The sequence below is a fragment of the Oncorhynchus clarkii genome, chromosome 29, assembly GCF_045791955.1.
Source record: "Oncorhynchus clarkii lewisi isolate Uvic-CL-2024 chromosome 29, UVic_Ocla_1.0, whole genome shotgun sequence".
Taxonomy (NCBI): domain Eukaryota; kingdom Metazoa; phylum Chordata; class Actinopteri; order Salmoniformes; family Salmonidae; genus Oncorhynchus; species Oncorhynchus clarkii.
This window is the reverse complement of record NC_092175.1, coordinates 3312684-3420402: the sequence shown is the minus strand read 5'-3', so window position 1 is coordinate 3420402 and position 107719 is coordinate 3312684. Positions and strand designations below refer to the sequence as shown.

At 42.1% G+C, this 107719-nt stretch overlaps 1 protein-coding gene and 1 pseudogene across 2 annotated transcripts; both read right to left on the bottom strand.

Moving 5' to 3' along the window:
• Positions 1-11529: 11529 nt before the first annotated feature.
• LOC139387791 (SWI/SNF-related matrix-associated actin-dependent regulator of chromatin subfamily B member 1-A-like) lies at positions 11530-18349 on the bottom strand (annotated as a pseudogene).
• A 14102-nt stretch (positions 18350-32451) lies between these two features.
• Positions 32452-97574, bottom strand: LOC139388417 (ral guanine nucleotide dissociation stimulator-like). 2 transcript variants are annotated; one of them, XM_071135062.1, is made up of 17 exons: positions 97092-97574; positions 58597-58919; positions 57739-57813; positions 55239-55432; positions 54734-54855; positions 53399-53614; positions 52934-53122; positions 46133-46210; positions 41799-41885; positions 41680-41712; positions 41469-41590; positions 41154-41246; positions 38914-39139; positions 38513-38587; positions 37650-37907; positions 37407-37521; positions 32452-37102 (listed from the first exon to the last, which is right to left on the bottom strand). In XM_071135062.1, the coding sequence occupies exons 1-17, from the start codon at positions 97281-97283 to the stop codon at positions 36927-36929; spliced, it is 2574 nt and encodes an 857-aa protein (XP_070991163.1). In that variant the 5' UTR covers positions 97284-97574; the 3' UTR covers positions 32452-36926. The 2 variants fall into 2 exon arrangements, with proteins under 2 accessions (XP_070991163.1, XP_070991164.1); XM_071135063.1 differs by having other exon boundaries at positions 55245-55432.
• Between the last annotated feature and the right edge of the window lie 10145 nt (positions 97575-107719).

The following is a 107719-nucleotide window of genomic DNA, read 5'->3' as shown; positions in this document are numbered from 1 at the left end:
GGGTTTTGAGCTATTTAGCACCATGCCTGTTGCTAGTTAGCCATTCTAAACTGTCTGGAGCTCTATGTTAAGGGTGTCAGTTATTTATTTTACTGGTGTAGCCGACGTGTATAGTGGTTAGTCGTCAGCGTACATAGACACACAGGATTTATTCCAGGTCAGTGGAAGATCATTAGTAAAAACAAAATCGCATATCTGACATACTGTAACAGTTTTCCTGAGTGGAAGGAGAGGCGGACCAAAATGCAGTGTGGTGGTTATTCATGGTACTTTAATAGACACTATACATGAATAAACTAACAAAACAAGAACTGTGAAACAACCAAAACAGCCCTATCTAGTGCAAACACAGAGACAGGAACAATCACCCACAAACACACAGTGAAACCCAGGCTACCTAAATATGGTTCCCAATCAGAGACAATGATTAACACCTGCCTCTGATTGAGAACCATATCAGGCCAAACATAGAACTAGACAAACTAGACATGTAACAGAATGCCCACTCAGATCACACCCTGACCAACCAAAACATAGAAACATACAAAGCAAACTATGGTCAGGGTGTGACACACACGATAAAGAATGACTTCTATTGAAATATTCTGACTAACATTATGGGACAGACCCGGAGGCGTTACATCTGCCTTCACTAACATTGAATCTCTCAAAGTTGTGGAATGATTATTAGCAGAAAGACTGCATATGGGGGCCGTTTATAACATGCCATATAACATGAATACCATGCAACAAATTGCAAACATCTAAAACTGTTATCACAGTGCTGTATCAGTAATGTTATTAAATCATTGCAACATAATACATTTGGATTGCGTCCACTGCATCCTATTGAAGTGCAGGCATTATTGTAAGGATTGTTCCAGGACAATGCTGACTGTGCTCATGTTTTTGTTCATGAGCTGAGTGCCCAAAGCAGACCTGGTACCAATCTATCCTACTCACTGAGGTCCAATTGTGTTGAAATAGAACCCAGGTTCTATTGTGAAAGAGGAGGAAGGGAAGCTCTACTAAGGTACACAATAGTACATTTTGGTAGACAGAAGGGGCTTTTTGGTAAAAGGGGTAAGTTGGTCATCAAAAAGAAAGGAGGACCAAGGCACTCTTCATATAATTCATTAAAATGCCTTTATTTGTATGGCATGTTCAATAGAAACAACATGTGAAAAATCCGACGCGTTTCGGCTGCATATCCTTCGTCAGGGAGTACAAAAAAATAATACGTCATCTTTTTTCACAGCTTTTCCAATTAGCCCTAATTTGAAGAGGGGGTGGTTACAAAACACCTAGGTGTGTCTAATTATTTGTGTAACCACTCCCTCTTCAAATTAGGGCTAATTGGAAAAGCTGTGAAAAAAGATGACATTTTCTTATTTTTTTGTACTCCCTGACGAAGGATATTCAGCCGAAACGGGTCAGATTTTTAACATTTTGTTTCCTTTGAACATGCCATACAAATAAAGGCATTTTAATTCATTATATGAAGAGTGCCTTGGTCCTCCTTTCTTTTTGATGACCAGGTTCTATTGTGTTGGAAATGGAACCCGGCTGTTCTGCTGCCTCAAGTCATATAAAGTGTAGCATAATTGCATGAAATGTGTTAATGAAAAGCCACATTTTTTCCTGTGCAAAGAAAGAAGAAAGGTATATAGCCTGTAGCCCAGGCCTACTCTACGCTATATGTGCTCAGCCATGCATTGAACGGTCTTCTTAGCGAACAGTGATTGAGTTATATTATTAGCCTAAATTATGACTATCCAATCTACTCATCACATTACCAATAAATAGTATGCTCTTACATAAGTCTGCAAATGTGATGATGCATGGAATGCTTTATAATAAAGGTGCATTTTTCTAGTGAAAATGTGCTTTCCTAAACTTGAAACTCACTCGCTTTATCAGTCAACAACACATATATTTTATAGTAAGAATAGGCATATAACAGAATGAAAGAGAACATATATTTCCCCCAACTAAGATTTCTGACTGTTGCAGGGAGCACAAAGTCATATTCTGTGCTTATAAAACAAGTTTTATGAGCAAGAGCAGTGTGCAGTTCTCTATTTTATTGGCCTTATATCACAGAGGCATATTCTATGAATGCATTTCTATAGACCAAACAATGCAATTATCACAACTGGTTTGGTTGTATTATGTTAGTATTTTCACCAGTAAATTTACCCACACAACACTACTGAAGTTAATGCTCTGATTTGTTTACAGAACATTTTAGTAAACCGGGAGGGGGGCAGGGTCTAACAACAAACAAAGCCTCTGGGCCTAAGATTTCTCAATCCGGCCATGCTCGTGCGCTGTTTGTCATGGATCATCATTCTCCCAAGTCATCCTATAATTAATGTGGCCACCAATATGTTCACACATGCCCAGTTATTCAGGCAAGTTTACCATGCACTCTGCCTTTATCCTGAGCAGCTTCGCGCACCTAGAACGCAGCAATAGAACACTTTTTGATTGGTTGTCAATGTTTTATCATCAGAGGTACAGGGAAAAAAATAACTCTGAAAGGGAGCTTTCGTCATCGTTTTGTAGTTGTCGTTGTCACGCCCTGACCTTAGTTCCTTTTTATGTCTCTATTTTGGTTTGGTTGGGGTGGGAATTCTATGTTGTTTTTCTATGTTTTATGTGTGTTTGGCCTGGTATGGTTCCCAATCAAAGGCAGCTGTCTATCGTTGTCTCTGATTGAGAAACATACTTAGGTAGCCTGTTCCCACCTGGTGTTTGTGGACTTCAGGAAACAGCAGAGGGAACACCCCCCTATCCACATCGATGGAACAGTAGTGGAGAGGTTAGCAAGTTTTAAGTTCCTCGGCATACACATCACAGACAAACTGAATTGGTCCACTCACACAGACAGCATTTTGAAGAAGGCGCAGCAGCGCCTCTTCAACCTCAGGAGGCTGAAGAAATCCGGCTTGTCACCAAAAGCACTCACAAACTTCTACAGATGCACAATCGAGAGCATCCTGGCGGGCTGTATCACCGCCTGGTACGGCAACTGCTCCGCCCTCAATCGTAAGGCTCTCCAGAGGGTAGTGAGGTCTGCACAACGCATCACCGGGGGCAACTACCTGCCCTCCAGGACACCTACACCACCCGATGTCACAGGAAGGCCATAAAGATCATCAAGGACATCAACCACCCGAGCCACTGCCTGTTCACCCCGCTATCATCCAGAAGGCGAGGTCAGTACAGGTGCATCAAAGCTGGGACCGGGAGACTGAAAAACAGCTTCTATCTCAAGGCCATCAGACTGTTAAACAGCCACCACTAACACTGAGTGGCTGCTGCCAACACACTGACACTGACTCAACTCCAGCCACTTTAATAATGGGAATTGATGGGGAATAATGTAAATATATCACTAGCCACTTTAAACAATGCTACCTTATATAATGTTACTTACCCTACATTATTCATCTCATATGCATACGTATATACTGTACTCTATATCATCGACTGTATCCTTATGTAATACATGTATCACTAGCCACTTTAACTATGCCACTTTGTTTACATACTCATCTCATATGTATATACTGTACTCGATACCATCTACTGTATCTTGCCTATGCTGCTCTGTACCATCACTCATTCATATATCCTTATGTACATATTCTTTATCCCCTTACACTGTGTACAAGACAGTAGTTTTGGAATTGTTAGTTAGATTACTTGTTATTACTGCATTGTCGGAACTAGAAGCACAAGCATTTCGCTACACTCGCATTAACATCTGCTAACCATGTGTATGTGACAAATAAAATTTGATTTGAATTTGATTTGATTTAATTAGATTTGATTTACTCTGCGTCTCACAAAGACATGGCGGTTGTAACCAAAAATCTCAAATTTGAACACATCAGACTAAAGGACAGATTTCCACCGGTCTAATGTCAATTGCTCATGTTTCTTGGCCCAAGCAAGTCTCTTCTTATTATTGATGTCCATTAGTAGTGGTTTCTTTGCAGCAATTCGACCATGAAGGCCTGATTCACAGTCACCTCTGAGCAGTTGATGTGTCTGTTACTTGAACTCTGTGAAGCATTTATTTGGGCTGAAATTTCTGAGGCAGGTAACTCTAATGAACTTATCCTCTGTAGCAGAGGTAACTCTGGGTCTTCCTTTCCTGTGGCGGTCCTTATGAGAGTCAGTTTCATCATAGCGCTTGATCGTTTTTGCAACTGCACTTGAAGAAACATTCAAAGTTTTGGAAATTTTCCAGATTGACTGACCATGTCTTAAAGTAATGAAGAATTGTCATTTCTCTTTGCTTATTTGAGTTGTTCTTGCCATAATATAGACTTGGTCTTTTACCAAATATGGCTATCTTCTGTACACCACCCCTACCTTGTCACAACACAATTGATTGGCTCAAACGCATTGAGGAAAGAAATTCGACAAATTAACTTTTAACAAGGCACACCTGTTAATTGAGAGAATGTGATGAGTGTTCAAAGCTGTCATCAAGGCAAAAGGTGGCTACTTTGAAGAAGTTGAAATATAAAACATATTTTGATTTATTAATCACTTTTGGGTTATTTATTATATGATGTCATATGTTTCATTTCATAGTTTTTGTCTTCACTAATATTATACAATGTAGAAAATAGCTCAAATAAATAAAAACCCTTGAATGAGTAGGTGTGTCAACTTTTGACTGGTACTGTGTATGTGTATATATCACTGTGTATGTGTATATATCACTGTGTATGTTTATATATATCAATGATAAAAAAACAAATATATATACACTACCGTTCAAAAGTTTGGGCTTACATAGAAATGTCCTTGTTTTTGAAAGAAAAGCTATTTTGTTTTCCCATTAAAATAACATCAAATTGATCAGATATACAGTGTAGACATTGTTAATGTTGTAAATGACTATTGCAGATGGAAATGGCAGATTTTTTTATGGAATATCTACATATGCGTTTAGAGGCCCATTATCAGCAACCATCACTCCTGTGTTCCAATGGCACGTTGTGTTAGCTAATCCAAGTTTTTCATTTTAAAAGGCTAATTGATAATTAGAAAACCCTTCTGCAATTATGTTAACACAGCTGAAAACTTTTGTCCTGATTAAAGAAGCAATAAAACTGTCCTTCTTTAGACTAGTTGAATATGTGGCGCATCAGCATTTGTGTTTCGATTACAGGCTCAAAATGGCCAGAAAGATCTTTCTTCTGAAACTCGTCAGTCTATTCTTGTTCTGAGAAATGAACTCTATTCCATGCTAGAAATTCCCAAGAAACTGAAGATCTCGTACAACGCGGTGTACTACTCCCTTCACAGAACAGCGCAAACAGGCCCTAACCAGAATAGAAAGAGGAGTGGGAGTCCCCAGTGCACAACTGAACAAGAGGACAAGTACATTAGAGTGTCTAGTTTGAGAAACAGATGCCTCACAAGTCCTCAACTGGCAGCTTTATTAAATAGTACCCACAAAACACCAGTCTCAATGGTTAACAGTGATGAGTCGACTCCGGGATGCTGGCCTTCTAGGCAAGGACAGTGTTATTGCTTTTTGAATCAGGACAACAGTTTTCAGCTGTGATAACATAATTGCAAAAGGGTTTTCTAATGATCAATTAGCCTTTTAAAATGATAAACTTGGATTAGCTAACACAACGTGCCATTGGAACACAGGAGTGATGGTTGCTGATAATGGGCCTATGAAGATAATCCATAAAAAAATCAGCCGTTCCCAGCTACATTAGTCATTTACAACATTAACCATGTCTACACTGTATATCTGATCAATTTGATGTTATTTTAATGGACAATAAAATGATTTTCTTTCAAAAACAAGGACATTTCTATGTAAGCCCAAACTTTTGAACGGTAGTGTATATATATATATATATTTGTTTTTTTATCATTGTAGTTATCGCGTTATCGTCCTTGGTGTGGACGGCCTTTAAATAGATTTTTGCTCCTCCCACTAACGGTTAAGGGTTCCATCTTGTTATTCTATTGAGCTAGCCCTTTTTTATGTGAATAAAAGTGTCATCATATATTCCTCATTTGCACAAGGCTACTACTAGGCTACTTTTGCTTTCTTCCAATGTAATGCTTCAACCACTAAAAGCTGCTCATACACATGGTCTAAAGTTTGGGGGAGGATGAGCATATTCTCACGCCAAGTTCAGTTTTTGAGTTTGAGTTTATTTTATTTTTACAGGGACAGTGCACATTAATCAACGTTTTAGTAAAAGTGCCGGTTTTAGCCAGCCGGCTAATTTTCAACCGCAGTCCCTGGGCATGTTATTTTCAAACTTTTGTGTGGGAACTGGCGCACGCATGTTTCTGGGCATATTTTGTCCATATGCAACGTTTATAAATGAGGCCCCTGCACTTGTCCTGATGGTGACACTGAAGAATGAGAATCATATTGGCATGTCGAGGAGGAGGAACACAGCCTGAGGGGGGAGCAAGCCTGTACAGGCTCAGACACAGGCATGCACATACACTTGACCTCTGCTATTTTATACATGCATTATTCAGGTGGCAAGAGGATGTCGCCAAGTTCGAAAAAGTTCAGCTATGTACAGTTTCAGATTTTCCAGAGTTTAACTGATACAACAGTGTTGCTTTATGTGGACCAAGGCTGAAATAAGGGGGCAAAGTTATTTGTTGGCAAAGTTATTTGTTGGGAATAGGGAGGCCTTTCAAGCTGACAATTCTTTCAGTGGATCACTGTGTTGTCACAATCATGCCCCCCTCCAAGATGTAGACTCCCCTACAATATTTTTTGTATTACTTTTATTGTAAATAACAATAGAATATGTTTCTGAACACATGTGGGTACTACCATGATTATGGATAATCATGAATGAATCGTGAATGATGATTAGCTACAGATGCCCAATAACAGGCGAGGTAAGCATTTGCGGGCCGCTAGAGATCATGGTTTGAGTCCAGGCTCTGTCACAGCGGGCGCTGACAAGGTCGCCAGGTGCATGGTGTTTCCTCCGACACATTGGTGAAGCTGGCTTCTGGGTGGGTTAAGTGGGCATTGTTTTAAGAAGCAGTACGGCTTGGTTGGGTCGTGTTTCGGTGGACGCATGTCTCTCATGGCTTCGGGCAACGAGGAGACAATTGGATACCACGAAAAACGGGTACAAGTTTTAAAAATAATTTAAAATAAAGAAGTGCCCATTCAAGAAGGCTCAAGGTCATTGGCCACAGATAAAATGACATCAAATCACATTATACCCACAGTAGCTGTGATTGCACTGATCATGTCAACATCATACTTTCAAAATCTTATCTAACAAGCTAGCAGTCATCATCATGAATCAAGTTGACAATCTACTAGCAAATCCTTTTCAATCGTTGTCATATGCAGAGAAATTATGTAGAGCAATTATAGGTAAAACGTATCAGTGCTCATCGGCCATTGGACATAAACATTACACAACAAGTTGAAAATCCCAATGAGTGTTTTGGAAGGAATCCGTGGCTAACTGCAAGCATTGCAAAGCAATCACTAGCCTGCTATTCAGTGGAGAGGATGTATGGTCCAAGTCTGGCTTTCAGGGTCTCCTTTCCAAGCTCACAAGGATAACCATTCAACATTGGGCATGCTGTCAATCCAGCATGACTTCTGCCGCTTTCAAAATAACTGGAAACTCAGAGAACTCTGACTTCAGCAAGTTCAAGACAACTGGGAACTAAAAAATTAAATTTGTTTTGAACGGTCATCCAACTCGGAATTCAAATTATGAACTCGGGCCTCTTTCTAGAGCTCCGACCTGAAGATCACTAACGACATGATTCTACCTTATTTTTTTCAGAGTTCCCAGTTGTCATGAAAGCACCATGAATCCAGGAATGCCAGACTTTGATGAAAGTTTGATGACAAAATCTGACCACGAAGTGAGCACAGCACAAGGTAGCACAAGGTGAGTCCAAAAATGTATTGTATACTGCTGCATAAATTGTGTAATATGCCAGGGAGATATGTCTACTGTAGCTAAGAGAGTAATACTATATGTATGTTGTGTTGTAAGCTGTTAGTAGCCCATGTGCCTCACCCTAATAATTTGGTCCCTTTTCCCCTCTTAATTTAGCCTACTGTTCTGACTTGGTGGTGCATATGTAGTCTATAGCCTGTTTTAGAGAAATGTCATTATCGGATATTGTAAGAGCTTTCATTGTCTGTTTATTGTCCCCTTTATTTATCCTACCTGACTTGGTGTACAGGGAGAATACTGTAAGAACAGACCGTGTTTTTATGGCGCCAATGAGGGTGACTGCCGTTTTATTAGCAAACAGCTGGAGGCAGGGCTTTCTCCTATAGAGCTCCATTTTTATGGAATGGTCTGCCTACCCATGTGAGAGACGCAGACTCGGTCTCAACCTTTACGTCTTTACTGAAGACTCATCTCTTCAGTGTGTCATATGATTGAGTGTAGTCTGGCCCAGGAGTGTGAATGTGAACGGAAAGGCTCTGGAGCAACGAACCACACTTGGTGTCTCTGCCTGGCCGGTTCCCCTCTCTCCACTTGGATTCTCTGCCTCTAACCATATTACAGGGGCTGAGTCCCTGGCTTACTGGTGCTCTTTCATGCCGTCCCTAGGAGGGGTGCGTCACTTGAGTGGGTTGAGTCACTGACGTGATCTTCCTGTCCAGGTTGGCGCCCCCCCTTGGGTTGTGCCGTGTAGGAGATCTTTGTGGGCAATACTCGGCCTTGTCTCAGGATGGTAAGTTGGTGGTTGAAGATATCCCTCTAGTGGTGTGGGGGCTGTGCTTTGGCAAAGTGGGTGGGGTTATATCCTTCCTGTTTGGCCCTGTCCTGGGGTATCATCAGATACCACAGTGTCTCCTGAACCCTCCTGTCTCAGCCTCCAGTATTTATGCTGCAGTAGTTTGTGTCGGGGGGCTAGGGTCAGTTTGCTATATCTGGAGTACTTCTCATGTCTTATCCAGTGTCCTGTGTGAATTTAAGTATGCTCTCTCTAATTCTCTCTTTCTCTCGGAGGACCTGAGCCCTAGGACCATGCCTCAGGATTACCTGGCATGATGACTCCTTGCTGTCCCCAGTCCACCTGGCCGTGCTGCTGCTCCAGTTTCAACTGTTCTGCCTGCGCTACGGAATCCTGACCTGTTCACCGGACGTTCTACCTGTCCCAGACCTGCTCTCTAGAGACAGCAGGAGCGGTAGAGATACTCTGAATGATCGGCTATGAAAAGTCAACTGACATTTACTCCTGAGGTGCTGACCTGTTGCACCCTCAACAACTACTGTGATTATTATTATTTGACCATGCTGGTCATTTATGAACATTTGAACATCTTGGCCATGTTCTGTTATAATCCCCACCCGGCACAGCCAGAAGAGGACTGGCCACCCCTCATAGCCTGGTTCCTCTCTAGGTTTCTTCCTAAGTTTTGGCCTTTCTGGGGAGTTCTTCCTAGCCACCGTGCTTCTACACCTGCATTGCTTGCTGTTTGGGGTTTTAGGCTGGGTTTCTGTACAGCACTTTGAGATATCAGCTGATGTACGAAGGGCTTCATAAATACATTTGATTTGATTTTATTGGTTCTTAATCAACCATGCTATTTTGTTTGTTTTTTCGCATTGTTTGTAACTTATTTTGTACATAATGTTGCTGCTGGACATCAGAACCGCGATTACTCACCTTGAATTGGAGACAGAAATGTTCTTTAATGAGTCAGACGAGAGGGATTTACTCCAGACATCCAAACAGGCCCTCAACCCCGACACAAGAGAAAGAGATAGATTTCACAGAAGGAGATCTGGGTGCCGTGTGAGGATCAGGCGACGAGTGGCTAATCTGCCTTTGCCATCCATACTATTAGCCAACGTACAATCGCTGGAAAAGAAATGGGACGAAATAAAAGCACGTACCTAAGCACATACACTAAGTTGACTGTGCCTTTAAACAGCTTGGATTCAAATTCAAATTCCAAAATGATGTCATGGCTTTAGAAGCTTCTGATAGGCTAAATGACATCATTTGAGTCAATTGGAGGTGTACCTGTGGATGTATTTCAAGGCCTACCTTCAAACCCAATTGCTCGGACGACATTTCTTATTTCTCTATGATCTTTGTCCCCATGTACAAGAATTTGTAGGGCAACATATAATATTCATTTCAAATGTCTGGTTTATGTTATTTTATTAAAAAAAGGAAACTAAAAACTAAAAAATGTACTAAAAGTATCAGCATAAATACATAACTTTACATTATTCCCAAGAGTTGAGTCTGAGTGTTTCTATTAACAGACAGATCAAGTCCGTCAGCATTGTCTATCATGAGAGATAGGAGTGCATCAAAGCAGTATTACAGGTAGAGCTCATTTAGATGGTGAGTCCGTACAATCGACAAAGGCTACATTTCATACGGACAAATACACTCTACCCATGGCCCCTTTTATATACCACGTCATCTCATCAGAAATGAGTAGCGGTTGAACCACTAGAGGGGCTAGAAATGGATAAGGCTCCTTGAACAGTCTCTGATCTGGGATCAGATGTCATTTTTCTAATTAATGGGAGATGTGACATGGATTAGTATGACAATCAAGCATAGAGTTAGTTTAATATTATGGGGGCTGTAAGAAGGGACCAGTTGACTGTCTATTGTCACGTTTGTTTGTGTGTGTGTCTCCACAGAGGGCACATAGGAGTTGACTGTTAGCTGACTAGAAGCAGTGGTGTGCCACAAAACTTTTCCTAATCTTGATAAAAATGTTTGAACACTGGAATTTGGATTTGGGAGCACCTGTGCCAGTCAGATAATAGAATAAATGGTACATTGTTACATCTGTATCGTTGTTCCAAGTCCAGTGCACTCAGGCTGTTACATCTGTATCGTTGTTCCAAGTCCAGTGCACTCAGGCTGTTACATCTGTATCGTTGTTCCAAGTCCAGTGCACTCATGCTGTTACATCTGTATCGTTGTTCCAAGTCCAGTGCACTCAGGCTGTTACATCTGTATCGTTGTTCCAAGTCCAGTGTACTCAGGCTGTTCCATTTGTATCATTTGAGGGGCTCGCATCACGAGCAAAGTCATTTTTATGATTTTACTTAGTCTGTGATAACCATTAGCACTTGTAAGTTTGATTAGGCTTAGCGAGAGTAATTTATTAGCTATACCACAGCCTCTTGCCATGAAAACAAACGGAGCGTGGCTTTGTGTCCGTGGTTGTACCTCTAGCACAGACTGTTCAAAACTCAATACCTATTTGCAGGATACTCTTAAAGGGGTATACACAAATTAACCTTCATGAGTAAGGAACTATGAAAATACTTAAAACAAACCCTATTTAATAAACATTTGTCACAGAAAATAAATGATATGCAATATAGATCAGATGGATGTCATTACCACTAAATAAATTAATAGGGACATTTTTGGTGTGCAGGGCATAATTGTATATCCCATCAAGGTGTGCCACGGTTCAAAAAGGTTGGGAACCACTGGACTAGAGGCTCTGTAGTAGCTTATTGGTGCTTCTCTCTACCAGGCGGGGGCAGTGTTGGCAAGTCGTCTCATGCGCCTGAAAGGAAAACACATTAAATAGGTTACTATGGGAAAGGGGGATACCTAGTCAGTTGTACAACTGAACGCATTCAACTAAAATGTGTCTTCCGCATTTAACCCAACCCCTCATGTGGCAGATGGGCTTGCATAAATACAACACAGTAGAAAACATTCTTAGATGGGAAATATGATGTAGGATAGAAGTTTTCATACTTTTCTGACCAAATACCCTATTCCAAATTATAACTGGTTTTACACGGATCAGTTTTCAATTGTCTGAGTGGTGCAGACTAAAATAAATGTCTGATTTTGAGGAAAAACCTGAATCTTGTTGTCTCTTCCTGAACATTTAATTAGTGCACTGTTAATACAACAATCCCCCCAAAATGGTGCATGTCAGCAGTCAAGTGTTCAAGTTAGAGAACAATGCAGAGCAAAGTACTTTCTGTCCAGAGCAAAAAACTGTCGTCATGACGCGTGTTCCATCTTAAAATGTGACTGATGAGATGCACAATCATTTGGGATTGTATTAACAGCGGAATAATGAACAAAATACTAAAAACAGTTTGAATGTGGTATTCATTTTCTACAACAGTGGAGATAGAGATGAGGAGGAGACGAGGGCACTAGTTGGAAAGTAAGGCTATCTCAATTGGTCTTTCTGTGATTCCTCACATCTCCTCGAGGGAAGATGGAGGAAAAATGGAAAGATGAATTGAGAAAGAACTAGGTTTTGAATGCCAGGCTGTCTCTGTCTTACCTGGTGTTCCTGTCCTGGTCCCTGATCTTCTTCTCCATCTCTGCATCTGTCAGGGTCTCCAGCAGAGGGCACCATGTGTCAGCGTCGCCTGTGTTGCGGATGGCAATCTCCACCTTTGGCAGGGGGTTCTCACTGCAGAAAATGACAGAGCGACAGGAAATGAGACGGCAAAACTAGGAAGAGAGCGCCCAGGATGGGACATGCTGCAGTCATGGTGTGTTGAAGAAGTGGGAGAGGAAATAAGAGGCATCTTGGAGGAGAAAAACAACATGGCCACCCTTGTCACTCTTGTGCTAGTGCAATTTTGATGAAGAATAGACATACCCTTGATCCAAACGGATAAAATCATGACTTATTCAAACTTTTTAAAAAGGTTTTGTGAAATTTCGTATTCAAATTGTGTGACGATCGTGTTTTTTTAACGAAGATGCCATCTTGATAAGTAAAGCACAGATTCACCACTAGCACACTCCGCCAAAGCAATGAAAACAGTCATACAGCATCCATCAATCAAACCCTGCTCGGCCCACTACGGCATTTGACATACCTGTAGTCAAAATGCCTCCATTTCTGTTTGTTTTTATCCCCATGGTATAAGGGATTCTAAACTAACACATGCCTTTTCAGTTTGACAAATGAAGAACTGGGAGAATAGATAAAGGCACCAGTGGAACCATTTTGTCTGATAACATCTGGATTTCTGATGCTCTCTCTACATAGTTACAACAATAAGCCACACAGTTTTCTGTGTTCGACTGAGCCATTTACTTTATGTTTGTATTCTTTTATTATTTCTTGTTGTTGTTGCATTGTCGAGAATGGACCTGCAAGTAAGCATTTCGTTGGACGGTGTATTCCATGTGTACCCTGTACATACAACTAATACAACTTCAAACTTGTGTGTAGTGCAGTTTGTAGACCAACCAACAGTGAGAACTACATAGTTTTCCCTGACTTGGCAGAAACAGAATATCATACAACTTCATAGGCTTTTTTATTCATAATACAAGTAAAAATGGTTTCCTTGGGGTGGACAAGCCCTGCAAAGTCAAGTCAACAGATGAGAGAGAGAGATAAAGTGTAAATGTACTCAGCTTCCCAAGGCAGATCATGTCAAGAGAACGTGGGTGGTGAGGGTTTAGCTTGGGGGGAGAGGGGTAGTAGTTCAAGTAATTCAAAAGAATATTGACCTGAAATCAGCCCTATAAAAAGACAGACAAGTGGGGGAAGAGAGTAGAAAAGATCATTCATTTGCAATGCAAAACAAAAAGGCATGATAGAAAAACTCTCCAGTCCTCATTTACACACAATCAATGACTTGAAATGACTCAAAAGCATTGGCATTAGGGTTGGCAATCGATTACTAATTTCTCCATTTGCTATTTCAGTTCATTTCATGAAATGTCCATTGGTGAAATGGAATCGACCACCACTGTTTGATAAGCAGGTGACACACAATGGAACAGCCCATGTGAACAAAACATCCCAAATTAACAGAGCCAAGCTAATGCGATGAGAAACCATGCAGGGCAGAGTGGGGGAGGAAAAACACACAAACAAACAGGCTGTACTTTACAGTGGTTCCTCCTTTAAAAGTTGCGTCATATCTTGCGTGCTGCCGCAGCATTCAGTGGTATGTCGTTTAAATTGTCAGCCATTTTTTTTGTTACTGCAAGTTATTTCTAGTTTGACCACCAGAGGGCATATTTGAGAAGCATTTGATAGTATTCCGTGTTGGCATTAGCAGAGAATTTTAAACCTTTTTTGTAATAAGATAGTATATGGGATTTATTTTAAGAAATGTTGATTAATTAATTTGATTAATATTATGGTGTTTCTATTCAGAGAAAAACAAAAAAAACAAAATCCTCAGGGTTTCCGTTAGGATGGAATGGAAAATATGGCGATTGTTCAACATGATGGTTGGAAGTAGGCTACAGGATTGGAGGATTCTAAATGTTTTGCCTTCGTTAGAGAACTTTGTTCCAATATTTCTGTAAATGAGTGATATTTATTCCCATTGTAATTTATTACGGATCCATAACTAAAAATCCACATCTGCATTTTGAAAGAGTATTTTTTTATCATTATTTTATTGACTAAATGTGCTTATTTGTTTATTAGACTACTGTGCAGTCTACAATATATATTGTAGTAAACATGGGAAAGTGCCTAATTCCTTACATTAGGGAGAGCAGGCTATGTCTGTACTACAGAATGCAGAGCATGCGGGAGATCAGTGTTATTTCGTAGTTGTGATGTCATCACTATTATTCTACAATGTAAAAAATAGTAAAAATAAAAATAAAAAATAAAGAAAAATCCTGGAATGAGTAGGTGTGTCCAAACCTTTGACTGGGACTTGCTTAATTAATTGATTAATATTATGGTGTTTCTATTCCATGAAATTTTAAAACCCTCCGAGTTTCTGTTAGAATGGAAAGGAAAATATGGCGCTGTATAACGTGACGGTCGGCAGCACAGTACTGGGCTATTTAGCTAAAGAATCCCTGTGTGCGGACGGGGTTCAATCCCCCGACGGGGAGGAAGGAGTAGGCTTGTCTCAGAGTCACCATGCTGGTCTCAGAGCAGCACGAAACGGTGCTAAAATAGCTGTAGGCTTTTGCTTCTAACTTCAATTGATAGTGTTTTTAGCCACAATCAGCCCCAACCCCAATTAATACATTTGGGCACAGTCGATAGCGTGCTGGACTTTAGGCTAGAATGTTGAGGGTTCGAAATCTGCTCCCTGCTTGTTTCATTACATTATTATGCCGGTCTCTTCGCTCTCTTCCACGCGTCATTCAGGATGCTTGTGGGCGTGCTGGCAGGATGTACTGTTTTTTATTATGTAAAAAAACCTGGTATTGGATGATTGAAAAAGAAAACTTGCTAAGTAGTGATTTTTGTAAATTAACTTCATGACAAAAAAATATGCACAATCGTTTGTCTCTACAAAAATTCCTCTCAATTGTATTTTTTTTGCTTGACTCGTTATGACGATATAACTATTGACATTTGCTTCCCCTGTAATGTTTTGTCAGCCATCTTTGCTGAAGAAAGTCACCAGGGACGGGTGGCTCGCGTCAAATTCGTCATTGGAACCACTCGATATGATTGGTCATATAAAAACCTTGGGACCCAAATGCATAATGAGTGCTCTACCTCCCCCTTGTGGTGGTCTGGAGCAATGAATCCGTGACGCTGGGTACCTCTAAGGCCCGCTGTGTAAGCTCGCAACTTTTAAACGAGGAACCACTATATGTCTGTCTCACTGTCTGGGAGAAAATCTGTACAACGTTAAGACATTTCAATATGTAAAACGATCGCCATTAGACGCTAAAGGGACCGTTTTAGTGTTTAGTTGGCTGGAAACTCCCTATGGATGAAGCTTTTGTTTCAGTGGAAAAACACATGGTACCCGTGCTTGTGAATAATGGATGAAGGCTAAAGGGTGTGTGTGTGTGTGTGTACACTCTGTGGTGTAAACAAGATGCAGGCTGTCTGTGTGTTTGAAATTAAAATCCCAACTTGGGAGTCATAGGCAGGCAGCCAACTTTTAAACGCCTCCCCACACACTCTTAAGACACCACACAACACATGCAAATGCCTCAAACTGACCTCATGTTCATGTCACTGTGAGATATAGTTAATCTTACAGAAGGAGGTTTACATACACTTAGGCTGGAGTCAGTAAAACTCGTTTTTCAACCACTCCACACATTTCTTGTTAACAAACTATAGTTTTGGCAAGTCGGTTAGGACATCTATTTTGTGCCTGACAAGTCATTTTTCCAACAATTGTTTACAGAGATTATTTCACTTATCATTCACTGTATCACAATTCCAGTGGGAAGTTTACATACACTATGTTGACTGTGCCTTTAAAGAGCTTGGAAATTCCAGAAAATGATGTCATGGCTTTAAAAGCTTCTGATAGGCTAATTGACATCATTTGAGTCAATTGGAGGTGCACCTGTGGATGTATTTCTAAAAACATGTCTTCACTTTGTCATTATGGGATATTGTGTGTAGATGAGTGAGAAAAAATTATATTTAATCTATTTTGAATTCAGGCTGTAACAACAAAATGTGGAATAAGTCAAGAGGCATATTAAAATACATCACACTGGGGGAACTAAATGTGTTCTGGCCTTATTCCAGCAAGTATCCATGATACTGGCAACCTTACATCTTGAGTATTTAAAATATCTATTCTACAAAACAGTATGGGGAATGCTGCATTTAGGCTGAAAACTGTGTCGAGACAAAGACCTTCCGATCAAAGAGTTGCAAAATATGTGTGCGGGAATTTCTAACTCTCCAACTCTCCATTTTGTCATTACACTGGACAATGCATAGGATGTTAAAATGTCTGACCGAGCATGTGTGTGAACTGGGAAGGTTCTGTCTGGATCCATCAGTGTCATTAGGTGTGCTCTGTGTCCATACATGTGTATTTAGTGTTGTTTTTGTTTGGTGTGTGTGCGTTTGTGCAAATGCATATTTTGCATTTATATGCATGTTTTGAGCATCTGTGGTACCTGAAGGCGTACGTCCTCTGTGCCAGCTGAGCTGGCCGCGGATGCTGTAGGCAATGGTAGTAACAAACTCTCCTCCCAGGCCCAGCTCGGAGCACAGCATCAGGGCAAACGTCTCCGGAGAGTTCTCCCTCTCCGACATGTCCCACTCAAACTGGTCCACCAGGGAGATGTTCCCCACGTGGATGTTCAGCTGAGACACACACACACGTTTAAGAAATACAGTGTGTATAGGAGTGATGTTATGACAAACCCTTCATGTTATTACTGAGATGCAGCCCTTGGCCTGTGCTCCCATTGCAGCAGTGAATTGATTGTGTGTGACTGTGTATGTGCCCACCTTGATGATGACCCTCTGGTCGGTCTGTTCATCCAGGATGCTGTCTGTGGGGTAGGACTCTATCTGCTGGCGGATAGCTGAGGCGATGGCCGGGACAAAGGCCAGGGGGTTCAGGTCCAGGTCGTCACACAGGATCTCAGCAAACATCTCCGGGGTCATCAGCTTCTCTGGAGGGACAGGATAGGACGGTGAGTGGAGGCAAAGACAGAATGAACAGGGGTGAATGTCAATAGTTTGAGTGGCTTCCTATCCTCACGTTCTTTCCTATAATCACCCTGATGTGAAAGAACAAGGCTGATGAGAGCCGGATTTTTTCTTAGTAGGCATCCATCACTTTGCTTCCAGTGTATTTTCAGATCAGTGCAGATGAAGCAGATGAGACTAGGATAGGAAGGAAGCCACTTTAGACTATTGAGATGTGGCTCAAAGTGCGGCTGTTGCTGGGCAGCGATTCTATAACCTTAAGTAATTTTCAGAATAACATCCCAAACTAGAGTTTGTAACTCCAAAGCGGTCTTCCAGCCAAGGGGAATGGATAGTGGAGCCGTACCATTCATGTTCCAGGTGAAGGCATCTCGGAGCTTCTGCCCGTCAATCTCCATGTCCAGACGAATGGGAACCAACACCTCGGCCTGAGACGCATTCTCGTGGATCACCGCCGGGTCGTGGTCGTCAAAGCTTCACAGAGGGAAAAGGGGGAGAAGACAAGGTATTAGATCACGCTACAACCTACGAAAAGTAGTAAAATCATTTGTTTGTCTCCCCATCATTCTTGGAGACATTTAAAGACACTTATCGTGAATACCAGGTGGTAACATCTGGTTAGCTGGTTGTTGCTAACAAAAGATGAACCCAATAAGCGCCATTGTACACCGGTGGCCACCATTTGGAATGTATGATGAATTGATGTTTATCACATGGGAATTCTGTGTCTCTCTCTCTCATCATTCTACTAGCCTGGTGGTCCAGGCTGTTTTTACTTTAGCCAACTGCTTTCCATGTTCATTCATTTGTTATGTCAACATGTGTTTGGCATGACAACGATAGAAGAGGTGGCTCCGCACATACAGAATGGGACCAGGTTGGTATCCTACACATTCTTAGTAAAGTATTTTTAGTTCTGTGTTAGACCCCAGGAAGATTAGCTGACGGCATGACCTCAGCTAATGGGCATCCTAATAGAATTCAAATTCAACAATGGTCAATTCTATTGTCCTGCAAAATTGGGTGCACAGTGAAAGATTCAGTCATTTGTCGCTCTATAGGGTATTTTCTGGACTAAATGTCCATCAACACTAGCATTCAGAGAGCAGCATACACAACATGCACTGTTCAACAGATCACATCTGCACCAGAAAAAAAGGAGAGATGTTCACTAGCGAGGCCACAGAATGGATCCTCTGCTAACACCACAGGAAAAGAGCAATGCTTTGAGCCAGACATGCTGACTTATGTGTTTTCAAGCTTTCAAAAAAAAAAAAAAGAAAAAAAAATAGATGTGATTTCTAGAATGGGCCTTTTGGAGACAATTGCATCACAACGGTTGACTGCATAGCAGGGGAAATGATAAAGTGACATTTGTTTTGGACCTGGTGAGGAGGATTCCAACAAACAGAACAGTAGTAGACCTCAGGGGTAAACAAGTGTTGTGTATTATCCCACCCTGGTGCATTCCATCCAAGCCCTAACAAAAGACAGCATCTCGGGAACGCTACACTAATGCTGTTTCCAACAACCTGTGTTCTCTATCATTCAATCATCCTCACTAGCATGATAGCATCATAGGCTATACAAGGTGAAAAGGCATCACGGTGCATTCACCCACAGTTTGCGCCGCTCTTTGTTCCTTCAAATAATTAAGTTATTTAGGCCTCCATTTTTCACAAGTCAAGGGTGTCTTATTTCTAAACTAACTTTTCCACCATTAGATAGATACTAAATTATGTTAGGATCTTGTTTATGTACTTTACTTTATTATCTCAACCGTAAACAATCTAGAGAGCTTAGTTACAAACACAAACAGCAACTAAACAAAGATGCCATGAAAACAAGAGATATAGTCAGAGACTGTTGAAAACATGGCAACGGCGCTTAAAAGCCTCCATCTTTCAAGGTCAGCGAAAAGTGCCCGAGTAGGCGGATCTGTTTTGATATGTTCCAGCAACACAATTAAATGCTTTTGTTATCTAGACAAGTGGGCTGTGGGAAGGGGGAGAGAGGGAAGGATGTTCTCATAGACAGTCATGTCAGGGGACAGTGCTTGCTTTCTGGAAGACCACAAGAAAAACACTTGATGAATGAGCAACTCTACCTAATTTAAAAACCAGAGGGAGTCTCAGTGACCCTGGACGACCTCTGTCTCAAGTTGTATCTCCTGACCCTCAAATAGCTTGAGAGGGTGAAACAGACTGCGACTGAACCATTCCTTCATTTTCCCCACACTAAGGATCACCGTCATGCAGTCACTGAGCGACGTTATGACGAGCAGAGTGGAGACTCATCCGCTAATGTGGACATCTCAGGACTTTTCCAAAGGCTCATTTTCACAAGAGAAATGGAGCAAGTACCTCGGTCAATGAGAAAAAGAGTACAAAGACACTTTTGCACAAGTCATCAAAAGGGCCCTTCTAACCCAGCCTGAAAAGTGCAGAGATTATTCTCAATGTAGGTCTTTCTATAAATAATGGGGCCAATGTGTCACATTGCGATCAACATTTCAAAATGGTTTGAAATAAAACATCTATTTTTATGCAGTTCCAAATGTGTACTTATGGGCCAATTTGCCAGTCCACTTACAACATCATAAGCCTAGGACTATACATCCTTAAGCAGGGTTGATACAGACAAGTCAAATTTAAGGACTTTCAGGGAGGAACTTTTTCCAAGTACGTAATTGTCATTTTCAAGGACCTCGATGTTATAAAATTGTGCAGCAGCGGTTAAGAGCATTGGGCCAGTAACCAAAAAGTTGCTGGTCAGAATCCCAGAGTCGACTAGGTGAAAAGTCTGTTGATGTGCCCTTGAACAAGGCACTTCAACCTAATTGCTCCTGTAAGTCGCTCTGGATAAGAGCATCTGCCGAACGACTAAAATGTAAGGCTTAATATAGAACCCCTCCCTCCCCAAAAATATGCAAAGGGTAAAATTTAAAAAACGGGCAATTACCACTAAGAATAAATTACTTTTTTAGGCTTTGCCAATGCACTGATTTTCAAATGATTATTATATTAAAAATATGAGCATAATATAGACTTGCCTGACTAAATAAATTGGATGCATGCATGGTTATTTCTCTGTAGCCTATGTGGCAAATTCAGGCTCACATAATAAAGCCATGAACAAAAGTAGCATTAACCTCAACATCTGTTTTGATAATGAGAAAGCAAACAAAAAAACATATGAAAACATGAACACATTACCTTGATGCTTTCTCTGTTAAATCTAACAAGACCCTGCTGTAAATCAAGCAGACTAAAACAGATGATCAACATCAATTTGCCGGGGACATTAGATCCCATGTGGATCCAGTCACAACGGTCTTCACCGACGTACTGTAACAAATGAGACACCAACATATTCTGGACAATCCTCAACAACACCTTTTTTTCAGCACTTGTTTTATGAAATCTAGTAAAATGTCAGAAAACAATTATGTCCAATACAGAAAGTAAAAACCACGAAATAAAATACCATTCCATTCCTACCGTCATCCAATGACATCTAGGCAGTTTCTACAGCGATTTGTCTGGGAATAAAAGACAACACAAACACTTTCCTTTAGGACCCAGAGACAAATTACAAACGTATTCCCTTGATAAGACCAGCATGAATACAAACATATTCCATGATTTTAAAATAATTAAATAAAAAAAGGTATCACCACAAGAGCCGTTTCTCACTTGACTGTCATTCAGAAAATTCCTTCCTGGATCAGATAATGTGTGGAATTATCACAGTGTAATTAAACAGCTCGACACCAAATGTTGGACGCACAAGTATTACAAAATTGAAGAACCACGTTAACAAAGTATCTATTTACAGTACCAGTCAAAAGTTTGGACACACCTACTCATTCAAGTTTTTTTTTGTGTGTGTGACTCATCAGACCAAAAGACAGATTTCCACCAGTCTAATGTCCATTGATCATGTTTCTTGGCCCAAGCAAGTCTCTTCTTATTATTGGTGTCCTTTAGTAGTGTTCTCCTTGCAGTAATTCGACCATGAAGGTGTAATTCACAGTCTCCTCTGAACAGTTGATGTTGAGATGTATCTGTTACTGGAACTCTGTGAAGCATTTATTTGGGCTGCAATTTCTGAGACTGGTAAACTCTAATGAGCTTATCCTCTGCAGCAGAGGTAACTCTGGGTCTTCCTTTCCTGTGGTGGTTCTCATTAGAGCCATCATAGCGCTTGATGGTTTTTGCGACTGCACTTATATATTCCGTATTGACTGATCTTCATGTCTTAAAGTAATGATTGGCTGTCTCTTTGCTTATTTCAACTGTTCTTACCATAATATGGACTTGGTATTTTACCAAATAGGGCTATCTTCTGTACAAATATAAAATATATTTTGATTTGTTTAACACTTTTTTGGTTACTACATGATTCCATATTTGTTATTTCATAATTTTGATGTCTTCGCTATTATTCTACAATGTAGAAAATAGTTTAAAAAAATTAAAAAGCCTTGAAGGTGTTCTAAAACTTTTGACTGGTATTGTATATATACAGTGCCTTCGGAAATAATTCAGACCCATTGACCTTTTCCACATTTGTTACGTCACAGCCTTATTTAAAAATGTACTTAAAAAAATGTCCCTCATCAATAAATGCACAAAAGCCGATAATGACGAAGCAAAAAAAGGTTTTTAGATATTTTTGCAAATGTATTAAAAATACAAAACAGAAATACCTTATTTACATAAGTATTCAGATGCTTTGCTATGAGACTCGAAATTGAGCTCATTCCATCCTGTTTCCATTAATCATCGTTTAGATGTTTCTACAACTTGATTGGAATCCACCTGTGGTAAATTCAATTAATTGGACATGATTTGGAAAGGCCTGTCTATTTTAGTTCCCACAGTTGACAATACATGTAAGAGCAAAAACCATGCCATGAGGTCAAAGGAATTGTCCATAGAGTTCTAAGACAGGATTGTGTCTAGGCACAGATCTGGTGAAGGGTACCAAAAATGTCTGTAGCATTGATAGTCCCCGGAAACACAGTGTCCTCCATCATTCTTAAATGGAAGAAGTTTGGGGCCAAAATGAGCAATCTGGAGAGAAGAGCCTTGGCAGGAGGTGACCAAGAAGCCGATGGTTACTCTGACAGAGCTCCAGAGTTCCTTTGTGGAGATGGGAGAAACTTCCAGAATGACCACAATCTCTTCGGTACTCCACCAATCAGGCATTTTTGGTAGAACGGCCACTCCTCAGAAAAAGGCATCTAAAGGATTCAGACCATGAGAAACATGATTCTCTGGTCTGATGAAACCAAGATTGATATCTTTGGCCTGAATGCCAAGCGTCACGTCTGGAGGAAACCTGTCACCCTCCCTACTGTGAAGCATGGTGGTGGCAGCATCATGCAGTGGGGGTATTTTTCAGTGGCAGGGACTGGGAGACTAGTCAGGATCGAGGGAGAGATGAACAGAGCAAAGTACAGAGAGATGCTTGATGAAAACCTGCTCCAGAGCACTCAGGACCACAGACTGGTGTGAATGTTGACCATTAAGGATGATCAATGGAAACTGGACCTTGAGTTCTAGTCTAATTGCAAAGGGTCTGAATACTTATGTAAATAAGGTAAACAACACCCTTCCCCACTAAAAACAATAAAAATGTTGGAAAAACAGCTCCAGTGTATATTTGGCCTTGTGTTTTAGGTTATTGTCCTGCTGAAAGGTGAATTTGTCTCCCAGTGTCTTTTGGAAAGCCAGGTTTTCCTCTAGGATTTTGCCTGTGCATAGCTCCATTCAGTATTTAGTTTTTTTTTTTTTGCTGAATCTTTTCCAATGACGACCATATCCATAACGTGATGCAGCCACTGTCACGCCCTGACCTTAGAGAGCTGCGCCTTGGCTCATCTATGACAGGGAGTTTGAAGACAGTGAACGTGACAGAATTACCCACCACAAAAAGACCAAGCAGCGTGCGCCAACGTGGAAGACGAGCTGGACCGGGGAGGAGAGAATGGCGGGGGACAAGACCCGGTCACGGAAGCCCGAGAGGCACACGGGGAGATTGGCGGAGTCAGGGTTTAGACCTGAGCCAACTCCCCGCGCTTACCGTGGGGAGCATGTGACCGGTCAGGCAGGGTGTTATGCGGTGATGCGCACTGTGTCTCCAGTGTGCATTCACAGGCCCGTGCGCTCTGTGCCAGTGCCCTGCATTTGCCGGGCGTTAGTGGGCATCCAGTCAGGACCGGTTGTGCCAGCTCTACGCTCGAGACCTCCTGTGCGCCTCCACGGCCCAGTGTATCCGGTGCCTGCTCCACTCACCAGGCTCCCAGTGCATCTCCCCAGTCCGGTGAGACCTGTTCCGGCTCCACGTACGAAGCCTCTCGTGATGATCCATGGCACGAAGCCTCCAGTGATGATCCATGGCCCCGAGCCTCCAGTGATGATCCATGGCCCGGAGCCTGCAGTGAAAATCCAGGGCACGGAGCCTCCAGCGACGGTCCCCAGTCCGGAGCCTGCAGCGTCGGTCCCCAGTCTGGAGCCTGCAGCGGCGGTTCGGAGCCTCCAGCGACGGTCCGCAGTCCGGAGCCACCAGCGACGGTCCGCAGTCCGGAGCCTCCAGCAGGGGTTCCCAATCCAGAGCCTCCGGCGATGATCCACAGTCCGGTTCCTCCGGCAACAAACCACGGTCCAGAGTCTCTGGCGACGATTCCGGTTCCACGGAAGCAGAGGGATCAGCGTGTGGAGCGAGCGCTACGTCCTGAACCAGAGCTGCCACCGAGGATAGATGCCCACCTGGACCCTCCCCTATAGCGTCAGGTTTTGCGGCTGGAGTCCGCACGTTTGGGGGGGGGGGGGTACTGTCACGCCCTGACCTTAGAGAGCCATTTTATTTTATCTATTTGGTTAGGTCAGGGTGTGATTTGGGTGGGAATTCTATGTTTTCTATTTCTTTGTTTTTGGCCGAGTGTGGTTCCCAATCAGAGGCAGCTGTCTATCTAATTTTGTGGGTAATTATTTATTTTGTCTGTGTGTTTGTGTGCGCCACGGTTGCGTCACATTCGGTTTCTGTTTACCTGTTTTTTGTGAAGGTTTCACTTTATTAAAGATATGGAATTACATGCACGCTGTGCCTTGGCTCATCTATGACAGGGAGTTTGAAGACAGTGAGCGTGACAGCCACCAAAATACGAACAGTGGTATTCAGTGATGTGTTGGATTTGACCCAAACTTTATTCAGGACATCAAGTTCATTTCTTTGCCACATTCTTTTCAGTTTTACTGAGTGCCTTATTGCAAACAAGGTTTTGGAATATTTTTTATTCTGTACAGGCTCTTGTTTTCAATCTGTCATTTAGGTTTGTATTGTGGAGTATCTACAATGTTGTTGATCCATCCTCACTTTTCTCATATCACAGTCTTTAAACTCTAACTGTTTCCAAGCCACCATTGGCCTTATGGTGCAGGAATAATCCCTGAGAAGTTTCCTTCCTCTCCGGCAACTGAGTTAGGAAGGACATCTGTATCTTTATAGTGACTTGGTGTATTGATACACCATCCAAAGTGTAATTAATAACGGACAGTATCACGTTTCAAGGTAAGACCCAGATCCAGACAATGTCTAATTAACAACAGTTTATTAGCCTTTTTGGGATAGGGGGCAGCATTTTCACTTTTGGATGAATAGCGTGTCCAGAGTGAACTGTCTCCTACTCTGTCCCAGATGCTAATTTTTGCATATTATTATTAGTATTGGATAAAAAAACACTCTGAAGTTTCTAAAACTGTTTGAATGATGTCTGTGAGTATAACAACACATATGGCAGGCGAAAACCTGAGAAAAATCCAACCAGGAAGTGGGACATCTGAGGTTTGTACTTTTTCAAAACTTGGCCTACCGAATACACATTGAGATATGGATGAGGTTACACTTCCTACGGCTTCCACTAGATGTCAACCATCTTTTGAAACTTGAATGAGGAATCTACTATAAAGGAGGGGCTCATGAGACCTCTTTGAGTCAGTGGTCTGGTTGAGAGCCTTGGTCTCATGACATGCGCTCCCGACAGAGTTACCTCGCGTTCCAGTGCTTTTAAGAAGACAAAGGAATTAGGAACATTAGTGATGTTTTATGTTAAAAACATCCTAACGATTGATTCCATACATCGTTTGACATGTTTCTAATGGACTGTAACAGAACTTTTCGAGTTTTTGAAGTGCCTGCGCCTCATGAAGATGGATTACTGGGCTGAACACGCTAACAACAAGTGGCTATTTGGACATAAATGATGGAACTTTATGGAACAAATCAGTAATTTATTGTCGAACTGGGATTCCTGGAAGTGCCTCATCAAAGGTAAGTTAATATTTATGGTTTTGTTTCTAACTTTGTTGATTCCACAATGGCGGATATTCCTCTGGCTGTTTTGGGTTCTGAATGCCGTTCTCAGATTATGCTTTTTCCGTAAAGTTTTTTTAGAAATCTGACACAGCTGTTTAAGGAGAAGTCTATCTTTAATTCTGTGAATAACACTAGTATCTTTTATCAATGTATATTATGAGTATTTCTGCAAAATCACTGGATGTTTTGGAATCAAAACATTACTGCACATAAGGCGCCAATGTAAACTGAGATTTTTGGATATAAATATGCACATTATCGAACAAAACATACATGTATTGTGTAACATGATGTCCTATGAGTGTCATCTGATGAAGATAATCAAAGGTTAGTGATTCATTTTATCAATATTTCTGCTTTTTGTGACTCCTATCATTGGCTGGAAAAATGTCTGTGTGTTTTTTCGACTTGGTGGTGATCTAACATAATCAGATGTTGTGCTTTAGTTGTAAAGCATTTTTGAAAGATGTTTCTCTTTCATTTGCTGTATTGGACTTGTTAATGTGTGAAAGTAAAATTTTTCAGAAAAATATTTTTGCCTTTTTAGCGGAACGTTGTTCCGCTAGCGGAACCCCTGTGCTGGAAAGGTTAATCTAACAGCAGCAGGCAAAGACAGGTCAAGGCAGGGCAAAGGTACAGGATGGCAGGCAGGCTCAGGGTCAGGATAGGCAGAGGTCAGTAATCCAGATAGGTGGGGCAAAGGTACAGGACGGCAGGCAGGCTCAAGGTCAGGGCAGGCAGAAAAGGTCAAAACCGGGAAAACTAGAAAACAGGCACAATTGAGATACAGGAACAGCGAGAAAACCGCTGGTAGTGTTGACGAAACAAAACGAAGTGGCAACAGACAAACAGAGAACACAGGTATAAATACACAGGGGATAATGGGGGAGATGGGCATCAGCTGGAGGGGGGTGGAGACAATCACAAAGATAGGTGAAACAGACCAGGGTGTGACAGACATATGGCAATTTACTGGGGGGAGGGGTGGTCCAAAATAGTGGAGGGTTGTGTGCTTTGTGGAGGGTTGTTTTTGTTTTTTTTGGCACAGGGGAGGGTAGTGTATTTTTTTCCCTACCCAAAAATAGCACACATAAAAACATTCAAAGCTGCATACATTTTTATATAAATCAACAAGAAAAATAGGAATAGCTGATGGGCAGCAGATAGCTAGAGGCTAGAGCTGCCCTGGCTGTGGTAGCTTCCCACTAGCGTAGCTTATTCATTCACCTCAGTCGAGAGGGGATGAAACATTAACTAACGTTACATGTCAGTTAAAATACCAGCTCAGCACCGAGAATAAACACTAGTTTACATTCAAATCACAGGACATTATTCAAATGACATTTTCACTGCAGCCTAGAGTAGAATGGTGTACTCACTTGAAAACAATAATGCAATTATTCATTGCATTGTGGTGTTGTAGGCTAGTCTAGGTAGGATATTTGCATTATCCCTAAACAGGATCAATAGGGGATATTGTTTAGGTGTGTGTCGGTCTTCACTGTCCTTTCATGTGCAATGATACACCTGGCCTTTCTGCTCAGATAGCGATATGAATCAAGGACTGTCTGCCCCATAGTCCAGTAGCTACTCTACATGACCAAAAGTATGTGGACACCTGCTCGTCTCATTCCAAAATCATAGGCATTAATATGGAGTTGGTCCCCCCTTTGCATCTTCTTGTAACGGTTGTCTTCTTCCTCTTCCTCTGAAGAAGAGGTGTAGCAGGGATCGGACCAAGACGCAGCGTAGTTATAATTCATGGTTCTTTTAATAACGAAAACTATACATGAAATAAACTACAAAACAAGAAACATGAAAACCCCAAACAGTCCCGTGTGGTACAAACACTGACACAGGAAACAACCACCCACAAAACCCAACACAAAACAGGCTACCTAAATATGGTTCCCAAACAGACAATGACTAACACCTGCCTCTGATTGAGAACCATATCAGGCCAAACATAGAAATAGACAAACCAGACACACAACATAGAATGCCCACCCAGCTCACGTCCTGACCAACACTAAAACAAGGAAAACACACAAGAACGATGGTCAGAACGTGACACTTCTGGGAAGGCTTTCCACTATATGTTGGAACATTGCTGCGGGGACTTCTTGTGACCTTTTGTGGTCTACCACTTCTAGGAACATCATCCTAATATTGAGTTGCACCCCCTTTTTCCCTCAGAACAGCCTCTTCGGGGCATGGACTACAAGGTGTCGAAAGCGTTCCACAGTAAATCTGGCCCATGTTGACTCCAATGCTTCCCACAGTTGTGTCAATTTTCCTGGATGTCCTTTGGGTGGTGGAACATTCTTGATACCAGAGCAGATAGCGATATGAGCTGTCGAATAGTGATATGAGCTGTCGAATAGCGATATGAGCTGTCGAATAGCGATATGAGCTGTCGAATAGCGATATGAGCTGTCGAATAGCGATATGAGCTGTCGAATAGCGATATGAGGTGGCTGTTGTTAATAATATAATAACAGCTGTTGTTTGATGGAAATGTTTTTAAGCCTTTGTTTTGTTCTGTTTCAGTATCAAATGAGCTTTTTATTAGTCAGTATGGCAATGTAACGTTATTGATCTGTTAGTGTCCCTAGCTAATTCCCTACTTTTCACACGGGCACAGTAATAAACAGCTCTAACTTTACAGGCTTCACTGTCATGGTGCACTGATTTCTTCATCCCGCTCCCACCCTTAGCCACTGGCTTACAGTACGGTCCGACTCCCACCCGCTACCACGAGAACTGCTCCTAAACCCAACCTCAGTCCCGCAATGTTATTTTAGGCGTATGTGACGCAACTCACTTGCCAGCCATGGTTCCAGCAATTTTGCACCATGTAGTCAATATTAAATGCTAAAAAATAACTTAAGAAATAGGTTAAATTACCAGAGATTCTCACATGGCCATTATATTATATTACTGGGCTATATCAGCCAATATGCTAGATGTAGTTTGAAGAGAGCAGAGTTGACAGAGAAATATGTCTGATCAATATTTCTAGACAATGTAGTAAATTATAGCCTAACCATAGGCCTATTTAGGAAGTACATTTCATTGGAAAGATAACTGCCCCATGCTTCTCCGCCAATGCTATTTAATTGAGACCATACGCACACCTGATCTCACACCTGATCTCATGGCTACTGAACTTAAAGCAGCAAGGATGACACTTGCTACGTTCTGCATAGGCCTATAGGATATAGACTACCTGTTAGGAGGATGATTTGCAGACAGAGACAAATAAATGGGTAATCAATACTTATTGAAAATTGAAATGCTCAACGCTCTCTCACCAAAGTAGCCTAACCTATGTGCCTTTTCCTTTTCAATGGTTGCACTTTGACTCACATTGGTTGGACGCCCTCCACTTCTTTCCATTATCGATATTTATTTACAGACGCTTTATTTACAGATGCAGCACGCTTCTGTCTATGTGTAGGTAATCCTTTCTAACGTGACTTTTTTGAAAGATATCATGTAGTAGAACTGCTTAAGTGTTGCTCTCCGCTTTCTGGAGGGCTTTCTGGAGAGTTTTGAAATCAGTGGAATTAGAGTATGATAGCTAAGGAGATGGAGACTTTCTGGCGTTTGATTGCAAATATGCAGACAGAGTCAAAAAGAGAACACACAGAAGGCTGTTGTATAAAACAGCTGTCTCCGGATTACATCTTCAAACTAAGAGCAACCATGGCATCCGTGACAGAGAGGGAGAAGAGTCCATCCGGGTAAGAGAGTCTAGCTAGCTACGTCTTCAGATATTACACGTTTCTAATTTAGTCAAAGGTCCTGCATCAGTGGTAATAGGGGTAGGAAATACATGGAGTTGTCCCATTTGAAATCACCTAGTTGTGTAAGTCAAAGTCCTGCTGCTCCGCCTCTTCATTGGTGTAAGGTGTGTGGAAAGCATTTAATCTCCATGATTTCTTTAGTTAGTCACATGAAAATGCATACAATGGATAAAGAGCTTTTTTGTGGTGTGTGTGGAAAACGCTTTGATTCCACAGAGAGTATGCAAGTTAATCTCCAAACTCATAGTGAAAGTGACTCATTGTACTTCACTATGAGTACTAAGTTAATAATGCATATGGGAATTCACAAAGGGGAGAAATGAGTAAAATGGCCAAATTTTGGGAAATGTTTCAGCAACAGCTTTAATATGATTCAACACATTAGGAGCCACTCAAGGGAGAAAACCTATCAATGTCCTCATTGTGGCAAAGGTTTCAGCAATAGCTCTAATCTGAAAGTTTACATCAGGAGCCACACAAGGGAGAAATCGTATCACTTTTGTGGCAAAGGTTTCAGCAATAGCTCTAATCTGAAAGTTTACATCAGGAGCCACACAAGGGAGAAATCGTATCACTTTTGTGGCAAAGGTTTCAGCAATAACTCTAATCTGAAAGTTTACATCAGGAGCCACACAAGGGAGAAATCGTATCACTTTTGTGGCAAAGGTTTCAGCAATAGCTCTCATCTGAAAGTTTACATCAGGAGCCACACAAGGGAGAAATCGTATCACTTTTGTGGCAAAGGATTAATTCAGAAAGCATACATGTTGCATATAAGGATTCACACGTGAGAAACTTCATACTACATATTAGTCGTTTTTGTGGTAAATGTTTCCGCTTTGGCACAGATATGAAAGTGCACATGACGAGACACACAGGGGAGAAATTGACACTGGAGAAATCCCTTAATTGCAGTTTGTGTTTCACCGCTCACATTTCTCTGACAATTTACATGAGGATTCATATAGGGGAGAGATCATTCACTCAGTAGCCAATTTGTTAGGTACACCTCCCCGTTCACAAAATTGGTTCGCTCCTACAGACATTGAGTCATGTGGCCATGGCATGCTATATAAAGGCAGACAGGTATTGAGACATTCAGTTGCTGTTTGATTGAACGTTAAAATGGGGAAAACGAGTGACCTAAACGACTTTAAGTGTGGTATGATTGTTGGTGCCAGGCGCGCCGGTTCCTGTATCTCCGAAACGGCCAGCCTCCTGGGCTTTTCATGCATGACCGTGTCTAAGGTTTACCGAGAATGGTGCCATAAACAAAGAACATCAGTCAGTGGCGGTCCTGTGGGCGAAAACAGGGAGGTCGAAGGAGAATGGCAAGAATCAGGCAAGCTTGCCCTGGCCACAAATAGGCAAATAACGGTGCAGTACAACAATGATGTGTAGAATGGAATTTGAGAATGACCACACCGGGTTCCACTCCTATTAACTAAAAACAAGAAGAAGTGGCTCCAGTGGGCACACGATCACCAACAGCAGAACACAATTATTGAGGAGTGGCGAAACATTGCCTGGTCTGACGAATCCCGGTTCCTGTTGCGTCATGCTGACGGCGGAACCAGGATTTGTGGCGTAAGCGACATGACTTCATAGCCCCATCCTATCGGGTGTCGACGGTACAGGCTGGTGGTGGTGGTGTAATGGTGTGGCGAATGTTTTGAACGCCACAGTGTACCTGAACATTGTTGCTGACCTGATGCATCCCTTCATGGCTACAGGGGGTTCCGACCCGGTAATAGATGGATGTACCTAATAAACTGGCAACTGATTGTATATGTGACCTGTGTGTGGAAAAGCTTTATTTCATCAAGTGCAATAGGTGCACATAAAAAAAACATATTACCACATCACAATGATCATCCAATGAAACAAGAAATAGCAGAGAAAAAAACAGGACTTTACAACAGGTGTATTGTATTTAAAAGGAGCCCAACTCAGAGGGAATAGCCTAAGTGCCTTGTGTGGGGAGAGGGTGTCATGCCTGCTCCTGCTCTTCCATTCTGGCGTACGACGTCACCAGAATACCAACCCGCCAGCTTGATTCAATCTGTATCACAGAATTTACATTCAATCTGTATCACAATTTACATTTAAAGGCAATGTTCTAGGGATCGCGTGACAGCATTCACGGCAAACGCTCAATCGTAATTTACCTTTACATTTCAATTGCACTATACCACAGATCTTCTGCGATAGTGATTGAGTCGAGCCCTAACAAAGAGCAGTAAGTGAGTTTCTGAGCGACAGTAGTCACTGAGTGAGTTTCTGAGCGACAGTAGTCACTGAGTGAGTTTCTGAGCGACAGTAGTCACTGAGTGAGTTTCTGAGCGACAGTAGTCACTGAGTGAGTTTCTGAGCGACAGTAGTCACTGAGTGAGTTTCTGAGCGACAGTAGTCACTGAGTGAGTTTCTGAGCGACAGTAGTCACTGAGTGAGTTTCTGAGCGACAGTAGTCACTGAGTGAGTTTCTGAGCGACAGTAGTCACTGAGTGAGTTTCTGAGCGACAGTAGTCACTGCTAATTTGTTCAACAGGACATTTGAACTGATGTATTGGACACAGAGCTTGCATTTGATTTGATGTAGAATTTAATTATATTTCACATCTTTTGATATCCCAGTTTTATTACTATTTTGTTCCACTGTATTGAAAGCAACTTATTTTGAAAACATCACTCCATGGATGATAATAAATAAAGATTTTATAAAGATTTTATAAAGATAAAGATTTTATGAACCATACTGCAACTCTGAATGGTGTTATGACTGCCTTATGTATACCCATTGACGTGTTTTTCAGTGGGGTATTCTTATATACAGTGTAGTACAGCAGAGACAAATGCAGATGATTTGACACATGGTAAGTGTTTATTAGGTGGGTTTTTCTCCATCACAAACAGCGCAATAAGGGGGAAAGCAATATCAAAACTGACCATTATACAAAAGACAGGATGTAAAGCAACCAAAGTCAAAGGGAGATGGAGACAAGTGGCCCTGAAAATACAGCGGTATAACAATCACATGTATATTTACATATTCATTTGTAATTGCATGGGAAAAGAAACAAAATGTAAAATGCTACATAAGTATTTACAAGTTAATAAATAAAGCAGACACACACAAAAAAAAATCTAAAGTACAAAGGACATTGAGTCTTTTATAATACAAAAAATACAAAAAAGAACATAGAAAGAACATTGAACAGGTAATCGTTAGAGTTCTGAGTCGTTGACAGTGATGGAGAGCGATGGCACAAAGGTTTTAAGGAGGATCATTGTGAGAGGGTGAGGCATGAGGACATATTCCTGATCAGGCAGTGTTTCTGAGAGGGACTAACTTAGTTTGATCGGTGCAGTCGTTGGCCCTTACTTTTACCAACAACAATGCAGACACAGAAGAGAGTCTCTTTCACACACACACACACACACACACACAGACTAACATTTGTGAAACCTGAAATTTTGACATCTTTATGACATCCCCCCCCTTATGACTGACATTCGCAAAAAAAGAGAAACAACAAGCACACATTCCGGGATGAACTCTCACTTACACCCACACATTAACTGGGAACTTAAAAACACAAAAGTTTGAGATGTGCACAAAGGATCCATCCCTCATTCATTGACGCATTACAGAAGTTGTCTTTAACCACAGATCTAGGTTTAGCGTTCCCAACCTCAATCCTAACCTTGGTCATAGGACGTAGGAATATAAACTGACCTTGAATCAGGGCTTAGGGGCAACTTCCATCAACACCACCGATATGAAGTCCAACGAATGACATAAGGGCAGTAGACTCCCGGACCCCACTATTCACAAACATACAGCAACCATCACTGTCACCAACCAGCACAGTTGAATGCATTCATAACGCAGTACTTACATAATGTGACTAGGGAGAGGCTATACGGACACACCGGTGCTCAAATGGATGACATTGTCATGCCCTGATCTGTTTCACCTATCCTTGTGGTTGTCTCCTCCCCCCTCCAGGTGTCGCCCATCCTCCCCATTATCACCTGGGTACTTATACCTGTGTTTTCTGTCTGTCTGTTGCCAGTTCGTTTTGTTTGTTCAAACCTACCAGCGATTTCCCTTGCTCCTGTCTTCGCTATAGTCCCTGTTTTGTAGTTTCACAGTTGTTACCTTTTCTGCCTGCCCTGAGCCTGCCTGCCTGCCCTGAGCCTGCCTGCCCTGAGCCTGCCTGCCTGCCCTGAGCCTGCCTGCCGTCCTGTACCTTTGCCTCTACTCTGGATTACCGACCTCTGCCTCACCTGATCATGAGCCCGTCTGCGGTTCCGGTGCCTTACACTCTACTCTGGATTATTGACCTCTGCCTGACCTGACCATGAGCCCGTCTGCTGTTCCGGTGCCTTACACTCTCTCTGGATTATTGACCTCTGCCTGACCTGACCATGAGCCCGTCTGCTGTTCCGGTGCCTTACACTCTCTCTGGATTATTGACCTCTGCCTGACCTGACCATGAGCCCCCCTGCGGTTCCGGTGCCTTACACTCTCTCTGGATTATTGACCTCTGCCTGACCTGACCATGAGCCCGTCTGCTGCTCCGGTGCCTTACACTCTCTCTGGATTATTGACCTCTGCCTCACCTGAGCGTGAGCCCGTCTGCAGTTCCGGTGCCTTACACTCTACTCTGGATTATTGACCTCTGCCTGACCTGCCCTGAGCCTGCCTGCCGTCCTGTACCTTTGCCTCTACTCTGGATTACCGACCTCTGCCTCACCTGACCATGAGCCCGTCTGCTGTTCCGGTGCCTTACACTCTCTCTGGATTATTGACCTCTGCCTGACCTGACCATGAGCCCGTCTGCTGCTCCGGTGCCTTACACTCTCTCTGGATTATTGACCTCTGCCTGACCTGACCATGAGCCCCCCTGCTGTTCCGGTGCCTTACACTCTCTCTGGATTATTGACCTCTGCCTGACCTGACCATGAGCCCCCCTGCTGTTCCGGTGCCTTACACTCTCTCTGGATTATTGACCTCTGCCTGACCTGACCATGAGCCCGTCTGCTGTTCCGGTGCCTTACACTCTCTCTGGATTATTGACCTCTGCCTCACCTGACCGTGAGCCCGTCTGCGGTTCCGGTGCCTTACACTCTACTCTGGATTATTGACCTCTGCCTCACCTGACCATGAGCCCGTCTGCTGTTCCGGTGCCTTACACTCTCTCTGGATTATTGACCTCTGCCTGCATTGACCTGTCGTTTGTCTGCCTCTGTTTAAAGAATAAACTTTTGTTTCTTCAACACTGTCTGCACCTGGGTCATACCTTAAAAGGTGATAGACATATGTCGCGCAGCTGAGAGTCGAGTGTGGATTTGGTTCAGTCAGTCGTCCTGATAGGCCCTTCCCAGCTAGTTTATGCTGGCTAGCTGGCAACAGCAGCGTGGCGCTAGTTAAAACTGGTAATAGAAAGGGAGAAATAACTTGTAGTATTGGTCATCTGGATTTGGTCACCATCTCCAATTTGTTCCATCCCACTTTATTTTATTTTGAGTAGGATAGCAGCCTACATGAAAAATAACTTGTAATGTTGGTAGTAATCTAGATGGATGTCACCGTTATGCTACACTGCTCAATGGGGAGAGTTTGCACATCAAGCCAACGCAACACAGGGCGCCGTGTCCTTCTCTCCCGCTTGACGCAGTAAGGATAGGGAAGTAGATAGTGTAGTCAATAGTGATTTTCACCAAAAATGTACTACTACGACATAAACCTCTAACGTTACATTTTGTACAATTATTAATTAGACAAAAACTAAAGGATTCTGAACACTCCCAAGTCCCAACTTCGACCGACAAGTTTTTAGCCACAAGCATTAAACTAGCTTGCTGGGAACGGCACATCAGGAAGACTGTCTGAAATGACTGAACTGAATCCATTCGTCACCACTCGACTCTCACTGCACAAAAAACGTCAGCAATTTGGGCACCAGGAGTGTCCATATAGCCACTCCCCTATGACCACCCATCCTTATGATAATTAACATATGAAAAACTGTCATTATAGCACCTGAAAACATACCCTTTTTACACTACTGTACTGAGCTGAGCCAAGCTGTACTGCGCTGGCCTAGTTATGCATCAACCATAGTGGCTGGAACTGTGCTGGAATGGACCATGTTAAAAATAAAATATCAGAGCCAGCACACTATGGTTCAGGTTGGCACAATATGTAAAAAGGCTATAGAAGTAAAGTATAGCCAGCCTACATATAGCCTGCCCTCTGATAGAGACCCAATCCTGTGTCCCTTTTAGAATGTTTACTGTCATGCACAGGACACACACAGTGTGACACGGTCCCATTCAAAAAGTCAATCATTTCAGAAACCCTTTTGAGCACGAACACAGGCTTTAACACTGTAATCCACAATACCACTGACCTGGCTGCTGACAATTAGGGACGTTAGGTTTGATCATAAGTGCTGCAATACTGTAAGAAATGGATAGACATGGGGTACTACAAACCAAGGACTCGTCATATCAGATTATCTTCTATCAGAGTCATAGACAAAGAATCACACATCTGTGCAAGGAATCTCTCAACAGCAAGCAAACTCACTCCCCCACTGCAATCTCTATGCTCCCAAAAAACGGTCTATGATCATATCTCATAGTCCACTCTTCTCTGCTCTTTGGCACACGCGGAGTGGTGTGAGTTCTTTCTTTTCCTCTCTTTCATTTATCTCCTGAATGAACTGAATTGAAATGAAGTTGACCCCTACCCTGGTACACTAGGAAAACAGGCCTTAATGAAAGAGAGAAATAAAGGAGGGAGCAGACCAGAACAGTCCTTTCATTCATCAAAGACTAGACATTTAAAGACCACGGTTCATTTCACAATACAACATTCATGTTTCCATCTCTCTCTCGCTCTTTCTCTGAGTGCTTGACTACTTTACACACACACACACACACACACGCTGCATCGGCTGAGGGAGGGTTCTGTAGAAATGACAGGGAGTGTAACTCCTTTAGAGGGAAGGCGTTTTCAGACGCACCTGGATAAAATACAGTTACCATTTCCCCTCAGTTTTCCTTCTTGAGTGCTCACTATCGATTAGGACGTCCACAGAGAGCTGAAGCTAACAGGGAGTCATTTGTGCAAGTTCATTGGTCTATAGGGCTTTCCATCCCACTCAGCTGTATTAGTCCTCTGAGGCTTTGACGCTCAGACGCCGAACACAAGACCGAGCTGGCGGCTGGCCCCTCTACCATGGCACATCAAGGGTGGTACTAAAAGGTGGCACCCAGAGAGCCCAGCAGGAAGCGGGAGGCGGGCGAGGACATGGTGTAGCCCCTCAGAAGATGCCCTTGCCGATTTTCAGGCCGTTCTGCTTCATGCGCGGCAGTGTGGAGCTGGCCACATGCTTGGTCCGGCCCACCTTGGGGAAGCCACGTTTCTTCAGGACAAAGTCGTAGTTGGCCGAGGAGTTCATGGCATAGAAAACGTTGGCATTGTCTGGAATCTTCAGCTCTGTGGAGGGAAGGGGTTGCAAAAGAAACACAGGTATGGTTAAAAGACACATTGAACCAACAGACAAAATGGAATGTTAAAATATGGTTGAGAAGATGGACGGAGAGATAGTTAGACAAGGCTTATAGTGTACAGATATTTCTAAAAAAAAGTACAGTAGGACCAGAGATAGGAACGAATTGGAAATGGGTCAGGAACACGGAAATGTTTGTAACTTTAGAATGTAGTTCAAAATGCATCAACTCTGAGGTTTGTATCTTTCAGATTCCAGTCTTGAGGTGAGCATGACAGACAGCTGACTGACCTTTCTCCTCCGAGATCTTCTGCAGCAGTTCGTAGTCCTCCGCTCTCTCCCGGTCCAGGTTGTGTTTCACCATGGCCTTCCTGATCACCGCCGGCGTCTTGTCCTGACTGGTCACCTGAAGATCACATTATGATCACATTAAGACATTGGGATTGGCTCAACCAGACCCCACAACCATCGAACACATTGGCAGGGAATTTCTCTTTCCAATCTACCATAATCATCACAAACGCAGCAGCTCACCAAGATGCTCTTGTACATGTTGCCGTTGTCCACGTCCAGGCTGACCCGGATGATGCAGCAATCGTCCACCTGCTGGTTGTAGAGGGGCAGTGACAGCGATGAGTAGTTGGACACACCTGACATGGAGCGCTTGTGCGAGCGGGAGCCAGCCCCTACCACGGGCGTGGAGGACATGGAGGAGGAGGAGGCGCTGCTGGAGCCCGAGCCAGATCCCACACCAGAGGCGTCCAAGGAGGACAGAGAAGTGGACTCCCAGAACTGGAGAGAGACCAAGAGAGAAGGGGGACTGTTGAAATGCAATCAAGGAAAGCAATGCATCTTAAACAGGTACATTTCACGTTTGGAAACTGTTGAATGAATTCCAGTGTATTTTGACAAACATTTGGGAACACTGGAATTGAGACTGGTGTTGTTTTACATTATGAGTAATGGGGTAGTGCTTGCATGACTTGAACATGCCATTAACATGACATGCATGAAGAAAACACAATGAAAAATATGGAGTGATGAATGTGCGACCGGGTGAAACCCACAATGCTACTTCTATTGAGTTGTTATGAGCAGTATGGATACAAGGTGAACTCTTCATCCCCAATTAAAGACACAACAAATGAAACCAGTCAAAACAAACAGGTCAAAGTGCGATGATGATCAACGTGAGCAGACGCATAAATCAAAACTACTCAACATGCACACGCCATTCTCGCCCCAAAAATGGCTACAGGGATGATGTAATGGTGACGTCACACAGATAGATAGAAACAGTGCAAACAGCACAGTCCTTTGATGGTAGTGTGAAATGGCTGTGCCACAAGCTAGTGTAGGTGAAACAGAAATATGGTACAGGAAGTAGTAAATAGTACCGTGGGTGCCAGGTCAGGCAAGGGGCCGCACTTCCCTAACGTGGAATTGGAATGTTTTACGGAAGGCGTGGAGGTCTATAGAAAAGGAATTAAGAGCTACAGTCACCAGTGGGCTTCACATGGGCTGTTTCTTGTGGGCTGGAAGAGTTATACTATGCTATGACAGTAGTACCGCTATAGTGATCATACTGGTATCATGGTCTTTAAAGGTAGACTCAATGATATGACATCAACATCTTACACAGTGGAGCAACTTCCTGCTTAGAGACATCAACAATGACAGAATTCAATAGCACACTGTCCTCTGACATGTCTTCATTGTAAATAGTCTTAACTTACCTTCCAGTATAAATGGATAACTAAAACATAATATAACATAAAGATAATAAAAAATCTCTCACCTTTCGCTCGTGGGCGTCAGGCGAGTCGGAGATGAAGCTGATATTTATCTCCTCGACGTCGGAGCTGCTGGAGCCGGCTGAGGTGACGCTCAGGGAGTCTGCTCCGTCACCCCTTCCACCTCCACTTGAGCCCCCCAAGCAGGGGGCGTAGCGCAGCTGGTCAAAGGACTTGGAGTGAGAGCTGCCCGCACTGCAGTAGCCTGGCTCCGAGCTGGCCGGCTGGCGACTGAAAGAGGGTGTGAAGGAATGGGAGGGAGAGGGAGGAGGGAGAGATGGCAAAGAAAATGCAGAATGAGAGGAAGAGTAAGAGAAAGAAGAATGAGTTAAATACATGAAACATTGACACAAATCGACTGCAAATCATTAGAAGGGAATTCCGGCCCGAGTTAAGCACGCGTAATTGGAATGAAATTCCCTTTTTATGCACTTTCCTCGATACACGTATTCTGACCTTGAATTTAAGCATGAGAACAGCATGCTATTCACTCGCCATTGGGTTGAGGTGGAGATGGAATAAATGAACACACACACAAACACTCACTCCATCATTTGCTCACTTACACATAATATGCGCACACATTTAAACTGACACCCACAAACCCACTCACATACAAGCTGCTTCTACTCTGCTTATCTTATAACCTGTTGCCTTGTCCCCTTACCGCTATACTCATCTACCTCCATCACATGTTTTTGTCTGAATGCAGCTGTATCGTCCCTTTGGTAATAATTAAACATGGTTAAGCTTCTCTGGTGTCCGTGAGTTATTTACTCTGAAAATTAGAACCTAACACTTACTTACTTTCATATTTCTTATTTTTTATTTATTGTGGTTTTTTTCTAGTAATACATTGTTATTGATTATTGCATTGATGGGTTTTGAGTTTGCAAGAAAGGTATTTCAGTGTATTTGTGTATGTGACATTAAAACTTGGAAACTTGAAGGTGTGGCAGAGGTATGTCTACAGATACACCATATTCTGACCTTGACTAATTCCCTAATAACTCCACCACCTTTACGCGTGATGGAACCATGAATAAGGTCGAGAGAACATACTGGTGGGAAAAGCACCTACTTCATTTTTTCAATAGAAATAATACAATTTTCCATGCACTGTAATTTATAACTTACAAAGCTATTGATCTTGGTAAGTAAATTAGTAATCCATTTGGATAAGGGGATTGTAAATATAAATTACACTTGTTTTAGATCTATATTGTCTTATTATGAGCGCTGGAGACAAATGTGAAACCAGTCATATGGCAACAAACTGAATCATATCAACATATCAACTTTCCCACAGTAAAGTAGGCACTCTCGAATGTCTTAATTATAGGCTAGCCCGACATACTCTTTTCCCTATTTCTATCATGTTAAATATTAGCCACTATAAGTATTGAACGTCACTAGGCCTAATAACCACACATATTCAACTGAAAATGTACTGTTAGTTCCCTTCAGTTGGTATAGCCTACATGATCATTTAATTAAATTTCCTTTACCTTCATTTGCCTCCTCTGTAAATACATGTAGGCTAATTAAATCAATATGGAGCTCAGACCAAGCCATAACAGTTTGAACCCAACGCAAGGCACAATACTTGGCTGTGTCATCACACAGTTCCATGGTTAGTGCAGGCAACAGTGGAGGGTATAGTCTACTATTGCACACTATTCTCCCTATTATAATTATTTGTACACTAATCTTCCAATATTACAATCGGTTGAAGAAATGAATGTGGCAATTTTCAGAATGAATCTTTCTTTTGTGCGTAAAGGCTCTCCAAATCTGTTTTCTATGATTCCTAAATACTTTACTAAACCTAACTAATCTACAAGATCAGAGTAATTTTAGATCTACCACTTGGTGTTGAAACAGAGACGAATATGCATATATTTAGATGGCTTTCTTTCATTGATCCCTAATATTCTGAACAGGTTCTCTCAATATATTCTAGTAATTCTGTTGACAAAATTCTAACTAAAAAGGTACAGTGTATTTAAAGGGATAGCTTAAGATACTGAAAACCCTACTGTATGAAAAATCCACGAGAAAATCTTTTGGCCAACAAGTGTGAGGGTTTTCAGTTGTTTAATAACATTTATTCAGAGAAGGTAGCACATGCAGAGCACGTTACGCAAATGAATACGGTAAGTCTAAAAGATGTACATTTCCTAAGACTGAATCGGACGGAAATACTTTCTGCAATCATTTTGGGAGGATTTCCTTCTTTACTCACTCGCTCCAGCGTTTGATGATTCCTGTGTTCTTCTTTTTCAGAGTATTTGAGGCCGACTCCGACAGCGGCTCGATCTCACACGACTGACTGTAGCTGTGGAAAGCACAGGAAGAAGAGTATGTGTGTGTTCCTGTCTTTTCAAGTGTCTAGTCCTCCCCTTCCCTCTCTTCCACTGTCCCTCTCATAATCCTCTCCTCTCTCCCACCCTTCCATTCTAATACATACTGTTTGTCACACCCACCATAATCTATTTCTAGTGTTTCTGAAAATATGATTTAATGTATTTCTAACAGAATAGTCTGTTCCTTCTCTTACCTCTCGGCCTCAGTGAGTTTGTCCACACCGGAGAACCACTGTCGGAAACGCTTGTTGCGGGTGAAGTTATAATTGTTGCAGGCCAGCTGCAGAAGCTTGATCTGGGCAATCACCTCAAACTCCTACAAGACCAGAGGAAATATAAGGGTAATAAGTATGCGGTGTTCATCTTCATCATCATCACACATTAAATACATGTTGCATTCCTTACCTTCCTCCTCTTCTCAAAATGTATCAGCCCTCCCTGTAAGCAAGAAAATATGTTCTTTAGAACAGAAATTGTTTAAGAAGGTGTGTGTTCATGCGTGCGTGCGTGTGTGTGACTCTCACGTCCAGGTAGTCCTTCATGGCAGTATCCATCATGACTAGGTCTGTCAGGAAAGTACCCAGGTAGGGAATGGTCCCCTGCATCACACTCTGAAATACACACACACACACACACAGGCAGACAGAGACCTGGGTTAGTGTGTGTGTGTGTGTGTGTGTGTGTGTGTGTGTGTGTGTGTGTACATGACTTTGCTAGTGATGAAATAATGCATTACAGACTTTTTCCCCTGCTGAGGACACATGTAGATGAAAATAAATACAAAGATTTATTCATCTCCCTCTGTGTACAATGATTAGGTTAAAGAACTATCTCCAGTTGGCTATTGTTCCCAGTTTAATAATTGCACAACTGACCATATGACTACACTGTAATTACAGTCAAATGAAACTGTAAAGTTGCATATCACTACTACAGTCGTGCTCAAAAGTTTTGAGAATGGCACAAATATTAATTTTCACAAAGTATGCTGCCTCAGTTTGTATGATGGCAATTTGCATATACTCCAGAATGTTATGAAGAGTGATCAGATGAATTGCAATTAATTGCAAAGTCCCTTTTAACATGCAAAATGACCAGCTGACATCGTGACAGTGATTCTCTTGTTAACACAGGTGTGAGTGTTGACGAGGACAAGGCTGGAGATCACTCTGTCATACTGATTGAGTTCGAATAACAGACTGGAAGCTTCAAAAGGAGGGTGGTGCTTGGAATAATTGTTCTTCCTCTGTCAATCATGGTTACCTGCAAGGAAACACATGCCGTCATCATTGCTTTGCTTTGCACAAAAAGAGCTTCACAGGCAAGGATATAGCTGTCAGTAAGATTGCACCTAAATCAACCATTTATCGGATCATCAAGATCTTCAAGGAGAGCGGTTCAATTGTTGTGAAGAAGGCTTCAGGGTGCCCAAGAAAGTCCAGCAAGTGCCAGGACTGTTTCCTAAAGTTGATTCAGCTGCGGGATCGGGGCACCAACAGTACAGAGCTTGCTCAGGAATGACAGCAGGCAGGTGTGAGTGCATCTGCACGCACAGGGAGGCGAAGACATTTAGAGGATGGCCTGGTGTCAAGAAGGGCAGCAAAGAAGCCACTTCTCTCCAGGAAAAACATCAGGGACAGACTGATATTCTGAAAAAGGTACAGGGATTGGACTGTTGAGGACTGGGGTAAAGTCATTTTCTCTGATGAATCGCCTTTCCGATTGTTTGGGGCATCCGGAAAAAAGCTTGTCCGGAGAAGACAAGGCGAGCGCTACCATCAGTCCTGTGTCATGCCAACAGTAAAGCATCCTGAGACCATTCATGTGTGGGGTTGCTTCTCAACCAAGTGAGTGGGCTCACTCACAATTTTTCCTAAGAACACAGCCATGAATAAAGAATGGTACCAACACAACCTAAGAGAGCAACTTCTCCCAACCACCCAGGAACAGTTTAGTGAGGAACAATGCCAAAAGTGATAACTAAGTGGCTCGGGGAACAACGCATCGATATTTTGGGTCCATGGCCAGGGAACTCCCCAGACCTTAATCCCATTGAGCACTTGTGGTCAATCCGCGAGAAGCGGGTGGACAAACAAAAACCCACAAATTCGAACAAACTCCAAGCATTGACTGTGCAAGAATGGGCTGCCATCAGTCAGGATGTGGCCCAGAAGTGAATTGACAGCATGTCAGGGCGGATTGCAGAGGTCTTGAAAAAGAAGGGTCAACACTGCAAATAGTGACTCTTTGCATCAACTTCAAGTAATTGTCAATAAAAGCCTTTGACACTTATGAAATGCTTGTAATTATACTTCAGTATTCCATAGTAGCATCTGACAAAAATATCTAAAGACACTGAAGCAGCAAACTTTGTGGAAATTAATATTTGTGTCATTCTCAAAACTTTTGGCCACGACTGTACACAATTCCTGGATGCTGAAAATGTCCCAGTTCTTCCATGGCCTGCATATTCACCAGACAAGTCACCCATTAAGCATGTTTGAGATGCTCTGGATCAACGAGCTGTGAGCCTTTTGCGAGAAAGAATGATTCCATAAATAACCACTAGATAGGTGTGTAATGGTTTTCTTCCGCTTTAGGAGAGGAGGACCAAAATGCAGCGTGGTTAGTGTTCAATATCTTTAATATCGACGACAAACGAGAACACTACAAAATACAAAACAATAAATGTGAAAACCGAAACAGACACGGAAACAATCACCCACAAAGTACCCACAGAATATGGCTGCCTAAATATGGTTCCCAATCAGAGACAACGATAGACAGCTGCCTCTAATTGAGAACCAATCTAGGCAACCATAGACATACAAACTACCTAGAAAGGAAACAGCCCCATAAACATACAAAAAACCCTGGACCAGACCAAACACATAAATCCCCCATGTCACACCCTGACCTAACCAAAATAATAAAGAAAACAAAGATAACTAAGGCCAGGGCGTGACAAGGTGTGTCTCCCTTCTATCCTCCACCGATAGAGAGCAAATAACTATGAATTTTGAAAAGAAAAATACTGCTCCTCTAAGCTATCTATATTAGATGCATCCATGACAGTCATTTGCTACAAAGTGGGCCAATTTCAAAGACAGTGATTTTAAAGAGGATAAGACAAGTGAGAGTGAAAGTTTGTGTGTATGTGTTTGTCTATGAATGACTATGCACACCTGTGTGTTGTGTGTGTGTGTGTGTGTGTGTGTGTGTGTGTGTTAAAGTGAATGCGTCAGCAGAGTTCAGTGAGGACTGCTTGTTTTCTGTTCGATGGATCTTACCCGCGTTAATTGACAAAACCCAATTACTCCCGCCAGTCTTGTCTATAGGGCCAAGATGGGAGTGCTTTCATTACATCTGGCACCTCCTTCTCTCTCTCCCTATCTGTCTCTTGAAACAGGCAGTTGAAGTCAGAAGTTGACATACACCTTAGCCAAATACATTTAAACTCACTTTTTCACAATTCCTGACATTTAAGCCAAGTAAAAATTCCCTGTATTAGGTCAGTTAGGATCACCACTTTACTTTAAGAATGTGAAATGTCAGAAAAATAGTAGAGAGAATGATTTATTTAAGCTTTTATTTCTTTCATCACATTCCCAGTGGGTCAGAAGTTTACATCCACTCAATTAGTATTTGGTAGCATTGCCTTTAAATTGTTTAACTTGGGTTAAACGTTTCAGGTAGCCTTCCACAAGCCTCCCACAATAAGTTGGGTGAATTTTGGCCCATTCCTCCTGACAGAGCTGGTGTAACTTCCTTGCTGAGTATAACTTCCTTGCTGATGTCGATATAGGACTCGTTTTACTGTGGATATAGATACATTTGTACCTGTCTCCTCCAGCATCTTCACAAGGTCCTATGCTGTTGTTCTGGGATTGATTTGCACCAAAGTATGTTCATCTCCAGGAAACAGAACGCGTCTCCTTCCTGAGCGGTATGATGGCTGCGTGGTCCCATGGTGTTTATACATGGTGTATGTACTATTGTTTGTTACCGATGAACGTGGTACCTTCAGGCGTTTGGAAATTGCTCCCAAGGATGAACCAGACTTGTGGTGGTCTACAATCTTTTTTCTGAGGTCTTGGCTGATTTCTTTTGATTTTCCCATGATGTCAAGCAAAGAGGCACGGAGTTTGAAGGTAGGCCTTGAAATACATCCACAGGTACACGTCCAATTGACTCAAATTATGTCAATTAGCCTATCAGAAGCTTCTAAAGCCATAACATAATTTTCTGGAATTTTCCAAGCTGTTTAAAGGCACAGTCAACTTAGTGTATGTAAACTTCTGACACACTGGAATTGTGATACAGTGAATAATAAGTTAAATAATCTGTCTGTAAACAATTGTTGGAAAAATTACTTGTGTCTTGCAAAGTAGATGTCCTAACCGACTTGCCAAAACTATAGTTTGTTAACAAGAAATTTGTGGAGTGGTAGAAAAACGAGTTTTAATGACTCCAACCTAAGTGTATGTAAACTTCAGAATTCAACTGTATATCTCTATCTCTCTCTCCCTTCTCTCTTTCCCTGTCTTTCTCTCTTTCCATCTCTCTGTCTTCTCTCTCTTTTCCCTCCCCTCCATATCCCTCTCTCTCTTTTTCTCTCTGACTCTCACGCTTTCACTTTCATTTTTTGAGCTCCCCTTTACTCTCTTCTCCTGCCCTCTGTCTGCCAGGTAATTTAATTTCTCTCTTCACTCCCTCCCTGCTTTTCATGTCATCCTCCATTTCCCTAAAGCCACTTTTTCTATCTTCCTCATCAATCTTTTTAGTCCTTTATCTCTCTCTCTCTGTCCAGTCAATCTCCCCCTCCTTTGTTGCATTCCTTCTATCTTAATGTCCTTACCAGGTCTCGGGGCTGCTGCTGTCTCTTCTGGGCTCGTTTGGGGTTTATTTCCAGGGTGGCAAATTTGGACGTGCCCTCCTAGACAGAGAGAAAAACAGACAACAAAAACCCAGTGAGATCAAATGCCTAAGCCCCTATTTCAGCGATCAAATAACACTGGTTTCTGTTTTTGTTTGGTTAAACATGGTTAATTAAATGGAAGAATACACACTTTTTCCTGGAATGCATCCTGTCCTTTATCAAGCTATGAAATGGTGAACATACAGACTCCCACATTCTACTTCAGAGGAACAGGCAGAGTAGGCATATCCTCAACTGGCACAGCCTACCACCATGCTATGATGTCACTGGGGATTCCGCACCCCCCCAACAACACACCTACCCATCCTTAATACACACATAATGGCTACCTCTAGATGCCCTGACATCTGTGTCTGTGTGTGCTTTGGAATTTGGGGAATGTTAGGGTTTGAGGTCCACGTGTGCGTAAGCGGGCTTAGTTACTATCCCTCCAAACAAACACACCCCCACGTCCAAGTGAAGACCAACCACCCATGACCTGCCCTTTATTTCGTTCTGTTCTATTCTGTTCTGTTACATAACAGTTGATAATGGATTAGCTAAATGAATCATGTTCCCAAGTGCACAAAGCACCATACATTGTTAGGTAAGAACTCTACTCATAGGGAAGATGACCAGACATTTCACCAAGATATTACATTAAGATGGGAAACTCCTGACGACAGAATTCCATACTTTGTTTTTCAATTTTGATGGTGGAGAAATTGTATTGCTGTCCATTCAACTACCTGAATAAAGTCTTGTTTTTATGTGTCACAAATTAATTTCAGAATGCCCTTTTTGGGCACCAAGCGTGACACACGTCACAAGGCATGTTAGTTACCCTATTATGCTACTTACTGCAGGGGGTAGTGTGTCAGCCACACCCTGTCATCTGATCCTGAGTGATCATCAGTGTGTGTGTAGGAGTAGTCCTAGAGGGGTGTGACCCCACACAAAGGAAATCATATCACTCAACTGTGTGTAAGTGTATAACATATTTATTAATGCTTTATTGATTCTGCCCCCCAAATACATAATGCACGCACACACATATAGGTGCGCCAGGGTTTCTGTTTGGAAAATGTGGCACCGGACAACGTGACCGGGGAAAATTTGCAAAATATACATGACCCATATACATTGGGTGCATAACCCACGATGCTCAGAATGACAGAGATCACATTTAGATTATGGTAATGCATCTTAACAGGATGTTAAGGTAATGCATCTCAACAACTCGTGTAATGAAGCAGCCAATAAAAGGTTGTTTTCAAACCTTTGCCATAAGGCGATTTGCGGGAAAACACCAATCTAAACAGCGCACCTGGGAAAACACCATTCTAAACAGACCACCTGGGAAAACACCATTCTAAACAGACCACCTGGGAAAGCACCATTCTAAACAGCGCACCTGGGAAAACACCATTCTAAACAGCGCACCTGGGAAAACACCATTCTAAACAGATCACCTGGGAAAACACCATTCTAAACAGAACACCTGGGAAAGCACCATTCTAAACAGAACACCTGGGAAAACACCATTCTAAACAGAACACCTGGGAAAGCACCATTCTAAACAGAGCACCTGGGAAAACACCATTCTAAACAGAACACCTGGGAATACACCATTCTAAATAGACCACCTGGGGAAATACCATTCTAAACCGAACACCTGGTAAAACACCATTCTAAACAGAACACCTGGGAAAACAGCATTCTAAACAGAGCACCTGGAAAACACCATTCTAAACAGACCACCTGGGAAAATACAATTCTAAACAGCACACATGGAAAACACCATTCTAAACAGACCACCTGGGAAAATATTATTCTAAACAGCACACCTGGGAAAACACCATTCTAAACAGCGCACCTGGGAAAACACCATTCTAAACAGCGCACCTGGGAAAACACCATTCTAAACAGAACACCTGAGAAAACACCATTCTAAACAGACCACCTGGAAAAACACCATTCTAAACAGCGCACCTGGGAAAACACCATTCTAAACAGCGCACCTGGGGAAACACCATTCTAAACAGAACACCTGAGAAAACACCATTCTAAACAGAACACCTGGGAAAACACCATTCTAAACAGAGCACTTGGGAAAATACCATTCTAAACAGAACACCTGGTAAAACACCATTCTAAACAGAACACCTGGGAAAACACCATTCTAAACAGAACACCTGGTAAAACACCATTCTAAACAGAACACCTGGGAAAACACCATTCTAAACAGAACACCTGGGAAAACACCATTCTAAACAGCGCACCTGGGAAAACACCATTCTAAACAGAACACCTGAGAAAACACCATTCTAAACAGAACACCTGGGAATACACCATTCTAAATAGACCACCTGGGAAAATACCATTCTAAACAGAACACCTGGTAAAACACCATTCTAAACAGAACACCTGGGAAAACACCATTCTAAACAGAACACCTGGTAAAACACCATTCTAAACAGAACACCTGGGAAAACACCATTCTAAACAGAGCACCTGGGAAAATACAATTCTAAACAGAACACCTGGGAAACACCATTCTAAACAGACCACCTGGGAAAATACCATTCCAAACAGAACACCTGGTAAAACACCATTCTAAACAGAACACCTGGGAAAACACCATTCTAAACAGAGCACCTGGGAAAACGCCATTCTAAACAGAGCACCTGGGAAAACACCATTCTAAACAGAACACCTGGGAAAACACTATTCTAAACAGAACACCTGGGAAAACACCATTCTAAAGAGAACACCTGGGAAAACACCATTCTAAACAGAACACCTGGGAAAACACCATTCTAAACAGAACACCTGGGAAAACAGGAATTGAGCAATTGTATGGTTGAGAGGGATGAGGCAAAATAAATGGCAAATAGGTCTGGCTGTACAACCGATTTGAAAACGTACTGCAAATTAAAAAATCATATCACTGAAATAAAGAAGAAGAAACTACACTATGAAACAAAGATAAAGGACATAAAGAATGATGGTAAAACGTTTTGGAGAACCTTAAATGACATTTGGGGCAAAAAGGCAAACTCCGCTCCATCATTCATTGAATCAGATGGCTCATTCATCACAAAACCCACTGATATTGCCAACTATTTAAATTATTGTTTAATTGGCAAGACTAGCAAACTTAGGCATGACATGCCAGCAACAAATGCTGACACTACACATCCGAGTATATCTGACCAAATTATGAAAGACAAGAACTGTAAGAGGTTAAAAAATGATAGTTATCTGTCAACAATGACAAGGCACCGGGGTCTGACAACTTGGATGGAAAATTACTGAGGATAATAGTGGACGATATTGCTACACCTATTTGCCATATATTCAATTTAAGCCTACTAGAAAGTGTAAGCCCTCATGCCTGGAGGGAAGCAAAAGTTATTCCCCTACCTAAGGATAGTAGGCCCTCATTGTAAATAAGAATTTGTTCTTAATTGACTTGCCTAGTTAAATAAAGTTTAAATAAATAAAATAGTAAAGCCCTCTTTAATGGCTCAAATAGCTGACCAATCAGCCTGTTACAAATGCTTTGTAAACTTTTGGAAAAAACTGTGTTTGACCACATATAAGGCTATTTTACAGTAAACAAATTGACAAACAGACTTTCAGCACGCTTATAGGGAAGGACATTCAACAAGTACTGACATAAATTACTGATGATTGGCTAAGAGAAATCAATGATAAAAAGATTGTTGTGGCGGTTTTGTTAGACTTCAGTGTGGGTTTTGACATTATCGAGCATAGTCTGTTGCTGGAAAAACGTATGTGTTATGGCTTTACACCCCCTGGTATATTGTGGATAAAGCGTTACCTGTCTAACCGAACACAGAGGGTGTTATTTAATGGAAGCCTCTCCAACAAAATCCAGGTAGAATCAGGAATTCCCCAGGGCAGCTGTCTAGACCCCTTACTTTTTTCAATCTTTACTAATGACATGCCACTAGCTTTGAGTAAAGCCAGTGTGTCTATGTATGCCGATGACACAACACACGTCAGCTACCATAGTGACTGAAATGACTGCAACACTTAAAGAGCTGCAGTTAGTGACCGAATGGGTGGCAAGGAATAAGTTAGTCCTAAATATTTAAAAAACGAAAAGCATTGTATTTTGGACAAATCATTCACGAAACCCTAAACCTAACCTAAATCTTGCAATGAATAACATGGTAATTGTAACGATGTGCGCTGAGAGTCGGGAAGCAAGTTCAGGGAGTGAGTGTTTTAGTAAATAAAACACAACATAATACAAAAATAAGAAACACGAACAACGCACAGAACTAACACAGGAACAGAAACAATGACGCCTGGGGAAGGAACCAAAGGGAGTGACATATATGGGGAAGGTATTCAGGGAAGTGATGATATCCAGGTGTGTCTGATGACGCGCAGGTGCATGTAACGATGGGGACAGGTGTGCGCCATAACGAGCAGCCTGGTGACCTAGAAGCCGGAGAGGGAGCACACATGACAGTAATTGAGCAAGGGGAGACTAAACTGCTTGGAGTAACCCTGGATTGTAAACTGTTATGATCAAAACATATTGATACAACAGCAGCTAAGATGGGGAGAAGTCTGTCCATAATAAAGAGCCAGTCTGCATTCTAAACAGCACCATCAACAAGGCAGGTCCTCCAGGCCCTAGTTCTGTCACACCTTGACTACTGTTTAGTCATGTGGTCAGGTGTCACAATGAGGGACTTAGGAAAATTGCAAATAGCTCAGAACAGGGCAGCAAGGCTGGCCCTTGGATGTTCACAGAGAGCTAATATTAATAATATGCATGTAAATCTCTCCTGGCTCAAAGTGGAGCAGAGATTGACTTCATCACTACTTGTATTTGGGAGAGGTATTGACATGTTGAATGCACTGAGCTGTCTGTTTGAACTATTGGCACACAGCTCAGACACCCATGCATACCCCACGAGACATGCCACTAGAGGTCTCTTCACAGTCCCCAAGTCCAGAACAGACTCTGGGAGGTGCACAGTACTAGATAGAGCCATGACTACATGGAACTCTATTCCACATCAAGTAACTGACGCTAGCAGTAAAATTAGATTTAAAAAACGGATAAAAATACACCTAATGGAACAGCGGGGACACAAACATAGGCACAGACACATGCATTCAAACACACGATAACATACGCACTATACACACGTGCACATAGATTTTGTATTGTAGATATGTAGTAGTAGAGGGGGCCTGAGGGCACAAACTTAATATGTTGTGAAATCTGTTGTGAATCTATTATAATGTTTTTTAAATGTATAACTGCCTTAATTTTTCTGGACCCCAGTAGCTGCCAGCAGGGATCCATAATAAATACAAATTAACCTATAGAGCGATGAGCATGATGGTCAAACGTATTTACTAGTAACTCCATCAATAAAAAAGCATTCAATTGCAATGGGATTTTTTTCCTCCCGGTCATTTTGGCCGGCAACAGGTTTATTTTGGGACTGCGTTTGATGCGTTTGAACCAATCAGTTGTGTTGTGACAAGGTAGGGATGGTATACAGAAGATAGCCCTATTTGGTAAAAGACCAAGTCCATATTATGGCAAGAACAGCTCAAATAAGCAAAGAGAAACGACAGTCCATCATTACTGTAAGACATGAAGATCAGTCAATACAGAACATTTCAAGTACTTGGAAAGCTTCTTCAAGTGCAGTTGTAAAAACTATCAAGCGCTATGATGAAACTGGCTCTCATGAGGACCGCTACAGGAAAGGAAGACCCAGAGTTATCTTTGCTGCAGAAGATAAGATCATTACAGTTACCAGCCTCAGAAATTGCTGCATAAATACATTCTTCACAGAGTTCAAGTAACAGACACATCTCAACATCAACTGTTCAGAGGAGACTGTGTGAATCAGACTTTCATGGTTGAATTGCTGCAAAGAAACCACTACTAAATTACACCAATAATAAGAAGAGACTTGTTTGTGCCAAGAAACATGAGCAATGGACATTAGACCGGTGGAAATCTGTCCAAATTTGAGATTTTTGGTTCCAACCGCCGTGTCTTTGTGAGACGCAGAGTAGGTGAATAGATTATGTGTGTGGTTCCCACAGTGAATCATGGAGGAGGTGGTTTGATGGTGCTTTGCTGGTGGCACTGTCTGTGATTTGTTTAGAATTCAAGGCACACTTAACCAGCATGGCTACCACAGCATTCTGCAGCCATACGCCATCCCATCTGGTTTGCGTTTAGTGGGATAATCATTTATTTTTCAACAGGAAAATGGCTACCAGGCTATGTAAGGGCTATTTGACCAAGAAGGAGAGTGATGGAGTGCTGCCTCAGATGACCTGGCCTCCAAAATCACCGACCTCAACCCAATTGAGATTGCTTGAGATGAGTTGGACCCCAGAGTAAAGGAAAAGCAGCCAACAAGTGCTCAGCATATGTGGAAACGGCATCAAGACGGTTGGAAAAGCATTCAAGGTGAAGTTGGTTGAGAGAATGCCAAGAGTGTGCAAAGCTGTCATCAAGGCAAAGGGTGTCTACTAAGAATCTCAAATATCGAATAGATTTTGATTTGTTTAACATTTTTTTTGTTACTACATGATTCCATGTGTGTTATTTCATAGTTTTTAATTCTACAATGTGGAAAATAGTCAAAATAAAGTAAAAACCCTTGAATGAGTAGGTGTGTCCAAACGTTTTACTGGTCCTGTAGACACACACACACATCCTACCTTGATGAGCAGCTCTCTGCTGAGCGAATGGTTATTTTCGTCTGAGAAGATTTCTGACAACTCGTGGAAGATGCGAAAGTTCTCCCTGGACACCTCATCCCATGTCCTCTTCAGCCGGTGGACCGGGTTGCACTGCAGAGCAGAAAGGATGGCCCGTAGCGAAGAAAAATTCTTCAGGATTCGACACTCCTGAAGGGAAAAAAAGACTATGAATATCAAGGAGATATCAATGAACCCAGCACCGGTGGCATATCAATCCAATGTATTATTAAGGAAAGGGAAGCATCAGAACTCAAATAAATATTTTGAACATAGCATTATGGGTACTGTAGTCATCATGCTACACAACACACACTGTGCCTCTGCAGGAACTGAAGCCAAGGACACCTCAGAATCTCATGCCAACAACAACAACAACAACCACAACAACAACAAGAACAACTCCTGCTAACAACAGCTCCTCACCCTGGCCACTTCGATCCAGCGCTCCACCAGTTTGGCCCGCTGTGTGGGTTTGAGCAGACGCTCGCTCAAGCAGGTGGCGATGACACAGTTGGTGACGCAGTTGAACTGTGTGACAGTGGCACGGATGGTGGGTGCCAGATGCTCCTTGCCCTTCTTGTCCCGGTGCGACCAGATACTCCCCAGACAGTGGTAGGGGACCACCTTCTTAAAGAGCTCCTATGAGGAAAAAGGGGAGTAAGAACTATAAAACAAAATGGTCTCTTGTCGCAACCAGTAATGTATTTTAGATGAGTTTAACATGTTTTCACTCTCATGGACAGAAGAGAGAGAAAAGAGAGGCAGGCAGATCCTTTAGAAGGCTTCGAGGAGGAATGATAAAAGTGTCTGCTGCACTCCAGTCTCCTAACAAAAGTCCGTAGGACACTCAGCAGCAGAGTGGGCATAAAGCCCTCGGTGTCTTCTGTCTCTCTTCACTTCCTAAGATAACTAACACGGCTTATAGTCCTGCATCAGGTCACATACCCACGGTTCCCAGCTGTTGACCAGCAATTTTTTCAGCATATAATCTAGTTGATTCTTGGAACTGTTCATTTAAGTTTCAATTAAACTATTTGATTATCTAAACCATATTGAATGTAGACATGTTTTTTTGTTATGTCGGCTATTATGCTTTCATTACGTAAGAAGAAGGCTAATTAGAAGGCTTTTACCCAAAGGGTTTTAAGTTGTCAATGTGGCTGCATCGCATTGTGAAAATAAGAAGACGGGCCTATTATTCTTAATTCATGGCATGTTTTCCTTGTATCCAAATATTGACATGCAGACAAATTAATTCATGTGGGGAATGGCAATAGCCTAAAAGCCTACTACTCTGGAGTCATAAAAACAATTAAATATATTGATGTTATTTGGCGGGTCACGGATTGGCTCTCTGAACAACTCCATGCGGGTTGGTTGGAGAAAAATCTGTCCTGATGTTTATTATCCGGTGGGGCTTGGAATGTGGGGCGGGTGTGGGGCGGGGTGGGGCGGGTGCGGCTCCAAAAAACGGACCCGTGCAGGACTCTATCTGGGCTCCAATGCTCACAAGATGACAGAGTTACAGCGTTTCATTTTTCATTTTGCTTCAAATCTGGCGTGGAAAAATACACAAACTTCTTGAAAACAATGAGAAAGTAACTAAACACTATAAAGTGCAATGGTGGAAAATGATAATGGAAAATAATAGACTAAATGTCATTTAAAAATCGAGTTAATACTGTATAAGGATATGTTGTTAGTACAAGGACATGTGCTGCTGGGAATCTGAGTTTTTGTAATGTTTTGTCAACGTACCGCGTCCATGAGGGTGAACTGCTCGGCCACCACCGCCGGGTCAAAGTTCAGAAAGTCCAGTCGGTCATCCTCGTAGCCATTCTCCTCCAATAAGGTGAAAGGATAGCCGCCATGATCCAGCACTGAGGGGTGACATCACAACTCATTAGCTTAATTACGTCAAACACACTTTCACCACTTTTTATGAGCGTCAAATCGAAATGAAATCAAATCGAAACTCGAAATGTCGTAAGCTAATACAGGTGTGTGTAATAGAGCATCTGACTGTGCTGGTCCTACTTTACTACATGACACCCACGATCACGTCACACACACGTCACACAGTTTTGTCTGTAACACAAAAAGGGATTCACAAACAGCAGTGTTCTCTTATTTGGAGTACCACCCAAAACATCTCTGGCCTTCCACTAATACGAATTATATGGACTCTACATGACCATGTTTAGGAGCTGGGGTCAGGGTTCAAAGGACATAAGTTTAGTCGGGGGTAAGGTGAGTGTCTTACACTCACTCTCGGGCTCTTGGAGCTGCCGGCGGTGGAAGTGGGCCAGGAGGTTGCAAGCGCGGCGTTCCAGGTCCGATCCCGGGAAGTTGAGGTGCAGGTAGGAGATGAGACGTCGCAGGCAGCTGTACTCCGGAGGATTCCAGAAGTCCTCAGAGTACTGGTCAAGCCATGCCCCCAAGATGGAGGATATTGTGCTGTGGAGAGAGAGAGAGAGCGAGAGAGAGAGAGAGTTTAATACATGTGTTTGGATGGCAAATTTCTTTACCTTTAATAATAATAAAAAAAGAGGAAAATGGAGTTGCGAGATAGGAAAGATAAAGTACATAGACAGAGGGGTGTATCAAGTATAGGAAAATGATAAGAGAGTGAAAATAAAGGAGACTAGCATATGTTCAATTCTGAGAAGGACAGGCAAGATATATACAGTGGGGCAAAAAAGTATTTAATCAGCCACCAATTGTGCAAGTTCTCCCACTTAAAAAGATGAGAGAGGTCTGTAATTTTCATCACATTGTAGGATTTTTTATGGAATTTATTTGCAAATTATGGTGGAAAATAAGTATTTGGTCAATAACAAAAGTTTATCTCAATACTTTGTTATATACCCTTTGTTGGCAATGACAGAGGTCAAATGTTTTCTGTAAGTCTTCACAAGGTTTTCACACACTGTTGCTGGTATTTTGGCCCATTCCTACATGCAGATCTCCTCTAGAGCAGTGATGTTTTGGGGCTGTTGCTGGGCAACACGGACTTTCCACTCCCTCCAAAGATTTTCTATGGGGTTGAGATCTGGAGACTGGCTATGCCACTCCAGGACCTTGAAATGCTTCTTATGAAGCCACTACTTCGTTGCCCGGGCGGTGTGTTTGGGATAATTGTCATGCTGAAAGACCCAGCCACATTTAATCTTAAATTCCCTTGCTGATGGAAGGAGGTTTTCACTCAAAATCTCACAATACATGGCCCCATTCATTCTTTCCTTTACACCAATCAGTCGTCCTAGTCCCTTTGCAGAAAAACAGCTCCAAAGCATGATGTTTCCACCCCCATGCTTCACAGTAGGTATGGTGTTCTTTGGATGCAACTCAGCATTCTTTGTCCTCCAAACACAACGAGTTGAGTTTTTACCAAAAAGTTATATTTTGGTTTCATCTGACCATATGATATTCTCCGAATCTTCTTCTGGATCATCCAAATGCTCTCTAGCAAACTTCAGACGGGCCTGGACATGTACTGGCTTAAGCAGGGGGACACGTCTGGCACTGCAGGATTTGAGTCCCTGGCAGCGTAGTGTGTTACTGATGGTAGGCTATGTTTCTTTGGTCCCAGCTCTCTGCAGGTCATTCACTAGGTCCCCCCGTGTGGTTCTGGGATTTTTGCTCACCGTTCTTGTGATCATTTTGACCCCACGGGGTGAGATCTTGCGTGGAGCCCCAGATCGAGGGAGATTATCAGTGGTCTTGTATGTCCTCCATTTCCTAATAATTGCTCCCACAGTTGATTTCTTCAAACCAAGCTGCTTACCTATTGCAGATTCCGTCTTCCCAGCCTGGTGCAGGTCTACAATTTTGTTTCTGGTGTCCTTTGACAGCTCAGGCCATAGTGGAGTTTGGAGTGTGACTGTTTCAAGTGTCATTAATACAGGTAACGAGTGGAGGACCTAGTCCCCACGTGTGGTTCTGGGATTTATGCTCACCGTTCTTGTTCAAACAGGTGCCATTAATACAGGTAACAAGTGGAGGACAGAGGAGCCTCTTAAAGAAGAAGTTACAGGTCTGTGAGAGCCAGAAATCTTGCTTGTTTGTAGGTGACCAAATACTTATTTTCCACCATAATTTGCAAATAAATTCATTACAAATCTTACAATGTGATTTTCTGGATTTTTTTTTCTCATTTTGTCTGTCATAGTTGAAGTGTACCTATGATAAAAATTACACGCCTCTCTCATATTTTTAAGTGGGAGAACTTGCACAATGGCTTACTAAATACATTTTTGCCCCGCTGTACACAATAGAAACATATCCAACGTCCATAATGGCAAAACTGCAGAATAGTGCTGGTGGCAAGGAGAAAAAAGAGGTACACAGATGTAGGATTTTAATTTGACCTGTGTTTAGTCCATAATGTTTCTTGATCAGTGGGTAGGATATTAGCTGGTCAAAATGCGGCTACATTAAAAGTGGAATACTGTTTTCAGTGAATCTATGTAAATCATAATGTTCATCGGCATTTCCTGCTGCGAAATAAAATTCCCAGCAACAAAAGAGTGATCAAATTAAGATCCTACAACTATACTAGCTTGTAGGACAGATTAAGTGGCTTCCTTTCTTATGTCTTAGAATAATGTCTTGTAGGTGTAAATATTACACATTCCTGGCAACAAAATGTGAAAATTATGTAAGTTTCTCTGTTTTCTGTCACTGTACAGTATGTGTTGAAAAGGAGGCTATTTGAGAGAAGTATTGTCCACAATGTGTTTCTGAGTCAGACAGAGACTTACTTCCTCAGATCTGTGCGATCATCATGAGTCAGTCTGTGGCCCTCTGAGCCAGGCAGGTGCTGCAGCTTGGCATACCTGAACAAGGTGGGGTTGGTATACAGAAGATAGCCCTATTTGGTAAAAGACCAAGTCCATATTATGGCAAGAACAGCTCAAATAAGCAAAGAGAAATGACAGTCCATCATTACTTTAAGACATGAAGGTCAGTCAATGAGGAACATTTCAAGAACTTTGAATGCTTTTTCAAGTGCAGTCGCAAAAACCATCAAGAGCTTTGATGAAACTGTCTCTCATGAGGACCGCCACAGGAAAGGAAGACCCAGAGTTACCTCTGCTGCAGAGGATAAGTTCATTAGAGTTACCAGCCTCAGAAATGGGCAATTAACTGCACCTCAGATTGCAGCCCAAATACATGCTTCACAGAGTTCAAGTAACAGACACATCTCAACATCAACTGTTCAGAGGAGATTAATTGCTGCAAAGAAACCACTACTAAAGGACACCAATAAGAAGAAGAGACTTGCTTGGGCCTTGAAACACGAGCAATGGACATTAGACCGGTGGAAATCATTTTGTTAGTCGTCTATCTATCTATCTATCTATCTATCTATCTATCTATCTATCTATCCATCCATCCATCCATTCATATATCCATCCCTGTATCAAGACATTTATTCATCCACACCGTCCATTCATCATGTCATTCATGCATCACTCCATCCACCCACCTTTTCCATCCATCTATAATTCTTCCACCAATCAACTAATGGATCCACCCATGCATACATCCGTAAATTCATCCATCTATTCATCCATTTATGCACCAATGCATCCCTCCCTCTCTCCCCCTCTACTCACCTGTTGAGCAGCAGGTCCAGGACCTGCTTGGTGGAGGCGAAGGAGCGGTAGGTGCAGAGGAAGATGGTAACGTAGGTGGAGTCGTTGCCCCGGAACGCCGCCACCATGTACTCCACCAGCTTCTCCAGCGTGCCTGCCTTGATGGTGCGCACCTTGCACGTCTCATACAGGCTGAGCGATGCGTCCACACCTAGCCAGCGTTGGCCCTTAACGGCCCCGCTGCCACCAACGTGGTGGCGGTGGTGGAGCATCTGCACCTTCCGCAGGGTGATGGTGTATACCACCCCGTCCTCCACCTCCTCACCAATCTCATGGGTCGCATTCTGAAAGACAGAGGGAAAAAGTGAGAGATAGAGAGAGAGGTTTAGATACTCTTTCTTACTTTTTTCCACACACGTGAAAGCAAAATGAAGCCTGTTCCATACTAATTCTGGAATTTCTCCAAAAGGTAAGGGCTGGCTTTTCTTTAGTTACACATCGAACTACGCATTACATATAACCATTGATTAATAGACTACATGTTAGAGGTCGACCGATTAATCGGCCGATTAATTAGGGCCGAATTCAAGTTTTCCTAACAATTGGAAATCAGTATTTTTGGACACCGATTTAAAAAAAAAATTGTACACCTTTTTTTAACTAGGCAAGTCAGTTAAGAACACATTCTTATTTTCAATGACGGCCTAGGAACGGTGGGTTAACTGCCTTATTCACGGGCAGAACGACAAATGTTTACCTTGTCAGCTCGGGGATTCGTTTTTGCAACCTTCTGGTTACTAGTCCAACGCTCTAACCACCTGCCTTACATTGCACTCCACAAGGAGGCTGACTAGCTGTTACGCGAGGGCAGCAAGATACCAAGTTGCTAGCTAGCAATAAACGTATGAAAAACAATCAATCTTCACATAATCACTAGTTAACTACACATGGTTGTTGATATTACTAGTTTATCAAGCGTGTCCTGCGTTGCATATAATCGATGCGGTGCCTGTTAATTTCTCATCAAATCACAGCCTACTTTGCCAAACGGGTGATGATTTAGCACTGTCGTTGCACCAAACCTAACCATAAATATCAATGCCTTTCTTTAAAATCAATACACAAGTATATCTTTTTAAACATGCATATTTAGTTAATATTGCCTGCTAACAGGGAAATTGTGTCACTTTGTGTCACTTTTCTTGCATTCTGTGCAAGCAGGGTATATGCAGCAGTTTGGGCCGCCTGGCTCGTTGTGAACTGTGTGAAGTCCATTTATTCCTAACAAAGGCCGTAATAAATTTGCCAGAATTGTACATAATTACGACATAACATTGAAGGTTGTACAATGTAACAGCAATATTTAGACTTAGAGATGCCACCCGTTAGATAAAATACGGAACGGTTCCGTATTTCACTGAAAGAATAGTTTTGTTTTCGAAATGATCGTTTCCGGATTTGACCATATTAACAACCAAAGGCCTGTATTTCTGTGTGTTATTATGTTATAATTAAGTCTATGATTTGATATTTGATAGAGCAGTCTGACTACGCGATGGTAGACAGCAGCAGGCTCGTAAGCATTCATTCAAACAGCACTTTCATGCGTTTTGCAAGGAGCTCTTCGCAATGCTTCAAGCATTGAGCTGTTTATGACTTCAAGCCTATCAACTCCCGAGATTAGGCTGGTGTAACCGATATGAAATGGCTAGCTAGTTAGCGGGGTGCGCGCTAATAGCGTTTCAATCGGTGACGTCACTCGCTCTGAGACTTGGAGTAGTTGTTCCCCTTGCTCTGCAAGGGCCGCAGCTTTTGTGGAGCAATGGGTAACGATGCTTCGAGGGTGGCTGTTGTCGATGTGTTCCTGGTTAGAGCCCAGGCAGGGGCGAGGAGAGGGACGGAAGCTATACTGTTACACTGGCAATACTAAAGTGCCTATAAGAACATCCAATAGTCAAAGGGATATGAAATACAAATAGTCCTATAATTCCTATAATAACTACAACCTAAAACATCTTACCTGGGAATATTGAAGATTCATGTTAAAAGGAACCACCAGCTTTCATATGTTCTCATGTTCTGAGCAAGGAACTTAAACGTTAGCTTTATTACATAGCACATATTGCAATTCTACTTTCTTCTCCAACTCTTTATTTTTGCATCATTTAAACCATTTTGAACATGTTTCATTATTTATTTGAGGCTAAATAGTTTTTATTTGTGTATTATATTAAGTTAAAATAAGTGTTCATTCAGTATTGTTGTAATTGTCATTATTACAAATAAATAATAAAATCAGCTGATTAATCGGTATCGGCTTTTTTTGGTCCTCCAATAATCGGTATCGGCGTTGAAAAATCCCCTCTACTACATGGATATTGATGTGAAATACAGTATTGGAGTATTCCCCTTCACACATGATTTGTATTATTGTGTGACAAGTTTTAGAAGGAAGTGATTTTATGTGCCTCTGGTCTAGGCTATAGTCCCATTATCCAGTGACAGACATCACAAGCTTTTGGCCTCTCTCCCTCTGTTGATTTGTTGGGCTAACACCCATATCACTCTGGCCAAACAATATTCATTCCACCATCCTGTGACCCATTTGTTCTTTTATGGATTATTTTTCTCTCAGAGTCCAACTCAATACCTCCCAATTTAACTAACACCTAGCCTCGGGCCAAAACCAATTATGGCACTCGACTCAATGTTTTGCCACAATCTGTTCCCTGTAGTTTTTGGTTCCCCAGCCAGCTGTTCACCAGCACGACACAGCACAGGGAACGACACAGAACAGGGCACAGAACAGGGCACAGAACAGGGCACAACACAGGGCACAGCACAGGGCACAGCACAGGGAACAGGACAGGCCACAGCACAGGGCACAGCACAGGGCACAGCACAGGGCACAGCACAGGGAACAGGACAGGCCACAGCACAGGGCACAGCACAGGGCACAGCACAGGGCATGCCTTCTTATAGGTTGGCATACAGGATGTGGATAAAGGCTGATAGCAGAAGCAGATGTTCTAAAACAGAGTGAGGACTGAACAGCTGTGGTGGTAGAGAATGGACATTATGGGCTCAGGTTTGCTTGCAGACACATTGGAGGATATTTTGACGGTAGAAAATACATTCTTTTTTAAAAAGCCCAGTTTTTAAAGTAGCTGCTATTGCTTTTGGCTTTTTAGCACTGCACTGCATCTATCTGGGATTGCACTGAATGATTCACAATGCAAAGTTTTGATCACAATGTCGAATGCCACTGCCAAGACTCTATTCAACTATCCAGTTTAGTTCAACCGTAGATAGGGGACATCCATGCATCAGATGGGTAAACAATCTTACGTTGAAGGCAGACGGCCTTTCTGTGACGTGTCAAATCAAATTTTATTTGTCACATACACATGGTTAGCAGATGTTAATGCGAGTGTAGCGAAATGCTTGAGGAAAGTTTTGAGCAGGACTGAATATCGCCGGGCAAATATTTGATATTATAAAACATGTGGTATAAATATTTACTGAACGTGAGCATGTGCAGTTTCGCGTATTCAGTATCAGTGTCAGTCTGCGCCAAGAAAGCTAATCTGAGAACAGTTATGCTGTGACGTCTACGACTATATAAACACTCAGTTTCATGACTGATACGTTCATTGAGCTATTATAGTTCAGGTTATAATGTACATGCTACAGCAATATTTTGTTCTGGCCAACCAGTAACGTGGTGGGTTCTACTAATAAATGAATCATAGTCTTTATTCAAGACTTTCATTAGGAGAATCGGATGTGTTAGTGCTTGGTTGGAACAAAAGCCTGCACCTACACCCAGAACGCACCTACACCCAGAACACGGATACAGTATACGAACAGTATATGTTTTAGTTCACTTCAAGGAAGTAAAAGAGAGAGAGCCTCTTCCATATAAGGGGGATAAGAAGAAAACATAGAATGATTTGGCTGGGTTAGGGAATGTAATCGCTCAAGGAGAGCGGACACAGATGCTGCATTGTTGTTGTCCTGCCTGCCTGCTTGCCTGCCTGCCTGCCTATGAATCTATCCGCCCTTTAGTATGGCTTTGGCCCTGGCCTTGTCTGGCTGTTCTGGTATGTCATCCAACACACTCCAGATAACCATGGCTCCACAGAGAGTAATGTCAGTTCCAGTTTGTTTGTACTGTCTGTGTGTACTGTGTGTGTGTTTGTGCACACACGTGCGTGCGGTGTGTGTACAGTACATCAGATCTGACCCTGTGTGTGAGTATTTGGAGAGTGTGTATGTCAACTGCTATAGAACTCTACAAAATGTCTGCTTTTAATATAGTAGGATTTACTATATGTAGTGAGGATATACCTACAGCTAGCTACAGTTACGCTAAAATAGACACATGTATGGTCTGTTTATGGTTTTGCTCTGACAACGGGAAGGAGATTATACACACACACACACACACACACACACACACACACACACACACACACACACTAGATGTGCTGAAAGGCACATTAGGAAGGGGTTGTCAATCAACAAGCTACAATTGGTGGGTCACCAGATAGCTTGGACCACACAGTTGGCTTGGGATTGGCTTACACACACACATACTCGCACACACAGAACCCAGCACCATTCACAACGACCTACTGACTTTTCTAAGTATAAATAACAAAGTGAGAGCACTGAAAGCCTTTGGATTACTTTGACAATCTTAAAGTGTCAGTCCAGCCAGGTCTGGTTCAGTTTCCCCTCGAAGTGACTCAGGGTCTTAAAATCCTGTCACACACCACACACGCACAACACACACTCCTCCCTGCCCCCCCCCCCCTTCTGGCAGGCACTATGACTACCACTACAACTTCCCCTCATCTCTTACTTTCTCCATCACTCCCTCTGTCACTTTGTGTGGTTCCTCTCAATATTATAATTATTACAGACGTTCCACTGGCGCTTCACCAGCACTCTCACCCTGCCGCCAACAATCGAGAGGGGGAAGGGGGAGGTGCAGATAGACATAGAAGGTGAAAAGGAAAGAGGGGTGACAGAAAGACAGAAAGGGAGAGAAAAAAGGAGAGAAAGAAAGTGAGAGGGAGAAGTAAGAAGGAGAGGGACTTTGTGCATATGTGTGTTCATGTGTGTGTTTGTGTGGTACAAAGGCAAAGCTGTGCTGCAGTGAGAGGGGTTATTGTGGCGCAGTGATCTAAGGCACTGCATCTCAGTGCAAGAGGCTTCACTACAGTCCCTGGTTCGAATCCAGGCTGTATTACATCCGGCCGTGATTGGGAGTCTGTTACATTCCCCAGTTTCTGTGTTGGGTTTGTATTTGTTTATGTGTGTATTTCAGGAAATGGCTTCCTGAAGTCCTAAGCAGCCAATTGGTCGGCCACATTGATGATTGATTGGAGCTCTGACTCCGCCCTCTCGTCAGGAGATACAGCTGTTTTCAATTACCAACTCCTTCTGCAGCTTTAAAAGCCAGAGTTCCTTTGTTAGGAGGAGAGAGCTTCTGGGTATGTCCTGTATTGATTGTTGCTCAGAGAGAGCGTCTTGGTATGTCCCGGTTTAGCTGGAGTAGGCTGTCATTGTAAATAAGTATTTGTTCTTAACTGACTTGCCTAGTTAGATAAAGGTCAAATTTAAAAAAAATTGCAGCCTATCCTTGAAGTTCAGGCACTTCTCTGCTCTCTGTGGAGAGTGGGAAGACCAGAAGAGACCTCACACATACACACTGCACGTACACTCCTGGCTCTAGTTATGAGGAGCACTTACGTTTGCCTGCAATTGTCTACTTTGTCTGACATACACAAGGTGTAGCACTGCCAAGTGGTGGGACATTGAACTAAATACTAGTTCTTCCTGGGGAGAAAGAGAGTTTAAAGGAAAAGTACATCCTGGCAGACACATCCTAGACAACTATGTGGGTGTGTCCCCTGTACTAGGACAAGAGAAAGGAATGACATCCTTCCTCTGGAATCATGGATGGGTTGAGGATGGACCTGCCGTCTAAGCCAATTTCCCATATCTATGTGTGCACTATTATTTACAAAGAGGTGGTTATGTTGATGCTAAGTAGTGCCACAATGTGCTATGGAATGAACAAGCCCACTCACATAAGCAAACCTTTGTACTCTGTGAGCTAAATTATATATACATAAGTATGTGGACACCCCTTCAAATGAGTGGATTTGGCTATTTCAGCCACACTAGTTGCTGACAAGTGTATAAAATCAAACAAACAGCCTTGCAATCTCCATAGACAAACATTGGCAGTAGAATGGCCCGTGTCGAAAAGCTCAGTAACTTTCAATGTGGCTCCGTCATGGGATGCCACCTTTTCAACAAGTCAGTTCATACATTTCTGTCCTGCTAAAGCTGCCCCGGTCAACTGTAAGTGCTGTTGTTGTGAAGTGGAAACGTCTAGGAGCAACAACAGATCAGCTGCCGAAGTGGTAGGCCACACAAGCTCGCAGAACGGGACCACAGTGGGCTGAAATCATCTGTCAATCACTACCGAGTTCCAAACTGCCTATGGAAGCAACATCAACACTGTTTGTCGGGAGTTTCATGAAATGGGATTTCATGGCCGAGCAGCCCAGTAGAGGCTGCTGAGGGGAGGACGGCTCATAATAATGGCTGGAATGGAGTGAATGGAATGGCATCAAACACATGGAAACCAGGACATTTTCAAGGCACTGTTAAATAAATGTTAACTGTTATTTTAATGGACAAAAAAAAAAAGCTTTTCTTTCAAAAACAAGGACATTTCTAAGTGACTTCAAACTTTTGACCAGTGGTGTATATTTTTTGGCCAAGATTTACGTCCTAAAATCACCACTGGAGGGATGTAAAACTGGACAATGCCTGACACTTAAGAGTTGTTTAGGTTAATTCGTTATCCTTTGTGGGCTCTGCCTCCAGCAGCATAAGGGCGCATTTGTCGATGTACAGTAGCTGGTAATGTTTACATTGCAAGCTAACGGTAGAAACTTTGTACAGTGGTATGTAGACCTAATGTACTTTCATTCTCCAGCCAATTCCGGGCTGCCTAGCGAATTTAGCTAACATCCCCTATAAAACATTGATTTGAAGTGTTTAATCCTGCTTGCTGCTGACAGACATGACAGGGTACATTGATTGATGGACCACTTCAAATTGGCTGGCTAGCTAATAAGAGATCACCTCAATATGGTAAGCTAACTTTCAGGGGATAAACTAGATGGCTATATCCAAATATATGGCCATCTATAGTGGTGATGACAGTAGTCTGACTGACAACTTTACCAGGACTTGCCGATGTCAAGCTCTTTCCAAAAGGCTAATCTCTGATGAAGCAAGCTAAATTACAAGTTGTTTTCTTAGCTAGCTACATGCCAAATGGATAGAGTACCCTCAAGTATCGGAAACTACATGATCAATTGATGTTTCATGATCATGAAAAGCTGTCACTCCTGCTCACTCGACATTGACAGTATATTAACCACCGGCCCTGGCAACTATATTACGCACACCTGTTCCATCATTACCCACACCTGGTCATCATTTTCTCCTTGATTACTTCCTCTATATTTAGCCCTCAGTTGACATCAGTCATTAGGTTGTATTGGTTTCTCTCACATTCAGTATGTGGCTGTATAGGCTCTTGATTAAACTCACCTTCTGCACCTGACTCCCAGCGTATATGTTACAAAAGTTACTTGCTGTGTAACTCTAATGATAGAATGTGGAATCATCGGACATTTGTTTTTCTGACGATGGGGTCTTTCATTGATAACGACCTATAGAATTAGAATACTAGAATGCCATTTTGGTCAGGCAGTTAGTCAACCATGGTTTGCCAGTGCTGTGATAAGGTATTGTGTAAAATAATTAATTTGAAGATTTTATCTGCACTGTATGTTTGTTAGCTAGCTAGCCATCCAGTTTCAGAGGAATGACACACATATATCACAGACCTGAAGCCATGGTATAGGGATTAGAATGGGGGCCATATGCTACTGGGTGAAATCAGCCCATGTTGAAATAAAGCAAACTTTGTTCAACTGCCAATACAAACCACGACTGTATGTTTTGAGGTTTAGACTGCAATACAATCCACAGAAAGTAAATAAGGAAATGCTGTTGGAGTATTACTGTATTAATAATGCTATAAGAACTTGCTTTGTTGTCACAAAGTTCCTGTAAGGAAGTGTTTCTATAAGGATTTGTCTTGTTGCAGTCCCTGTAATTCAGGGGTAGGTACCAGTACCAGTCAAAGGTTTGGACACACCTACTCATTCAAGGGTTATTCTTCTACATTATAGAATAATAGTGAAGACATCAAAACTATGAAATAACACATATGTAATCATGTAGTAACCAGATTTTGGGATAAATTGGACGCAGAGTGAAGGAAAAGCAGCCTACAAGTGCTCAGCATATGTGGGACATCCTTCAAGACTGTTGGAAAAGCATTCCTCATGACGCTGGTCGAGAGAATGCCAAGAGTGTGCAAAGATGTCATCAAGGCAAAGGGTGGCTACTTTGAAGAATCTCAAATCTCAAATATATTTTGATATGTTTCACACTTTTTTGGTTACTTTATGATTCCCTAAGTGTTATTTCATAGTGTTGATGTCTTCACTATTATTCTACAATGTAGAAAATAGTAAAATAAAGAAAAACCCTTTAATGAGGAGGTGTGTTCAAACTTTTGACTGGTACTGTACGTGTTAACGACCATACTAGATTGCGTAAAGCATGGGTTGGACATGTTTTTCATTCTAATTTTAACGGCAAAGCGGAACATCAATAGTGATTCACAAACTTGTACGGTTTTCACCCTGACAGATCATTTCAGATCATGGAGGACGTTATACAATAGTTAGTGGCAACCTCTTCCAGACCCCTGTAGTACTTGCAAATGTGTATGCCCCTAACTGGGATGACAGGATGATATATATGATGATCAAACGGGTTTCATCAAACGGCGACAACTGTTTTCCAATATACGCCGTCTTTTGAGCATTATACTCTTCTTTTGTCTTTCTAGACCCCAAAATGGTTGTTTCTCTTGATGCAAAAAAGGCTTTCGCTCGGGTGGAGTGGGATTATTTATTTAAGATTTTGGGAAGATTTGATGTTGGGTCCAATTTCATCTCATGGATACGTCTGCTCTGATGGCTGGCATAAACACCAACTCTCAACATTTAAAATACTTCCCCCTTTCCAGAGGGATCCCGTCAAGGGTGCCCTATGTCCCCACTCCTTTTTGCACTTGGGATAGAACCATTTTCCTTGTCCTTAAAATGATCACCATCATTCACTAGAATCCACTGAAATGGTGAAGAACACAAAGTGTCACTGTATGCAGATTATCTACTATTATATTTCACTAACCCTGTGAACTCTGTCGATAACATACTGCATGTTTTAAGCACATTTGGATCATTCTCAGGTTTCAAATTAAACATTCAGAAAAGGGAATGTTTTCTGATCAACCCTGCTGCCAAGCAAATTCCTCAAAAACCCTGCCTTTCCGTCTGTCGCCTTCTGGTTATTCCTATTTAGATGTGAAAATAACAAATTCTCTGGCTACCTTCCACAAAACTAACTCTGCAAGTCCAGTCACACAAGTTAAAGCAGACTTACAGCGCTGGGATAGTCTGCCTCTCTCCTTAGCTGGCAGAATCAAATCTGTTAACCTCTTTAGGATAGGGGACGGTTGCATCCCACTTGGGCAAAAAACAGGGAAAATGCAGCACGGCAAATAAATTAAAAATTATATAAAAATCTAACTTTCATTAAATCACACATGTAAGATCCTCAATTAAAGCTACACTCGTTGTGAATCGAGCCAACATGTCAGATTTTTAAAAGGCTTTTTGGCGAAAGCATAAGAAGCTATTATCTGATGATAGCACAATAGTAAAAAAAGAGGGTAGCATATTTCAACCCTGCAGGCGCTACACAAAACGCAGAAATAAAATATAAAACATGCATTACCTTTGACGAACTTCTTTTGTTGGCACTCCAATATGTCCCATAAACATCACAATTGGTCCTTTTGTTTGATTAATTCAGTCCATATATATCCAAATGTCCATTTATTTGACGCGTTTGATCCAGAAAAAAACAGCTTCCAAAAAACGCAACGTCACTACAAAATATTTCAAAAGTTGCCTATAAACTTTGCCAAAATATTTCAAACGACTTTTGTAATACAACTTTAGGTATTCTTAAACGTTAATAATCGATCAAATTGTAGACGGGTCTATCTGTGTTCAATACAGGAAGACAACAAACCAACGCTACTTTTCACGTCTTGCGCACTCTCAACAGTGTTACCCAGTTCCCAGATGGCCTACTTCTTCATTGCACAAATGAATAACCTCAACCAAATTCCAAAGACTGGTGACATCCAGTGGAAGCGGTAGGAACTGAAAACAGGTTCCTAAGAAATATGATTAGCCAACGAGAAATCAATGAACAGACAGAGACAAAAAAAAAGTTGAACGGTTAGTCCTCTGCATTTTGCCTGCTACATAAATTCTGTTATACTCACAAGACATGATTCAAACAGTTTTAGAAACTTCAGAGTGCTTTCTATCCACATCTACTACTAATATGCTTATCTTATATTCCTGGCATGAGTAGCAGGAAGGTGAAATTGGGCACGCTTTATTTATCCAAAAGTGAAAATGCTGCCCCCTATACCTTAAGAAATTAAAATTAACATTTTACCTTGGTTTCTATACCTTTTTCAATGTCTTCTGATCTTTCTGCCTAAATACATTTTTACCAAGTTGGATAGGCTCATCAGTCATTTTATTTTGTCAGGCAAATCACCTAGGATACATAGAACAATACTTTAAAAAAGGAAACAAGATGGAGGATTGGCACTTCCAAATGTACTACTTTACTATTGGGCAGCCAATATTCAAAAGATTATGGTCTAAGTACCAACTGGAGCTCAATAGAAGCACACTACTGCCAATCATCTTCCCTTTCTGCTCTTACTTGTGCCTCACTGCCCTTGTGTCCTTCAAAGTATACTGGAAACCTCATTGTGCTCTCTACTTTGAAAATTTGAAAGTAGAGAGCACATCAACATTTTCATCAACATTTTAGACTTTCTGCCCCTTCTCTTCTAAGCCCCATCTGTAACAACCACCTATTTTTACCCTCCAAACTCCACCAGGCTTTTGTTTTGTGGCGACAGAGAGGATTAGTATGTTTCAAATATGTATTATAAAAATATGTAATATTTTAGATGAGAAGTTTGCTTTTAATGATTTAAGTTTTAATGATCTTGCAGTTAAATGTAATCTGACTACTTCTAATATTTTCTGCTATTTTCCATCCCGTAATTTTGTTCGCTCTCATTTTCCCAACTACCTCCCAAGATGTTGCTAGAAGAGATTTTGTCCCTGCCATTCTAGATTATATGACATTATGCTTTCCTCTCCAATAAACACAATCAAGACCGACTGGGTAGTGAACTTGAACGTGACCTTGACTGGTGGGAGGAGGCCTTTCTTAGGATTAACTCCACATCCTCATATGCTCTGTTGAGTTTAATTCCCTTCAAGGTCTTGCACAGAATTCACTACACCAAAGACAAACTTAGTAAATTCCTCCCAGACACAAATGACACGTGATAGATGTTCAATCACACTGGCAGACCCCACCCATATGTTTTATTCATGTTCTAAGCTGACTGAGTATTGGTCATCCTTTTTTAATACTCTCCTTAAAGCCGACGTTGTAGCGTTTGCTTCCCTCATAGCCCGTCGGCAGATCTTGTTTATCGGAAATACTACAAACTTCCCACTGTATCAGCCTGGTTGAAAGATGTAATGTATTTTCTTCAGATTTTTTTTAATACACTTTGAAAGGTTGTACTGATAACTTTTTCTTGAGATGGCAGCCTTTAATTTCCTTTTTTGAACAGTAGCCTTCTGTTGTTCAGGAGTAAGAATTATGGCCAACAGGGGATATGAGATGGTGTGGGAGGGAAGGGATAGTATGTTGTGATGTCTTTTTATTTTTTTTGCAAGTACAGTACCAGCCAAAAGTTTGGTCACCTGCTCATTCAAGGTTTTCTCATTATTCTACATTGTAGAATAAGAGTGAAGACATCAAAACTATGAAATAACACATGGAATCATGTAGGAACCAAAAAAGTGTTTGTTTAGTGTGTTCCAAATCAAAATATATTTTATATTTGAGATTATTCAAAGTAGCCACCCTTTGCCTTGATGACAGCTTTGCACACTCTTGGCATTCTCTCAACCAGCTTCATGAGGTAGTCACCTGAAATGGATTTCAATTAATAGGTGTGCCTTGTTAGAGGTTAATTTGTGGAATTCCTTTCCTTCTTAATGTGTTTGAGCCAATCAGTTGTATTGTGACAAGATAGGGTTGGTATACAGAAGATAGCACTATTTGGTAAAAGACCAAGTCCATATTATGGCAAAAACAGCTCAAATAAGCAAAGAGAAATGACAGTTCATCATTACTTTAACACATGAAGGTCAGTCAATATGGAAAATTTCAAGAACTTTGAATGCTTTTTCAAATGCTTTTTCAAGTTTCTTACAGTGCAGTCCCTAAAACCACCAAGTGCTATGATGAACCTGGCTCTCATGAGGACCACAACAGGAAAGGAAGACCCAGAGGTACCTCTGCTGGAGATGATAATGTAACGATTGTCCATTTCTTCTGACGAGGAGTTAGAGAGGTCGGACCAATGTGCAGCGTGGTAAGTGTCCATTATAATATAGAAAACTGAACACTACAAAATACAAAATAACAACGTGAATGAACAAACGAAAATCGAAACAGTCTCGTGTGGTACAAACACAGACACAGGAAACAATCACCCACAACTCAAAAGAGAAAACAGGCTACCTAAGTATGGTTCTCAATCAGGGACAACGATTGACAGCTGCCTCTGATTGAGAACATTCCAGGCCAATCACAGAAATCCCAAAACATAGAAAAACGAACATAGACAACCCACCCAACTCACGCCTTGACCATACTAAAACAAAGACATTAACAACAGAACTAAGGTCAGAACGTGACAGTACCCCCATTTTCTCTCTCTCTCCTATTGAAAAAGCTACGGTCCGGTTGAAATATTATCAATTATTTATTGTAAAAACAACCTGAGGATTGTTATAAAAGACTTTGACATGTTTCTACGAACTTTACGGATACTATTTTGAATTTTGGTCTGCCCGTCATGACCTGCATGAGCCTGTGGATTTCTGAACAAAACGCGCCAACCAAATGGAGGTTTTTGGATATAAAAATAATCTTTATGGAACAAAAGGAACATTTATTGTGTAACTGGGAGTCTCGTGAGTGCAAACATCTGAAGATCATCAAAGGTAAGCAATTTAATTTATTGCTTTTCTGACTTTTGTGACCAATCTACTTGGCTGCTAGCTGTTTGTAATATTTTGTCTACTGAGAGAGATGTCCTTACATAAAAGCTTGGTATGCTTTCACCGAAAGCTTTATTGAAATCTGACACGCCAGGTTGATTAACAACAAGCTAAGCTGTGTTTTGCTATATTGTACTTGTGATTTCATGAAGATTAAATATTTTTGTAATTTAATTTGAATTTGGCGCTCTGCCATTCAGCGGATGTTGACGAAAATGATCCTGCTAACGGGATGGGTGCGCCAGGAAGTTAACATCTCTGGCATTTTCTCACGCCTTCCTTCTCTCGCTTGCTAACTATCATGGATTAAAAAGAGAAACCAGCCGCGAGCTGCCCAGTGACGCGAGCATACCAGACAAGCTAAATGCCTTCTATGCTCACTTTGAGGCAAGCAACACTGAACCATGCATGAAAGCACCAGCTGTTCCGGACGACTGCGTGATCACGCTCTCTGTAGCTGACGTGAGTAATACCTTTAAACAGGTTAAAATGCACAAGACCGCAGAGCAGCCGGATTACCAGGACGCATACTCAGAGCATACGCTAACCAGCCGGCAACTATCTTCACTGACATTTTCAACCTTTCCCTGACCCAGTCTCTAATCTCTACATGTTTCAAGTAGACAAGGGCATGATAATGGCTCTTCCCCCTCAAGAGGATGAAAAGATTTGGCATGGGCCCTCAGATCTTCAAAAATGTCTACAGCACCATTGAGAGCATCCAGACTGGCTGCATCACCACTTAGTATGGCAACATCTTGGCATCCGACCATAAGACGCTACAGAGGGTAGTGCGTATGGCCCAGTACATCATTGACATCCAGGACCTCTATACCAAGCGGTGTTAAAGAAAGGCCCTAAAAATTGTCAAAGACTCCAGCCACCCAAGTCATAGACTGTTCTCTCTGCTAACGGCAAGCAGGACCAATGCACCAAGTCTGGAACCAACAGGACTCAACAGGACAACAGCTTCTACCCCCAAGCCATAAGACTGCTAATTAGTTTACCAAATACCTACTCGGGCAATCTGCACTGACCTTTTTTGCTCTAACATTTTTTACTAATCACATGTGCTGCTGGTACTCTTTATTATTTATCCTGTTGCCTTGTACCCCTGTACATCTACTCGGCACTGGTACCTCGTGTATAAAGTTATCGTTGTGCATGTATTATTGCTTTTATTTTATTTGATTATTTCTCTATTTTATCTCTCTCTGCATTGTTGGGAAGGGCCCGTAAGTAAGCATTTTTTCACAACGCCGCAGAGCAGCTATGAGTTGCTATAATATGCGTCTATAATAAGGAAACTCCTTGCACTATCCATCCAGGTAGGTGTAGCATGTACAGTATTGTGTGCCCAAAGTATCATTAAATAACTCCTGTTTTGGGCTGGATGTGTAAATGTGTAGTTAATTCATGCACACACAGCAGAGCGAGAGAGACAGCAATGACATGGTGCCAATATCTGCACATCTGTGACATAGTGCACAATTTTTGGGGACCACTTTTGGCTCGTGAGCACTACTTTCAGAACTACTGGCAAAAAAGCATACAACAGTGTCAGAGAATCTCTAAAACCAATACATTACTGGTTTTAGAGTAAGCTACAGAGGATAAACATACAGAAAAATTGGAGGAGAAGGTCAGAAAGAGAGAGAGAGAGTAAAGACAAAGGGAGGGGAAGGGCTAATGCTGGTGACGTCTACTGTGATATTCTCTAAAGTGGTCTGAACTGCCGTGAGGACGCTAGGCTAATAGCTTTAACGTCCCCCCCTCCTGTACTCCCTCGCAGGCAAGTGAGTCAGTCATCGATCCCCGGCAGGCTCCGTGTGCATACTCTCTGCTCCCACTGTGCCACAACCACCATGGCAGGCTGCTACTGGCTGACAGAAGCCCCACTGCCCCCTCTGGGCTGTCCCCAGGGACAAGCATAACAGTCTGGGGCCAAGGGGAGGGAGAGGAAGGTCACCTGGTGCCCCAGCTAAGCAGCTGGATCAGTTTCACCATGGAGTGTTATGGGTTGATTTAGCTTTCAAATATACACACACACACACACACATGGACACCCTGGTGTATCCTTTTGAAATGAAAGATCCCCAAATCCCATTTCCTTTTGTCCTTCAATACCACATTAAGCCTCCTGTCCTGTAAGCTTTCTACCTCCCCTAACACAATTATAAATTGTTATTTTGTGAAAGAACATACTGAGCCCCTGTGTCCTGTACTACAGTAAACAAAGGATCACAAGGTTTTCATTTTCCATCTCACACACTAGCCCTTCATCTCCTTTAGAAATGAATACCCTCCGATTAAATAAATGTGTGTTTTGGTCTGGGTTGGAGCAGGATATCTGGCACCGTGCTGCTGGTTTTAACAGAGTAGCGAGAGTCAGCACATGAAACATCAGGCGGACACTTACGCAAATCAAAAGTGTGTGTGTGTGTGGGGGGGTGCAAGCGGACTGACCACCTTGGCTTCTTCGGGTTGAGTGTGTTGTGTTGCCTTCATTTATGTCCAGCTGTGTGGAGGTGTAGGCTACTTAAAATTATTTGGCACCCAATACTCCAAATCAACACTTTGGCTATCTAAATGAAAGAGGGTGTTAGGTGCCCATGTGCTGACAGAGCAATGAAAAGTTGGGCTGTCTGAAAATATCCTCTCAATATTTATTTCATGCCATAAGCCTTTATCAGTCTTTTAGAGGTGGGAGTTAGGATTAAAAGGATTGGCACTGTCAATCTGTTGCTGACCAAAGAAGTGAGTCTGTCTGAAAGACCGTTTATTAACCCTGTGTAAGCATAGAGGAGTAATGCTATCACCAGTAGTGAACTCCCTACGAAGCAACACGGATTGGTCGTAGAATATCTACCGAAGCAACACGGATTGGTCGTAGAATATCTACCGAAGCAACACGGATTGGTCGTAGAATATCTACCGAAGCAACACGGATTGGTCGTAGAATATCTACCGAAGCAACACGAATTGGTCGTAGAATATCTACCGACGCAAGCCCAAGGTTTTGTGCTACACCCTCCATTGTGTGGTCGTAGTGAAGAAGGTCAAGATCTTTCATTGTTGTGGCTATGACTCGGAACGTGTAAGATACTAGGATAATACTGGTGACAACACTGGCCTTAGTCAGTGTTGTTTTGGGTCACACACAGCAAGGGGGAGAGGGGAGGGGCTGCTTTCATGCTTCTCTTACTTGTTAATTCACTGCAGACTGTTTGGTCTGTTTCTCTCAATCTGCCTCATGTGTGCAGGAATCCGAAAGAATAACACCCTCGCGCTTTGCCATGAAAACATGGAGGAGAGGCATGAGGACTGGAAGCAACTGATTTGATTTGATCACATGGGTGAATTGAGAGACCAATCTTTATTTTAATGTTCATATTGCTAGCAAATTTTTCGTCCCTGTTCTGTAAATTCCCCCCAGACTTAACTGTAATCTTTTGCCGTCCGATAATCAGATTGAACGTAACTAAAGTAAACTAGTTTTTAAAATTATTATCTTCTCTCAGTGGCCATATATCAATACCTAGCTCTGGCTGCCAGAGCTTTGCGGGGTGGAAGTTTAAAATAGGGAAGATAAAGAGCTAGGCGTGATGGGGTCCAGGTGTGTAGCTGTAGTACTGTACTAATGGAAGACTGGAAGGCCCCAGTCTTCCATTAGAGAGGCATGTCACCACAATATGGCCTCTATCCACCCCTTGTCTATTCTATGCCTCTTTCAAGCCTCCTCTCTTCTACCACAGCTATCCTTTTCACTGCCCTCCCCCTCAACTCCAAATCATTGTCCTTTCTATTGTCCACCCACTTTTGTCATCCTCTGCTGTTCAGTGTTCTCTCAATCGACAATAACAACAATGGATGTGTGGACAACAATAGGAGCTCTATCTCTATCTGCCTCTGTGCCTTTTCTTTGGTTTATCATGACTGAACTCTTGGCTTCTGACCGGAGACTTCAACAAGGAACACACACAAAGCCAAATTAATGAGCCAGAGATGAGCCCACCATTTTGTAACAGAGAAAGACAGGAAGAAGAAAAACAGAAGAAGTCAGCCTTGGAGAAATGTTAGGTAGAAATTAAAGACACCCCTCTCTGTTTTCCTTCCTTTATATGACCTAGAACAATATGTAATCCTGTCAACACGTGTTGTGTTTTGTTATTTATTCATTTTTTATTGAACCTTTTTTTTAACTAAGTCGGTTAAGAACAAATTCTTATTTACAATAACAGCCTACAATGACGGGCTATTTAAGGCATAAGTATAAGGTATCAACTACATTCAGCTGTTTGGGTTCTTATATTGTAACATGACCTATGGAACAAACTAGAACAGGATAACAACAGTGTTATTTAACACATCTGCAAGAGCTAACGCAGGAGCTTCAAATGAAAAAGACCAAAACAAGACAGAAGTGACAACAAGCAGACCTGACCATAAAAAATACTATGTCAATCGAAAGCAGAACCTTGAAAGCCATTCAAAAACAATTTGAATATTTCTGAAGCTAAAGCCTTATCCTAAACTACTTTGAGGTATTCAAAACCTTTTTGAACCGTTCTAACCCAACAGCAGACTAATCTCAACCTGTGTTTGTTTTGAACAGTTAAAGGGATACTTTGGTATTTTGGCAATGAAGCCCTTTATCTACTTCCCCAGAGTCAGATGAACTCGTTGATACCATTTTAATGTCTCTGCGTGCAGTTTGAAGGAAGTTGCTAAGTAGTGTTAGCACAAATGCTTGCTGCTACCATAGACTTCCAGTCATTGTGCTAAAGCTAGCATTGGCTTGCGAAACTACCTCTAACCTCCTTCATACTGGATGCAGAACATACAAATGATATCCATTAGTTAATCTAACTCTGGGTAAGTAGATACAGGGTTTCATTGACAAAATTGGACACACTCTTTTCGCGCTATTTCTATTCGTCATAATGGGCATGAGTACAATGGCTGTCCGATGCTGTCACATTCAACCGAGAACCCTCCACCTGGGACCTCATTCACAACTTCTTCATCGTCATCACTATGGTGGGTTTATACTTTATAGTTTACAATTGCATTTTCATAGTAGTACATCATTTTCTTTATTTGAAATAATGACAGCTAGCTACCAAGTGGCTGAACCAGTTTTCCCAAAAGTGAACTATGTGCAATGTCAACTTTTTGCTTGCTAGCCAACCAACAACGTCAATGCCGCTATTAAGCCAATCTACTAAACTTACCTGAATTAAATATATGAAACTGATCATAAAAAGATTGAATCAAATTTCACTGAGATTGGTTAGTCAACATGCAATAATACCTGTATACTTCCAATCACTGAGATTGGTTAGTCAACATGCAATAATACCTGTATACTGTCAATCACTGAGATTGGTTAGTCAACATGCAATAATACCTGTATACTTCCAATCACTGAGATTGGTTAGTCAACATGCAATAATACCTGTATACTGTCAATCACTGAGATTGGTTAGTCAACATGCAATAATACCTGTATACTGTCAATCACTGAGATTGGTTAGTCAACATGCAATAATACCTGTATACTGTCAATCACTGAGATTGGTTAGTCAACATGCAATAATATCTGTATACTGTCAATCACTGAGATTGGTTAGTCAACATGCAATAATACCTGTATACTGTCAATCACTGAGATTGGTTAGTCAACATTACTAATTAGTGACCTTCATTCAGCATTCAAGTAAAAGGGAGGAGCGGAAACCCGCAGCACTCGGGGTGGAATGAGTTTGAATGAGTTTGACACGTGTGGTATAGATGAACAATATCAAATTAACTCAGCCTAGCCTACCCTTTCCCTCTATCTTTTCAGTGACAGTGATGTGAAGAAAAAAAAATGCTAACAAATACTTCAGATCAGTATGATCAATGATCATGCCTAAATATATTGATATGCATGAGATGTGTGTGAGTTGTACAGTAGTGTAACGTTCGTCGTCCTCGTCTGAGGAGTATGAAGGAACGGAGGACCAACGATATGTAGACTTCTTCAACTACCAAAGACATACTTGTATCCAGCTGAAGCAATCTATGATGTGTATTATATATGGTGTCAGTTTTACAGAAAATATAGCTACATAAGCTGTATGTGTGTGAGCATCTCTCTCGCGCTCCCTCTCTCACTTTTCTTCAAAAAAATGAATTTAGTATCAGCCTAACTAGCTTCGCTTATTTGTTTGAGGGCCTATACATGAGACCAACTTTACCATATTATCCTGGAAGCATATTTACACACCCAGTCTAATTACAATCATATCTCTGAACTTAACCAATGCGAAACTTGAATACAAAACCATTTGTTTAGCTGCATTACATAGCAAACATAATGTGAGTTCAGTGATGACATGACTTCATCATTGTTACTCCCTGATGAAATAGTAACATCCATACTGTAGTTAGGCAGTGTGTTGAAAATAGATTCCACACTGAAATCTTCGCCCACCAAATGTCAAAATCCCAAATGATCCCTTTAAGTTGGGCTAATCCCTGAGCCTGTTAACGACCTGGACTCGTTGGCGTCTAATAGCGTAAATGCATTTCTCTTAGAGCTTTGACCTAGAAGAAGATGACCGTACTGTTTATGGCCAGAGGAAAACAAGAGGTAGTGCTGGATACATTAAGAGGTAGTGCTGGATGCATTAAGAGGTAGTGCTGGATACATTAAGAGGTAGTGCTGGATGCATTAAGAGGTAGAGCTGGATGCATTAAGAGGTAGTGCTGGGTGCATTAAGAGGTAGAGCTGGATGCATTAAGAGGTAGTGCAGGATGCATTAAGAGGTAGTGCTGGATGCATTAAGAGGTTGTGCTGGATGCATTAAGAGGTAGTGCTGGATGCATTAAGAGGAAGTGCTGGATACATTAAGAGGTAGTGCTGGATACATTAAGAGGTAGTGCTGGATGCATTAAGAGGAAGTGCTGGATGCATTAAGAGGTAGTGCTTGATGCATTAAGAGGTAGTGCTGGATGCATTAAGAGGTAGTGCTGGATGCATTAAGAGGTAGTGCTGGATGCATTAAGAGGTTGTGCTGGATGCATTAAGAGGTAGTGCTGGATGCATTCAGAGGTAGTGCTGGAAGCATTAAGAGGAAGTGCTGGATGCATTAAGAGGTTGTGCTGGATATATTAAGAGGTAGTGCTGGATGCATTAAGAGGTTGTGCTGGATGCATTAACAGGTAGTGCTGGATTCATTAAGAGGTAGTGATGGATGCATTAACAGGTAGTGCTGGATACATTAAGAGGAAGTGGTTGATATATTAAGAGGTAGTGCTGGATACATTAAGAGGTAGTGCGGGATACATTAAGAGGTAGTGCTGGATACATTAAGAGGTAGTGCTGGATGCATTAAGTGGTTGTGCAAGGTACATTAAGAGGTAGTGCTGGGTACATTAAGTGGTTGTGCAAGGTACATTAAGAGGTAGTGCTGGATATATTGAGGTAGTGCTGGATTCATTAAGAGGTAGTGCTGGATCTATTAAGAGGTAGATTTGGACGCATTAAGAGGAAGTGCTGTATACATTAAGAGGTAGTGCTGGATGCATTACGAGGTAGTGCTGGATGCATTAAGAGGTAGAGCTGGATGCATTAAGAGGTAGTGCTGGATGCATTAAGAGGTAGTGCTGGGAGCATTAAGAGGTAGTGCTGGGTACATAAAGTGGTAGTGCAAGGTACATTAAGAGGTAGTGCTGGGTGCATTAAGAGGTAGTGCTGGGTGCATTAAGAGGTATTGCTGGATGCATTAAGAGGAAGTGTTAGATATATTAAGAGGTAGTGCTGGATGCATTAAGAGGTAGTGCTGGATGCATTAAGAGGTAGTGCTGGATGCATTAAGAGGTTGTGTTGGATGCATTAACAGGTAGTGCTGGATGCATTAAGAGGTTGTGTTGGATGCATTAAGAGGTTGTGCTGGATGCGTTAAGAGGTATTGCTGGCTGCATTAAGAGGTAGTGCTGGATGCATTAAGAGGTAGTGCAGGGTGCATTATAGGTAGTGCTGGATGCATTAAGAGGTAGTGCTGGATGCATTAACAGGTAGTGCAGGGTGCATTATAGGTAGTGCTGGATGCATTAAGAGGTAGTGCTGGATGCATTAAGAGGTAGTGCTGGATGCATTAAGAGGTAGTGCTGGCTGCATTAAGAGGTAGTGCTGGATGCATTAAGAGGTAGTGCTGGCTGCATTAAGAGGTAGGGCTGGAATAAGAGGTTGTGCTGGATGCATTAAGAGGTAGTGCTGGATGCATTAAGAGGTAGTGCTGGATGCATTAAGAGGTAGTGCTGGCTGCATTAAGAGGTAGTGATGGATGCATTAACAGGTAGTGCTGGATGCATTAACAGGTAGTGCTGGATGCATTAAGAGATAGTGCTGGATGCATTAGAGGTCGTGCTGGATGCATCAAGAGGAAGTGTTAGATATATTAAGAGGTAGTGCTGGATGCATTAAGAGGTATTGCAGGATGCATTAAGAGGTAGTGCTGGATGCATTAAGAGGTAGTGCTGGGAGCATTAAGAGGTAGTGCTGGATACATTAAGAGGTAGTGCTGGCTGCATTAAGAGGTAGTGCTGGGAGCATTAAGAGGTAGTGCTGGGTACATAAAGTGGTAGTGCAAGGTACATTAAGAGGTAGTGCTGGGTGCATTAAGAGGTAGTGCTGGGTGCATTTAGAGGTTGTGCTGGATGCATTAAGAGGTATTGCTGGATACATAAAGAGGTAGTGCTGGCTGCAGTAAGAGGTAGTGCTGGATGCATTAAGAGGTAGTGCTGGCTGCATTAAGAGGTAGGGCTGGAATAAGAGGTTGTGCTGGATGCATTAAGAGGTAGTGCTGGATGCATTAAGAGGTAGTGCTGGATGCATTAAGAGGTAGTGCTGGATGCATTAAGAGGTAGTGCTGGATGCATTAAGAGGTAGTGCAGGATGCATTAAGAGGTAGTGCTGGATGCATTAAGAGGTCGTGCTGGATGCAGTAAGAGGTTGTGCTGGATATATTAAGAGGTCGTGCTGGATGCAGTAAGAGGTTGTGCTGGATATATTAAGAGGTAGTGCTGGATGCATTAAGAGGTTGTGCTGGATGCATTAAGAGGTAGTGCTGGATGCATTAAGAGGAAGTGCTGGATACATTAAGAGGTTGTGCTGGATACATTAAGAGGTAGTGCAGGATGCATTAAGAGGTAGTGCTGGATACATTAAGAGGTAGTGCTGGATACATTAAGAGGTAGTGCTGGATACATTAAGAGGAAGTGGTGGATATGGATATATTAAGAGGTAGTGCTGGATGCATTAAGAGGTAGTGCTGGGCGCATTAAGAGGTAGTGCTGGGAGCATTAAGAGGTAGTGCTGGATGCATTAAGAGGTAGTGCTGGCTACATTAACAGGTAGTGCTGGATGCATTAAGAGGTATTGCTGGATGCATTAAGAGATAGTGCTGGATGCATTAACAGGTAGTGCTGGATACATTAAGAGGTAGTGCTGGATACATTAAGAGGGAGTGCTGGATACATTAAGAGGTTGTGCTGGATGCATTAAGAGGTAGTGCTGGATGCATTAAGAGGTAGTGCTGGGAGCATTAAGAGGTAGTGCTGGATGCATTAAGAGGTAGTGCTGGATGCATTAAGAGGTAGTGCTGGATGCATTAAGAGGTAGTGCTGGATGCATTACGAGGTAGTGCTGGATCTATTAAGAGGTAGAGCTGGACGCATTAAGAGGAGGTGCTGTATACATTAAGAGGTAGTGCTGGATGCATTACGAGGTAGTGCAGGATGCATTAAGAGGTAGTGCTGGATGCATTAAGAGGTAGTGCTGGATGCATTAAGAGGTAGTGCTGGATACATTAAGAGGTAGTGCTGGATACATTAAGAGGTAGTGCTGGATGCATTAAGAGATAGTGCTGGATGCATTAACAGGTAGTGCTGGATGCATTAAGAGGGTGTGCTGGATGCATTAAGAGGTAGTGCAGGATGCATTAAGAGGTAGTGCAGGGTGCATTAGAGGTCGTGCTGGATGCATTAAGAGATAGTGCTGGATGCATTAACAGGTAGTGCTGGATGCATCAAGAGGAAGTGTTAGATATATTAAGAGGTAGTGCTGGATGCATTAAGAGGTAGTGCTGGATGCATTAAGAGGTAGTGCTGGATGCATTAAGAGATAGTGCTGGATACATTAAGAGGTAGTGCTGGATGCATTAAGAGATAGTGCTGGATGCATTAACAGGTAGTGCTGGATGCATCAAGAGGAAGTGTTAGATATATTAAGAGGTAGTGCTGGATGCATTAAGAGGTAGTGCTGGATGCATTAAGAGGTAGTGCTGGATGCATTAAGAGGTAGTGCTGGATACATTAAGAGGTAGTGCTGGATGCATTAGAGGTAGTGCTGGATGCATTAAGAGGAAGTGCTGGATACATTAACAGGTAGTGCTGGATGCATTATAGGTAGTGCTGGATGCATTAAGAGGTAGTGCTGGATACATTAAGAGGTAGTGCTGGATGCATTAAGAGGTAGTGCTGGATGCATGACATCATCAACTGTAAACAAGTGGAATTTATATGATAGCCTTCACTGGAAGCATTTAACGTAATTTCATAGTGGAAAGCTAAAGGAAGGGCAGAGAGAGGGAGGGAGATAGTGGAAAGCTAAAGGAAGGGCAGAGAGAGGGAGGGAGATAGTGGAAAGCTAAAGGAAGGGCAGAGAGAGGGAGGGAGATAGTGGAAAGCTAAAGGAAGGGCAGAGAGAGGGAGGGAGATAGTGGAAAGCTAAAGGAAGGGCAGAGAGAGGGAGGGAGATAGTGGAAAGCTAAAGGAAGGGCAGAGAGAGGGAGGGAGATGGGGAAAGAGAGGAAAGAAGAGAAAGAACAGGAATAGAAGTTGAATGTTGTAAGAACGAAACTGGCTCATGGAGACAATGTGTTTACAGGATTTTGGGGAAGCCTCTTTCAAAGCCAGACCAGCTCGATATCCAACCATTACACAACCCCCCACACACTATCAGATGGGAGAAGCCAGGTATTGAGTTTCCAGGAGACACTGGATACAGAGTCGAGGATCAATTCGTCTCCAGGGGAAAAAGTTGGTCCGAATTTAAACACCATCTGCTTCTATGGCCTCAGGATAGGCATAGAGAGAGAGTGTGTGTGTCTGCATTTGGTAGGAAGGAACAGGAGGTCCTTCATTTTCACTGCAGGTCAAAGGTCACAGAATGGATTGATATGTCCAGTGAAAAGGCTAGGGTCTATAAAGTGGGTGTAGGGAGACATTAAATATGACAGAAATGCCATAATGTAACATTTGACACTTTTTAGGGGACCAAACGAAACATAAAACAGGCATGCGTTAAGGAAAAAATATATATTTGAAAATGTCTGCTCTATTTTACAGAAATTAGATAAACTGCCTGCAATTCTGGCCTCAAGCTCACAGTCAATTCGCATGACCAATTTTTTTTTGAAAATACTAACATCAAAAAGCTACCCAGAAGAACCTGGCTCTCTTAATGGTCACTGATGGAGTTGGTTTGCAGGGTGGTGTGTGTATGCGGAGAGAGCCCTGGAGTGAGAAGACCGATTAGCCTAATCGACAGGATTAAGTGTGAGGATTAGACGGAGACAGTACCGCCACTCTCTAGGCTCGTGAGCAGCATTGGCGAGATCCACGTAGATTCACAAAACTGAGCTTTTTGGGGAAAATGTACCACTCCGTGCTGTGATCAACTGGAACCATGAGACAAAAGCCATGCTTGTTCGATAGTCTTGTGGCATCCAGTGAATTTATATGAATATGTAAAGTGCATTCGGAAAGTATACAGACCTCTTGACTTTTGTTGTTACGTTACAGCCTAATTCTAAAATTGATTCAATTGTTTTTTTCCCTCATCAATCTACACACAATACCCCATAATGACAAAGGAAAAACTAGAATATTACATTAACATAAGTATTCAGACCCTTTACTCAGTACTTTGTTGAAGCACCTTTGGCAGTGATTACAGCCTTGAGTCTTGGGTATGACGCAACAAGCTTGGCACACATGTATTTGGGGAGTTTCTCACATTCTTCTCTGCAAATCCTCTCAAGCTCTGTCAGGTTGGATGGGGAGCGTTGCTTCACAGCTATTTTCAGGTCTCTCTAGAGTTGTTCGATCGGGTTCAAGACCGAGCTCTAGCTGGGCCACTCAAAGACATTCAGAGACTTGTCCTGAAGCCACTCCTGCGTTGTTTTGGCTGTGTGCTTTGGGTCGTTGTCCTGTTGGAAGGTGAATCTTCGCCCCCCAGTCTGATGTCCTGAGCGCTCTGGAGCAGGATTTAATCAAGGATATCTCTGCATTTTACTCTGTTCATCTTTGCATCGATCCTGACTAGTCTCCCTGTCCCTGCCACTGGAAGACATCCCCACAGCATGATGCTGCCACCACCGTGCTTCACCGTAGGGATGGTACCGGGTTTCCTCCAAATGTGTCGCTTGGCATTCAGGCCAAAGAAATCAATCTTGGTTTTATCAGACCAGAGAATCTTGTTACTCATGATCTCAGAGTCCTTAAGGTGCCTTTTGGCAAACTCCAAGTGGGCTGCCATGTGCCTTTTACTGAGGAGTGGTGGAGTGCTGCAGAGATGGTTGTCCTTCTGGAAGGGTCTCTCATCTCCACAGAGGAACTCTGGTGCTCTGCCAGAGCGACCATCGGGTTCTTGGTCACCACCCTGACCAAGGCCCTTCTCCTCCCATTGCTCAGTTTGGCCGGGTGGACAGCTTTAGGAAGAGTCTTGGTGGTTCCAAATTTCTTCCATTTAAGAATGATGGAGGTCACTATGTTCTTGGGGACCTTCAATGCTGCAGAAATGTTTTGGTACGCTTCCCCAGATCTGTGCCTCAACACAATCCTGTCTCGGAACACTACAGATAATTCCTTCAACCTCATGGCTTGGTTTTTGCTCTGACTGTGGGACCAACTGTGGGACCTTATATAAACAGGTGTGTGCCTTTCCAAGTCATGTCCAATCAATTGAATTTACCATAGGTGGACTCCAATCAAGCTGTAAAACATCCCAAGGGTGATAAATGGAAACAGGATGCACCTGAGCTCAATTTCGAGTCCCATAGCAAAATGTCTGAATACATACGTAAATAAGGTATTTCTGTTTTTTATTTGTAATAAATGTGCAAAAAAAAATGTAAAAACTGTTTTTGCTTTGTCATTATGGGGTATTGTGTGTGGATTGCTAAGGAAATGCTTTATTTAATCCATTTTAGAATAAGGCTGTAATGTAATAAAATGTGGAAAAAGTCAAGGGGTCTGAATACTTTCCCAAAGGCAATGTATGTTTACTGTAAGGGGGGTATTTCAGGAACAAAGGACCCAGCGATGGCTAAAATTATATTATATATTCTCAAAATAATGTAGGCCTATTGAATACTGATGGTTATCGAGACATCAAGGGCTCAAGGACCTCTTCTATGTGTGATACAGTTGACAATGGGCAGTCCCTATACGAAGTGACCCTCAAATAATTTGAGCATTACGACTTGCGTGTTCAAAACAAGTTAGGCAAGTTGCCACATGACACGTAATTAGCTGTTACATGGTCTTATGCAGGAACTCCAGTGAAACCAGCATCCTGCAGCAGCAGTGCTCAGTTAATGACAGGGGCAGTCAGTGCTGTTTAAGATGAGGGAGGACAACTTTTTTTTTCATGAGCAATGCCTTATTTCTATTACACCATATTGGATGACTGTCATTCATATTCCATTCACCCAGTTCAATGTAACATCGATAGTTTTAGGCTACTACATGATACTCAAACTTTCCCTATAAAAATCATGAGGTTGCGACAACCTATGAATAAAAGTTTACAATGTAGATCGAGAGGTCGAGAGAAAAATGAGGGTGTAATCATTAGTCAAACAGTTACAAACTTGTTTTTATTGGACACATTCAGGTATGTTAATCCTCGTTTTGTTATGTTTAAGAAACGTTTTTTCAACAGAATCGGCGGAATGAATACGTTCACATGTAAACACAGTTCACTTTCATAACAGCCATGTTGTAGTCCTTCGCGCATCTATGTATTTCCCTTCCTTGCTTGTGGACGTCAATCCAAACCACATCAGCTCTATGTGACCAGGCGAAAAAACCTTTCCAAGCCAAACCGCTACACACAGTCTACATCGTTGTCCCCATAATAGCTAAAGTAATGTCCTAGTCAACATAACTAATAGACGTAATGCATTAGTAAACCCGCTACAATCTTGCAGTAAAGTTACAGTGTATAGTCAGTAAGCAGTTAGACCGGCAGGTCCCAGTGGAAATAAATTAGTAATACCAAAAGCTTACATTGACTTGGAAGAGTTCCAGTGTTGTGTTGGAAAATCATAGCCAGCTAGCTAACATAGCATCCTTCTGTTTGAGCAAGGTGTTTCAGAAGGCTAAACTAGCTAGCTGCATTTGCTAGCTAAATAACTCAAACTGAAAAAATTGCCTCTCCTTCATTTGGAAGAAATTAATTTGTTAAAAAATGTTCAACTATTGGCGTTCTCTTTGAGCCAACTACTCACCACAACATGTCAGTTCATGCTGCACAAGTTCTGATAGTCTTGCAGCATGAGTCTATGGAAGGGGGTTAGAACCATGAGCCTCCTAGGTTTTGAATTGAAGTCAACATACCAAGAGGAGGACAGAAGCTTGCTGTCTTTCAGCTACACCATGGTGCTACCCTACAGAGTGCTATTGAGGCTACTGTAGACCTTCATTGCAAAACAGTGTGTTTTAATAAATTATTTGGTGACATGTGATTACATTTAGTAATATTAATAAATGTAGTTTTACCTAAAAAGGATAACTTTTTAAATGTTTTACAATTTATTTTTCTGATAATCAATGAGGAGGATGGTCCTCCCCTTCCTCATCTGAGTAGCCTCCACGGATTAATGAGTAACAGGACCATGGCCATCAAGAGGTATCTTGTCAAATTCTGGCAACATGCATCTTTAACTATCTGATAATCCGCAGGGGAGCTCAATCGCTCCCTTGTTTTGGCCAAAGGGCCTAATGCAAGAGAAGTTCAGTCCCCCTCCTTCCCACGGCCTTCTAAAAAAAATTGGCCGATAATCTTCTATGATGCTGCTGGGGAAAAACGGGAAGCAGCCTTCAAAGTATGGATCCACCTGATCAGAGCAGATTTTTGGATTTTTGTCTTCCACTTACTGGTGTTGATTGGAAATTGAGCCCTATAATGGTATATACAGCTAGTACTTGACAGACATGGATGTTGTTGTTCGTCCAACACTGGATGTTCGTTAACACTTTCTTTTCCATGCACTAGTAAAATGTACTTGATAGGCAGAGGCAAACAATGTACAGTTGAAGTCGGAAGTTAACATGCACCTTAGCCAAATACATTTAAACTCAGTTTTTCACAACTCATGACATATAATCCAAGTAAAAATTCCCTGTCTTAGGTCAGTTAAGATCACCACTTTATTTTAAGAATGTGAAATGTAGGCCTCCATGCTCACACACGCTTTTTCAGTTCTGCACATTTTCTATAGGATTGAGGTCAGGGCTTTGTGATGGCCACTCCAATACCTTGCCTTTGTTGTCCTTAAGCCATTTTGCCACAACTTTGGAAGTATGCTTGGGGTCATTGTCCATTTGGAAGACCCATTTGCGACCAAGCCATAACTTCTCGACTGACGTCTTGAGATGTTGCTTTAATATATCTACATAATTTTCCGTCCCCATGATGCCATCTATTTTGTGAAGTGTACCAGTCCCTACTGCAGCAAAGCACCCCCACAACATGATGCTGCCACCCCCGTGTTCTTCGGCTTGCAAGCCTCCCCCTTTTTCCTCCAAACATAAGAATGGTCATTATGGCCAAACAGTTATATTTTTGTTTCATCAGACCAGAGGACATTTCTCCAAACAGTTTTTTTGTCCCCATGTGCAGTTGTCCCTTTGTCCCCATGTGCAGTTGCAAACCGTAGTCTGTCTTTTTATGGCGGTTTTGGAGCCATGGCTTCTTCCTTGCTGAGTGGCCTTTCAGGTTATGTTGATATAGGACTCGTTTTACTGTGGCTATAGATACTTTTGTACCTGTTTCCTCCAGCATCTACACAAGGTCCTTTGCTGTTGTTCTGGGATTGATTTGCACTTTTCGCACCAAAGTACGTTCATTGCCAGGAGACAGATGTTTATACTTGCATACGATTGTTTATACAAATGAACGTGGTACCTTTGGGCATTTGGAAATTGCTCCCAAGGATGAACCAGACTTGTGGAGGTTTACAATTCTTTTTCTGAGGACTTGCCTGATTTATTTTGATTTTCCCATAATGTCAAGTAAAGAAGCACTGAGTTTTGAGGGTAAGCCTTGAAACACATCCACAGGTACACCTCCAATTGACTCAAATGATGTCAATTAGCCTATCAGAAGCTTCTAAAGCCATGACATAATTTTCTGGAATTTTCCAAGCTGTTTAAAGGCACAGTCAACTTACTGTATGTAAACTTCTGACCCACTGGAATTGTGATACAGTGAATTATAAGTGAAATAGTCTTGTCTGTAAACAATTGTTGGAAAAATTACTTGTGTCATGCACAAAGTAGATATCCTAACCGACTTGCCAAAACTAGAGTTTGTTAACAAGAAATTTGTGGATGGTTGAAAAACAAGTTTTAATGACTCCAACCTAAGTGTATGTAAACTTCCGACTTCAACTGTACTTTTGTCTAGGCCTCTCTCTCTTGCAGACTGAGAATTACTGAAAAGTAGGTTTAAAATATACATAGCTAAAGTAGAGTGACTGGCTTGTCAATTATTTTTCCGTCTCGATTGGTACTATTTCCGTTTATTGGAGGGAAAGTTGGCCATTGAAAGAATGTGTCAGCTGGCTGAGACCATGGCATATGTCCCACTAGCCAAGGTGGAAAATGTAGTTCTACCATGAAGATCTCTGTGATCTGTAATAATAATATTATACAATGTGTATTTAGTATCTTTGTTTACAACAGCCGCAGCACAAACACACCTGTCGTATTATTGAGCAATTCTGAAAGGTTTGTTAGGGGAGTCCATGTCAAATTTAGAGTCCTCAAAACCATTCTCAAGAGTGTATCTGACCATGGAACTTTATGTTCATATCTACTGCTCACTAATGCATAATTACTAATGAGTAAATACTGTACGCAAGTTACAATTGAACTCAGCCCCTACTAGGCTTGTCCCTATCATTAAGGTCTTCGCAATGCGCAATACTAATTGCAGAGCATAGTTAGCACAAGTTGCTTTAAATTCTCCTCTTTGACCAAGTTTTGCTCGTGATTTATGGCCATAAGATATGGATAGTGTGTCAATTACCACAATACAACCTGTTTCCTTATGCCTGCACACTATATCTATGTGCCTGGGTAGAAATGGACACCAATTGCTCTCTCTCAAGCCTCCTCTGCTTTTGTACAGTACAGTATGGGTGAGAGAAAGCAGAGTTGCTTAATGAAACAGCAGATGTGAAATGCAGCTGAGGCCCTTATTTTCACAAAGGACAAGCAGCAGTTTTGAGTTAGCCAGTAAGCCAAAGCTTCTCCTCCCTCCAGAACTACACGATGGAGAAGATTCAAAGATTCATGGATGGATGAAACGCTTCACAGTCACACACCACTCACAAAGGACAAGCAGCAGTTTTGAGTTAGCCAGTAAGCCAACGCTTCTCCTCCCTCCAGAACTACATGATGGAGAAGATGCAAAGATGTCAAAGATTCATGGATGGATGAAACGCTTCACAGTCACACACCACTCACAAAGGTCTTTAGTGTACGGGGGGGGGGGGGGTTCAAAGCTGACATATGGCATTGTTTTAAGAAGGTCATGCCATGGATCATTTATCAATTTGATTTAGAACTTTAGGACCCCTTTAGGTATCTCCAAAAAATATTTAATTTGGCCTTCACTATTATAGCCCATAGAAACACAATGAATAACAAATCCATAAATGGCAAAATAGTCAGTCAAAAAATAAATCCTAAGGAGTAAGGTTTTGAAGTGTCTGTTCTATATCTAGGAGATATAAGAAAGCTCAGGAAATAGATACACTGAACAAAAATATAAACGCAACATGTAAAGTTTTGGTCCCATGTTTCATGAGATTAAATAAAGGATCCCAGAAATGTTCCATATGCACAAATTGGTTTACATCCCTCCATTCACCTGACAGGTGTGGCCTACCAAGAAGCTGACTAAAAAGCTTGATCATTACACTCATGCACCCTGTGCTGGGGACAATAAAAGGCCACTCTAAAATGTGCAGTTTTGTCACACAACACAACGCTCATTTTTCTACCATAAGCCGCCTCCAATGTAATTTTTTTGAAATTGGCAGTGCATCCAACAAACCTCACAACGCAGACCATGTGTATTGTGTTGTGTGGGCAAGCAGTTTTCTGATGTCAATGTTGTGAACCGAGTGCCCCATGGTGGTGGTGGGGTTATTGTATGGGCATAAGCTACAGACAACGAACACAATTGCATTTTATCGATGGCAATTTAAATGCACAGAAATACCGTGACAAGATCCTGAGGATTATTGATGCCTTTTTTTAAGGTATCTGTGTCACGCCCTGGCCATAGAGAGGCTTTTATTCTCTATTTTGGTTAGGCCAGGGTGTGACTAGGGTGGGCATTCTATGTTCCTTTTTCTATGTTTTTGTATTTCTTTGTTTTGGCAGGGTATGGTTCTCAATCAGGGACAGCTGTCTATCGTTGAGCTCTTGCCCACATGGGTTTTGTGGGTAGTAGCTTTCTGTTTTGTACCTGACGGAGCTGTTTCGGTTGTTCTTTTTGTTACTTTGTATTTAGTGTTCAGTTCTATTTAATAAATGACGAACACGTACCACGCTGCGCTTTGGTCCTCACCTTCTTCCACCAACGGCCGTTACAATCTGTGACCAACAGATGTATATCTGTATTCTCAGTTATGTGAAATCCATAGATTCGGGCCTAATTTATTTATTTAAATTGACTGATTTCCTCAATCTTTGTAATTGTTAACATGTTGCGTTTATATTTTTGTTCAGTATATACAAAAATGTATAAAAAAATAGAAAACTGAAATCACATTTACATAAATATTCAGACCCTTTAATCAGTACTTTGTTGTTTCTGTGGAAGAAAATAGTGCGGCAATCTCAAAGACTGACTGTCAATCGAAACTGGACGCTCCAAAAAATAATTCTAATCACACCGGTTTGAGCGTACACTGCAGCGACCAGTGTAGGATGATCACACCCATTTGTTGGTACGCGTCAAAGGGCTAAGGGACCTAATGGGAACGTCACCGAATGTCATCAGGACGTCCCTTGTTTGCTGGGGTATTCCTTGATCATGTAGGGCCTACTTTAGAATTTTGTAGTATACTGTAGAATGTTTTACTACACAATGTAGTATCCCTCAATTGTGTAATACTTACTAGAGAATGTTGTAGTATACTGTAGAATACACTAGACACCGTAGCACCTTTCAGTTATTACAGCTTTTCTCAATCACGTACAAGCAATTTTCAGATTTGTACTGAAATATACAGTATCTATAGCAGAACAGCAATGATCAAATGCTCAAATCCATTTACAGAACTCCTGATTACTTTCTTGCCTTAGTACTCTGCATATCTTAGACAACCTTTTTCAAAACATTAAAAAGTAATTCCAATGTTGATCGCAATGATTTATTGACTCCAAAGACAATGTGTTGATCTACTTGGATTTTTTAAACACAGACTTACTTTCTGTTTTGTCTGCTTCGACTCAAGAGAGACTGGTTGTGTTAATCTTTTTGCAGGCTGTCATGTTCTTTTGATGAACATATTTTCAATTTTGAACAATTATAATATATTTTTGATGAATATATTTTTGAAAAAACATATACTTCTTTGTCTTGTGGAATCTATTTTGTAAATCAACAAAATTGTTCCAAAAAATGGTTGTACGCGATTGAGAAAAACTTTAAAAGCACTTACTATAGAATTTTGTACTACATTGTAAAAGACTGTCCCATAAGACATTGTACCATAGTGTACTATAGTACATACTATAGTTTACCATAGTATACTGTGGTGCATACTATTTTATTTTATTTCACCTTTATTTAACCAGGAAGGCTAGTTGAGAACAAGTTCTCATTTGCAACTGCGACCTGGCCAAGATAAAGCATAGCAGTTCGACACATACAACAACACAGAGTTACACATGGAATGAACAAAACATACAGTAGAAAAAAAAGAAAACAAAGTCTATATACAGTGAGTGCAAATAAGGTCAAATAAGGGAGTTGAGGCAATAAATAGGCCATGGTGGCGAAGTAATTACAATATGGCAATTAAACACTGGAATGGTAGATGTGCAAAAGATGGATGTGCAAGTAGAGATACTGAAAATATATAAATACAGTATGGGAATGAGGTAGATAGATGGGCTGTATACAGATGGGCTATGAACAGGTGCCGTGATCTGTGAGCTGCTCTGACAGCTGGTTCTTAAAGCTAGTGAGGGAGATGGGAATCTCCAGCTTCAGTGATTTTTGCAGTTCGTTCCAGTCAGTGGCAGCAAAGAACTGGAAGGAAAGGGGACCAAAGGAGGAATTGGCTTTGGGGGTGACCAGTGAGATATACCTGCTGGAGCGTGTGCTACGAGTGGGTGCTGCTATGGTGACCAGCGAGCTGAGATAGGGCAGGGCTTTACCTAGCAGAGACTTGTAAAACCCTGTAGCCAGTGGGTTTGGCGACGAGTATGAAGCGGGGGCAGCCAACGAGAGCGTACAGGTCGCAGTGGTGGGTAGTATATGGGGCTTTGGTGACAAAACGGATGGCACTGTGATAGACTACTGAGTAGAGTAGAGTGTGCTGAGTTTGCTGAGTAGAGTGTTGGAGGCTATTTTGTAGATGACATCGCCGAAGTCAAGGATCGGTAGGATGGTCAGTTTTACAAGGGTATGTTTGGCAGCATGAGTGAAGGAAGCTTTGTTGCGAAATAGGAAGCTGATTATAGATTTAATTTTTGATTGGAGATGCTTAATGTGAGTCTGGAAGGAGAGTTTACAGTCTAGCCAGACACGTAGGTATTTGGAGTTATCCACGTATTCTAAGTCAGAGCCGTCCAGAGTAGTGATGCTGGATGGGCGGGCAGGTGCGGGCAATGATCGGTTGAATAGCATGCATTTAGTTTTATTTGCGTTTAAGAGCAGTTGGAGGCCACGGAAGGAAAGTTGTATGGCATTGAAGCTCGTCTGGAGGTTAGTTAACACAGTGTCCAAAGAAGGGCCAGAAGTATACAGAATGGTGTTGTCTGCGTAGAGGTGGATCAGAGACTCACCAGCAGCAAGAGCGACCTCATTGATGTATACAGAGAAGAGAGTCGGTCCAAGAATTTAACCCTGTGGCACCCCCATAGAGACTGCCAGAGGTCCGGACAGCAGACCCTCCGATTTGACACACTGAACTCTATCAGAGAAGTAGTTGGTGAACCAGGCGAGGCAATCATTTGAGAAACCAAGGCTGTCGAGTCTGCCGATGAGGATGTGGTGATTGACAGAGTCGAAAGCCTTGGCCAGATCAATGAATACGGCTGCACAGTAATGTTTCTTATCGATGGCGGTTAAGATATCGTTTAGGACCTTGAGCGTGGCTGAGGTGCACCCATGACCAGCTCTGAAACCAGATTGCATAGCAGAGAAGATATGGTGAGATTCGAAATGGTCGGTAATCTGTTTGTTGACTTGGCTTTCGAAGACCTTAGAAAGGCATGGTAGGATAGATATAGGTCTGTAGCAGTTTGAGTCAAGAGTGTCCCCCCCTTTGAAGAGGGGGATGACCGCAGCTGCTTTCCAATCTTTGGGAATCTCAGACGACGAGAAAGAGAGGTTGAACAGGCTAGTAATAGGGGTGGCAACAATTTCGGCAGATAATTTTAGAAAGAAAGTGTCCAGATTGTCTAGCCCGGCTGATTTGTAGGGGTCCAGATTTTGCAGCTCTTTCAGAACACCAGCTGAACGGATTTGGGAGAAGGAGAAATGGGGAAGGCTTGGGCGAGTTGCTGTGGGGGGTGCAGTGCGGTTGACCGGGGTAGGAGTAGCCAGGTGGAAAGCATGGCCAGCCGTAGAAAAATGCTTATTGAAATTCTCAATTATGGTGGATTTATCAGTGGTGACAGTGTTTCCTATCTTCAGTGCAGTGGGCAGCTGGGAGGAGGTGTTCTTATTCTCCATGGACTTTACAGTGTCCCAGAATTGTTTTGAGTTAGTATTGCAGGAAGCAAATGTCTGCTTGAAAAAGCTAGCCTTGGCTTTTCTAACTGCCTGTGTATAATGGTTTCTAGCTTCCCTGAACAGCTGCATATCACGGGGGCTGTTCGATGCTAATGCAGAACGCCATAGGATGTTTTTGTGTTGGTTAAGGGCAGTCAGGTCTGGGGAGAACCAAGGGCTATATCTGTTCCTGGTTCTAAATTTCTTGAATGGGGCATGTTTATTTAAGATGGTTAGGAAGGCATTTAAAAAAATATCCAGGCATCCTCTACTGACGGGATGAGATCAATATCCTTCCAGGATACCCCGGCCAGGTCGGTTAGAAAGGCCTGCTCGCTGAAGTGTTTCAGACTTACAGTTAGTGCATTCATCTTAATATAGCTAGGTGGGACAACCACATTATCACTGTCACACCTTGATCTGTTTCACCTGTCTTTGTGCTTGTCTCCACCCCCCTCCAGGTGTCGCCCATCTTCCCCATTATCCCCAGTGTATTTATGTTCTCTGTTTGTCTGTTGCCAGTTCGATTTGTTTTGTCAAGCCTAACAGAGTTTTTCCTGTGCTTCTGTCTTTCTCTAGTTCCTGTTTTCTAGTTTTCCCGGTTTTGACCATTCTGCCTGCCCTGACCCGGAGCCTGCCGTTCTGTACCTTGTCACACCACCCTGGATTACTGACCTCTGCCTGCCCTGACCCTGATTTATTCCATATATAAAATGATCTTATTCATGGCATGATTTCAAACTTTCCGGGAGCTGCCCTCCTGTAGGGGTGGGAGGGCCAAGAGACCAGCGGTGGCACCCATGAGTGAAAAGCAGAAATGACAAGTATAGAACATATAAAGTATTGTATACCCTACAGGTTATCTCTGTTACTTCACTTACTACAGTCTATCGAACAGGGGAGGAGCTCTGATATCCGTTCACACCCCAGTCCTACCCACTTACAGTTTACAGAACATGTGCTGTTTCAATATTTCTTCGGTAGGTTTCCTCAAGGAGAAAGCCCCCACTTATATGTCAAAGATAATAAAACAAAAACACTATAGTAAATGCTACAGTAATTTCTGCAAAAACACTACAATAAATACTACAGTATGCTACAGTCATGACCACAACAATACTACAGTGAATACTTTAATATATAAATATAGTAATACTACAGTTTTTATACCATATCAAACCAAATCAAATGTTATTGGTCACATACACATGGTTAGCAGATGTTAATACGAGTGTAGCGAAATGCTTGTGCTTCTAGTTCCGACCGTGCAGTAATATCTAACAAGTAATCTAACAATTTCACAACTATCTTATACACACAAGTGTAAAGGAATGAATAAGAATATGTATATGTAAATATATGGATGAGCGATTGCCAAATGGCATAGGCAAGATGCAGTAGATGGTATAGAGTACAGTATATACATATAAGATGAGTAATGTAGGGTATGTAAATATTATATCAATTGGCATTGTTTTAAGTGACTAGTGATACATTTATTACATCAAATGTTTAATTATTAAAGTGGCTAGAGATGGGTCAGTGTGTTGGCAGCAGCCACTCAATGTTAGTGATGGCTGTTTAACAGTCTGATGGCCCTGGCCCATAGCTTACTATAGTATTTTTTCATGTGGTTACCCATGGCATTCACAAACGTTCACATGCACACTACAATACACACAAGCCTAACACACTTAAACTCACACAAAATGTGTCACACACTAAAACTCTTATGCCCACACATGGCAGCAACAAACATAAATAAAGATGAGTTGACAATGACCCAAATGTAAAAGCCAACCTGAAAAAAAAGCTTGTGTCTACTAGCTATACTAGACGAGACAGAATAAACCCTTTTCACCTTCACAAACAGAAACACAGAATCTCAGGACCAAAAAGACCATATGACATAGCCTATAACCTATGGCATCTCCAATGAGGTAGTGTGTTATTTGGTAAGTAGAACACACCCTGCTTGGACAGCAATCAACACGGTGACCCATTGGAATCCAATTGAATCAATGACTTCTACTGGTTCACTGGCACAGTTTTAAAAGCTGCCTCGTGCCATTTGGATGGGAAAATAACTAGTGACTGGTGTTTGTTCCATATAAAAATAATTGTTTTATTCAAATCAAATTGATGATGGCTCAAACGCATGCCACCCTGTCCTCCAAACATGGATGATTAATATGACTGATTAATGCAATTTATTAATCACAGCATTTTTTAAGTAATGTTGGGTAATTTGCAGATATTATAACAGTTATAGTTGAGTGTCTATACATTATGGACTATTGTAGTTTCATCACATGACTTGTACTAAAGCATGACTTGTACAGCAAGTTGTTTGCAGGGTTCACTTGCAAAAGAGACCTGTGTCTCATTGTTGACTCCCTGCAAAAGTTAAAGTAAAATAAAATAATAAAAACTGCCTATATTATGAAACTGGTTTCATGATTATTCTTCATCAATAAAGCATGTATATTTCACAACGTGCGTTGAAACATTTCAGAAAACAAATGGGCTACTAAAACAATGTTGCGGAATATCAAAAGAACATCCGCACTTAAATGTATTGAACTTGAGTAACTGGTTCATTGACACTAAGGCAGAAAGAAACAACAAAACACAACAGAACATACCGTTTCTCCTCTAAAAACCATTAGCCATTCTTGCTTATCGATCAGTTGTCGCAGATTCGACAGCAGACCCGTCACCAGACGCATGAATGAACCACACAAATGTACAGTGCGCCCAGCGCGCAGTGAACAAATTACTGGTGATTTCCTTACCTCCAACAGCGGAAGGTCGGGGTCCAATTGGGTGAAGCTATGCAGGACAACGGGGCTCACATTCCCGGCGACCTCTAGTTTCACGCCGTCCCAGATGTTGCGAATCCTCCAGGTGCTGGCATCGAACATCACATCAGGGGAACCCAGCTTGATTATGCGCCCCTCGCACTGAGCTACCGTTAGATAAACCATTGGTGTCGTCCGTCTGTATTGCTACAACGGCAACATTGTTACGAAGCCCACACCGCGGTAGTCTTTCATCATGTCACGCGGTTAAAAACGGTGGCACGGTCCTTTCTCTCACAAAAGCAAGCAGAAGACCCGGGTGAATGTAGGCTACAAACCAATTTGTTTGTGTACAGTATGTCTGCTGCGGGAAGCGAGGACGGGGTTAGCTTGGAAAGGTCCTCCACAGATCCTCCCCCGAAGCAGGAAGCCTGCCCCCTCTTGAGAAGCTGATGTCATTTTCGCAGCAAAATCGTTCTGTAGGACATAGGTAGTAAACTTTAGTGCTCTTACCACGATTCACACCCTCATGTTAACGTTTCTAAATGTAGCCTTTATTTAACTGGGCACGTCAGTTAAGAACAAATTCTTATTTACAAACCTGGGCCAAATGCACTCTGCCCTATGGGACTCTCCATCACAGATGGATGTGATACAGCCTGGATTCAAACCAGGGACTGTAGTGATGCCTCTTGCACTGAGATGCAGTGCTTTAGACCGCTGCGCCACTCAGAAGTATAAGGGCATAGGCATAATGTGTCCACCAAAATAACTTTAAACAACTGGGCAAAATGTCTCATGACCTTTTCAGTTTTCACTTGCAAATAGCCCTTGATTTCTATGATAGATCTGTATCCTTCTATCAAGAAATGACATCCATTCCATGAGAGCAATATTAGGCTCTTTTGCCACTATGGGCAATATACCACGGCTAAGGGCTGTTCTTAGTCACGACACAACTGGATACAGCCCTTAGCCAAGGTACAGTGTATTGGCCATATACCACAAACACCTGAGGTGCATTATTGCTATTATAAACTGGTTACCAATGTCATTAGAGCAGTGGTATATGGACTGATATATCACGTCTGTCAGCCAATTAGCATTCAGGGCTCGAACCACCCAGTTTATAATAGTGTCTATAGTTCTACTGTGCAGTATGCATGCCAGAGCACAAATTGGGATTTGTAAGGGTGGTGCTCTTCCCAAAACCATCTGTTAAACATTTCTAACAAATCTATTAGGCCTACATTCAAGCCTACATTCTCACTGTCTAGCACCTTAAAGTGATATAAAAAAAACGGACATAATATTGTATTACACTATAGACGGGTTAGCTGACAACGTCACGAACACGATGTGCACGCTTCAAAGGGGTAGAACGCCGTATGTTGTTATGATTCTGGATGGTCAGATAGCTAGCAACAATGACAACAAACCGCCATGTGGAATTGTAAGTGGCTCGTTCTTGATAGCATGTCTTGTTTTGAGTTGCTTTGACTGATGTCGCATCTATGCTAATATTGAAAATATTTGCAAGAGAACTTGCTAACCAACAATTGTAACAATGTATTTGAGAGACAAGTGTTCATTGTGCAACTATTTGTTTTCAATAAATATTGGAGACCAAATATAGTTTACAAGTTATCAACAATCTATCCAACCCTGGCTGTTTTGCCCCACAGTTGTGCAAGAGTCAGATTTTTTCCTAAACAACCAACCGTTGTATAGCATTGAAGCATATTTACTCTGGGCCTGCTTAAAGGCAGTGTTTGAAAAACCGTATTTCACAGTGTAAAATTACACTGTGAAAGTGAAATACAAAACAGAGAAAGAAAAAAAAACTAATTTGTGTCTCGAGTTGCCCCCACACATATCCATAGCAACATCTTGGCTGTTCCACTTTCTACATCTGTTTTGCGTTATGTGTGGACTGAGCAGGCTGACTCACTGCCAGTAAGCACAGGCTGAAAACCAGGGTTGGGTAGTAGTGAACTAAACTCAGCAAAAAAAGAAATGTCCTCTCTATGTCAACTGCGTTTATTTTCAGCAAATTTAACATGTGTAAATATTTGTATGAACGTAACAAGATTCAACGACATAAACTGAACAAGTTCCACAGACATGTGACTAACAGAAATGGAATAATGTATCCCTGAACTAAAGGGGGTGTCAAAATCAAAAGTAACAGTCAGTATCTGATGTGGCCACCAGCTGCATTAAGTACCGTAATTTCCGGACTATAAGCCGCTACTTTATTCCCACGGTTTGAACCTCACGGTTTATACAATGATGCGGCTAATTTATGGATTTTTCCCGCTTTCACAAGATTCATGCCGCCAAAAAACTGAGCACCGTCACATAACGTGACGTAAATCGAGCACGCTCAAACTTCCCATCATTCTCAGGTTGGGGCGAGGAGAGGGACTGAAGCTATACTGTTACAGGTGTATGTTCATCAATTGTTTATGGCCTTGGTTTCATGCATGTTAACATTAGAACCCTCCTCCCTAAGTTTGTTTTATTCACTGCTTTAGCACACTCTGCCAACCCGGATGTTCTAGCCGTGTCTGAATCCTGGCTTAGGAAGACCACCAAAAATTCTGAACTGTTCATCCCTAACTACAACATTTTCAGACAAGATAGAACGGCCAAAGGGGGCGGTGTTGCAATCTACTGCAAAGATATCCTGCAAAGGTCTGTCCTACTATCCAGGTCTGTACCCAAACAATTTGAACTTCTACTTTTAAAAAAAGTCGCTCACCGTTGCCGCCTGCTATAGACCACCCTCTGCCCCCAGCTATGCTCTGGACACCATGTGTGAACTGATTGCCCCCCATCTATCTTCAGAGCTCATGCTACTAGGTGACCTAAACTGGAACATGCTTAACACCCCAGCCATCCTACAATCTAAGCTTGATGCCCTCAATCTCACACAAATTATCAATGAACCTACCAGATACCACACCAAAGCCGTAAACACGGGCACCCTCATAGATATCATCCTAAACAACTTGCCCTCTAAACACACCTCTGCTGTTTTCAACCAAGATCTCAACAATCACTGCCTCATTGCCTGCATCCGTAATGGGTCAGTGGTCAAACGACCTCCCCTCATCACTGTCAAACGCTCCCTGAAACACTTCAGCGAGCACGCCTTTCTAATCGACCTGGCCGGGGTATACTGGAAGGATATTGATCTCATCCCGTCAGTAGAGGATGCCTGGTTATTTTTTTATAAAATGCCTTCCTCGCCATCTTAAATAAGCATGTCCCATTCAAGAAATGTAGAACCAGGAACAGATTTTGCCCTTGGTTCTCTCCAGACCTGACTACCCTTAACCAACACAAAAACATCCTATGGCTTTCTGCATTAGCAGCGAACAGCCCCCGTGATATGCAACTTTTCAGGGAAGCTAGAAACCAATATACACAGGCAGTTAGAAAAGCCAAGGCTAGCTTTTTCAATCAGAAATTTGCTTCCTGCAACACTAACTCAAAACAATCATGGGACACTGTAAAATCCATGGAGAATAAGAATACCTCCTCCCAGCTGCCCACTGCACTGAAGATAGGAAACACTGTCACCACCGATAAATCCACTATAATTGAGAATTTCAATAAGCATTTTCAATGCTTTCCACCTGGCTACCCCTACCCCGGTCAACAGCACTGCACCACCCATAGCAACTCACCCAAGCCTTCGCCATTTCTCCTTCTCCCAAATCCAGTCAGCTGATGTTCTGAAAGAGCTGCAAAATCTGGACCCCTACAAATCAGTCGGGCTAGACAATTTGGACCCTTTCTTTCTAAAATTATCTGCCGAAATTGTTGCCACCCCTATTACTAACCTGTTCAACCTCTCTTTCTGAGATTCCCACATTTTGGAAAGCAGCTGCTGTCATCCCCCTTTTCAAAGGGGGTGGCACTCTTGACCCAAACTGCTACAGACCTATAACTTTCCTACCCTGCCTTTCTAAGGTCTTCGAAAGCCAAGTCAACAATCAGATTACCGACCATTTCAAATCCCACCATACCTTCTCCGCTATGCAATCTGGTTTCAGAGCTGGTCATGGGTGCACCTCAGCCACACTCAGGGTCCTAAATGATATCTTAACCGCCATCGATAAGAAACAATACTGTGCAGCCGTATTCATTGACCTGGCCAAGGCTTTTGACTCTGTCAATCACCACATCCTCATCGGCAGACTCAACAGCCTTGGTTTCTCAAATGATTGCCTCGCCTGGTTCACCAACTACTTCTCTGATAGAGTTCAGTGTGTCAAATCGGAGGGTCTGTTGTCCGGGCCTCTGGCAGTCTCTATGGGGGTGCCACAGGGTTCAACTCTTTGACCGACTCTCTTCTCTGTATACAGTGGGGCAAAAAAGTATTTAGTCAGCCACCAATTGTGCAAGTTCTCCCACTTAAAAAGATGAGAGAGGCCTGTAATTTTCATCATAAGTACACTTCAACTATGACATACAAAATGGTAGAAAAAAAATTCCAGAAAATCACATTGTAGGATTTTTAATTAATTTATTTGCAAATTACGGTGGAAAATAAGTATTTGGTCACCTACAAACAAGCAAGATTTCTGGCTCTCACAGACCTGTAACTTCTTCCTTAAGAGGCTCCTCTGTCCTCCACTCATTACCTGTATTAATGGCACCTGTTTGAACTTGTTATCAGTATAAAAGACACCTGTCCACAACCTCAAACAGTCACACTCCAAACTCCACTATGGCCAAGACCAAAGAGCTGTCAAAGGACACCAGAAACAAAATTGTAGACCTGCACCAGGCTGGGAAGACTGAATCTGCAATAGGTAAGCAGCTTGGTTTGAAGAAATCAACTGTGGGAGCAATTATTAGGAAATGGAAGACATACAAGACCACTGATAATCTCCCTCGATCTGGGGCTCCACGCAAGATCTCACCCTGTGAGGTCAAAATGATCACAAAAACGGTGAGCAAACATCCCAGAACCACACGGGGGGACCTAGTGAATGACCTGCAGAGAGCTTGGACCAAAGTAACAAAGCCTACCATCAGTAACACACTACGCCGCCAGGGACTCAAATCCTGTAGTGCCAGACGTGTCCCCCTGCTTAAGCCAGTACATGTCCAGGCCCGTCTGAAGTTTGCTAGAGAGCATTTGGATGATCCAGAAGAAGATTGGGAGAATGTAATATGGTCAGATGAAACCAAAATATAACTTTTTGGTAAAAACTCAACTCGTCGTGTTTGGAGGACAAAAAATGCTGAGTTGCATCCAAAGAACACCATACCTACTGTGAAGCATGGGGGTGGAAACATCATGCTTTGGGGCTGTTTTTCTGCAAAGGGACCAGGACGACTGATCCGTGTAAAGGAAATAATGAATGGGGCCATGTGGCGTGAGATTTTGAGTGAAAACCTCCTTCCATCAGCAAGTGCATTGAAGATGAAACGTGGCTGGGTCTTTCAGCATTACAATGATCCCAAACACACCGCTCGGGCAACGAAGGAGTGGTTCCGTAAGAAGCATTTCAAGGTCCTGGAGTGGCCTAGCCAGTCTCCAGATCTCAACCCCATAGAAAATCTTTGGAGGGAGTTGAAAGTCCATGTTGCCCATCAACAGCCCCAAAACATCACTGCTCTAGAGGAGATCTGCATGAAGGAATGGGCCAAAATACCAGCAACAGTGTGTGAAAACCTTGTGAAGACTTACACAAAACGTTGTTGCGCTGGTATTGCCAACAAAGGGTATATAACAAAGTATTGAGATAAACTTTTGTTATTGACCAAATACTTATTTTCCACCATAATTTGCAAATAAATTCATTAAAAATCCTACAATGTGATTTTCTGGATTTTTTTTCTCATTTTGTCTGTCATAGTTGAAGTGTACCTATGATGAAAATTACAGGCCTCTCTCATCTTTTTAAGTGGGAGAACTTGCACAATTGGTGGTTGACTAAATACTTTTTTGCCCCACTGTACATCAATGATGTCGCTCTTGCTGCTGGTGAGTCTCTGATCCACCTCTACGCAGACGACACCATTCTGTATACTTCTGGCCCTTCTTTGGACACTGTGTCAACAACCCTCCAGGCGAGCTTCAATGCCATACAACTCTCCTTCCGTGGCCTCCAATTGCTCTTAAATACAAGTAAAACTAAATGCATGCTCTTCAACCGATCGCTGCCTGTACCTGCCCTCCTGTTCAACATCACTACTCTGGACGGCTCTGACTTAGAATATGTGGACAACTACAAATACCTAGGTGTCTGGTTAGACTGTAAACTCTCCTTCCAGACTCACATCAAACATATCCAATCCAAAGTTAAATCTAGAATTGGCTTCTTATTTCGCAACAAAGTATCATTCACTCATGCTGCCAAACATACCCTTGTAAAACTGACCATCCTACCAATCCTTGACTTCGGCGCTGTCATTTACAAAATAGCCTCCAATACCCTACTCAATAAATTGGATGCAGTCTATCACAGTGCCATCCGTTTTGTCACCAAAGCCCCATATACTACCCACCACTGCGACCTGTACGCTCTCGTTGGCTGGCCCTTGCTTCATACTCGTCGCCAAACCCACTGGCTCCAGGTCATCTACAAGACCCTGCTAGGTAAAGTCCCCCCTTATCTCAGCTTGCTGGTCACCATAGCAGCACCCACCTGTAGCACGCGCTCCAGCAGGTAGATCTCTCTGGTCACCTGCAAAACCAATTCTTCCTTTGGCCACCTCTCCTTCCAGTTCTCTGCTGCCAATGACTGGAACGAACTACAAAAATCTCTGAAACTGGAAACACTTATCTCCCTCACTAGCTTTAAACTAGCTTGAAATAAATAAAATAAATAAATCTTTACTTTTACTCAAGTATGAGATTTGGATACTTTTTCCACCACTGCTCTGTGGAGGCTTATTATTTCCTATATTTTGACTCTTCGGCATTTTCGACGGTAACCTGCAGGTAAGGTTCAGAAACGAATTATGGGATGCCATTTTATTAGTTGGTCTGGCTTTTTTGTGATCCCAGAATATAAAATGATAAGTGGAGCAGAAATAGCTTGTGTGCTACTTGAGGGTAGCTTGTAACCAAAGATTCTCAAGCACGTTATATAATAGTGTGGGCCGGGGCTATCAACCTTAGCCATCACCGATGGACGAAGCAGAGATGTCCTCTTATCTTCTGCTCGTCAGACACCAGTGTTGCGTTACAGATGAGAGAAATGTATTTGAATTTAGCACACTTACACAAAAAGCCAGATTCCCAAACGCAGATTAAGACAGATTCATTCCTGGACTAAAAACCACTTTCAATGGAGATTCTTAATTTTCATCTGGGAAACCATTCCAAAGAGTACAGACATAGTTGTACAGTGTAGGAAATGGCAATGGAAGAGCATTTCTCTCCGTGTCACCTCTTTTCTAATTACTACACAGCTACTAAAATAGAATGGAATCCAGGCATAGCTCACCAGCTTTGAAATGCAAAACATCTATCCTGCTTCATGCCCTGGCCTAAACTGTTCCCTTACCCACTATTGTACACTCTTAGAAAAAAAGGTGATATTTACAACCTTAAAGGGTTCTTCGGCTGTTCCAATAGGATAACCCTTTGAAGAACCCTTTTTGGTTTCAGGTGGATCCAAAAAGGGTTCTCCCTGGAACTAAAAAGGGTTCTCCCTGGAACTAAAAAGGGTTCTCCCTGGAACTTAAAAGGGTTCTCCCTGGAACTTAAAAGGGTTCTCCCTGGAACTAAAAAGGTTCTCCCTGGAACTAAAAAGGGTTCTCCCTGGAACTAAAAAGGGTTCTCCCTGGAACAAAAAAGGGTTCTCCCTGGAACTAAAAAGGGTTCTCCCTGGAACAAAAAAGGGTTCTCCCTGGAACTAAAAAGGGTTCTCCCTGGAACTAAAAAGGGTTCTCCCTGGAACAAAAAAGGGTTCTCCCTGGAACTAAAAAGGGTTCTCCCTGGAACTAAAAAGGGTTCTCCCTGGAACTAAAAAGGGTTCTCCCTGGAACAAAAAAGGGTTCTCCCTGGAACTAAAAAGGGTTCTCCCTGGAACTAAAAAGGGTTCTCCCTGGAACAAAAAAGGGTTCTCCCTTGAACAAAAAAGGGTTCTCCCTGGAACAAAAAGGGTTCTCCCTGGAACTAAAAAGGGTTTTCCCTGGAACTAAAAAGGGTTCTCCCTGGAACTAAAAAGGGTTCTCCCTGGAACTAAAAAGGGTTCTCCCTGGAACTAAAAAGGGTTCTCCCTGGAACAAAAAAGGGTTCTCCCTGGAACTAAAAAGGGTTCTCCCTGGAACTAAAAAGGGTTCTCCCTGGAACAAAAAAGGGTTCTCCCTGGAACAAAAAAGGGTTCTCCCTGGAACTAAAAAGGGTTCTCCCTGGAACTAAAAAGGGTTCTCCCTGGAACTAAAAAGGGTTCTCCCTGGAACTAAAAAGGGTACTCCCTGGAACTAAAAAGGGTTCTCCCTGGAACAAAAAAGGGTTCTCCCTGGAACAAAAAAGGGTTCTCCCTGGAACTAAAAAGGGTTCTCCCTGGAACTAAAAAGGGTTCTCCCTGGAACAAAAAAGGGTTCTCCCTGGAACTAAAAAGGGTTCTCCCTGGAACTAAAAAGGGTTCTCCCTGGAACAAAAAAGGGTTCTCCCTGGAACTAAAAAGGGTTCTCCCTGGAACTAAAAAGGGTTCTCCCTGGAACAAAAAAGGGTTCTCCCTGGAACAAAAAAGGGTTCTCCCTGGAACAAAAAAGGGTTCTCCCTGGAACTAAAAAGGGTTCTCCCTTGAACAAAAAAGGGTTCTCCCTGGAACAAAAAAGGGTTCTCCCTGGAACAAAAAAGGGTTCTCCCTGGAACGAAAAAGGGTTCTCCCTGGAACTAAAAAGGGTTCTCCCTGGAACAAAAAAGGGTTCTCCCTGGAACTAAAAAGGGTTCTCCCTGGAACAAAAAAGGGTTCTCCCTGGAACTAAAAAGGGTTCTCCCTGGAACAAAAAAGGGTTCTCCCTGGAACTAAAAAGGGTTCTCCCTGGAACTAAAAAGGGTTCTCCCTGGAACTAAAAAGGGTTCTCCCTGGAACTAAAAAGGGTTCTCCTATTGAAACAGCCAAATAACCCCTTTTTGTAAGTGTGTAGGGGACCCACACCACCCATGTCTAACTGCCATTTATCTCTCTCTCTGAATCTCTCTCTCTCTATTTCTCTCTCTCTTAATAGGATGAATGATAATAACTCATATAAATACCGGTAATACAGGACAGCCAATTAACCAGGCGACCCTCATATTCACCAGTCCCTTTCTAGATACAATCAGGTGCATTGCCTCTATAATTATCAAATTAGATCTAGGCTACACTTTGAAACATAGGGACAGAGGTACAGTAACATTCTTCACTGTTGTATAACATCAAATGGAGTTACTACAGTAATAGGATTGAAATTAGCCAAATGCCAGTCATGTCAGAAATGTGGCTCTGCACTCTGGACTTAAATTATTAGGGTGTCTTGAGAGTTCTGTTTTTAGCGTAATTGTATGCCAAAGTACAGTATATATAATGTATATATAATGTAGGTTATATCTCTCCATGTGAGGACAAATACACATTCTCACAGTCACACACACATACATGATCACATACACATTCATTATAACATCCTCATTCACATAGACAAAAACTCATGATCTTTTGAACTCAAGTTCAACACTGTAAAATACACTCACTAAGTCACACAGGTGAATCCAATACAGACATCCCACTCTTTCTATTTCCCTCTATTTCTCTATTTCTCTATTTCACACACACACACACACACACACACACACACACACACACACACACACACACACACACACACACACACACACACACACACACACACACACACACACACACACACACACACACACACACACACACACACACACATATCTGAATGTTCCTACAGCAGAGGTCACCATTAAAGATGTGATAGACTTCCCCCTGTACTCCCTCTCCCCCTCCTCCCTCTCCCCCTCCTGGTCCTCATTAAAAAGGTGCTGATCAGTAAAGGAGATACTGGAGATAGACTACAGAGACTTCCGAGTAATGACACTGAAGCTGATAAGGACTCAACACCGGGAAGACAACAATCCAGACCACCATTCCCTCCTCTTATCTCTGGGACACCACATCCATGAACTATAGCTATGGCTGGTACTATAGCTGAGCCGGATGGGCTTTTGGACTAGGAAATGCAGAGGAATTATGGAAATAGTTTTTCGGAGAAAAAGTAACTACTGGAAATTTTTCCAAAATAAGACGTGATTTCCCCAAATGTTTATAAAACTAGTGTTGCGTCAAATCAGAAATAACAAGATAAGAGTGAACGTGATAGTGGAAAAAGATGGACAGCTCTCTTGATTTGCCAATAAAAAGACACTCAATCACTGACACATTGCTGTATTAGAGACGTTTGTGGTCATACGCACATCCTTAAAAATATAGGTGCTGGGCTAATAAAGTATACTATTATACTATCATACAATTAACAAGATGGCCCACACACTGCTATTACCCATGTTGACAGCTCTGGGGTATACAGGTTATTGCTGTATATGCCAGCATACTAGTATGACGTGGGCACACATG

Bases quoted from the DNA above. Each gene is read 5' to 3' on its own strand.
- LOC139388417 (XM_071135062.1), bottom strand. From the start codon at position 97,283: ATGGTTTATCTAACGGTAGCTCAGTGCGAGGGGCGCATAATCAAGCTG. The intron at 41,713-41,798 runs GTGAGAGTCACA...TCTTGCTTACAG, and splicing joins CCATGAAGGACTACCTGGAC to GGAGGGCTGATACATTTTGA. The intron at 37,522-37,649 runs GTGAGCTGCTGC...TGTGATCTTCAG, and splicing joins ACATGTACAAGAGCATCTTG to GTGACCAGTCAGGACAAGAC.